We start from the raw sequence: 144179 nt of genomic DNA on the forward strand, positions 1-144179 counted from the left end.
TTAAATCACACAGAATTAACTAGAGCCAAATCAAAGATTCTTTCAGTTTTGTAGAGGATTGAGATGCAAACAAAAAGATTTTAATACTTCCATGAATCTCCATTTGGCACAGGAACCAGAAAGGAATATTCATTAGATCTGACTATAAATGTTTGTCTTGTGTGGGAGGTCTTAGTATAGTAATATGTATTAGAAACTTGATGTTTTTCCAATCAAGCCTTTCCACTTCCATTTACATACATTTAATTGTAAATACTCTTTTTCCTACCTGAAGCACTTTAAATAAATGTACAATAAACACACCCTACACAGAAGGGGAGCAAATAGTTTAGGGGACTTGTGATATATAACTGCTTCAGCCTCCACATTGCTGGTCAGGGGCAAAACAAGACAATCCCTCCTCACATCTTGCGGGGCAGGGGGATCTCATAAACTGTTGCTGATCTCACCTTCATTTCTCCTTAACTGGGATCATTCCTGCCAACTGATAAATCATAATTGATGCAAACTGGTATCTGTGCCAGTAGGAAAGGCAATAGCAGGCAAGAAGATGCCCTCTCACACATAGAAGTGGATTTCTTCAGAGCACAACCAACTTCAGTTAGCGGTTGTGTCAATATACACTTATCTTAGCCGAGCACCAGAACATGCAGGCAATAGAATTAGTATATTCTGTAACTGCAACTTTATTAAAACCATAAAAGCACAATGCACAGAAAGTCTCAAGTGAGATGTTGTCATTTGACCTCGACTAAGCAGTGCTGCCCACCGGGGTCAGCAGCAGCAGCGCTGCCTTGGGGAGATGCGCTACAACCCCTGGCAGCAGGGAGTGGGGAGTCCAGGGCTGCCAGAGCCTTCCCTGAGAGCCACGCAGGTACACAGCGGCTTTCAGCAGGCACAAACCCACACCAGTCACACACCAGGGCTACCAAAGGAGTGCTTCTGTCCACTGCTGTCACCTAATGCATTGCTGACGTAGGGTGAGATGCTCAGATATATGCAAGAGTCCTACATTGTGATAGATTTTTTTTTTTTTTTTTTTTTTTTTTTTTTTTTTTTTTTTTGTGATGGAAAGCATGTTTTAGAAAAAGAGAAAGTTTTCCAGCCAGGGTGCACTGATCAAAGACAACTGAAAGAAGGCTGGAAGCTATTCTTTCAAAATGAGGTTATGAAACCAAATTGATAAAATGGGTAACTGTTAGTAAGCATGAAAGAAGCAAGGTCTTATCAGCTGGTCTCACAGAAGATATAAGTTGGGAAGAAGAGATAGGCTTTCACGTACGCAAACTGCTCTCCAGGCATGATGCAGAGGCAGGAAGCCTCACGCTAGAGGACAGGTAAGTTTGAAGCTTTGTAAATTAGTCATACCTGAAGACTTCCCCCAGAGATATCCTGTACTGACTTAACTGACATCTTGAATATTACTGCGATCATACTGACCTACTGCTATGCTATGCATTAATGATTTAATAACATAAAATTGGTGAGTGTTGGTTATGAAAGGATACTAACAGACCCGGGCAGAAATGCATGTCCTTTGTACTGCTTACCATGAGAAAGTGACAATTGCTACAGTTACACTAATAGCAAAAATGAATTTTTATTTTCAAATCGTTGGATTCAATGCCAAACTAAGAGAGGATAATGTTACCTGTTGATTTATGGGGTAATCTGGAAAAGATGAAGAGCCAACACCTTATGCTTCCTATTTACACTCAGATTAACTATGAATTCATTTTATGAATTGTTGTAGGGCATATTCATAAGTGAAATTAAGATACCATTTACCTTAATACTGACCGATTGAAGTCAGAGGGACCATAGGAAGTAAGAAAGTACTTCCGGAAAATAAAACAAATGGAGTGCCTCTTCTGAAAGCCACATACAGTTTTTTCTGCATAGATTAAAACTTTTATCATGATGGATCATGATAGTTCTTGTGTCTATCAGAAAATTCTACTTTATGCATGAATTTCATGTCTTATACATGAAGACAATAGGACTCTTCTACTGCATTATTGGAGACTTCTCAAAAACAGGATGCCTTTTTTTTTTTTCTCCTCAAGAAGATGAAAAGTACAGAGATAAGCAGGGAAATAAAGACCAAAGTTTTAACCAATAATATTTTTGTGTGGTTATCAGAGGAATGTAATAATTAATCTTTTAATCATTCTGAAGATTGTGTGAAATCATAATATCTCATCTTTTCCAGCCTCAACCTGCCATTCTTGATCTGAATTACAAACAATAAGAAAGGAGATGATTTAATGAGCAACTTTGTCATGTTGCCATTTTGCCTTAGTCAAAGGCAAATGTCTCATTTTGCCTCTAAACTGGAATGGAATAACTTATGTTTCAACTATGCTCACAACTGAGGCAAATGTGAATGGAAAAGTTAGGACTATTTTAAAGCTAGAACCCTGGTGCCTTTACATTTTCATAGAGTCATAATTACACACTGTTAAGAAGAAACAACCATTTGTTTACTAGGAAATAAAATCTACGTTGTGAAGAAACACACATGTATGAAAATAAGTCTAAAATTTGACAAATACTAAACTAAACCCAAAAAGAAAGATTTCAGTCACAATGGCAATAGGTATGTTCTTATTCTGATGGAAAAAAATGTCAGCATGATTTAATAATAATAAATAGGCACTTCAATAAAGTATATATTTACACTGGCTTTCTGAATGCTGGGGCATCACAAAGTAGTATGGCTTTATTACAATGGATGGAAGATGGCAACTACTTAGAACCCAGTGCCAACATGGATTATAACAAATCCAGTGAGTATTTTGTTTTTCAATTATTCATAGAAAATTTAATCCTGATTAAGTATCCTTGGGCAGGAATTCATGGGTAGTTGATGACTGAAACCAACATTTATTTGAAATGCTTCTGTTAATTTAATCTGTGTATATGGCTTAATTATGATTGAATCCTCAATGTAACAGAAATGAATTATATCAGGATTAAAATTCTAGTACCACATCAGCCATTCCATTTTCTTTGCCTCTTTTTTTTTTTTTCCTTTAAAAGATGTGAGCCTGCTGTTTTAATTACCTTTATGTTGCTATGTCTTCTAAGCCTCAAAAACTGTTCAGACCTTCATTACCGGATGAAATTTTTAGTTAAATTTATTTTTTTTTAAAGCAGATATAAACCCCATTTTCATTCCTATTAAAATTTGAACGAGTATGAACATTAGTTGCAAAAAAGGCTTTTATTTTACACTAATAACAGATGAGAGTTTCTTGCAGGCAGTTGTGTTTTCTAGAGGACTGTCCCTCTTTTGTCTCCCCTTCTTTTATACTTACACATAAAATGAATTTTCTTTAAAGCATGAAAATAAAAGGACTTGTACGCGTTGTTATGCATCGCACCAATTTCACAACTGGCCTATTTCAGACTTGTTTGAACTTGTAGATGTTTTAAGAACTGCATTTTATAAGACCTTCAAACCTAGTATTGATATAAAGTAAGGACATTTTTGGTGGCTGTGAATGGGAGAGAAAAGATTCATCATACTTTTCTGTGATACAGCTCAGCACCACCTGCTACACATAAACAGTACTTACGAAATTATTCAGATTATGGATTTTTCCACTCCACAGTACTTTTAACATATTAATCTAGGTAGCTTGTCAGACTAAAGGTCTGTGAAGTGCTCTGATATTATCACTCAGTTTTCCAGTGAAACCAATATATCACACATCTGTGACAAAAATACCTATATATTTAGGTCATTATTGCACATTTATTACATAATGAGTTCTTCCTAAACATCTCAGAAGTGATGTCGATTTTTATGTCCAGAGGACACTGTTAGTGGCAATGTCACTGATGACAGTGAAGATACTTCCCAATATAGACTGTGAGATAGAAAAAGTCTGTAGAGGATAACCATAGAGATGCACTGACACAGGATAATACCTATGGTAACAATCTAGAGAGAAAAAAAGAGAGAAAAAGAAAAATAAGTGAAAAAAACCCACACCACCAAACAATCCACAATAAATTTATATCAGCATACTGTGAGCTTGAGGTTTAATTTTAAATCTTTGAATACTGCTGCAGTTACAAAAGATTTTAACATAAATCTCAAGTCCAGGATTCAGATTCTCACACCTGGGTGTTTTTAAATCAGTAGATAGCCCTGGGCAAGTCACACAACCCTTCTGGCGGTCTCTGTTCTGGGGAATTTCAGACTTGCAATTCACCACCCATGCAGTTTCACAAGCAGAGGTGATGTTTAGATATTCTACTCTTACAACAAACAGAGTGGGGGGAAAAAAAAAGCCTGGAAATACTAGCACAATCATGGAGCTGTGTGGATAGTGATCTATCAGTCTCACTTAGCCAGACCTCTTTTCAGTGCAAGTCTCTTCATCTGTAAAAGATCTGTAAGGCAGTATTTATCAAACACATAAAGGTAACTGCCGTTTCTGAGAAAGCAGAAGTCTAAGCTTATGTACCAAGAATGTTTTAAACACCTGCTTTTTCTTAAGCAAACCAGCATTTATTGATTGTGCATTTCAAAAAGGAAACATAGATAAATTTTTATAATGTAGAAACTGCAGCTGCACACAATGGTTAAATTTGCTCAAATGAAAGAGCAAAGCAACTGTAATCTCCCTTCAGTAAAAGAAAAATCTCAAAATATTGCAAAAGTTTCCTTTGCTGATCCTACACCTAGAGATGCTATCCTGTCCTGACACAGTCACTTCATTAGTAGGTCGAGAGAAGCCTTTTTTTCCTCCCTAGATTTTTTTTTTTTTTAAAGAAACGTGGCATTTCATTTACTATATACTTTTAGTGGAACCTTTTTCTTTCCCTTACATAACCTCTACACAAATAAAAGCTCAATTTCTGAAAATATTTGCACATAAGCGCACAGACGGTTATAACAGTAAAGAAGCAAACTCCAGCCTGGAATGAGGTAGTCAATCACCTGAGAATAGCAGTGCACTTCATCTAAACATGGCAGGCTCCACATACTAGTTCTCTAATTTCCAAAAGGCTTAAGCAACTGAGACACCCAGTGAGTCCGCCTTTGTTTTCAACTTCTTAGAGTTTACAAACCAAACTACATTTTTGGATGGATTTACTAATCTAAGGAATACAGTTTAGCTACAGGTTCCCTGACCTATTTAGCTGCATAAAGCTTTTAAAGTATGAGGTTTAAAAAGCAAACAACAACAACAAAATCCACTGATTTATCTTTCTATTAGCTTTGTTAAAAGAATCCCCACGGTGTTTTTAATTAAAAAACAAACAAGCAAACAATAAAACAAAACACCCCCTCCACATTTTCCTTTGACTTAACAATCCCACCCCCCTGGCCCAAACGTAGAAATGATTACCCTCAGATGATTCAAACCTTCTACGCCTTTGTAAAATATGACTCACATTAGCATCAATGAGAGCTGTGTGACTAAGACTTTTCAAGTTGCTTTGGGGTCATAAGATTAACAGCCTAAGAGCATGAGTTTGCTAACAAACACTGAACATGAAGAACAACTACTATTCAAATTCCATCTCTTTTATCTTGCCTGTACATACCTTTTCTCTTTGATATTCTCTGAATATTATAGAAATGGTTGCAAGACATGGGTGGCACAAAAACCAGAGAATGCAGGCCTGAAAGAGAAGATGAGTATAAGTTACAAAATGATTACATGCCAGCTCAGAAGAAAGAAATGACAGTTAGAGGAACTGCATTTACATTTCTGTCTATTTTATGAACCCATTGTTTAATTTTCGATCAACAGAATGAAAACCACACAATGAAAGGTGGGATTTCTGTTTAAAAAAGCTCTATACGCCTTGTCAAATTAAAACAACTACTTAAAAATGTGATGACAGGGTGCAATTTAATCAAATCAGACACTTCAACATTAACTTTCTTATGGAGGAAAAGAGTTTAGTGCTTCAGTCAACTGCCTGCCACAATTACATTTACAGCAGAAGGGGTCAGTTTCCCTGATGAAACCCGTACTTTGGCAAACGTGATATAGAACTCCCTTTTCAGTGTGCTTCTCTCCACTGTGATGATCTGGTAAAGACCAGCAGCCAGTGACAAAGCGAGGCAAACTCTGAGGCCAATAAGCAGTCCGCTTGCTAAGCCATGGTGGGAATGGTAGCTGTGGTGACTCCTGTCTTCAAACTGCTCCCAAATTAATAAAAAGCTCTGGAAAAGAACAACAGTAGCAAAGTACATTTAGAGTTAACAAGGTTACATTAAACCTCGCTTAATCTTACCATTGTAGATTAAATTATCTGCACAAATGGTCATACTCTGCTCTGCTTGTTGGAAAGCACCATGTTACAGAAAAAACGCCCTAGACTGAACTGCTTTTTGGCACTATTTATCAGGTCAAATGCAACTGGCAGGAAGAAAGTCTCGCTTCTTGCACTTTGTAACTTTTAGAAAGTTTGACAAGTCGAAGTTTCCTCTCATTTGGACAGAAGAAATGTGGCACCTTAGCATAAGATCCAAAATAATCACCTAGTTAAACAGTTGGTCTACTCAGCAGGAAGCCCACTGAAATGATTCCACAGAGCTACAGGGAGGTGTCTCCTTCCACTCAGGATCCACAACCTGTAAAGCTTGTTTCAAAGGCAGGCGACGACTACGCCTTTTCTTTCAAAATCCTAACAGGATTCACTTTTCTTTTTAAAGATGGGGAAGTAAGAGGGTGGTGCTGCTGCCCCTTTTATGCAATAGCCTAAAGGCTCAAGCATTCACCCAGGTTGAACTTGGATTTCCCACAATTCCCTTCTTTGCCTAAAGGATATCCAACTTGCATCTCCCACCTCCTTGGAGAGTGCCCCAACTGCCAGGCTACAAGCTGTTCTTGGGTGGGCCACTCTCCACCCCTTCTATTGAAGCTGTGCCATTATGGGGAAAAGAATTCAACATCAGCTAGGTCAGAAACTGCAAGTGAGCCTGACTCTGCAAACAACCAGCTTGGAAACCTCCTAGGGTCTAGGGAAGGGAGCGTCATGGGTTCCATATGCCGTTTCAACATCTGGACAAATGTTCTAGCCAACAGATAACTACATGAAAGACAGTAATCCTCCTGAACTCGCAGCACTGTATCCATTTGCTGTAGAATCCAATTTTGTAGGTGTATTATGAGATTATTGATAGGTTCTCTAAGGAAAAACAGACTAAGTGCCCAGTTTCTGAATCTTAGTTCGGTAGAAGCCAGGCGCCTACTTGTTGCATTAAAATTGGGTCTTGCTGAAGAATACCTTTTTAAGACTTTGGGAACGTTAACATTATAAATCAGAATACTCATAAAGTTTAGACTCTCCCAGCATCATGTAGCAGCTGAATGGCATTTTAAGATTTGAATATGCACTGGAATCTAGTCCACCTACTGCATACATCTAAGTTGCACTTAGGTTTCAGGTGTCTAATGAAGTAGGTTTCTAAAGAAAGGTAGGCAAATTTGATTTATATGAGTGAGGTAGGTGTGAAGGCCTTCAGAAGCAGACATTGTACGCCTCAATTTAGAAATATAAATTAGTCAGATTCCTTTCTGAACACATTCAAAGTCTCTCTCACTACATTAACTACATAAAGACAATATGGTTACTGACAGTAAACTTAATCTTTTTTTTTTAAATGTGTAATTCACGTGTGCCTTCCAAAGGTGTTGTTGAGTCTCATCAGTCAAGAGACGAGCATTTTTGCTTAGAATATCCTTAGAGAGTACTCTCCCATTTTTACCCTCCCTTACTGAAGCCATGACACAGCAAGCATGACTGCTGTAATTTCAGTCACTCCTCAACTACCTGGATGGAAAATGTAAGGATGGGAGAGGGACAGACACGAAGCATGCACATCTTGAAGATCACTGATTACTAGTAAAGAATCTGACTAACATGCTTCAAATATTCCCACCAAAACGCTCAATTTCTGGGCAACTCCAAGCAAACATCTTCAAATGACCAAATTACTCGACTAAGAATTCTGTCAGGGAGTAAGATTAAAATAAGACAGTGCTTGGTAAAGTTGCATCTACAGCACTAGTTTTGTCACAAAATTGATGAATTCCTATCACAGAAGTTATTTCAGTCCAGACAGAACATGCCCAGGCAACAAATAAAGGTTCTATCTGTTACAAAATCACTGCAGTCTTGTACAGAGCACTTTCCTTTTTGACATTTACACTTGCAAATAGCCAAAGTATTAACTACCCTGGACTGGACATACACCGTTTGAGAAAATTTTAAAAAGCCTCCACCTCTGTATAGAATCTTTCTTACAAAAGCATGCTTCTGGGGAGAAGAAATATAGGCTTATGGAGATGGAACTGTGATACTGCTTTAAGAAGAAACTTCAGGTAGATCCCAGGGATAGCTAACCTCAAAGAACAGAGCTCATGAGGGTCTGAGTTTTTGTTAACCTACACCAATAGTAACAGTAATGAAGGAAGCCACTTTCATGAGAAGATGACAAAGAGCTGCAGTAAAGGAATAATGAGAACAAAGTTCCAATCCACATGAGAAAATAGTGTCTGACAGCAGAGTATGCTCCGGACCAGCCCTTTATAGAGTGTAAACAACACAGGAATTGGTTGATCAAAGACCATGTGTAGCGACAGCAATGTGTAAGATCACAGAAGTCTAGCTTCCTTCGGTTTCACTAGATTATTCCAAAACAAACAGAAGGCATAGGCACTAGAGGCAGAGCTGGAACCATCAGTGCAACACACTGGAAGCTCAGACAAGGTGAAGATGTGTCATTACTCTTACTATGAGCTAGGACTGTTCTCACTCACCAGAAAAAAAGCAGGATCCTACAAAGGAGAACCCTATGCTATGGAGTGTGTCTAGGTTACAATGGATTAGGCAGTCTGTTCTCAATGAAGGAAGAGCTTTCAATACACAAGCATGATCTTGAAGTTGAAAACTCTTTGGCTGGCTATACCAGAGAAATTAAGATAAATAAGCCCTGAAGTCCTTTACCTTGACCACAGAAAGACATACCAGCTCACTTAGCTGCAATATCAGGAACAAGCTGAAAAAACACCTAGACACCAACCTGCTGAAGTGGATATCAGAGACATTATTTTGTTGGCAGTGACTAGAACTATGTTTGAGCTCTTAGAAGAAATTAGGGGGTAATCCTAATTTTTATCCAAAAAACCAACTCTGCTTAGGCTGTAGACAGAAGAACTGGATGAGCTAGGCAGCTGAAGAGCTGACGCACACTAATTATATCCATCCTTAAAGACACAACTGCTTCTTCACAAAGTAAAGGAGAATGACCATCTCCTTGTTTACATAATACACTGTTCAAAATGCCTGACTTCATCTGCACAAACTTCTGACCTGTCTTGGTTCACAGTGGGCACCAACTGGTCTTCTCCTTCAAATGCCAGAAGAATGTTTGCCATGGACATCATCCTGATGTTCTAGACATACAAGTTGAACCTCTACATCCATACAACGAAGAACCAGACATTCTTTTGTCATGAGGAAACAATTACGGTAGAACCCCTCCTCCCCTTCACTGTACCAACACTGACTTTATGGCAAGCCAAGATAACATATCAATCTCCAGTAAAGGCAGTTTCTCATGGGACAGATCATCCCTGAGAGGCAGGGGAAGTGGGAAGCAAAAGGGAAATTAAGGGTAGCAGCAAGGCAAAGTGGATTAACTAGCTGCTTCTAATCATATCTAGTTCTTGGTATCTGATGTCATGCAATGCCAGTACAGTAAAAAATGGTTTAGATCTAATGTCAGAGGCAGAGCTCATTCTGAGCACACCTCTGGGGTCTACCTAAGAACCCCTGTAAAGTGTGATGTCTAATGCAGTAAGATTCAATGACATTTTGGTTAGGTTTAAAGGGATCAGCTGTCTTTCTAGAATCACTGCGCCCACTCCGATTAGCCCTGAAAGCTGAAAATGCTCAGGTCTACGTGATGGGAAAGGCCTGCCACCAATAAAGTTTTGAACAAGGTTTGTGTCTCAGCAGCAGAGAGAGGAATCTTTAATGAATACAGAGCTGCCTGGGAATCTTTTGTTCTGAGGCTGAAATAAAGAACAAGTTAAGGCAAAGGGAGATGCTGAATGGCAGACTTGTCACTCCTTTGACATGCTACCTCTTTGCAGCCGCAAAGACCACAAGACATTTGCTGACTAGGAGCCTGTGTCCATCCTAAACTGATGATAACCTGTAAACACAGCCTGGAAAATTGCTGGCGTTTCTAAAAGAACAAAAAGAAAAATATCCATAACATTCATATAAAGAGAAAAAAAAAAAAGCTGAAAATTTGCTGAGTAATTTGAACTAGAAGCAGGCAAACAAGGTCAGATAGTTTGCCAGTCAAAACTCCAGTTAAGTTGAAGAATAACATGTTTTCCCAGGCTGTCCACTTGCTTGACTTCCCTGAAGATGAGATGAGGACAGGTAGTGTAGAATGTCAATAAAACTAACATGGTTGAATGTCTATCTACTGTGTTAGGGTAACACATGTGGTTTCCAGCACCCTCCACAGCAAGTCCTCAGAACATCTCTGATTATCCATGCAAGTTGGTCCAATGTCTGGCATAGGAAGAAGCTGGCCCTCCCATAAGAATCTCTGGGAAACAGCAGGACAGAAAGGAATCATTAAAAGTGCTCATTGATTGCCCTGTTACAGCAGGTCCAAAACACATGTCAATCTAGACAGACTGGTGAACAACAGACTAATCCAGAGAATGAAGTCTTGAGCTCACCACCTTTGATAGAGGAGATATGGTCTGGATCCTGCTGCTCTGAGCTCAACAGCTACACTCTGTATTAAGTAGAAGAAATCTGGCAGAAGGTATATTTTATATGTACTGAACCATGAGATGGAAAACATCCTTGCCAAAGGGGCAAGGATACTCTTGGTGTCAGGGAACTTCTGCTGGAGACAGTAGACACTGAGATGGGGGTGCAACACCACTCAGGCAATGACATACTCTGATATCCATATACTGTTTGTCCAAGACTCCTGCTAAACCTGACATTCACAATGGTACCAGAAGGAGAGTTGTAGCAGAGCTGTGCCTTTGTGGTGAAAAGTGAGATAGCCAACTTTGTGCCAATTCTCCAGTGGTGCTCAAAGAGCCAACACAAATGTCCAGTGGACCAGTATTGGAGGAAGCAGCACATATGTATGACACCTGCCCCTATTTTTACCACCAAAAAAAAAAAAAAAAAAATCAAGCTGATGATACTGAGTGTACTTTCCATGTATAATAAAAAGGAAACAACAACAAAAAACTTTCCATTCTCAAGTGACAGAGTACTAACACACTCATATGTATGTACAAGTGGGAAGTCATGAATAAAATTAAACATGTTAGAAGCCTTATTTACTACCAGCGTGTAAAATTTCTGATGCTACATAGGTGCCAAAGTAAGGTGGAATTAACCTATCTTTAAATTTCAACAGTCCCATTGACCTTAATAGCCCTTGGTTTATATTCTTAATTAGCAAGAAATGTCATCTCCCAGCTTCTCTTAATGTTTTAGCAGTCTACTTATTTAGTTTGGAAGCAGCACTAATTGCAGATGCTACTCAAATGGCACAAAATCTTCAGTATAATCTCTTCCTCATTACTGTCTCCAGTTTCTCCCTGCTCTTCTCTTTCTCAATGGCTTTCATATTCTCTTGTCTTTATGCTGTGATTTAAAAAAATTTGTTTACAAAGGGCATCACCAGGGTTGGATGATCTCCATTACAATTTACTTCTAAGTTACAGGTTTACTCAACTTTCTAATTTACTCTAATGGAAAATATTTGAAGGAAATTATGTGTCAGATCATTTTTATATTTGCAAGACCAATCCTGCACATGAACCTTTCAAGAATTCACTTATATTGATTGAAAAGACCATCAGACATCCTACTTGAGTGGGTCTAGGAGGAGGACACTGAGGATTTCATTTTTTTTTTTGTGACAGAAAGAATTTCTCAGAGCAGCTTTTCTCATCTTTCGTCTAATGCTGCTTGCTGTCACTTCACACAATGTAGTTCACAACCCCTCAGTTGTACTGATTACAACTATTTCTAGGACCACATTGTAAATCAGATTAGTAAAATTACTGTGCTGAAATATCTCTTTTTAAATATCTCTTTTTAAATCTGGTACAGTATAAAGCTACGAACAATTGGCACAACCAGAAGTTTGGAAAACTGTGGGAACTTCTTAAGTGGTTTTACAGCTGAACAAAAACATACTGTGGAGCTACACCTTAAATTGTCAAAGTAAAGAGAAGGTGTTGTTACCTATTAGACATACTGGGTGAACATTATGCTGTGGGTTCTTTTTCTAGTCTTGATACTCCCTCCCTCATAAAATATTGAAATTAGTTGGTTCATGGTTCTGTCATGCTTAATAGCAGTTGTATATTTCAGTATAAGAATGAAAATAAAATACAAACCTGTGTAACAACAACTACTACAGCAATGCCAGTAGATGTTGGAGTGGAATCCCACTGAAGAGGTCTGCCATGAGATTTCTTCATTCTGCCTATTGTCCAGCCCATACACAGACTCAACAATAAATACAGCATTTGTATCTGTGAGACTATGTCACACACTATTGAAAACAAAAGAAAAATAAAGGAAGTCACAATAATTTTTTTTTTTTTTTTCCTAAAGCAGAGAGAAATGTTCTAAATGCCCACAAATGAAAGATGGACATTTATGCCTCTGTCTCATCTTTAGCCATAATTTTGATTACAGCTCAACTAGCTGAGGTTGCTTTGCCACAAAATGTGGATATTTTTGGTAGATGCCCATGACCAAACAGATCACTATCAGCTTTCCTCTAGTTATGCTGCAGTTCTGCAAGAACACAAGCACAGCGCCTTCCTTCCAAATGTCACCCTTCTGCCAAAAAACTCTGGGCTCAGGAGTCCATCTGCATGAATAGACTTATAAAAGCTAAAGAACTAAAATCATATGTATGTTAATCACACTGCAAATATGAAACATGAAGAAATGAACTCCTTTCTTTGCTCTGGAATACTTTTGTTCAGAAATCAAATAGTTGCATTGTACTTTAAATTAATTGCACTTTGTCTTAAGGATGCAGTACCTTGCAATAGAAAGCACATATATTTAGGACAAATTCCACTCTCAGATACTTAAAGGGGAAAACATAATGAATAATCCTAACACAAACTTCATTTGAAGCATCAACTTACCTGTATTTCATTTCATTAAATGCAAACTACTTTTGCCTCATTTTACTGTCTATTTTTTTGTTCTGTTTAGGAACAAGTAACACATACTCCATAAAGTTACATTCTTAATCAGTGTCTCAAACCTGTGTTTGAAGCTGTATCTGAATAAAGAAAACTTCAAGCTAGAATATATTAAAGCCTTTACTTGTTAGCCTTGCTGAAGTACTACTGATAGTAAAAAGAACTGAAGATTTCTTTCTGGGTGACTGCTAGCTTTAGATTCGACAAGGTTTTGACTGAAACTTTTCTAACAATTTTTAAGTTGGTGTGTGGAATTGAGAGCAAACTGTCTCATTGTACTGGCACTGCAGAGATGTACAAGGAAAATTGATTCTTATATTATGTAAATTTCAAATTTGGTTCAGAAACTAGTGACTGGGCACTACACACAACACTTCCTTTTTCACTTGATCTATATTTTAGTTCAATTAAATTTGTTCCTTATTTGTAATTTCCACTCACACTATCAGGTACAAGAAAAATATTTCTATGTCACAAAAGCAAACTTCTATTTTTAAACAGCTGGACGGTATTACAAAAGATAAATGTACTTCCACATTTACTAAATATATTGGCACAGAAAATATTGTCACTGTACAGAGATTAATAAGTACACAAAGGAAGTGTGTCAAATGAAGATCAGCTACAATATTTCCCTAACACTCAGCAATACCAAAAAAATATGGATATAAACCAGACTTCAACATGTTATTCCTGGGACATATTTTGTATTCTCACAGTTCATAAGATTAAGCACTTCTTAATGTATTCTGACACCTTTAAAAAATGTCAAGAACTTTTACTAAATACAAACTTGCCCCATTTGTTAATAGAATGAGCTGGCACTGATATGGGGCAAAATGACCTTGGAATTATTTTAGAACACTAGCACTTGCTAGAAAAAAATGTTTTGTGAACTCAAGGCACGCCAAACCAGTGTCACAAATCCAAACTAGAGGAATGACTGAAAAAACCTGGATGTTCTAGAGAGTATTTTATCTTCTGTCACTCCTTAAGATAACCTGCTCTATATAGCCAGACATCGTCTCTCAATCACATCCTGGATACAGATATTGCCCTGCTTCAGTGTGTCAACAACTCAAATGGGTTACCAGACAAAATGGTATAAGACAAAAATTCAGCACCAGCTTTAATGTGTAATATCTCATACACCTTGCCAGAAAGCAAGAAGGTTGAGAGAAATTCCTAAAATTACAATAATCCCGCAATATCCAGGGTCAGTGTAAATTCACATGCTACTGAGCTGATAACACATTTGTCTGATGTCATCATAACTCATACTTTTTTGGCTGTTCAGACATAATATTCTTTCACTTTTCGCATTTCAATCTTATCAAAAGTTAAAAGATCACTATATGCAATGCTTTTGAGGGCCAACATTATTTGTGTAATTTGTGCAACTAACTAGGTGATAACTTAGACCAAGGGTCAGGTCTTCATACAGGGTAAAGACTGAGTGATGGTAGGAAAAGAATAATTGCTTGGGATATTATCTGAATAGGTTTCTAAAAAGAAATTCTGGCCCTATTGAAGTCAAAAGAAATTCTACAATTAGCTTTTAACTCAGATTTCTGTTCTGATATAGGAAAAATGGCAGCACCTTCCTTTTTCAAACTATATTACTTGCTGTCAGCCATTCTTCAGCACTGTAACTGACACTGAAGCTTTTCGCATTTCTATTACTTCTGCTCTTTTACTGCTTCAGGAACCATGAATCTTAAAAACAGTAGGAAAACTCCCTTAACTGAATTTCTTAAATTCAGTTATTGATTTAAAAAAAATAATTCTTAATAAACTTTGCTCTAAGCAAATAAAAGCAGGCTCTCCACTATAATGCATATACACACATAAAATCTAACATGCAGCTCTCAAATTCTGGCTATGTAGTTAATGCTGGGTTTCTCGCTGTGGAGGAGTTATGACTACCTCCAGATTTTCTATTTATTTTCATTTCAGGAGATGAAAGTTTAATAACACAGTTGCTGGAGATGCTGCAAGGAGCTGCTAACTCAAATGGTTAAAACAAGAAAGAGGCAATTACTGTGGTGCCAAGTGCCATCAAGAGGCTGTTAATTCCAACTGCAGGCTTCTAAATGAAATCTAGGAAGGGAAATACCTTTCTACATAGGCTGTTACTCTCCAATGCTATCTCACTACTACAGTACTACTTTCTTGGGGTGTTCCAAGCCAATCAAAGGCAATGTATTTACTTAGAAAAGAACGCTGCAATGCTTCAAATGTTAACTACAGAAAAAAACCCCATCAACAACGTTTAACCCTGAAGAAGCCAGCAGTAGTAAATTAGTGCATTTTCGGAAGGGATGTTATAGGAATTTAGTTCCAGTGAGAACTCAGAATATCTATACAGAGTGCAGAAAAGTACTTCGTTAATACCAGTTCCTTACATAAGCATTTTTGCATCGCTCATAGCACTCGTGCTGTAAAACACGTACTTTTTCACTATAATCAATGTTAAATTTGCTAGTGAAATGTCACACTTGGTTGAATGTGACTGAGTTTCCTAAAAAGCTTTGCTACTCTAGATCATGTGAACTCTGCAAAACCCTTCAATGTATTGAAACATGTAGTCACGTGATAGGCACATATCACCTTAAAAAATCCTGAACAATATCACAACTGTATAACTTTAAATACAGTTATTATAAACATAAGGAATAAAACCTGTTTTTCAGAAGAGCAACTTTAGGTAATTTATATTAAAAAACCAGTGATATAGTCCAAGATCATAATACAGTCCAACAACAGATTTGCTAACGTATTATACATATTGATGTGTAGGAATATGTAAGAAAGAAGACAGGCATACTCACGTTCTGCCAGAGCTCCCATAAAAGGTGCTCCTATTCCATCTTTAGAATAACTGAAAAAAGAATAAAAAGTTGATATTTTTAAGTGATTGAGCCTTAAATTTGTGTTCTCTCTTAAAAGTACATTTAGGCAATGATGTAGTTCTAAAAAGTCAGTCCTATGTTTTGTCACAATCGTCACAGGAAATATCACGTACTGATCTTTACAACACATTGTTCTCCAAGTCTTCAGACTGAAAGCAAAAATAAGCAAAGATACCTTGAGAAGTGCAGGTAGTTGGCAAAAGCTGAACCAGCCTGCAAGAGTAACGCAATTGTCAACACCTTTAACACAGTATGCATAGGTCCACGCTTCTTAATTGTTTGCCATAGGGACTGTGCATATATGCAAGCAGTCACAAAGTATGCTAGGACAAGCAGGAAAAAGAATTCATGTAATCCTGTGAAAAAAAGAAATACAGCTTAGGTTTTATAAAGAAACATTGCTACTAGCAGTAAGTAACCAAAACAAAATATGGTTTTTATATAATCACTGGAAATTACATAGCAACTGTCACCCAAAAGTGGTAGTACGGACAAAATGAGTAACCCCTAACCTATTTTGCCCAAGAAAGTCAGTGATTTTTTTCAGAGAGGTGATTCTTACTTGATCTCACAGAGTATTTTTCATTCAACAGTACCTCTTCTGAGCGTAGGAGAGATTCTATTCAAACGCAAATAGCTTTGTAGCAATTACTGAAACAGTATAAAGTGGCATACAGTTTCTTGATATACAGAAAATAATTGTAGCCTATTTGACGAGTCAGAAACATATTTATTAAAGGATTCGTTTTTATATATTTTTTTCCTTCAGTTTTTAAAGGCACAATCTGAGATGAGAGAAAGCCAGAACAGACATCTGTTGCATGTACTTAACCACTGGGTGTCACTCTTCCTCCACATAAAGTAGTCAAAGCAACACAACTGACCAAGACAAAACTTTCAGAAAAATAGAAAGGAAAACAGCACAGAGAACAATAACAAGTTCACAGAGTGGATTCTTTCTTCACCAATCTGAAAAAATGCCCCAATTTTTTGATATTATTTACAAAAGAGAAGTCCTCTATTTTTCAGTCTGGCAGTAGTCTGGAAAATGCCTCACGGAATCACAATCCTAGAAATTTTTTCTATTGTCTGGAAGCCTTGGAATATGAGCTCCCAAAGTGTCAAAGCCAGTGACATATAAGCAAAAATGGGTAAACAGAAATTTCTCACAGAAAACTTAGGTTTTTCTTCTCCAACCTTCCTTGAAACTAAGTGGTGCCCACAGAATCAGATTCTAAACAATCTTTTTTCTTCTAGCAACAAACCAAGTCTACTAAAAAACTCAGTCAGCTCCACCCAGAGATTCGAAACAGAGCAATTATACACATTTCAATATCTAAGTTAAAAACATTAGAACTTGATGAATTCCAAAGATTTGCTAGTACTATAATTTCTATGGCTAAAACTGGACATACAATGAAATGAGAGGACAAGAGCATAAAGTAATAAAGACTCAGAAAACAAAAATTTCAGGGCCACTCTGCTTCTCTTGTATACCTATAAAAAAAGCATGATTTATGACTTACAAAAATATGCATTTTAGATCAAATCTCTTCTTCTTTCTTTCACTCTTCATTTTTCTGCTTCAAAAGAAACCCACTGAAGTTGGCAAGGATTCTGTAGATAAATTATTTCTCACTGTGACGAGTGGGTACACATGGAAAACTCTCTAGGAAAATTAACTAGCTTTAATAAACACTAACCATTTAGGATAGAAAGCTCCTTCCAACCAAAGATAGACTGTGGATGATTGGCATGAGACCAAATGGATTTAAGAGAAAGTTGCATTGAAATACAACTATAAAAAAACAGAAGGGTAATTTTCAACCTGTCTTTTTTAAGTTTCCTGACCTTCAAGTAACCTAGAGTTAACAGAGAAAATAAAATATATGTACCTAGGTTGAAATACCTAACTTCAAAGATCTTCAAAACGCTGTCTACCTGGCCAGCTGCCCTTAGAAATCCTACCTTTCACTGGTACCATGTCTTCAATTAAGAAAAACCCCGACCATATAAAATGACAAAAGGTTACTTGCTAAGGATCAGAAACAAGGTCTCCTCCTCTCTCAAGGCAAACACGTTAATTATAAGGTTACAGCCTCAAGTTCTCTCCTGTACTTTCCTTATAATCAATTGCATTTTGAGATCTTGTGTCAGGCCACAACTTTAGCAACTAATGTGAAGGGTGACCTAACTAGAAGCATCTGGAACTATGTAGTTTTTAGCTGCCCTAGTGAGAAAACCAAGAAATGAAGTTGGATCTTTTCTTTGATGCCCTAATGTTCCATGCTGCACATCTCTATGGAAAACGACAAAAATTATTCCCCAAAGATGTATTTAAAAAAAAAAATAGAGAGAGAAAAGAAATCCTCATCAGTTCTTTGAAAGCAGACATAGGCATGTAACTTCAGGATTTATGGCAGCATTTCAGGTTTTAATTCTGAATAAACAGGTGCTCCTCTGCAACCATGGAAGACATGGCATGTAAAGCTTATCCCATTTCCTACTTGTTATCTTTAAATATGTGCATCCAAAACATTTATACACCTCCTTGCGTAGCATGGAAGTTGTGCAGGTTTCTGCTTCCAAGTGCTCAGAGTCTTCCTACAAAATTAATACAGAGCTGAGATACCTCTCTAGGAAGCCTGCACACAACTTTTAAGGGCCACATGATTTGGGTTGCTTTCCCTCATAATTTAGCAAAAGAGTATTACTACTTCTCTTTGAAAATAAGTAAATTAACCTAGCTTTCACTTCTGGATACAAAATTCACCAAATAAAAACTGCCAACTAAGTCTGGGGCACAATTAAGAAGTTAAAGAGACAGGCAGGTGAACTTACAAGCCTTGAGAAACAGATGATTAACAGCGCTACTTTGTTACAGATTCTGCTAAATGTTTCAGTGAACATTCCCTTCCCTTCAAAAAGGGACCTGCTTTTGCTCCCTCTTCATCTCCTTGAGACCAAGAATGACAGCAGGGCACACGATTCTGAGCATAGCAATTAGGCTTATTCTGGGTATATGTAGGTTAAACCTGTAGATGAAGGCAGACTAAGCCTGTTAGGCTCTTTCCTTACAACAGATCAAGGTTAGTGACATGTTGATGAGGCCTTCCAGAGCTGTGAAGCTAAGCACTGCAAGGTTGGTTTGGATTGCGCAAAGCATACAATTTTATGTAGATATTTATTCAGCTGCTGTCTTGAGTCACTTCTGCAAGTTTTTCTTTGCAGGTTTAAAGACTTAAAATTGCATTTCTTAAATAAAATCAGGACTGACAAATATCTCATCTAATCTGTGGTTTATGTCTAAAATACTTAGAAACACCTAAACATTGAACCAAATTTGTATTGGTGAAATGTTATATACTGCATGTACTCGTGTTGCAAGAACTCAAATTTTATACAGCTTAGGAGTTTCATGAATTAAATAAGCAAATTCATTAAAATCAGGGATTAAATTCACATTCAAGCGGAAGCTTATAATTTCAACAGGGAAAAAACACCTATTAACAAAGATATCAACACTTTTTTTTCATTGTACTCATCTATGCTTCCAGTTAGGCAAGTTTTGGAAAGTCAGTCTAGAGAAAGGGTTTTCTTGGAATGCCAGAAAATGAATTACAATTTACTCTCTATGAGAAAGTAGAATCTGAAATATAAGAGACTCTGCTATCTATTTCCCAGTGCCACACTTTTCCAAGCATAGTAAGTACTGATTTGTTTGGGTGATCAGATCCTTAACTTACAAATCTAATTTTAAGAAAAAAAATCTTACCAGATTCCCCTGCGCTAAAGTGATCTAATGGATTCCCTTCTGCATCTGGGTTTAGTAAGACCATTTCAAACTGAATATCCTCGGATTCAGAATAATTCTCCTCGCAGGTAAACTTGTCTACATAAAACACATACCATGTTTCCGGATAAGGAATCTGGGACACTGTCAGATTTTGTTCTGTGTGGTTCACAGTCACTTTGGAAGAAAAAGAAACAAACAAACAAACAAACAAAGGAGTAAATACTCAATTAGTTTGTTATCAGAAAATTCATCTCTGGCTGAAGATAAAATTTAAATCCACAACACAATATACAGGTTATAAGCTACATACAGTACAAAACAGCCTTTGTTTTGAAAGCTAGCCATAACGCCAGAGGCTAGACACTTCCATCCTTGCCTTCTGTTTCAAATAGGTGAAGGCAAGGGAAGGTGAGGAGATGTGCCGCATTCCCGCTCTCAGCTTTTGGGTTTGCTGGGAGGGCTGCCTTCTGCCAGAAGCCAGTACCTTTAAACTGTGTCTTCTATGCTTAGTACATTCCCATCCTTTAGTACCGTATTGATGACAACAGATGTTTTGTATTAGCCAACAGATACTTCTGCAGTATGAAAATACCTTTTGAAATTTATTCTGCTCCGTTTTCAAAGACATTTAGAGCCCTGAGCAGGGACACCCACATGCAAGATGGATAAAAAAATAGAGTGCATGCTTTCTAAGTGCAACTTAATATATTTTACAGCATCTTCCTCAGACTGTAATAGCCTGAATTTCATTGATAGCTAAGGGCGGAGAACATTGTCTAATAAAATTGCAAATTTCAAATCAGTTTACCTTTAAAACTGACTGTGTAAGAGACTGAAGGTTCATTTACTCACTGATCTTACCACCATTTTTCCTAAAAGCAACTGCTAACCAAGCACAACCTCTCCAAAACAAACATTTGCTGCAAATGCAATCTGTGGCTCTGTATGTTTGGGTGAAGCTGCAAGAACAGTAAATACTGTTACACTGATCACTGAAGTTGAGTGCTAATTAGCTCAACTATAAATGAAAGCCACATCTGTAGAAGAAATAATAATATAATGACTGGACTGTAGATTAATTCACCCTAATAGTTTAAGATGACAATGGCTAAGGATGAGGAAAGAGAAAAAAATATTTTAAGTTCTACATAACAAGTTATTTCTGGTTTTGTTTATGCAAAGACATTTCTAAATTAAAAAGCTGCAAACATAAATACAAAACAAACTTTAAAAATGTCTTTATCCTTAGATATTTTGTAGACAAAATTTGGAACCAACTTCTAAGTTGAAGCCTACCTGTGAAAAACATTTATGTAATTTAAATAAACTTGTTTCAATTTAAATAAGTTATTTGCTCTGAAGGCAGGATCCAGGAAAAAACATATGGTATGTTTCTCTGCAGCATTTGTCATGAAGTACAAATACAGGCAACGCACAAATCAGAAAAAGCAAGTGTTCTAACACAGGCAATGTGTCTGGTGTAGCTAATGGTAAGTGTGCATTCCAATCTGGAGCTACATATCTTATCAAATAAACACAAAGTGAAACAGCTCCTTTCAAAAAAAACCCTGCAATCTTTTAAAAACACAGTTTTAGGATTTCATATGGTGCTTCACCTAAACAAAAGGCAAACTCCAGCTGATAGAGGTAGAGTTACTCTCCATCTGTACTTTCAGCTGAGTTCTGGCACAGCGTTATAAGCATCAAGACTATGGATCACACAAGTGCATTTAATCAGTTTTCCATCAAATCTGCAAGGTAACTCACAGGAAACGAAGCAAGATAAATAAAGAGGTAATTGATTTTGCCCAAGATCAGCAAACAGATCCAACTCACCCTAAACACAGTAGAAAACACCAAGTACACTGCTGGGGCACACAGGACTGACAGACCAACTGCTAGACAGGTCATGTTCAGCCCAGATCAAGTGTAAGAGAACTACATCCCTACAAGTGACATCTGTATAAGATTTCAGTATGACAATGTTCCAGGAGATTTGTTACTAGGATTATTTGTTACTCTAGGATTTGTTACTCTAGGATTCTGACTGCACATAGGAAGTGATTTAAAAAAGCTGTGTTCCCTTGAGATATATTTGAATGAAGTTTTTAATATAAATCTAAATTTTTAAAAGAAAATCTATGCTTTATGTAGGTTCTGTAATATTAAGATCAATAAATGGTGCAAAAAAGATTATTTCAGTATGTTTGTCTTCCAATTACATGATTGAATGCTTTAATGTTTTACTGTTCTTTCAAATTTAGATGGATACTCAAGCTTTATCCTGTTGATACTGTATTAAAAATTTTCTAGCACATTTTGTACATCAAAGTGTGACAGGTTTGTGCTATCAGGAAAATTACAATATCCTTTTCTTTTTGTTTTTTTACCTTTAAAAATGCCATTTTCAAGGAATTGGAGAACAAGAGCCTCCTGACAAATAAGAAGTGTTCCTCCATAAACAAAAGACAAAAAGATAACCTGTATATTCTGTACTAGTATAGTTATGAGCTCAAATATTAAAAACATTTGACTTGGAGATTCAGTGATGAATATCAAATTACAAAATTAAAGCGTGAAAGAACATTAAATTATAATGCAAGCAAGTTATAAAGTAAGGCACCATACTCAAGATTAATTTTTGCAGATGACCTTACAGACATGAGGGAAAAAACAAACAAACAAAAAAACAAACCAAAACCCCCCACAACAAAACAAACAAAAAACAATTCCAAAAGAAGCTAATGATTATGAGGTGATGAAAGAAAAATAAAACCACCACAGCAGAGAAAAAAGGTTTTCAGATACAAAACTACCCTTTTACTGTGTACTTGGGCTACACACTCTCACCTTACAAACATTCACTTCAGAAGTTTAGAGGTAACCGCAGCAGACTGCATGAGTTTGCATCTAATTTTTTTCATTGCACTGCGATAAAAGTCACCATTCAAACTGTACATTTGACTGTTTCAAACACTTACATTCTCTAAGTTCTTCAGTTTCATCTTACAATGGTATTATTTGTAAATTCTTTCATATACTCAGTATAAGCTTTTTTATGGAAAAGTTTAGATTAAAAAAAAAGAAAGAAAAATTAGACTTTTACTCGAAGCAGAGTTCAAGAAAATCTCTGTACTGAATGAGTAAATGAATACTTCACCCAAAAGTGTACCATTTCTGAGCTGTGCACAAGTGAGTGCATGAGACTAGAACAGGTCATAAAGTTTGGCTGTTTGCATTGAAGTCATCATTTGTCAAGGGTTGTTTGTTTTCCAGCAGTGTGCTAAACGGTAACTTGCAAACAAAGTCTTGTAAAGTGATGCAAACAAAGCAATTACATTTCCTTGTAATAATTTTTAATTACAAAAGGCCAAAGTTCTGCTTTCGCTTAAGTTGATGCAAAGTCCAAATTCACTGAAATAAATATTCTAAGCATACAGATAACAGAGGTCTAAATACACAGATAACAATTTGTAAAGGAAAAAAAGTAGTAACTCACTTGTCAGCTGAGCTTTAGAGAACTTCTCTGTACAGCTGTGATCTTGGATACTGTTCTGCAGCTTCTGCCATTCCTGTGCTTGAAACAGGTGAAGTCTAGCTTCTTTTGCCAGGGCCACTGCTATGTTCTTGATTCTGACACACAGAACAGCATGGTCACCTTGATATTTAAAAAATAAAATCAACTATTCTGCCTTGATGTCAGTTACAAACAAAAAGCTAGCATGGCATAGATATTTTTACAAGTAGCAGTGCCAGAGCTTCACTTTAAAACTTTTACCACTACTTTCTATAAATCTTTACAGTCTTTCAGAAACAATTTTCTATACAACTCCTTAACACAATAGTGCATGATAGCACCTAAACAAACCTTCACCCTAACCCATATGTCATTAACCTTCTTTACTACAAACAGCCTTGCCTTGCCACCCTCCTCTTTTTTTTTTTTTTTAAAGAAATAGACTTCCAAATAGTCTTTTTTTCCTTCCTCCCACCCAAAATTTTATTTTTTCAACTTCAGATAAAGACAGTGCCTCAATCAGTCACAATAGCTAGTTAAAAGCCTAGTATTTTGTGACCTTTGCAGCATGATTATGAGCATCATAGGGTAGCTCTTGAGTCTAATAACAGAAAAACTTATGTAAATGGACATTCATGTTACGGACTCATTAGAGCCAAAATACTTAAGTACAGAAGACACAATTCAAATTGATACAATGAAAATCAAACTTCAAAAGTGTTCTCCAATGTGTCAGTCTACTTATAGGCTGCATCTTGACATAGAAAAATATTTTAGCCATTCTATAACCAGTTCATTTGACACAATTTATCTTGTGTGGGTAATTCTACAGACCTCAAACTTATTTTGATAAATTATTTCATTACGTATTGCCATAGACTTCTTTAATGTAACAGTATCCTACACTAAAAGGCAGGATTTAATGAAGAATAAAAATCAATCAGTACTGCAAGAGTACAAATTCATTCAAATTTAAGCAAGATTTGTACATTTTTTAAACTGTCAGAGTAATCTTCTTTCCCACCTAACCTGGCACCAGCTGGATGTGAGTCAATAGACTACTACCAGCTTTGAATAAGGCTTTGCCAGGAAGGTTTTGCTGTTCAGCGCCAGCTGAAAGACAGCGTTCCTGCAACAAAACCTCAAAAAAGGTGATCTCCTGGGATCTGTAAAATCTAAGTTTAGATCTGGGATCTGTTTACCTAAGTTGCTAATTAAAGATTTTGAAAAATTAACTGAAGGTTCTAAAAAAAAAGCCTATATGGCTTCACTAAGACCCATAATACATATAGCTGTGGGTATTAATACAGAAAGAGGAATATTTTTAAAGAAATATGCAACATCAACTTGCAGAATAAATTATATCTGAACACCTAAACCACTCTTCTTAAATCTTAACAGTCTTTCCTCAGATTTCACTAGTTCATTTTCTTCCTTTACATCTATTTAGAGCACTTCTACAATTATTTTCTAGGACAGCGATAATTAACTGCTTTCAAGTCACTCCACAAAGCTATCTTCACTCTATCAAACACTGAAAAGTCACATTCCAGCTTTTCTTGGCTTATACCACATTGTCCTTCATCCCATAAGTTGTTATTTTTTTTCTTGCAAACATTTTTGTTTTCTTCTCACACTACTCCTCCAGTCTGGGAGGAAGCCTGTTTGTTATCTTCATAGTTGTTTTTTGAAGTATTACGTAGAACTCTTCTGCCTGAAGCTAACTAATAAAAAATAACTGTCTCAGCTACCGAAATGCTGAACATGTAGGGAAAGCATGCTGACTAGCACAGCCTTGTTGTATAATAGCGCTCGCTACGCCTGCATATATACCTTTTTGCAAAGTAAAACTTCTGTAGCAAGGAGAGTAATTTCCAACATGTATTTCTGCAGAGGCCATTCTAACAGGATTCTAGTCCACTGCAAGGGCTCTTAGCTAACATTATGAAGGAATTAATAAGACAGAAAAGAAAAGCCGTTGAGAATAATCAGGTGAACAATTTTATTCTGATGCCCGGTGACACTAACACCCATATGAAGCACCGTTCTCATTCCGAAGAGTTCCAGGAGGGAGGGAGAGGCGCATGTGAAAGTTAAAACGCCCCGGCTCGCCTAGATCCTCCCGCCACGCCAGGCCGTGGGACGCGGAGGACAGCACAACGCTGACCACCCACAAGAGCACTGTGCCATTCTGCGACAAATACTGTTTATGTAGCACGACGGGCTGCTGCCAATTTCTCTCCCCACTGCCTTGCCGCAGCCCCGCTTCTGGCCGAGCTTCCCACCGCCGTCCCAGGCTACCCGCCGCCCGCCCAGCGGACCAGCCCTGTCGCACGTCCCGGCGGAGGGCGGGCAGCCGGGCTGACCCCGCCGCCACCGCCGCCGCTCCCCTCAGGCCGCCGCCCTAACGGCTCCCCGCCGCGCGCCGCCCTGACGCGCCCCAACGGTTCGTCGCTCTCCCGCCCCGTTTCAGGACGGCGGACAGGGACGACGCGGCCGCTCGCTCCCCCCGACTTCCCTTCTACTCCCCTCCCTCAGGCACTCACCGTGGAATTGGAACCGCGCCACGGGCCGCCACGGCTCCAGCCGGGCGGCGGCGCTGGCGAAGCCGCCCCGCAGCGTCTTGCCCCCGGCGCCCCACCAGCCGGCGGCGCACAGCAACCACAACAGCCGCCACCGCATCCCCAGGGCCCGCCGGCGGCAGCGGCCGCCGTTACCCGACCCACCCCCCCCCGCCTCCGCTGCTCGCGCCGCCGCGTCACGTGATCCCCCCTCCCGCCACCCCTCCAGGTTACAACCGGGCGCGGGACAGGGGAGAAGGAGAACCAATGGGAGCCGCGCGCGAGGGAGCGTGCCCCACCCTGGGGGCGGGGCAGACGCGGCCGGCCCCTCCCCTGCCACTGTGCCCTGCGGGTCTGCGCTTCTACAGCTGCGACGTGTCCGTTGCTGGGTTCGGCCGTAAATTGAGACACACACCCCCCCCCCCCTCCAGCGTCGTAAAGGGAGACGAGTCACCGTTGTAGGCGGAGAGTTGGGTTTTGTGCACGACATAGCCGGAGTTGCTGCTCGCCTCAGAGGCAGCTAGCTCCGTTGTTCGGGAATGTGGAGAAGGGTTTCTTTTTTTTCTTTCTCCATCCCTTCTTCCTTCCACGCCAGCTCTTGCAGTGACCGCCGCCCTGCCCGAGAAACCTGCCGGGGAACTACAGCTTCCGCGCCCTGTTGCGCATGCGGTTTCGTGAGGTCGCGGCGCACGGCAGCTGAGGCGTGAGGGCCGTCGCCGTAAAGCGCGGGCGATGTCGGAGGCGGCGGGTGCGGTGGGGTTGCCCGTGTTCGAGAAGCGGCTGCTGGTGACAGGCGGCGCGGGGTTCATGTGAGTGGCGGCTACTGGGTCAGGCCGAGGCCGTAGGCCTCCTCCTTGGGGATGCGGGGGCTGTCAGGCCGGGGCGGGAGGGGTGCCGCAGCTCTGGGTCCTGTCCTGGGGCGGTTCAGTGGCGCCGCTGGCTCGGGCCGCCTTCGTGGAGGCCACGGTGGGCGCAGCCGTTTTTCAGGCTCGGGTTCTCTTTGGAGGCTGCCTGGGGCTCTTCCGTGTGTCGGAGTTTGCGGCGGTAAGCGCTGGGGAGCGAGCTGGGCCGCTGCCTGGCTGCCCTCCGCGCGGGGCCGGCGAGACGGTGCTGGGTGCGGGGACCTCGCAGCGCTGATGGCGGGGGTCGGTGCTGAGCCTCAGCCGGGGTGGGGGGTGACTGTGCTTTGAGCCGACAGCTGTTTGTTATCTCCACTCCCCACAGCTGTGGGCTCTTAAGAAAGTTCAGGTCTATCTTAAGCTCGTCAGCGTGCTTGGGGGTTGAAGCTGTGAGAGGACTGGATTTCTGTGTGTACCCTCAGCTTGGAGGGCTGGAGATGTGAATAAGCCCAGCAAAACCTGACCTCTCAGAGTGAGCTTCTTGTACTCAAAACTGTAGCAAAGAGAAATGCCACCTGGCACTCGGGCTGTCAGTCTCTTCTTACACCTAGCAGCAGTGTTGGAGAGTTGAATGTTTGAGAGTCAGTATTGTGAGTTAGGAGAGTAGACTGTTTATTTCTCCCTAATACCTAATGTATAAACTTAAAAATATAAAAGTAATTTGGAACAGCAACTGGATGTATCATATAACAGTTTGGGGTGTGTTTAGAGTTTGGGTGTGTGTGGGTTTGTTTTTTTTTTTTTTTTTTGGGTGGCTGTAAGCAGTGCTGCTTTCTTTTGTTATGGCATGAACTTTTAATCTGATTTTTTAGGTTCTTAATAGTATGCGGTTATGGGCATTATCAACAGAATGATGGTGATGTGTTTTAAAATATATCTGTGAATTTCTCTTATCTTGAGTACAGCCTCCTCTTCCCACAAAGCCTTTTGATATTGCTAAACTTAGTTGTAATTTGTCATCTCTTTGCTGCCTTAAAGCTAACTATGTAATTGTAAAATATGTTTTTCTTTTGTCCTGTAGTGCTTCACATGTAGTTGTCTCTCTTGTGAAAAAGTACCCAAACTATTTGATTATAAACCTGGATAAGGTAAGTAGCTTGCTTTCTTTTTTCATATGGAAAACTATTTTAAACTATTTTTGATGCAATTTGTAGAATTTTGAAATTTATATGGATTATTGTTTTTTATTAAATTTTTGCTTGACTATCCATTTGTTCCTATGCAAAAAAAAGTCAACTACTGTTAATGCTTATAGTCCTGTGCACACTACAAATAAATATTTGAAAAAAAAAGGAAGCTTTTGAAGTTCTAAACTTCCATTTAAGAACTTTTGCAGTTAAGATATATTAGTTTTGTGTTTTTAAAGCTTTATCATGTATTCTTGCAAAATAGTTTTTATTTTGAAATAAGTTATTGCTTTGTTCTTAAACTTTCCAGTTTTTAGGTTGTATCTGAGTTATCTTATTTATATACTGTTAGAGGATGTAGGAAGGCAGCTAGGATAGCCAAGGCCTCCTTAGAATTACAGCTGGCGAGAGGGGTCAAGGACAGCAAAAAGAACTTTTTCAAATACACAGCAGATAAAACTAATACCAGAGGCAATGTAGGCCCACTGATGAATGGGGTGGGTGCCCTGGTGGTAGAAGATACAGAGAAGGCAGAATTCCTGAATGCCTTCTTTGTCTCTGTCTACTCTGCCGGAGGCTGTCCTGGGGAGCCCTGTACCCCTGAGACCCTGGATGAAGCCAGGTCAATGGAGGAGTTTGCTTTAGTCGATGAGGACTGGGTTAGGGTGCAATTAAATAGTCTGGACATTCATAAATCCATGGGTCCAGATGGGATGCATCCGCGGGTGCTGAGGGAGCTGGCTGAAGTCATTGCTGGACCGCTCTCCATCATCTTTGCCAAGTCTTGGGAAACGGGAGAGGTGCCCGAGGATTGGAGGAAAGCAAATGTCACTCCAGTCTTCAAAAAGGGCAAGAAGGAGGACCCGGGTAATTATAGACCGGTCAGCCTCACCTCTGTCCCTGGGAAAGTAATGGAACAGCTTGTCCTTGGTGCCATCTCAAGGCATATCAAGGATAAGAGGGTTATTAGGGGCAGTCAGCATGGCTTTACCAAGGGTAGGTCATGCTTGACCAACCTCATAGCCTTTTATGAGAATGTAACAAGGTGGATGGATGATGGCAGAGCGGTGGATGTGGTCTACCTTGGCTTCAGTAAAGTCTTTGACACAGTCTCCCACAGCATCCTCACAGCTAAGTTGAGGAGGTGTGGTCTAGACAATAGAGTAGTGAGGTGGGTTGCAAACTGGCTTAGGGAGAGAAGCCATAGAGTGGTAGTCAATGGTGCGGAGTCTAGTTGGAGGCCAGTATCTAGTGGAGTGCCCCAGGGGTCAGTGCTGGGGCCAATATTATTCAATATATTCATTAACGACTTGGACGAGGGAATTGAGTGTACTATCAGCAAGTTTGCTGATGACACTAAGCTGGGAGGAGTGGCTGACACGCCGGAGGGCTGTGCTGCCATCCAGCGGGACCTGGACAGGCTGGAGAGTTGGGCGGGGAATAACCTAATGAAATTTAACAAGGGCAAGTGTAGAGTCCTGCATCTGGGCAGGAACAACCCCAGGTTCCAGTATAGTTTGGGAGATTACATATTAGAGAGCAGTGTAGGGGAAAGGGACCTGGGGGGCCTGGTGGACAACAGGATGACCATGAGCCAGCACTGTGCCCTTGTGGCCAGGAAGGCCAATGGCATCCTGGGGTGTATTAGAAGGGGGGTGGTTAGTAGATCGAGAGAGGTCCTCCTTCCCCTCTACTCCACCCTGGTGAGACCACATCTGGAATATTGTGTCCAGTTCTGGGCCCCTCAGTTCAAGAAGGACAGGGAACTGCTGGAGAGGGTCCAGCGTAGGGCAACGAAGATGATTAAGGGAGTGGAGCACCTCCCTTATGAAGAAAGGCTGAGGGAGCTGGGTCTCTTTAGTTTGGAGAAGAGGAGACTAAGGGGGGACCTTATTAATGTTTATAAATATATAAAGGGTGAGTGCCATGGGGATGGAGCCAGGCTCTTCTCGGTGGCAAACAATGGTAGGACAAGGGGTAATGGGATCAAGCTGGAACACAAGAGGTTCCACTTAAATTTGAGAAGAAACTTCTTCTCAGTGAGGGTGACAGAGCACTGGAACAGGCTGCCCAGGGAAGTTGTGGAGTCTCCTTCTCTGGAGACATTCAAAACCCGCCTGGACATGTTCCTGTGCGACCTCACCTAGGTGTTCCTGCTCCAGCAGGGGGATTGGACTAGATGATCTTTTGAGGTCCCTTCCAATCCCAAACATACTGTGATACTGTGTTGGTATTTCTCTTTAGCTCGACTACTGTGCAAGCTTGAAGAATCTTGAAACTGTCTCTGAGAAGGAAAACTACAAGTTTATCCAGGTGATAAAGCTTTCTCTTTTAAGAAACTTGAGTTTTTGCTGATTTCTATGCCTTCATATTGAGGTAATGTGGTCTTTAGAGTTCCCCAAACTAGAAGCCACTGCTTTCATTTACCATAAAGCTGAAATTACTTCTATTAATTCATTGTCAAGAATGGGTCAGTGTATGTAACATGTGTGTGACAATCAGATGGATATAACAGCATTTATTTTGTCTGCTTGTCTTCATATTTCACTCATAGAAGACTGAAAGTAGGCAGTATGTTCTGTCACTTACATGAAGTAGTCTTTTGAAAGTTGATATATTTGATTGTATAATAAAGGTAGATAATTGTTAAAAGCCTAGTTATAGAGATGAGTGGTCGTAGGGATGATTGATTCACTTTTGGTAGGTGGTATGGGCAAGACAGACTCAGATTGGGCTCCTTTGTGCTTCTCTGATGCTATCTTAGATTTTGCACTTTCAAACACTTTCACTTGTCATATTCTGTGGTGCGCAACACACTTTTTCCTGTTCTGTTAGCACTAGATATCAGGGTACATTTTTGCTGTCGATGCTGTGTAGTTCATAGTTGTTTTGGAACAGGGTCTTGTTGGAACATTTAATGTATGACTTTTCTTTTTAAAATTTGGCCAATTAAATCAGTTTACTGTTTCCACAGTTTTATCTTAAGACAGGAGGTGGATTTAGAATTATTGTTCAGATAAACATTCTGACTGCAGGGTTTGTATGCTAAGGTTCCTTCCCTCAATGAAAGTCAGTACTGATGCTGGACTTTGTCTAGCTGGGCTGCTCGAGGTTGCAGGACATCAGAGAAATGCATATAGTTTAATTTTCTGAAATAGGAACTTTGGGGCAACTTTGTCACATGGATGTAAGTTAAACATATCTCATGGATTCAGGCAAGGTTGGAATTGGACTGGTCCTCACCTGTTTGACTCCCATGGCTGTTCACATTTTTGTGAAACCGGCTCTCTATTTCAGTAAGTGATTGTCTCTGAGCTGTTGGGCTAAAAGTTGCATGAGGGGAAAGGGGATGTTTACTAAGCACATGTGTGCAATTTCAGCATGCCCAAACTGTCTTTTTCATTGTTTTTCCTAATGTTTTTGATGGTTTCTAGTATGTGATATAAAGTGTATGAATGCTGTAGAAAAGCCTCATTATCTGGATATATATTAACACGGAGTTCTAAAAGGCACCCTGTAAACACCTAGATTCCTATCTGAAGCGGGGGATAGTGACAAGCAATGTAGCTATACTGCATCTGGAATAAAGCTGGCATATGTTCCCTACAAAATTTACACCCGTGTAATACATTCCAACTTTTCAGGGTTTGTGTGTGTTTTTTTTTAAGAAATGTTGATCAGAGCCTATATGTAGCTTGTATGCAGCCAAACAGTTGACACTGATAGGAAAAAATACACTGGAAAAAATGATCAAGCCCTGTAATTAGAATTGTAACACTATTACTGGCATTAGGAGAGAGCAGGAAGGGTAAACACTGTAGCGATGCTGTAGAAAAGAAGCCGATTTTGGAAGGTAGAGAAGTAAAGGTTTAGAAAATTTGTGTAAGGGACTGGAGGAAAGATACAGTTTTATCACAGTTTCTCTTGTTGTTCAGCATAGATGTATAGAGTTTGAGTTTGTTAAAAAAAAAAAGTCAATAATTGTAACCAATTAGTTTAAAATAATGTATAAGTGAAGTATTTACTGGAGTGTTTCAGTTCTGTTCAGGCATGAGAAACAGGAAATTCAGCCCATCTTCCATTTCTGACATATAGTACTACTTTGAGGCTGTTGTTCAGAATTGTTGAGAACTGCTTAAAACGTAGGTGCATTTGAACTATTTTTAATTAGTTGCCTTGCTATTGAAAAATACAGAAGTCTTCTCCCCGAAGGCACCGCTTCTTCTCTGGTACTCTCTTAAGTTGAGCCAACAGATAAATATGAAAAGCTGCTTCTCAGCTTGCATTTACCTTTAAAAGCTGCGGTTGATTCTGGAAGAATGTGTTGTGTGTCGATGCCTGTCTCTTTTCTAAATATATCAATTTAAAAAAATAAAACTATCAGAACAAACAACAAAACCCCAAATCCCTGGAAGACATCCAGCAGTCCGTTTTGACGGAAGTGGCAAATCCACCGTTTGTGATGCCACTAGGTGTCACTGTCCGCTTGCCAGACTCCAGCAACTCTCTTAGTCGCTGGGGGAACTTCTCATTTCAACCTCAGCGTTTAAGCTACACACTCTACTTCTGCTGTGTATATTTTGGGGGCGATGCTGTTTCTAATGCTAAATAGTCATAATAAATCCTGAAATAAGTTTTGTTGAGGCTGTTGCTCAAAATATGTGAACTTTATATCTGGTGTTGTTTTAGACATGGCATCAATAAATTGTCCAAAACTCAGTTGGTAGTGCTTTTTCTATCCTGTGCTTCCTTTGTAATGGTTTGTTCTGTGATGCTTTGTACAAATGAAAGCTTACTATTTTCTGTCAAAAATAATTTAACGATTTTTTTTTTCTGTCTAGGGAGATATTTGTGACCCTGATTTTATAAAACAGCTCTTTGAAACTGAGAAAATAGATATAGTTCTTCATTTTGCAGCCCAAACACATGTAGGTGAGCACTGCTACATGTTTTGATATTATTTGCCGTTACTATATTTGTTTGAAATATATATTTTTTTTCCCTTCATATAAAACAAGGAGACAGTTTGTCTCTACGAACTATGTGATTCAAGATCTGGTGGCATCTTTAACTTAAAAGGGTTCACAGCCTTAATTTAAAAAGTGCTTCATCTGATGTCTGTTTTGATTGTACATAAATAGTAATGCCCTCCCCCCCACTTTTTTTTTTTTTTTTTTGGTACATTACATTTTTAAATTCCATCTAGACACACATGCAACTGACAGTGTACTGGTGAAGTAGTGAAGACAATGGAAAGAGGATTGGTACATAGTCTTAAGTTTTTACTTTGTTGGCACAAAACTTGCAGGAAAAAAACATAGTGTGGAAGCTGAAGGATTCAGCATAGCTCCTTTCAGAATCCTGCCTGGATTCTAGAAACAGACAATGAATTACATTTAAGTCCTGATTTCAGACTACTGCTCTTCATGAACACTGTTAAAGAGAACTATCCCTACCGTATTCCTTTCATCATGAGAAGATATCCTCAAAGAATTCTCCAGGAAAAAAAACTTCTCAAAATTGTCAGATTTAATATGCACAAAGTCCTTAGGCCAGTGGGACATTCTAAGAATTAAAACAGGTGCCAGTTAATTAACAATAATAGGCATATATTTCTCCATCTTAAAACTGTCTTCAAATGATGCTTTTCTTACTGAGCGTGGCCCTTCCTAGTGGAGAGGGGAAGTGGTTATGCTGCCACTTAGTTAGGTAATGCTATTTCAAATGGAACTATTGTTAGCCAACAAACTTTCACTCTATTTCACCCTCTCATTGGGTGCAAGGATTTTGTTTTCAAGTGTAGAAAGTATCCTCATTTATAGTGACTTTGATATCTGACAATCAAAGAACTAGCCATGAAGTCCCCGCCTATATTGCGGCCTCTGGTATTATAGTTCAATAGGAAGCCACATCTTGCCTAAATTTAATCAGAATTGTCTGGATTTTTTAACATAGATCTCTCATTTTGGCGTGCCCTGGAATTTACCTATGTGAATGTTTATGGCACTAATGTACTAGTTGCTGCTGCACATGAAGCCAATGTAGAGAAGTTTGTCTATGTCAGTACAGATGAAGTATATGGAGGCAGCACTGATGGGGTGAGTTTGAAAGTCCATGGTGGTTTTTCTAGCTTTACGTGCTTTCAATAATGAGAACAAAATGAACCTAACTTTCCTTGGCCTTCCTAAATATGACTTTTGAGCTATTTCTGACAATACTGGAACTTGTAAACAAGCACTGGTTGTTTCTAGAGAGATAAATATCAAAATTGTCTTGAATTTTTTAGCATGTTTTATATGGAACGTATGTTGCCTCCAGCAGTGAGATTTGGGTCATTCATGACATGTGAATATTCCTCAGAGATAGTATCAAATAATATATTATACAAATTTTGACTTATAGCATTCATGAGACTCTAGTAATGCACACAGTATGTTGTTCTTGTTCTTTTTTTTTCTTTGTGTGGGTTTTTTTTTTTTCCCCCACTCTGCCTTGACTATGAAGTTGACTGACAGGGAACTGGTTTTATACTTCAGCAAAAATACTAACAGAACTGTAGGTACTGAGAATTCCAACAGGATATAGTTTCTGTATTACTGGAAGAAACATTCAGATGTTTCTTGTTCTATGGAAATCTTTTTGGTTCTTGCCGATTTATGTCTGACCTGAATTGAGGAAATGTAATTTAGCTCAGTGCCATAATCCATGAAACTATTATCGTATTTTCTAAAAGTCATGTACACTTTCTTATTGTTGCAGTGTCTTGCATGAGGCAAATTCACGTGAACTTTTTCTGTCTCTGGGCCTTGAAAAGACCACTTGCATTTTGTTTGTATTTTCTTCTCTTTGTGAATCATAGTAAAAGTTCTTGAACAGAGTTTTTTTTGGGGGGGAGAGGAAGGTCAGAAATTAAGTCTGTGTCAATTCATTTCAGAAGCAAAGGTCAGACAAGAACAATGAGTCTTTTAATCGTGTTAAGGCGATTGTTATGAAGTGCAACTCATGCAGTGCAGAATCCCTTCTTTCTTTGACACATTATTTTGTATTTTGTTTTTATTCAAGCAAGAAGTAGATAGTGGCAGGATAGCCATGGAGCTGCCTGTTCTAGAGTAGGTCAGAAGTGTTGAAGCCTTGCTTTGGAGGACTTCGGGTTGAATTTCTACTTTTCTTATAGAAATAACGTTTATGGAAAAGGGAGAAAGGACCCCTTTTATTTAGGATTGAAAGGTCATTTTGCTAGCTGTGGTGCAATGGCAATATGAGCCTGAAAATAATTGAACCTCCCTGTGGCAACACTGTTTATTTTGCAAGATAAAAATCTAAGTACCTGCTACTGTTAAGTACTTTGCTAGAAGTATAAAAATATTACTGCTGGTATTCTGGCTGTCTGTGTTTGATAAACAGACTTTCTCAGACTGGTGTGCTTGAATATTTAGGGATTTTTGTTTCAGTTGCAACTGCAGCTTTTGTAACTCTTACAACTTATCTGGGCAATAGAAATTAGGTCATGTAAATTTCTCTTTTCATTTTAGGAATTTGATGAATCCTCACCAAAACGTCCAACAAATCCCTATGCTTCCTCTAAAGCAGCTGCAGAATGTTTTGTTCAGTCTTACTGGGAAAGGTACCAAGTAAGTTGATGCAAGCTTCAGAAACTCTGAAGCCCCTATTTAAATATCTGTATTAAGAGTATTAAAAAAAAAGAAATCAGCACTAGTCCACACGGTGCCATTTATTTTGTGATTGCTAGTCTTGTAGTTTGGGTGTGTCAGAGATGTCCACCATTATTGGTGGAGATATACTGCAAGTCAGTGGGGAGGAGTCAAATGTTTTTATTTTTTTTTGAAAATCTGAACCATAATGTCTAAAAGTGTTCTTTGATATAAGAGTCAAAAACAACATTAGCAAATTAAAAAAAACACTGCTAAGCTTGAAGGAAGTCTAATATGCAAAAGTCAAATTGTATTAAGACTAGATTTATAGTAAAATCAAAAGAAAGAAAAAAACTATTGTTCTGGTTTGTTTAAGCAAAATATATAAAATTTTGAATACTTTAGTCCTTGTTCTTGACATGTCCTTCTGCAAAGTTCTTTTTGACAGAAAGTTGATTTGAATAAGATGTTAATTACTGTGAAACATTATCTTGGAATAAGGAATAGTAAGGCAGTCTTCAATCAACCAGATAGATGTATGTAATGTCCTGTGGTGGTTCCATAGCAATATTGAGAGATGACGAATATTTGCCACTTGTACTACTATCAGACTGAGAAGGCTGGAGGCCCTTGCCTATTTTACAGAAGTATGGATAGCTTTATTAATGTTTCTAAGATTTTTGCATAAGCACTGTGTGAGTGTGTCAGTTTATTACTTATTGATCATCAGGAAGCCTACAAATTTTTACTGGTATATATTTTCTTCTGTAATAACATGCTTGTTTAATGCTCTTAAGTTCCCAGTTGTTATCACACGGAGCAGTAATGTTTATGGGCCACACCAGTATCCAGAAAAAGTAAGTTAAATCTGTGCTTTACTCTGACCTTTAGCATACCATAATTCAGGGTTGCAGTGATGTTACTTTCTCTTAAGAATGGACTGACTTTTGAAAAAAGCACTGTCTTGCAAGTATATTAGTGCCTGCTTACCTGTGATTATATATTTTGATTTCACGCTAACATGGCTTACCATCAATACAAGAAACACAGGTTTTTTGATTATTAGTGAAGCATCAGTTAGAGCTTATTTATGGGAATTTTACTACAACAACTTAAGTTTGTAATTTTTCTATTTTTCAAAGGATATTTAACTGCCTTATGTATGGCAGGGTTCACCTATGTTAATGCTCATGTCTTCTGCTGTAATTAGGAATGTTTAATAACTACGGTAAACATTTCAAAAAGTAAATTGCAGAAGAGCAATGTGTCTGATATAGAAATAGATGTTCCAACCTAGTAGTAAGTTAACAAAATTAAAATAATTGGAATAGCTTTCTAATGGTTTCAGTTTAAAAACTTTAATAGTGGGGCCAGCTGTTCTGAAGTTTCTAGGACATTATGGGTGGATCTAAGCTTGTAGCTGAAGATAATATTGTAAGTCTTTATGCTGCAAGCTAGTGGCTGTCACTTGATCCTTGTTTACTTATCTTGAAATTATCTTTTGGCTCTCTTCCAAATTTAACTATTCTAGTGACTCCTTAACTATAGATCTACTGCAACTTGCTGGATGTTTAAACCATGTTCTAAACTGTTTGCAATTGGCATCCCTAATTAAACTCCAGTGCACCTCTGTGTGTGAAAAAGTAACAGAACCATTTTCTTTTATTAAAAAAAAACTATTACCTTTGTAACAACTGATTTGTAATGATTGACAAGAAAGATAAGCTTCACAACACAAGAGGCATCTACTTTAAAAAAAAAAACCCACCCACATCCTTGCAGTTTCTAGGTTTGATGTATTCTTTGATTAGACTAAAGAAAGCTTACAAGTATTTAAAGGGTCTTATTAAAATACTTAATAATACTTACTGGTGAATCCAGTTCTTTGCAGAATAACAACTTCTAAAATAGTGGAGTAATCTTTTTTTTTTTTTGGTTCAATTATTTAGGTTATTCCAAAGTTTATATCTTTGTTGCAACAGAACAGAAAATGGTATGTAATTTGAATTTTTTCTGTGATATTTGTGCTATAAAACTGCAATTACAGTTATAAATACATGTTATGGCTTGTAAAATGATAATTTCATAACTAAGTTATGAATTGCTTATTTTAACAATAGGATTTCCTTGAAAAAGGTAAAAGATTGTTTGCTTGTCAGTTACTTAAGATACCTTCAGGTAATGGCTAACAGCAAAACTGCTTAAAACACAGTCTAATAAATTGAATGCTTCTATTTAAGGATTAACAAAAATTTCTGCCTTTTCCTGGTTTTAAGCTGCATTCATGGTTCTGGACTTCAAAGAAGGAATTTCCTTTATGCAACTGATGTGGTAGAAGCATTCCTTACTGTCCTGAAGGAGGGGAAGCCAGGTGAAATTTATAACATTGGAACTAACTTTGAGATGTCCATTGTCCAGCTTGCTAAGGAGTTAATCCATTTAGTGAGTAGACAGTTACGATGCTTTTTTTTACCAGCCATTGCACGTGTGAACAATTCTACTATAAATCTTTTGTAGCTTTGGGAGAGCCAATCTTAGCAGGTAGTTGGAGCAGAAGGATGTGCTGCCCTTTCTGTGGTAGCTGTAGTGTGTCAGTGTGCATTACAGTCTGTCCTGTGTTGCACTGTTGCATCAGTTATCCTGACTGGGATGTAACTGGCATAATGATTAAATGCCATTTGGTATTTTTTTTTGTTTCTTTTTCATGCTGACTGCTTCAGTTTTGGTCTAAGAATGTGGTACTATTAAAATCTAACAATTATGACTGGTTAGGCAATGAACAGATGAAAGAGAGGTATTGAAATTGTTCTAGATAGTTTTGATAATTTCAGTAGTTTGAAAACTCAGTTTAGACGAAAGACCACTTCTGTTTGTGGTTTTTGTGTTTGTGTTTCATTTTTTTTAACTGGACTTAAATATTGTTAAAAATTCTATTTTATAAATGTATGTAAAGACAGTGTAAGATGTGTGGGTGTGAATTTTGTTTTGTCTTGACAGATAAAGAAGACCAGTTCGGAATCTGAAATGGAGCATTGGATGGATTATGTCAAAGACAGGTAAGAAAATAGCCAAACACATGCAGGACAGCTTTATTCTGAAGGTGTATGCGTCTCTTGCCAAGTATTTTTTTTGTGAAAGTGTTTCTGCTCTGCAGGAGGGAAAACCTTTGATGGAGGAAGAGCTGTTCTGCTGTCTTAAGTTTTTCATTTGTTTGTTTTTTTTTGATATCTGATTTCTACAGAATTTCCATTTATTACTTGGGATCATTAGGTCAGAGTATATGTCTTGAGGGGGAATGTGTAATGCTAATCTGTCTGTCTCCAAATTTTCTTCAAACTTCTCACTGCTGTAGTCTGCTCTGGGAATAGGGCAGGTTTTACACAGTGGCTGAATATTTTCTTAAGGTTAGTTTGGATAGTTTTAGTACTTTATATTCAACACCACTTGGGTGAGATGAACCCCATTGCCTCTCATTTAGCTTTAGTATTTTGACGTTAATGTGACTAGTTCAGACTTAGACATGCTTCATTCCACAGGCAGAAATACACATCTGAGGAGTGTAGTTAATTTTAGGTTCCTATCTTAAGCTGAAATTGCTTTGCCAAAAGGAAATGTTAGGGAAGTGGCAAAAATGGGTAGATTTTATAAATATGCCTTTCCTGTGTGTTTCTGTCCTTAATTTCAGGCTTGGTTTGGCTCCGTTCTTTTATCTCCATTTCTTTCCTGCAGCAAGAGTCTCTGCTTACTTTAGATATCACTCTTTTTCTCTAGAGTGATTAGAAATGACGTATCTGCTGATAGCAGTTAAGTATTATTATGGCCTTTAGAATTCTCACTTTCTGTTCGCATTTGGATTGTTATCATGGCAACTGAAGTGTCTTTATACTAATTTTTGTTTTTAAAAGGAAGTGTTCTTCATAATCCTATCTGAGTGTATCACAGGACTTTGAACAAATTGCCTTTGGCTCACATAATGTGATTGTTCAGTATGTCTTAGTGTATTTCAGATAGAGATGTTTCTTCTTGTGTTTTGGGCCCTCTCTGCTTATGTTTAAACATAAATGAGCTTGGGAAAACTAACCACTTAGGAATACATGTTTCAAAGAATGTTGAGGACTTATAAAAGATTCTTAAGATACTTAACTAACGATTATTTAATTCTGTAATGAGTGATTTAAAGGTCATGGGGGTTACTTGCCATGGAAAAATTAGTTCTGCTTCTGCTTGACATTAGCATGTTTTAATAATGGTGAAGAGTAGCTGGTTTGTGTCTGCATATGTAGCTTAACTATTGAGTATGCTAGTGCCAGTAATGCAGGAAGGCTAGACTCTGCTACCTAACTGCCAGATTGTGGAACTGAAAATTTGTGCCATGCTTCAATATAGGAAATCTTTTTCTCTGTTGAAACTTGCTGCCTCGGATTCTACATTCTCAGCATTACTAAGTTTGTGTAGCTAATGAAACAGTGTAATGACAGTGCTTTGAAAGTCCATATTTCAGATTTGAAGTATATTAAAATTTGTGGGCTTTCAGGATGCAAAATGTGAATGCTGATGTTGAAAAACACTGGCTTGCATAGGGACTGTCTAAAGAGTTGCAAATCCACTGATTTGAACAATTGCTTTGGCAGTGATTTGGGTTTTGCATTCATTTTTGTGCCAATAAGAGATTAATTAATATTTATTCTAGTCACTTCCATGTAGCTAACTGTACAAACTGAATTATATTGTTGTAGCTGCGCTCAACTGCTGTGTATTTTTTGAAGGCAATAGAATCTGTTCATGTTGACAGGAGTTTTCAAAATCTAAAGCATACCTGATGTTGTTTTGAAGGCAATATGAGGTACTGCAGCTCCAATTCATGAGAAGGTCTAATAAAACTGTTTTCCCATGTGCATTTTATATTTCATCAGACCTACAAATGACCTGAGATACCCAATGAGTTCAGAAAAAATGCACAACTTAGGATGGAGACCTAAAGTGCCTTGGAAAGAAGGAATAAAGAAAACAAGTAGGATTGATGCCTTTTACACTGATTTAGAAGTGATGGGGGGGGGGGGGGAGGGAAAATGGATATATAAGTTAGTTAATGAAAAGCTCAAGAGAATTACTTTAACACTTCAATTTTACTTAAAATTGTATGCTATTTAAGTAGTGAGTTTACGTGATAAAAAAAGATTCATCATGATAAAGTGGCGTTAGGTACTAGAATCAGTTACTTTTTAATGCTAGAATAAGTTTTGCATGAAGAATTTCTAAAATCTAAACTTGATTTTTCTTAATACTATAGATTAACATTTTGTGTAATGAATTATCAGCATGCTGTTAGTCTTATTATATCTATGAAATGTTTGAATTTCCCTCTATCTCTGGTCAACTTGACTCATCAATGTTCTCTTCATACTAGTTGAATGGTACAAAGAAAACTTTCACAACTGGAAAAACTCCGAGAAAGCTTTGGAGCCCTTCCCTGTGACAGAGCCATGCACACAGCTCAGCAACCTGTAGGGTGATGGAGAACTTGAAGGAGTTTATTCTACCTCATACAGTCTTTTTCTTCAAAGCCTCCAAGTGGCCACATGGAACTCTTGATGTGTTCAAGATACATGAACTATGACGAATATGAAACTACAGCGTGGCACAACTTTGGAGGGGTTTCAGCACTTTATAAGTTCAACCTGTTAATTTCAGCATTTGGTGCAATACTATGTTCTCACTATGTATTGATTTTTAAAGAACTGTACAGGATGAAGAATATTTATAATGCCATAAATTAGTGTAACTGTCAAATCTGCCTTATTAATTTAGAATAATTAATTGAGATTACAGCCTTTTGGACTTTCAATTACATTTGTTTTAGTTCTGGTATCGTTTATCTGTATTAATCTGTTTTTACAGTCTAATACATTATTTTTGTCACTATAAAGAGTTGCATTTTATTTTTAATCAAGCGGATAACTGCTATATTTTCTGGAGAGTATAAATCAGTTGATAAAAGCTAGGTATGGCACCCATATGGCTCATTCCTTTTCTCCATTGGTGCACTATTACCTTCTGTAGATGACTGATTAAACTGTTATCTGTTCTGTAATTTTAAATACCCTCTTTTAAAGGCAGTAGGGGAGAAAAGTGTCAAGAAGTAGCAGCTGAGGTTTCCAGAAGTATTTTCTTAAACTTTGCTCTGTTCTAGATGTCATCTTTTTACTGTATTACTGTTTCTTACATATTAACTTTCCTTTCTTAACTAATAGTAGCAAACTTGAAATACTGTAACACATTCCACTGATGTTATTTCCTGTGCTATAAAGTTATGGACAAGAAGTTTTAACGCTTCTGTGAATTGTGGGTTGGCACACCATATTCAGTGCAGTGTTTCACAGTTTTGTTGTTGTTTATTTTTTGTGATAAACATTTTAAAGATGAAACAATATTTGAATTTTAATGTGAAGTTTGGAAGCAAACTTCAAGTCTAGAAATGTCAATGAACCTTTTTTGAAGTGGATTTAATAATAAAAGTTACAGTGTAACTGGTTTCTGTTAAGTAAACATGTTGAAAAAGTAGATGGTGTGGGGTTTTTTATTATTTGTTAATTTTTTTGGGATAGACTATCTTCACTTTTTTGATTTTTGAGATGGCAGATGTAGAAGGGAAAGCTCTTCTTGGGTTTTATCACTTGAGCTTCTGTACCTGGTGCAGTCCCTTCTATTTTCCCTTGGTAGAGCTGCAACAGCACAGGGCTGGGATGCTACAGTGGACTTAAAAATTGCTGCAGCTTCTCAAGTCTCTCAGAAATGGGGAGTTAACTCTCAAACACAAGTAGGTGCAGAAGTCCTTTCCTCCTCACCCAAACTGCAGGAAGGATGGAGCATGGGTGTTCACCTTAGCTTTGGCCCTGCTAGAGTTTCAGTAGTAACCCAGACAGCCTACAGGTAGTGGTGCCTTTGGGCACACAATGCTCACAGCTTCATTACACCTCTTGTGTCTGCCACAATGCCGTTGGTAAGATGCCACTCTTGATTGGAAATGGTCTTCTTGAAGGCTGAGAAGTGAGCTTCTAGGCTTACCTTAGTGATGAGTGTGTGCTCTAAAGTTTAGGAATGTGTTGTTGAAGGTGAGTTTTCTGTGACAAAGTGGGATAATAATAGTATACTAGGATTGCATTGCACTTGCATTTTTGGGGTTTCTGATACTTGGTTTGGTAGCCAAAACTTCCATTTGGGAAGGTCAGGAGTGACAGGGCTCAATACATACTAGTCTATTAGAACCCTTGGCTTACCAAATACTTGAGCTTCTACCAATGAATCACTTCAGTGTCAGTGTCAAATACACATTGCTGGTAAAATTCAAATATTTTTCTAAATTTTTATATTGAGATACAGCTGTTTCAGAACATGTGGCAAATTACTTATTCATCTTACTGTTTTGTATTGTACAGAAGTCAATACCAGAAATAGCTGAACTACTGCAAAGATGTATTTGAGCTGTATTTATGCTTACTGTGGCAGCTGCTCCATGTGAGCTGCATGACAGTGTGTCTTTTTCACATCTGTTTATGCTGGAGTACCAGTAATGTGATGTGCCTTTATTTTTAGGAATAGAGATTATAGATTATAATTTAGTAAATTATTTTTAATCTTACAAAATAGGTACAGTGTTTTTGAAACATTAGAAATTAATTGCAATAGTGTTATCAGATTGGAAACACACAGAACAAAGCGGTAGTGTGTGATTGGTTTATTGAATAGCTCTTTTGAAATTGATTTTGAATGTTTAGCTGCTGAAGATGCAAGCTCTGACATTTATGTGACTGTCCAAATGATATTACTTGGAGTGGATTTTTCAGAAGAATCTATTTTTAGTGGAAGCTGTTCTAGTTTAAATGTTTTTTTTAAATTTAATCCTTCAAAACATTTGAGGTTTTTGGCTCAGTGCTCCTGCTTTTATTTATATCTATATAAATAGATATATATACGCATTAATATATATATATATATTTAATTTAATCTAGGAGGCTTCTGCTTTGAGCTGCTTTGATGCTCTAGATCAGGTTGCCTTAGCAGGTGAGTGTTCTGGTAGGAGCGTTCCTTTTGCAGGGAAAAGTCTTTTTACTGTTAAAGGAAACAGCTCATTTTGCCATTAACCTTCTGGCTTCTGTAGGAAGAAAAGGACAAAGGGGTCAACTAGTGAACTGTTAGTGTGGAGAAGTGTAAAGCTTTCAGGTTTTATATCTCGCGGTTTTCACGTGGGAGGCATGAAGACATTTCTGCAGAAGGCAAAGGTATTGATGTAAAATACTGCCAACACAGCGATCTTTCAGTCCCTTGTTCTCAAGGTTTGTGTCACAGAACAAATTGAGGTTGGACCAAAAAGAAAATAAATGGAGTAAATGTGTATATTACTTAAATTGCTGAAGCTTCCCAAAGGAGAAGGAGCCCAAAGGAGGGCTTTGAGCCAGGTTCCATCACTGATGAGAAGCTCCCACTTGGGAAATGGTTTGGGGACAGCTGTCTGCCTGCTGTCTGTTTTGGGGGGTTACTGTTGTGGGTTGAATCAGATCTTCAGGAAGCAGCTCCTGCAATCCCTTGTGCATTGGGGAAAACTAACAGTGCTGCCCTGTTATCTTGGTGCACCAAGCTCACAGCCCTTGCTGGGAGCATGTGAATGAATTTGGGAGATGGTGAAGTGGGCAGCTGAGGCCGAGCTGCCCACAGTCCACCCACCCTGCAAGTTGTGGCTGGTGGAACCTTTATGTCTGCACTGATTCCAGTTGGTGTGGTGGTGATCATCCTCGCTTTCTCTGGCCTGACCTGGGCAACTTCTCGCTTAGATTTGCGTGCTGCTTGGCGGTAAGGGGTGGCAGCTGTTGTTGAGGCTGTTTTGCATTGTTGTAATATAAAACATATGCCTACAAAACAGCTTTACTTTCCATCCTGTCCTTTACTAGATACAGGAGGGTGCTATGGGAGAAAAAAAAAGTGTTGTTTGGTGTTGTGTGTTTTGTGGTGTTTTGATTGGGGTTTTTTTGGTGTGTGTTTTTTTGTTTGTTTGTTTTGTTTTGATTCCCCCCTCCCCCCCCCCCCCTCTCCAATCCCTATTCTGAAGGGGTAGAAAATAGCACAAATTTGGTTTCCCACTTGGACACAGTTGTGGATAACTTTGGTTGGACTTGAAATGCTCCCTTTCGCTAAAACTGTATTCTTACATTTTTCAAATAGCCATGGCATGCTAATATGTTTCTATTTTTTGTAAGAGGATCTTTCATACAAAAAAAAAAATTACTAGAGAGAAAAAAAAGGGTGTTTTATTAAATATACTGTATCTGAGACTGAATTGTCCTTTTGTTTTTGCTTAATTTTCCTTTGCACTACCTTTAGTTTTTATTTCTGTTGCCATTTCCATTTCACCTGGCAAAACAAAAGTTTCTAAAAATAATAAAAATCAGAATAACCTGTCAGTACTGATTTTTGTGGTAATGTAAGAAAACTCTAAAGTCATTAGTGTTTTGACTTCTATGCATGTCATCGCACATTTGGAGTTTATCGGCACCAAAGATCACAGGATGATGTTAGCTGCCTCAGTAGGAGACATACTCGTTAAGTGATCATACTCATCATTTGTCAGCAAAACAATCATTGGAAAATCATGAGAATGTGAGATTTTTGTATCAGTATATTTTTAGCACACTTCTTTAGTATAATGAAGTTTTTTGTTAACGAGTTTTTGGTTTCAGTCACTAAGTAACTGCTGGCCTGGTCCTCAGCATTTCAGCTTCTGGAAATACATCTCATGCCTGGTCAGCAATTTGCAGCTCCTCAAGAAGTGGTTGCTCACAGAAGTGGGACAACTTGAGGAAAAATATACTCTGAAAATGAAAGGAAATACAGGATCTGTGTCACCAGATATTCATAGGGCTAGTTTGGCAAAAGGCTGCTTCTTCCACACTCAAAAAAGGAGGGGTTTGTTACACTTCTCTATTACTGTGGAAGACAGAGGTTTGTTTGACTTGTTTTGGCTAACAGGAGGGAGTAGCTGGGGACAGTTGTGTAAAGCACCATTTCTCCCCACACAGTGTGCAGGGAGCATGAATAGGGGATGCTCTCAGAGGTGGCTTTTTCTAGAGCCATGGGATGTATAATCTTGAGACACGAGTGTCTGGCGGCAGTGCCACATGTGCTAGTGTGTGCACTTGTGTGCATCCTCTACCTGTGACCTGTAGTCACAGGAGTGTGGTAATAGTTGTCTGTTGAAATAAATGTCTAGCCAACAATGTGAAAATAAAATATCTTTTCTTATAATGGTGCTTAGCCAGGCTTTGTGATTTATATAGACACAACATTCCCCTGCGAAATGTGCAACTCTGAGCAAGACCATAGAAAAATGAGGATGGAGATGCCCATTCTCTTAATTATTTGTGGTACGTCAGTCCTGTACGGAATTTGTCAGACTTTGAAATAAGCTGGAACAAAAATACTGCCAATTTAATGGTCTTGAATTCCATAGAATATTGTGGTTCCTATTATCCCTCCCCAAATAATCCAGGGAGCCACAGCCAAAACACTTTCATTCTGACACTAAATGCATGTAGGTTATGTGTTGTTCATGCATGTCTATGTATGGTTTTGTGTTATTACTGTATTTGTCTTTACCTTGAGGTGTAATTTTATTTGTAAAGGCCTGTCATGAATTCGTTTGTCGTGTTCATAGCATCTGGCAATGTCGTAACAATATCTGCATAAAATACCACAAAAATAGTAGCCAGTTAACTGGTGGGAGGAAGGCATTAGTAATATCACTCGGAAGGCCTGAAATCAGCAGCCGAAATAGCTCAGTTGGGAGAGCGTTAGACTGAAGATCTAAAGGTCCCTGGTTCGATCCCGGGTTTCGGCAGGGCGCTTCCCTTTTCCTTACCGAGAGGTGGCGCCCGGCTGGGGCCGCTACCGCCCCGGGGCCTCCGGCCGCGGCCAAACCCGCGTCCCGGCGCCGCTGCGGGGGCCGCGGCCACGCAGCTGCTGGGTGGAGCTGGCAGTGACGTGGCGCTCACGACACGTCATTTTTCAGCGTTCGTGGCACGTCGTACGTGTCAGTCATGACCGTTAGTGGGGTGCTGGTAGCAGCAGTGGCGGCCTCAGCCGAATCGTTTGGCGCTTGGGCCTGAAATTTCCTGTTGTCTTCCTCACTCTGTATTTTTTTTTTTTTTAAGTTATCTTTGTTACATTTGTTTATTAATTTATATTATTAAAAGCAGAGGGGGCATTTCCACCGGCGAGATTCAGGGAGAAAATGCCATTTTACCTCTGTTAAGCGTGCGTGTTGACGCTTGCCAGGCGATAGTGTGGCCGCGCAGGTACCGCTCTGTGGAGCTTGCTACATACAACGCCAATTTATAGCAGCCTGGTGAAGCTGCAGCCTTTGCTGAGCCTGCATTTTGTGTGCGTGGCGTGCACATGAAGAAAACGTGCAGAGGTGGTTGTGAAGGAGGTGAAGGGGAATGAGCTGTCGAGCCTCCCTGTTCTCTTGTCCAGTGCTTGTCCAGTGCTTTGTGCTGCAGAAGAGAGGAGGACACGCTGAAAAGGCAACCACAAAATCATGGAAATGCTGTGCAGCTCACGCCGCCCCAACACTGCGTGTGCCCGCCGTCCTCCCCGGCAGCTGGAAATGCAGCATCTGGGAAGGTTCACCTCCCGGTTTCACTTTTTAGCTCTTCTAAGTTTAAACTTTCTATTTATGATGGAAGAACTGAAAGCAAAAAGCTTCATTCCCAATCCCTTCTCTGCTCTTCGCCTGCCACTGGCTGTAGATGGAAATAGGCTAGAAAAGAAAGCGAAACTGCAGAGAGGAGCGGGATGGCGTGGGAGGGTAGGAGACAGGCTCTCAGGAGCACGGGGATGGAGGCAGAGACAGAAGAATTAGAGATTGCTTCTTGCCAAAATCTGGAGCAGATGTCAAAATTGCTGGACCTCATTATTCCTCTGCTGTCAACAGATAGCTGAAACTACTTCTGGTTCACAGAAAGGCTAAAGAAATAGCTTAAAGGCCAGAAACTGTGCTAATTAGTGTAATCTAGTCTTTACCATTTATATCTTTCCCCCTGATCCTTTCTTTACTTTTAAGTTGGGAAAAAACACTTGGATTTTTCCAACGCATAATTTTAGGGAGGGCTCCTGCTTTCAGTTACTTTTTTGTAACATTTTCATATACTCACACCAGAACAACACACAGAAAGGGTCTTTCAGTTTTGATGTCACCAGTGCAGAACCCAGCAGTAAATCAGCTCCTTACTTCTCTTCAGCATCTTTTATCTTTTCATGAAAAGATATCACTGGTTCTTTTTCTTAATCACACCAAGCATTGCTGTTGAAATGCTTGTCCGATACAAGGAGCTTTCAATACTGATGCATATCCTATTAGTACAAACAGAACTTAGACCCCTACTAAGAGGGCAGGTGAGGGAGGAGTATAACTGCTTACATTACTATTTTCCCAAAGATTTTTTAAGCTTTTGAAAGAATGTTGAGACTGCATACTTGAGTATTCAGGGACAGAAGGAAATGTTGAAGTGGAGAATTCTCATCTGTACTTTTGTGCATGTGATATTAGAAATAAACACTTTCATTGCCAAAAAACTTTTAATTCTTCATCAAAGACTTTAACAGCGCTTTGGGAATGAATTAGGTGCAGTGGCTTGCCTGATGCCAAAATGGACTGCACCCTGCAGATCAGACGGAGTCGGGCATGAGAAAATCGGCTGCTGTGGGGTCCAGTTGTTCTGGGGTGTCTCCGAGCCGTGCATAGGGGTGCCTACCTGGACCCACGGCAGCAGTTCCTCCTCTGAAGAGAGGAGGCAGCCAGGAAGCTCTGAAGAGCAAAGCTGGCGTGGGCCTGGAAGGCTGCAGCGGGCTGGGAAACACAGTGTACCTTCCCTGTCACCTGCATCAAGATGTCCAGGGCCAGCGTGTCCTCCTCGGGTGGGCTGAGGAGGTTTGGCCCCACACAGATGGCCAGGCTGCTGGCTGTCATCTTGCTGATGGTGGCATTCCTGCTGATGTTCTGGAGCAGGCTGAGCAAGGTCTAGAGGAGGAGGAGGTTGGGCTTGGGTATCTTGGTGGCCACCCTGCGGGAACAGGAACCCACCATTAATAGATGAAGTAGGTGTTGTCAAGACAGGTGTCCCATGCTGATGTAAGCCAGGCCAACCCCAGGGAAGGCTTCTTGGCCAAGCCGGCTCTACAGCACAGGGACTACCTTGGCTGAGATATGGCCACCTTCCTCCCTGCCTGACCTTCTGGCCAGAGTCCCTTTGTGGAGCCACCCCCAATGCCTGCAGACAGTGCTCCAAGGAGAGAAGTGCTTTTCTGTGCCATTTTGCCCCCAAAATGCTGAGCCCGCAGCAGCAGCAAGAGCTGGGTGGCCGAAAACACAGTATGTTCAGGAAGGCTGTGGCTTTGCAGGCAAGCAGCGGGCTGTGCCAGTCCTTGCGCAGCAGCCAGGCTGCTGGCCACACTTACTCTTTCAGCCTTGCCAGCCTCTCCTGCCTGCTGGTCTTTTGCAGGGCATCCATCCACTGCTGGTAGAGCTCTGCATGGAGGACTTTGGAGGGGATATTGTGGAGGAAATCCTGCAATGGCAAGGGCTGCATGTGAGGCTGTGAGCACTGCTGCTGGGAGCACAGCCAGCATCCCCAGCACGCTGGGTGCCGAGCAGCTCCTGGGTTTGGGCTCCTGCTCTGGCAGGTGCCCATCAGCAGAGCCAGAGCCGGGAGCTGCCGGACTCCAGGTCAGCAGGGCTTACCTTCAGGATGATGGCCAGGAGGTGCACCAGCTGGCTGGCGAGGTGGGCCTCTGCTCCACAGTCCAGGGCCTCCCTGATCTCACGGGAGGCACGCTCGCTGGCCGCCAGCCGGAAGATCCCCTCTGTGGATGGGCCCTGCTCATGCAGCAGAGCCAGCAGGTCCTGCAGAGGAGAAAGGAGGACATTGCTGGGCTGGAAACAGACCCTGGGACAGGCCAACCTTCCTCAGGGGCAGGAGTGAGCATGGATGAGTCTGCAGGTCTCCCTGGGGCAGGACAGAGGGTAGCTGGAGCTGGGTGATTGTGGAGAGGAGCACGCTTTGTCCCCAAGACTCATCTAGGGTGTTTCTGATGGGGACCCCGCCTCTGTAGAGGAGCCAGTGGGATGGGGACGCCCTGGCCAGGCTTGCTTACCTGGATGGGCTGGGGTGCAGCGCCGTCCTGGCTGCATAGAGCTGTCAGGGGCTGGCCAAAGAGAAACCCTGTGTGGGCAGAGCCCGACGGCTCCAGTGCCTTTGCAGCAGTTGAGGTCCCTGGCCACACAAAGTTCCAGGGCAGCCACCTCCTCCTGCTGCAGCTTCCACTTTCTGCCAAGGAGAAGAGAGCAAAGAGACATGGAGCAGAAGCACTAGGCCAGTGCTCCTGGAGCCTTTCATCACTGTCCCCCACCCTTGGGTGCACGTGACAAGCGTCATTTGGAAACAAGGGACCCTGGGGGCTCAGGTCTATCCTGCTGCAGAATAACGGGGACAGACGTACTGTGTGGGAAGGGCAGCGGCAGCCCCAGTGCAGCATGAGTGCCTGTCTGCAAGAGGAGGAGGGAAGGGCCATCCTGTGCTTGTCTACTCCAAACTCACCAGCCAACTGGCCACTTCCAGCTTTGCTGCCAGAGGGGCTGATGGGTGGGGGCCGCTGCTCTGCATCAGAGAAGAAGGTAAAAAGTGATGCAGCTGCTGCTGGGCTGGAACAGCCTCTGGGGACAGAGCGGAAACAGGAGGGACACTCACAGCATTGCGGGCCCTCTGCTCCTTCAGTAGTGCCTTGAAGGAGGGTAGATTGGTGACCTGGTCTACCTCCACTCCTTCTGGTGGTCTGTGCATGGGGAAGGGGCAAAGAAAGAGCTGTGTGAGAACCAAGCAGCCTTTTCCCTCCCCTACCAGCCCGGGAAGCACTTCCAAGCTGCCCTGAAGCAGCTGAGTACCACTCGGAATCCAAGGGGAGAGCAGCAGCAGTGGTGAGGGCAGGGCTGGGTTGTCTGGACACAGCTACGTGAAGGTGCTCCACCAGCTTTGCCCACTCAAGAGCAGCCAACAGCTGTGGTAGGGCTATGATGCCTTAGAGCATCACAGCCCTTGTGCTGTGAGCATGAGTTCCCCCAGGCTGCACTGCCACACATGGCTTACCCAAGGAGAGTGCTGAGCCAAAGCTCCTTCACTGCCTGGCAGCTGCAGAAAGAGAGCTGACAGACTGAATGCTGCTGCTCCCCTGCCTGCGAGCAGAGCTGGGTGCCAGCACAGCCTGGCTGTCCCCGTGGGGATGGCCACAGAGGCAGGACGAAGCCCTGTGGGGCAAGACAGAGGTGCTGCCCAGCCCTGCTGTGGGACGTGGCAGTGAGTCTCACTGGAAAGTGATGACACATGAGCCACAGGGCCAGACAAGGACGAGTGAGGTGGCATGTTTGCCTTCCTCTTCCTCAGCGGCATCACCGTCTGCCCCCTTGGCGCTGCCCAGCACCTGCAGCTGGCCCAAGGCCAGGCAGAGCTGTGGGCATGGGGCGCTGCCATGTCTGCTGGAAAGGAGTGGCAGGGAGTGACCTGGAGGTGTCTAAGCCCACTGGCTGCCGTCCCAAGTCCCCCTGCCACAGGCACGGCCATGGGTGTATCCAGCAGCAGGGTGCTGGCGGCCTGGGGCTGCTCCTGGCGTATCCCTGCCCTGGTGGCAGGGCCAGGGCTTGGGAGGAAAGGCAGCTGGGCTCTGCAAATCTTACTGGTGCTTGGTGATGGCCAAGGTGTCCCTGAAGAGGAGGAGGTCCCTCTTCCTCATTGCACAGCCCAGGGTCACCCACACGCACTGCTGTAGCAGTGTCTTGTATGATGCCGGGATGGACATGCACTGGTGCATGGGCTCAGGCTTGTCCCTGCAGATCAGACAGTGTCAGGCATGAGAAAATTGGCTGCTGTGGAGTCTGTTTGTTCTGGGGTGTCTCCGAGCCGTGCATGGGGGCGCCTACCTGGAGCCACAGCAGCAGTTCACCTGGCCCATCCTGACGAGGCCAGGAGAAGCCTCCTGTAGGACACACTTTTTGGATGCAAAAAGTGGCCAGATGGCTGGTGGAAGTCTGCCAAAGGATGTCCCAGTGCCAAGTTGTCCCATTGGTCAGGAGTTTGGCTCTCATCCGTGAGACTCTGTGTTGGCACAGAACCATTGCCAGGACAGTGCCAGGTCAACACAGCACCCTACTGTAACCGCAGTGGTGTCTGTGGGTCTGGGAGCCCAGACCTGGGCACAGCACTTCAGGCCTGGCCTCAGCAGTGCTGAGCAGAGGGGAAGGGTCACCTCCCTCCAGCTGCTGGCAATACTTTGCCTTGTGCAGCCTAGAGTACCACTCACTGCTGCCTTTGGCCAAGGCCACCGTGCTGGCTCCTTGTCACCTTGGTGTCCACCAGGAGCCCAGGATCTTTTGTGCCATGCTTGTTTCCAGCAGCTTTGCCAAGCTGCTTTGGGTCAGAAGTCTGTGTGGATGTGTCCCGGGATGCTTCGTGCCCATAGCATTGCCAGAGATTTCGTCTGATTTCCTATGGTATAACTCACCAGTGCTCTTTTCCGTGGCACATGCCAGCTGACTCATGGAAATCTAGGCTGGGAACTCTCCTAGTCACCTTTGACATATATTAGAGTAGTAAATGCTTGTCTTCAAGAACTAGCCAGAGATACTGAGGCCACCCACTCAAACACGAGACACCATATTTAGTATTCAGCTCCTCTGAATTTACATAGCTCTATTGCAGCTTTTCATGTTAAAAAATTGCTATGATCCCATTATGGTTTGCGTAAGAGTAAGAAGCTATTGCTGCTGTCCTAAAGCAGACATCTTTAGGACACCTTTACACTTAATGAAGTGTATTGACTAGGGCCTCAGTTTGATTTCTTACGCACAACTTGCTGGATCAAAAGCCACTTGATCTGCAGCTCAAAAGTGAGATGTGGCTCCAAAGTATTTGTCTTGTCAAATGAGCAAGAAGACTTCAAAGACAGTCAGAATGTAAAATGACTTGTTTTGAAAGGATGTTAGGAAAAGGTTGTTCCCCCAGAGGGTGGTGGAGCACTGGAACAGGCTCCCCACGGAGGTGTCATGGCCCCAAGCCTGACAGTGTTCAAGAAGAGACTGGACAATGCCCTCAGACACATGGTGTGAACTGCAGGGCTGTCACATGCTGGGTCAGTAGTTGTACTTGATGATCATCTAAGTGTTCCTGCTCCAGCAGGGGGATTGGACTAGATGATCTTTTGAGGTCCCTTCCAATCCCTAATATTCTGTGATTCTGTGATTCTAGTGGGTCCCTTTCAATGCAAGACATTCTATGATTCTATGAATTAATTCAAGATCAGTCCTGCAAAGTCCCAGTGATGTCATGAACAGTTAGATTATCCTTCAACCAGATGATGAGTGACAGCGCAACATGACATCCTATTGACCTCTTCTATGAAGTACACAGCTACCTACAGTAGAAACTAACTAACTCTCCCATTCGAATCAGAGCCAATTGAGTGGGGCTTTACAGTGGATGCTGAGCAGCTCCCTAGGTCTTCTGCATGGAAAAACACCTGGTCAGCTGAAGATTGCACCAGAGCAGATGCTGGGTGGCAACAGGTACACTGGCCTAGGAGCAAGTATGACATGGACATGGTAGGTGCCTTCTGCAGGCAGCAGCAGTGAGGGACAGACACGGCTTGTCAATATGCAGTGGGCTGGCATGAATGCACCTTGTTGTGCAGCATTAACATGGTTCCTCGCCTCTCCAAGTTTGGGAATTTGTTTGTGCCAGGTCTTCTTGAAACAAGAGTGAGAATCACTTTCCCATCTCCTCAACACATCTTGTGCATCAGAGACAACAGAAGTTCTAGCTTTAGATGTATGGAGATAGTTCAGATGGAAGTTCTCTCTACTAAGAGATTAATGTTTTTTCTTGATTAAGAAGGCTTAATTTAATATGCATATCTTGTAGTGCTTTTAAGTTCTAATAAACACAATGTCATTAATGTCATTTTGATTGCCAGTTATCTCTGAGATAACTCTCAGAGAAAGCTCGTCCCTGCTTGCCGTTTTGGCGAGAATCCCTTTGTGGAGCCACCCTAAATGCCTGCAGGCAGTGCTCCATTATGATTTCCTGTGTTCAGACAGACCTCTGAGCAGATACCCAGCTTGAGCCAGCCCTCATGCTATTCCACTCCATTAATATTTTTTTCTTTCCTGAGTATTTTGTCTCCTGAAAGTCTGCTTTGCATATGGTTATCAGACCTTGCCTGAAAGTTTGCCTCTGGAGTTTTAAACTGCAGACTCCAGAGCGAAGGCTTATCAGGGAGGGAATGCCTGAAAGTTTGCTCTCACAAATGGGTACAGGCCTCCCCTGAAAGTTTGCCTTCGGAGCTCTAAAATACAGATTCTGGAGCGAACGGTTATCAGGGAAAGAAGAATCCTGAAAGTTTGCACTGTGACGAATACAGGCCTCGCCTGAGAGTTTGCCTCTGGAGCTACAGGACACAACCTCTGGAACAACTGGTTATCAGGGCGGGAAGACACCTGAAATTTTGCTTCCTGAATGGGTACAGGCACCAGCGCTGTGCCCTTGTGGCCAAGAAGGCCAATGACATCCTGGGGTGTATTAGAAGAGGGTTGGTTAGAAGATCGAGAGAGGTTCTCCTTCCCCTCTACTCTGCCCTGGTGAGACCACATCTGGAATATTGTGTCCAGTTCTGGGCCCCTCAGTTCAAGAAGGACAGGGAACTGCTGGAGAGGGTCCAGCGCAGGGCAACAAAGATGATGAAGGGAGTGGAGCATCTCCCTTATGAGGAAAGGCTGAGGGAGCTGGGGCTCTTTAGCTTGGAGGAGACTGAGGGGTGACCCCATTAATGTGTACGGATATATAAAGGATGAGTGTCACGAGGATGGAGCCAGGCTCTTCTTGGTGACAACCAACAGTAGGACAAAGGGCAATTGGTACAAACTGAAACATAGGAATTTCCACTTAAAACTGAGAAGAAACTTCTCAGTGAGGGTGCCAGAGCACTGGAACAGGCTGCCCAGGGAGGTTGTGGAGTCTCCTTCTCTGGAGACATTCAAAACCTGCCTGGACGCCTTCCTGTGTAACCTCATCTAGGTGTTCCTGCTCCAGCAGGGGGATTGAACTAAATGATCTTTTGAGATCCCTTCCAATCTCTGACATTCTGTGATTCTATGATTCTGTGACCTGGAAAGACAGTAAGCAGCATTCGGCTTGGCATATTTCCCCCATGCAGAAAATAATAGAGTGAACTCACCACCAAACTCTTTTAAGTCACACTTATCTTTAAAAAATCTAAACTGCTGTAAGCAGAACTCTAAATTACACCCCTGCGACATCTATCCATTTCCACATAAATTTATATGTAGAATGCTGTATTTGACCAAAAGTATTTAAAAAATTCCAAAGGCTAAATAAATACTTTCCCGACTTGATGCTAATCAGTGCTTGAGTACAGTAGAAGGAGCCTGAGAAACAATACTCTCATTGAGAAAAAAAAAAGTGAACCCACTGCTTACTTACTGTTCAGGAATTCTGTATTACTTGTGTGTGTTGTGTTTAATGATTTCTTTGCCTGTACCTGTTCTCTATTTCCTTTCTTGCCAGAAAAATATGTGAATGTGTTAATCTCAAAAATGCACTGGCATCCGTATGGGTATATTTGTTTGCTGCCCTTTAATGACAGGCTGGGAAATATGCTATTAGGGGAGAGCCTAGGCACAAATCCAGATGACAAGGTAGCTGAAATACTGTTTTTCTCTACTTTCACCATAAAACCTGAATATTATAACTAATAAATTTAACACCGTTTCAGGTGTGGTAGCCTGACCCAGTAGCTCAGAAGTGTGGACAAGGCAGCGCGGTCGAAGTTTGGGTCAAGGGAGCTTTGGCCACTGCTCACGTGCTCAAATTTGTTCCCTGAAAATTCCTTTGATATCTGCAGATGAGCAGTTCTGGACAAGGGTGCCAACACATAGCACTACTCATTTTCCAGAGACAGTAATATCATGTGGTAAATAATAAATAATTCTAAATGATGTTTTGTAAATCAGTATAATGCTCATATTGTGTGGCCCTGACAACAGCTCCTTTAAGCACAATAGCTGAGGGGAAGCTGCGGGAACTTCTGAACAGGGAGGCACTAAGGAACAGACAGTGTCTGCCGTTTTCCTGATGACTAATTGGAAGACAACCGTATTTTTGTAAGTTTGCTCGATGGCTTCCACACGGGGTATCACACAGACCTGCAATGAGCACCGACATGGTGACGCCAGGATGCGGGATCTGTCTGTCCTTTTTTCTGTCCATCCAGGTTCTCCTCCCCTGGCCAGAAAAGGCACTCCTAAAACTTTGATGCATTACTGAGGAGCAGAGGCTGGCAGGACATCAGTTCTAGTACTGCATGCTGCAGCGTGCTCCCAGTTATGTAAAATTCTGTAGTTTTGATGGAGGGAAGTACTCACATGAAAAGCTGCATACATGCCACTCTCCTACTCACGATTTTATTTTTTCTGCTGCTCACTAAGTAATTTCCCTATTATCATTTATCCGCTATTCCTTTTCTGCACACTCTAATTTCTCTGAATATTACCAATTTCTCCTTCCTCGTGTACTCCATTAGAAGCACTTTTCCCTGACTTACCTTGCCTTACCTGCCTCGGTACCTCACCTTCCTCTGAGCTCATTCCTGTCTTGTATAGGCTCTCAAATGGCAATAGGCACCTTTCTATGGGTGTCTGAACTGAGCCAGCTTTGATGGCAATGTTTGCATAGACACATATTTTGTGTATAGACACCTTGGTTTAGGGTTTAGTCAGCTAGCTGAGTCTTGTCCATATTTTTTTGTGTTTTCTTTGCTGATGCTGATGAATGTGTGTTCATTTGAATGGCTCTCAAATGGTATGTTGGTGACTTTGGTTCAAGACATTGTCTAACCTGGGTTAAAGGACTGATCTTTCCCACACCATAGATGTGTGTTCGGGTGCTGAGTAGCACAGGGAGGTGCATTGTTCAGAGTTTTTATGAGTTAGAAGCTCCATTTATAACTCCTGAGCTGCTTCAACATATTTTTTACTAGCAACTAGTCTTACTTTCTGTCTTTTTCATGTGTTGTGTTGAAAGCAGCAGGCAAAACCAAGTTCCAGGTAAATTGAATCCTAAGGGAGAAGAGTTGAAACCCATTTCAGACTATGTGGCATTGCTAATTGACTCTGTACTTCCAAAAATGAAGTAGAATCATATTCTAGTTTATCTGGCAAGTAATAGATTTTTTTTATATGAAGACTGGAGAGCCTGAAAGTGCTGATGACAGTGTCTGCAGTCTGGATGAACTTCTTAGCTGCATGATGGCAATAAGTTTGCCACATAGATAATACACTTCTGCTAGAATGGTGTAGTTGAACATCCATGGAAATATTGAATAGTACAGACACACCCACAGCTGTTTTCATTATACATACTTACAAATGCATCTAAACAATTTTAGTGTGGAGGGGGAAGGCAGTGAAAGCTTTTAGTGAAGCAGAGGGAGTTGCCAGCTTTTATTCAGTATCGTGGAGCTGAACTAATATTAATGGCTATTGCTTCAGACTCCTCTCATGACTTATCACTACTTTATTTTGATTTATTAGTTTTATTCCTCTAGCACATAGGCATTGCATTGTGGACAAGAACTGCTGCATTCTGGCAGCTTTTAAAATAATTTTTCTCGATGTCATGAGCAAAACCACTTGCTTGCATGTCTGGTGTGTGTATTGATCTTACAGACTGTCTCTTACCAGGTGGGTAATAAATGCTCAGCTGTGACAGTTCTGAAAGTCTAGCAGCCAGACCAGCCCCAAAACAACCTCTGGTGTAATGATGGAGGAAGGATTAGAGAGCAAACAAGGACCACTCACACTTTGAAAACAATTACATAATTTATTTTGCATGCAAAAAAGGCTATTAAGAAGGGAATCCTTCTCTTGCTTGCCACTCAGATATTTAAAGTGCAAGCACTGGAACTCTGCAGTCAGCAGGTGGAGTCTCCATCCCAAGATGTTACTGCCAGGTTTATTAATTTTTGTTAACAATGCACCTATATCCTCTGCACTTCCAGTTCATTTTCTATTGCTACAGCTTCAGTGGAAAGTATTATCATGCAGTGAATGAACTGAAAAGAGAAGGGATTTCCTCATCTATTTATCATCTGTTTACAGGGTGGTAATTAAAAGAATAAGACCTTTTCTCCAGCCACCTCAGCTAAAACAAGACCATCAATTTCTCAAAGCTCATGAAAGTCCTGCAGAAATAAATCTGAGGCATTCACTCTCCTGACAAGCTTCAGAGCCCACAGAACTTGCGTTCACGCTGGAGCCTTTTCTGCCCTTGATGTCATGTGCAAAACACGAGGATTTGTGCTGTGCTAATCCCTCTAATGAGGGTTTCTCCCAACCTCTATATAAACCTTGCTCAAAGCCGTGGCTGCTGGGCAGGCACCGCAGAGCCAAAGCTCCTGTCTTTTGAACCTCATTCAAAGCAATTAGAGACCGAGACTAAATAAACACCCGATACCAGCATTCTCAGTGGTGAGAGAGATTATCCCCCTTGGCTGGGGCACGGAGCTGCGGTGCAGCCGGGTTGTCTCACGGCGGAGATCTCCCTGCTCCCCTCACTCAGGCCAGCTGTCATGGGCGCCCTGAGGTGGCTCTTCTGGGCTGGGCTGGGCTATCTGAGCTGCTGCGGTCCCCCCTGGGCGCAGGCCCAGTTCCCCCGTGCCTGCATGACGGTGGATGCCCTTCGCTTGAAGCGCTGCTGCCCAGCCTTGGGGACGGAGCCCGGCAACATCTGTGGGTCCCTGCAGGGCAGGGGACAGTGTCAGGGGGTGCAGGTGGACACTCAGCCCTGGAGTGGCCCCTATACACTTCGAAATGTGGATGACCGGGAACGATGGCCCCTCAAGTTCTTCAACCAGAGCTGTCGGTGCACAGGTGAGAGGGGTGCTGGGAGGAGGGGATGGGGGTGGATGGGTCTGCTGACCTTGCTCCAAAGGCCAGAAGCATTCCTGGTGATGTCAGGCATTCAAATATTATCAGTTTCCTAAGTATACTGCCATGTTCATGATACTAGCAGCACTTTTTCAGAGCAACAGAGCTGAACAAGTGGTTTTTTTCATGCAAACTTTTTGGTTTTCCTCTCTCCCCCTGAAGCTGTCCCCATAGCCACCCATTGCCTTTCTCTGCAGAGGTTTGGATGTTTCACTGTTGTGTTCAAAGCTCTGTCACAGCTGATCATGGCTCAGTGAACCTTGATCAGTGTGCATTGATCATAGGACCATAGACTCAGTGTCCTGAGTTGGAAGGGACCCACAAGGATCATCAAGTCCAACTCCTGTCCCTGCACAGGAAAACCCCACAGTTCACACCATGTGTCTGAGGGCGTTGTCCAGTCTCTTCTTGAACACTGTCAGGCTTGGGGCCATGGCTGCCACCCTGGGGAGGGAGGTAGATTTATTCCTCTTGGAGCAGTACTTTGTAGTACAATATACCCCCATGCACTCAAAAATGGTGGATGACTGGCTGCGGTCTTTCCCAGGGTCGTTACTTAAGCCTACAACTCACTTTGGTCTGAAATGGGTCCGTACAACCACCAAAGAGACCATCCTGTCCTTTTTCTCCCCACCTCTGCCCACTCCTTCCCACTTGTGACTTTACATGGGCTTCCATGTTCACATGCTGGAGGCAAAATGGATCAGGGAACTGATGTGCTTGAAGGATAACCTGGGCAAAAAGACCAAGTTTTAATAAGAGTAGTTCACTAGTGCTGGCAGGAGAGAGGGGATAGGAAGGTGAGGTCAGGGCAGGATAAGACAATGGACCCTTTTTCAGCAGCAGCCCTGGTTGGAGGGTTAAGATGAGCAAGAACTGCAGCATCAGCCTGGGATGCTTTGCAGGGCTGGCAGGAGATGGTGCCAGCAGTCAGGAAAAAATTATATCTCAAGCATTGAAGTTACCTGCTAGGCAAGTTTCAAATGCAGCCAAGGATTCCTTGTTGGAAACATAAAGTTGCTTTAATTTTCTAACGTGAGAAGAATAGTCTGCTTTCCTTCAATCTGATTCTTAGAACTAGCTGAACTATTTCATTCAAAATATACCTCAGCTTTCACTATCAAAAAAGTCCAGATCAATCTGAGAAAGAAGTGTTGCAGAAAATTTCAGCCCAGAAGGTTATGTTTTGCAATGCTGTTATCAATTGAAAACAGAGATGTAGTGCCAGATGACTTAAATGGATAGATTGTGTTACTGAAGCTCCTCAAAATAACAACAGACTTTAGAGTGTAAATCTATTTTTATCTCTTCCTTTGACCAGATTTCAAATGCTTGTGTGGATGTGCTTTTCCAAACACTTTACCAAAAAAGAAATTATGTAGTTTCTTTTTCATTTTAAAGGTTGTTATATACTTCCAAAACTAAAGTCAAGTATCACAAACAGGCGCAGACCCTAAGTCAGTAGAGCACTGAAGCACATGGGCATACACCAATATTTACGTGATCTGAGTAATTAGAGCATTAAAACCTGCAGTAAATTGAAGAGTAATGTAGACAGACATGGTTTGCATAGGTAGACATTAGTTTGCTTGTCCAAGCAGAGGTAAACACTAGTATTTGATATTTGCAGGGCTGGATCTCAGTTACATGTTCAGAATGTAGTGTCGTTTCATTCAGACTTCCATCTGGTGAGCTGTCCTCTCTCCTTGGCTTTTTAAATCTGGTTTCTCTGCATTTCTACTCTGTTGTTTTTATTTTGTGTGTTGTATTCCTCTTTCTCCTTGCAGTCTTTGTCATCTAAATATACCAGTGATAAAACAGTAATGTGGCAGGCATCCTTAAAGAAGATTTTTCAGAAAGGTTTCCTGGGCTGTACTCTGCTGTGATCAGCTTGATGCTGCATGCAAAAGCATTTCTAGGAGAACACTAAGAAGTCGTGGTCAATGGGGTAGAGTCTAGTTGGAGGCCTGTATCTAGTGAAATGCCTCAAGGGTTGGTACTGGGACCAGTACTATTCAATATATTCATCAATGACTTGGATGAGGGAATAGGGTGTACTATCAGTAACTTTGGTGATGGCACCAAGCTGGAAGGAGTGGCTGACATGCCAGAAGGCTGTGCTGCCATCCAGCGAGACCTGGACAGGCTGGAGAGTTGGGTGGAAAAAAATTTAATGAAATATAACAAGGGCAAGTGTAGAGTCTTGCATCTGGGCAGGAACAACCCCAGGTTCCAGTATAAGTTGGGGAATAACCTATTATAGCGCAGCGTAGGGGAAAGGGACCTGGGGATCCTGGTGGACAGCAGGATGACCATGAGCCAGCACTGTGCCCTTGTGGCCAGGAAGGCCAATGGCATCCTGGGGTGTATTAGAAGGGGGGTGGTTAGTAGGTCGAGAGAGGTTCTCCTTCCCCTCTACGCTGCCCTGGTGAGACCCCATCTGGAATATTGTGTCCAGTTCTGGGCCCCTCAGTTCAAGAAGGACAGGGAACTGCTGGAGAGAGTCCAGCACAGGGCAACAAAGATGATGAAGGGAGTGGAGCATCTCCCTTATGAGGAAAGGCTGAGGGAGCTGGGTCTCTTTAGCTTGGAGAAGAGGAGACTGAGGGGTGACCTCATTAAAGCTTATAAATACATAAAGGATGAGTGTCACGAGGATGGAGCCAGGCTCTTCTCAGTGACAACCAATCGTAGGACGAGGGGTAATGGGTGCAAACTGGAACACAAGAGGTTCCACTTAAATATGAGAAGAAACTTCTTCTCAGTGAGGATAAGAGAGCACTGGAACAGGCTGCCCAGGGAGGTTGTGGAGTCTCCTTCTCTGGAAACATTCAAAACCCGCCTGGACACATTCCTGTGTAGCCTCATCTAGGTGTTCCTGCTCCGGCAGGGGGATTGGACTGGATGATCTTCTGAGGTCTCTTCCAATCCCTAACATCCTGTGATTCACAACTACATGGAATTTGAATAGGATTTGATGCTTTTACAATACTGGTGATCATGTGACTGTCTATTAGCATTTTTTTGTATTTTTTTACTTTGTTTTATATGCCAGTTGGCTGTCTGCACACCAGAATTTTAAGTGGTGTGACATGTGGTCTTTTTTAGACATCTAGGGTGGTAGTACCATGTGATCAGCTTGATGCTGCATGCAAAAGCATTTCTAGGAGAACACTAAGAAGTCGTGGTAATGAATTAAATGCACTCAATCAAAGGGACACAGAACAGTGCACATCTCTTTTATTAATGTATCTTATTTTCCAAATTAATGTTATGTACAGACTGCCTGTTTAAAATGGTTCCTGTCTTGTGCAAATTCCAACCTGTGTGCAAAGGCTCTTTCTAGAGTTTTAAGATTATAAACGTTTGGTCGTGTATGTGCCTGTCTTGGCACTGTTTAATTTATAGTTTAGATATGGTGTAAACGATAAGCTATGGGAACTCCATCTGCCACGTAGCTGATTATATCTGGTTAGACAGCACCATTTAAGTGTGTCACATAGCTGATGGGTGTATGGTAGGAAACGTGGAGGAGCTGTGAGGAACAGGGATCAGCATTTTCCAAAGTGGGGGATTCTGGAGTCCTCAGATTTGAGCTTTCTGCTAGAAACCTAATAGCTACGCATAAAAGGAACTTTGAACATTTGGCTGTCTGTTGTAGCTGTTCACTGAGGAAAAAATGTCTTAAAATCATATCCATCCAGGTCTGGGTGCAGAACATGTCCAAAAAAAGATCCAGCTTTACTTCCTACTTTTTCTACAGAGACTCTTGGTCAAAAAGACCTAAGTCTACTGCTTGATGCATGTTTCACTCAGTGTGTTGGTGGCAGCAAAAATAGCATATCTAGAAAAAAGATGTGGCATGAATGTAGCTGTGAGGTTGCAAAAAATTTTTAGTTCCTGTCTGATTTTAGTTTTGAATCCATTGCATATGCTCTACAATTGGTTTGGATGTACCTAATGTTAATTCAAATTATATAAATTCTTAAACTGAAATGGCTTGATGAGAGTTCCTGACAGCGTGCAGTACTATATCAAGGGGAATATGGTCATTTGTATTTCAATAAGCTGTATGTGTTGCCACCGAAAAAATGTTGGATGCACCAGTTTAGATGAATCTGAAAATTGACATTTGTAGATAATTACACAACAAAGTTATATTTCAGTGGTGTAATTAAATTTAGTGTAGAAGAATACTGGTTTAGAAGACTTAAGAACTAAATGTTAGTTTGACATCCAAAGGATAAAATTGTACTAATAGGATACAGATCTGATATAGCATTTAAAAAACTTAGTACAGAAGGTTATTGTGTAAAAACCACTGCAATCAGTCATACTTTTGCTAGTACAGATTGTGACAGTGATTAAACAATGACGTAGTTTGAGTTTACTGAGGAGTTAGAAATAATTATAATTCATCATTTTTCCTGACACTTTCTGATTTTGACCTGTGGACATGTGTTGGACATTAGTTTATTTTTTTTTTTTTTCTGCAGTAGTTTTTTGAGAAAAAAAAAATAAAATCTTTTTCATTCCTGTGCAATAAATACTCATTCTGGAGAGAGAAATTTTAAACTAGTGTTTAGCTGTAAGCAAATTGCCAGTTAAGCCATGTAGCTGATATGGTGGCCCTCCCATTAAGTGAAAGTGAGCTTTTGAAGTAGTTCTAAAATACGCTTCATTTACTTATTGTAGGGCAATGTGGCTGTAGGATAATACTAAATTATTGCCATACCTTGATGACCCTGTTAGAGCCTGTGCTAGGTACAGATCTCCCACATCCTGCAGCCTAACAATATGTCCAAATGAAGATCTGGAAGAGACAGAAGATTTAACTATTTGTCTCATGTGGTAGCAATCCTGATCCTACCCTTGGGATACTGCAGTACGCTGGCGTTTCAAATCTAATGTCACTCCTATTCTAATTAAATGGCTAAAGAGGTCTGAAAAGGAGCCCTTTCTCCCCATTTGATAAATGGTGAGTATTCAGCTGGTCTCTGTAGAAGGAAGAGGTTCTTAGACAGCTGCCTAGATTTCATCTTGGTACAGTAAAACAAGGCAGAGGATGTTGAGTGTTGGATGAATTCCTTTTTTACTGAATAAAAGACATTGAGTTGATGGAATTACTAATTTATGTTGTGGTCAGTGTCTGAAGGCCAACCACATGCTATGACTTTGCTCAGAAATCCCTGTCAGTGAGCTCAGGCAATCACTGGGGTTGAGAATGAGCTACAGTGGTATGTAGTAACTGCTGTTAGCATATACCAGTGATGTGTATGAGCACATACCAAGTGTCATACCCTAAAAAGTGTTATTTTCTCAGTGTCATGCCCATGGAATGGCTCAGTGGAAGAAGTACATGGACATAGTGCCTACAGAAACAGCCAGATTGACCTAACTTGACCAGGAAAGAGCACAATTAATGACGATGAGATTAGGCGTGGAAGAAAACAGCTCTTGAGGCATATGATCCCATCTCCAGACAAAAGGGTTACTGGGGAAGACACCTCAGATGATTTCTTTTTTTGCCCAGCAGCAGTACGATGGTCATTCCTGGAATCACTGGAACAAGGAGGGAACATCTGGGCCCCAACTGTGACATAATTTCCTGGCTGTGAACCAGTACAAACATCCACCCTATATTATCTAGGAACCACAAGGCATGAGAATAACCTCGGTTGTCTCTGGCATAGCCTCAGAGAGGTAGTACACTGAGTTGCTCTCTGTTAGTCGCTGAAGGCAAAAAATGCTAAGGCATGAATACTTACATGTTCTTATGGTCCCTGTGTTCAAAAGAATTTTGAAAGGCTTTCTCTGTCTTACTGACAATGTCTACTGTGTGCTATATCCTGATACTACAATGGAATCATAGAATAGTTTGGGTTGGAAGGGACCTCCAAAGGTCATCCAGTCCAACCTCCCTGTAATTAGCAGAGACATCTTCAACTAGGTCAGGTTGCTCAGATCCCCGTCCAGCCTGGCCTTGAATGTCTCCAGGGATGGGGCATCTACCATGTCTCTAGGCAATTAGCACCTGCCCAAGAGAAACAGGTGAGGAGCCGTTGGTCTGCCTGTCTCCAGATGCCATACAGGTGGAGAGAAGCTTTTTTCCCATTAAGAAACCTCATCATTTCAAGCTTTTGTTAATTTGGCATCTTGGGCATCAAGAGCTACGTAGTTTCAAAGGGCCTTGACTGAGGGAGGAGTAGGCACTATCAGAGCCTCAACAAGTGACTGGTGGAGCTTTCTTCTGGTACCAAGACCAGATGGGACAAACCTGGTTCTACACTAACTTTGATTCTGTTAGTGCTATATTTCTATGTGATGCTTATTCAGTGTTGTGAGTAGATGGGTTGTTTGATTTATGGGAAGCGTGACCACCAATCTCAAAAAAGTTTGTTGATAGATCTTTTCAATGGTTAATTGCTGCTTTGCTCCCCTTCTCTCGAAATGGGTTGAATTGTGCCTTTGGGCATGAGGGGCCAACAGCTACTTTTCAGAAGTTAATGATCCATGTACTGAAATTTGTGCAATATACATGGCCTAATTATTCCTGATATTTATCATCGGGTCAGAACAGTCTGTGATGAGCCCTAATAGCTAGGCTGAGTTGTCAAGAACAAGCAACTATACAGGTAATGGAGTACACCAAATTCACAACAGCAGTTGTGGTCTTCTGATGGGACTCTCAGGATACTGTGACAAAATCAGCCTTACACGTTGCTTAAACTAGGGCTAACCATAAGCTACACAGCCTTCTTGGTAAGGGCCCTTGTAACCTTGAGGGTCTTTGAAATTGGTAATAAGCCCCGTATCCCTGACAAACTGAAATCTTACTTTAACGTTAACTGTTGTTTTATTTATAGATTCAACCCTACAGCCTAAGGATGTCTGCCATCCAGCCACTTCCCCTTCTCCATGTTAGCCTGAAGCCTGTCCTGGGTCTGACAGCACCGATATGTGTGGGGAGCAGTGAGATTTTGTGGCATTTTGGAAGACAATTGGCATGGTTATTGTGGAGTGGGCACATGTGTGGGGTTGGAAGGAGAGTGGGCTTAGGGAGCCTCAGTGCAGATTTTGGAGAACTGAGTGGAGATCCCAGAGGAGTTCTGGTTGCCTCTCTTCTCCCTTCTTCCCCTGGCAGCAATGCCCACTGTCCAACACCGGTGCTATGCCAGCAGCTTCCCTGTGTGAGGGCAGGAGGCATATGCTGCAGGAATGGTCCTTCCCTGACTCCCCTGGCACCAAAAAATGATGAAGTGGGGCCTTTCTGTTGCTGCTGGCAGTCTGCCATGCTGGGCAAGAGGCCATGCTCAAAGCAAGCTCTGCTTTCCTGGGTTCTTCCACCACACTAGAGGGTCTGAGCTAATAACCTGGAGTGCACTCGATTGGTTGCCTTAGAAGCAATGCCAGCGGGGAATGACGGTACCACAGTGTTTCTCAGACTCTTATTGCAGCACCATTTATTTAATAATGCTTAAAGTGTGACTGGCAGCACCCCTGGTGCTTGTCCTGGGTTGTGTTTGGTCCCAGGTACACTGTTAGCAGGCATTAGTCTTTCCTAGGTTTTATCCCTAAGATAACTGTTTTGTTTGTGGATTTTTTTCTGTGCTTAAGGATCCACATGAGCCGGCCCTTTTTTGGGTTCGATCCTGGAAGTCCGGGAGTATTTGTGAGCCAATTAAGCAACACACTTCCCGATGTGTTCAGCCTTCCATTCAGTGAGACTCCTTATGTGCCCAAGGGCGTCATGGAGCTCTTAGCACCCTGAGGTGTCAAGCCTCTTACCCAGCACCTCACCTTCCCAACCAGCTGAGTGTTATTCTTGGCCCTGCCGTGGCTCTGGGAAGCGAGCCATCCTCCTAGTTAGGCAATTGGCAAAGCTGCCGGTCTGCTCAGCTGCCATTCCTTCCAGGAACTGGCTTCTCCGGGCAAAAAGAGCACTAATTCTTAATTCTTCTGCATTTCAGTGTTTGTGTTCTCTGATTTATAATGTCATGACCGCTCTTTCCCTCTTGATTCAGGAAACTTTGCTGGCTATAACTGTGGTGACTGCAAGTTTGGCTGGACTGGCCCCAACTGCAACGTGAGGAAGCCACCAGTTGTCAGGAAGGATGTCCACTCCCTGACAGCAGAGGAGAGAGAGCAGTTCTTCGATGCTCTAGACCGTGCAAAGACAACTGTGCACCCAGACTATGTAATTGCAACTCAGCACTGGTTAAGTCTGCTTGGCCCCACTGGAGACGAACCACAAATTGCCAACTGTAGTATCTATAACTACTTCGTTTGGCTTCATTACTACTCAGTCAGAGACACACTATTAGGTTAGTGCTTTTCTTATCCAAGGTGCTCTGCAGGTAAAGGAAAGGGTGAAAAGTGTGTTGGCAGGTTATGGAAAATGCTGAGGTCGTCTTGATAGATACATAGTGTAAGTCCAGCAGCTGAGCAAGAGAACGAGATAACGTGGCACATATTAGCAAGGAGCTAAGATTTTAGACGATAAGACCACTTCTTAAGCCCAAAATCCACTAAGGTGATAAGAAATCTTTGGAATATCCAACTTTTGGGGCAATGTGAAGTTTTGAGAGACACTGAAATGAATATCCACAGAGGAGTTTGTTTCACTTGTCCCATGTAAGCGATGTAGCTTCTGATGTGCGCACTCGTTCCAAAGCTGCAGAGCTGAAGGTTTTTGTTTAACTCCACTCTAGGCAATAGAAGAAAGTGCTGTCTTTCTGTCGAGCCTCATTTGGTGCCTAAGTGCTTATTTTATCTTCCCTTTGTAGGACCTGGCCGCCCCTTCAGAGGTATTGATTTCTCCCATCAAGGACCGGCCTTTGTTACTTGGCACAGGTATCATTTGCTGTTGCTGGAGAGAGACCTGCAGGTTAGCTGAACAGCCTTGCACTTTCCTCATGCAGCTTCTCTCTTTTTCAGTGTGACTTTGTTGAGCCAGCCAAGGGTAAGCTATTTCCTGGGACAGATTCTTACCCAAACTCCCAGGAGTGGTTGCTCATTGATCTTTTTTCGTTTAGAGTAAAATTAGTACTTTCAAGACACAGAGGACTAAACAGTTTCTCACTGTGAACAATGATGTGTGGAGATTTTTTTTCTTCATCTTCACAAAAGAGGACAGAAGATGTGAATCAACAGTGTTTATTAATAAAATCAAAGCAACACCTGCACATAAAACTTGTTAACAGATATTGTCTGCTGATGTTGAAGATACCCTCCTTATGAAAGCAGCTCTAAATATTACCCCTTTAAATGTGCCATGCTATACATTGGATACATGCATATATTTAGCAATAAATCTTTTAAATAAATATATATTAATGTACCTGGCAGTCAGTTGCCGAAACATTGACTCATTTTTAATTACACTCCTTTTACATTGACCGTGTTACTGTATTTTAGCCTTGGAGATCTCTAATGAAAATGTTTGGTATCAAATTAGCTGCAGGATCTCACTAGCGTGAAATTGTATCTAACAAGCAAACACAAGCAAATTCACTGTATTCCTCTGTTAATAAAAGTTCAGAGTTTCCCTAGGGGTAACCTTTCTAGAGCAAAAACAAACCGCATGCACAATTTTACCCATTGTCCATTATCACTCAGAAAGCCTCTTAGTTGCTTAAAACTCGACTGATCTCTGCTCCTGCTCTCCTGCTCAGTCTCTGAGTTGGTAGAAAGCCTGACATGGCCAAAAGAAGTTCAGCCCAACAGTAGAGAAACTAGTGACAAGGTCTTTGCTTGGACTGATTTAATGCCCCAATCTTTTGAAAGGAGTTGGAACAGCACTTTGAAATGCGTGGAGTTGAAATGGAAATTGAAAAGCAGAATACCCAGTGAAAACCTGCAGGAGTCCCTTTCTTTCTCTTTTCCTTTGAAGGTGATTCGCTACTAATGCTTTTCTGTCCGTTGCAGCGGCTGATCGGCAATGACTCCTTCGCGCTGCCCTACTGGAACTTCGCCACAGGTAGAAATGAGTGTGACGTCTGCACGGACCAGCTCTTCGGAGCATCGCGACCGGATGACCCAGAGCTGATCAGCCTGAGCTCCAGGTTCTCCCGCTGGCAAATAGTTTGTAACAGGTATGAGAATACCTAGGGCGAGCTTCCACACTGACCAAACCTTGCTTTCATTTAGTATTGACAGCATGGGCTGTTCTCCTGGTGTGAGTGAGCATCAGGAAAAGAGCCAAGACGTCATTTTGAAACTGGAAGTCACCATTGCTTTGTGTGTAGATGATGCTGTGTATATTGGAAGTATATTTTTCTAGGATGGTTCTTTTGGTACGGGGTTTTAGTCAATTCAGCCAAATTGAAGCTGCCAAGAGTCTGAAGAGTTTGCACGTTGGCAAGTATCTTTTTAAGGAAGAAACACCTATGTGTTGGTTCTATGTAACAAACACCCAACTGATTTTGGCAGCAGAAACAGAAAACTATTTTGGTATAGGAAGCTAGAGATAGGCAGAAAAATTGTATTGGGTGAGATCCTAACCCTTATATATTTAGTGCAGTTTGGGAATTGACTTCAAAGTGCCCGAGATTTCACATGAAAAGCAACACAGAAACAGCCAGGAGCTTGCTGCCAGCTCTCTGTAGGCATATACTGATTCGGGTGAGGGCAGGGCTTTGACATGAAGGATCCGGCCGCTACAACATAAGATGCTGCTGGTTACAATACTCATAAAACGTTCTTCTCTTAGCTCCAGGGCAGCTTGCAGTCAGTCAGATGGAGGTACCAAGAGCTCAGGGCTTTTCAAAGGAGTGTCTTTTTCTGAGTACCTAAAGAACTACTCGAAATTGTATCTTTAGGCAACAGTTGGCTTTAAATCTTGCCCCTGCTTTTTCTCTAAGATAGTTTTTTTTTTCCTTGAAAACTGAAGTGAATAAACTTTTGCCTTGCCAAGGGTAAACAAAGAAGGGCTTTTGTTTACTCCAAGAGTTTCTGAAAATGCTGTCTTTTTTTTATACTGAATAGCACATAATTTTTTTCACAAGTGTTACACTATTTTTTTCCTCTTCCTTCCCTCTTTTTCTCCCTGGTATAAACTACTTGCTCCCCATTAGCTAGTAGGCAAACCTGCAACAGCAGGTTATTCTCTAGGCCCTGAACAAGAGGATGTAATGCATTGCAGTTGCTTTTCTTCCAAAGGGGATGAGGGATGGAAAATGAAATCTTGTTTTCTGTTATTCCTTGCATTTTCTTAGCCCACCCCACAGGGGGACTTTCCTGTTTATTTTCCTCTAGTCCTTACCTATAACTGAAAGGTTTTCAATTCAGAAGACTCTTTGAGATTCTCTGGCAAAAACCGTTCTTCCAAAGACCCTTGGGAGGGAAGTAGGCATGAAGGGAGTTGTGCTTGCCTCTTCTAAAGCATCCCCTCTCTGTCGAGAATGAGCCTGGTGAGTCTTGGTCCAAATGACTGATGGCCAGAGAGGTCACAGAGCCACAAGAAGACATAGTACAGTGGCAGTCCTGCGATAACTTCATGTCCCAGACAAGGGGAGGTGAACCCAGATGCCTCAGGAGATGCTGATCCCTAACCCCTGCTCTCCTCTGACATGTACAGCCAAGACCTCTTTTGTACTACAGGAGAAAATGCCAAATGCATCATCACCCTCTTCTAACCTGTTCCTCTTTCCGTTTCACGCGCAGTTTGGATGACTACAACCGCCTGGTCACACTGTGCAATGGGAGTGATGAAGGGCCGCTGCGGAGGCCGGCCGGGGCATCCAGCGAGCAGCTGCCCACTGCGGAGGACGTCAGGAGGTGCCTTTCCCTGCAGGAGTTCGACAGACCCCCCTTTTTCCGCAATTCCAGTTTCAGTTTCAGGTTTGTCCTTTGGCTCCTCCAGAGCTGACTGAGTCATTGGTTTTTCTTTACGTGTGCATTTGTCAGCAAATTATGGTTACTTGGTGCTGCTTTTACCCATCCACAGGAATGCGCTGGAGGGCTTTGATAAACCAGGTGGAGCCCTTAACTCACCGATGATGAGCCTTCATAATTTGGTTCACTCTTTCCTGAATGGGACCAGTATTCTACCCCATGCAGCTGCCAATGATCCCATCTTTGTGGTATGTCTTTTTCCTCCAGAGCGCGTGGCAGTGTCTGTGGCTCAAAGAGAGCTGTCTCACCAGAGATGTGCAAAACATAAGTAAAAGAAATCCTTTAAATAGAAAAGGAGAAGTTTTTTCTCTTTTCTTGGATATTGCCATGCCTACCTAATGGTCAAATGAAAGCAGAAAGAAACCTCAGGGTGATTTGTAAAATATAAAATAAGTTTCTAGGGAAAGGAGCTGCTATTCCAAGTCATGTTGTCCTAAATCCTTTGATTAGGTGGTATCTAAATTTAATAGCTTATTTCTGACAGTTTTACAACAACAAGATAAACTGAAAGTGGGGTTAGTTATTTTTAAAGTAGTAGACTAAGTAGTTTGTTTCTTTGTTTAAAACTTCACTGGTTAAAAGGAAGCACATCTAATTTCAGGGTCTCTTGGGAATAGAAATAATGTGATTTCCCTGACGCTTTGGTACATTGCTGCACTGCAATGAGAAGCACAAACAGCAATATGCAAATAAAAAGCCAACAGTTGACTCTGCTTACACGTCTTCGTAATAAATTACTGCCAAGTTCTTTTCCTTTTTGTTAGATTAAACCACAGAGATTATATAGAGAAATTCTGATACAGTTATTTTCTTTCTTACTTTTATTTTAGGTTTGCTTTCTTTTGTTGGAAAAAAATAGCCCAAATACTTATGTACTGAATGCTATAATTTTATATGCAAGATTATTTTCCATTAAATATTTTCAAAGTTTTTTCCAGGGTCATAATTAAAAATCATAAGTGCATCAAAAATTAATTTGAACTGCCCCAGATATTTGTAATAGTTGTCTGAACTCAACTTGGAAGCAACTTCCCTGTATTAGTGCTCTGTAGACCTCTGGACTCACTGGGCAAGATCTAATCAAATTCGTGGGTACCTGGAGCTGTGGAACTGGTGGCACACTATCAAATGAGTGTGCAGGAATCAAATTTCTTGCAATTTTGCATACCTCTTCAAACATGAGAGAGAGTAAAATAGGTTTTAGAGGTACATTCACCCGAATGAGCTCAGTGGGCCCTCACCCAAGAGGACAGACCTGCCCATTTTCAGCGAGCTGATATTAAACTGTCTGGAGAAAGAGCTTATTATGAACAAGCAGCAACAGGGATGTATACTGCAAAATGTCTCATGCAGGAGATTGGTTTACTCCATTCTCATGAGCTTTCCTGGTTTCCTGTTCTGTAGAACCTACTGAGATTAGATTACTCTTTTCTCTCCCAAAAGCTCCTGCCACCTTAGGCGATAGCATTTTAAATACTGTTGAGTTCAGGAAGAGCTTAGTAAGTCTGCTTATCCATGCCTTTATTTGCAGGTTCTTCACTCCTTTACTGATGCCATCTTTGATGAGTGGATGAAGAGGTTTAACCCCCCTGACAATGCCTGGCCTGAGGAGCTGGCCCCCATCGGTCACAACAGATTGTATAACATGGTCCCTTTTTTCCCTCCTGTCACCAACGACGAGCTCTTCCAAACTGCAGAGCAGCTCGGCTACACCTATGCCATTGACCTCCCAGGTACATCTCAGAGGTCTGGAGGCTGTTCCAGGCCAAGAGATGAGAGCTCATGTTTTCAATTACATGAGCATATGGAAAATTAGGCACCTTTCACAAAACACTTGGGTGTATTCACCTGCTCACTAGCAATCACATGTTGTAGCACAGCAGGTTACAACTCACCAGATAAACTGTGGTAACTGAGTGTGCACACCCTTAGTTTGCTCTGCTGCAAAACACATCAACAAACTACTCCGGCACTGATGGTGGTGCTCCTTTTGGGCTTGAAGAGTCTTTGATTTTGGCTCTTGCTCCCAGCACTCTTTATGCCTGTTACAGGATCCTTGAACCTGTATGCATTTAGGTGCTCTGCCAGGGAGATTGTCTGGCTAATGCCAGTTATTAGAAATACTTGTTTTTGCACAGGGCCCTGAATGATACTGTACCATGAATCTCATTAGAGAAGAATTCAGTTAATCTTTGAATACCCAGGAAAGATGTACCTGGGTGTTTTGTGTTATAAACCCTCAGTTTTAAAGATTTTCCATGCCCATAGGTATGATATGCCTTAAGGTTTGTCTATTTGTTGAAATTATGTTTGATACAAATCAGATAAAGACAAAAGAAACAAGAAAACAAAGTATTTATGCACAAAATTCAAAATTTGAAACATGATTTACAAATATTTGTAAAAGGTGCAAGTGTAAGAAATACATGAAAACCATGCTTAAGCTGCTTTACAAAAGATTAAATATGAACAGTTTCTTTCTCCATTATGGTATTCCTTTGAGAGGCAATAGGTGCTTATCTAGCTTGTGTGGCCAGGAATTTCTTCTAAATGCTTACCATGTATCTGTGCTTTTAATCTCTGGAGGCCATTTAAAGGTCTATAGACTGCAAAAGATTGTCCTCGTCCTCAGGCTGCACTCATGCAGGGCAGCCCTAACTTGCGGAGACATGCTAACTTCTTCTGCAGTGCTTTTCTCAGGGGTGTCCCCAGAATTTCCCCATAGAATTTAAACTTCTCCTTTTATGGAGTTTAAGTTTTCCTCCCTCTGGACCACTGTGCCACTGCTGCTTTGGAAATGCTGCTGCCCCTTGGGTGTGAGGTACCCATGGAGGGGCAAAGGCAGCTTGTGATTCTGCTGCCTCTCAACTCCCACTGGAATAAATTGTGATCTCGCTGTGAAGCAGCGTATTTATCGCTGTCTTCATGGTCAGTGTTCAGAAAATAAAGTTTTTACATTAAAACCTTTCTCTTCTAGCTGAATATATAACTTGGTAAAAAAATTAATTTTTGGATCTTACTGAATCTGTGCATGGTTGCTCTCAACTCTTTTGTTGACAGAGACTACAGATTGGGGTGTTCAATTTCTAGTTGCTTTCGTAGTCAGTGTAACATGTCCTTGAGCCATTTGGTTTTAAGCTTGTATGTCCAAGTACCTTTTAAATTCCTGAAATAATTTGATAGTTGTTTTTTTTTTTTTTTTTTGCGAATACCTAGTCAAACATAATTATTGCCATATTGATATATGCAGCATATTTCAGAACAGGACAGCAGGCAGTTATTGCTTCTGAAAGCATAAATGACAACACAAAATAAAATTATTCAACCAAGTGGAGCGGGGTTATTATAAGAACAGGCAATATTATCTTAGAAGACAATGGCTCCCTAGAAGTGGTTCATAATCAGCGGATGCGATCTGGAGCTGGTCAGCAGAACCACACTAAGTAATGTTTTCAGTTAAAAGTTTGTGGTCTGTAGGAATGTTTGAGGGTTTTCTGTTGATGAGATTAACTTGGAAACAGCTACGCTGAAATGTCATTATAGAAAGAATTGCTTAAATAATTCATAATTTTGGCCAAATTAGATAAGAAAATGGCCTTTTTGTTTTGTTACTGTTAACCTTTCCTGTTCTCAACACTTTAATTTGTATGAAAGGCTGAAATTTAAATTCAGCTGTAGACTTCTCTGGCAGGAAACATCTCTGAGTCCAGCATGCTTGTCGGTTACACGGTGCATTACCAGCTTCCCCTGTGGGCACTGGGTCTCTAAGCCACACAAGCAATCATAATTACCAGGCTGTAGCATATTTTCTTTCTTTCATGTGACTGGAGAAATGAAATTCATGAGCTATCCTCACTTCAGACATTTTGTGTTTCCAGCTTCACTTGAAGAAACCCAAGCCTGGGCTGTCATGGTTGGAACCACAACTGGAGGAGCATTTATAGCTCTGGCTACATTTGTTCTGCTGCTTGTACTTTTCCTGCACCGAAGGCAGAGAAGAGGTTTTGAACCACTGATGAACGTGAGCTTCAACCCCAAAAAGTACACAGAAGAGGCCTAATGCCCTTGCTTTGTTTCTTTGCTCATTCTTGTAGGAAGTGACCTTGATTGCCTTATTGAGATCTTAGCTGAGGATTTATCGCATGCTCCTTTGGCAGCTGACTACATTGTTCTCACTCAGGTTTTCCCGTTATCTAGTGAATTGTTAATATATGAAGTCTCTGGGTACATATGTGCAAGGCCCGAGACAGGCTAAACTTTTCTCATTATTAAACGTTATCTGGAGTGTGTGACACTTGTAAGTCATCCTCTATAGATTTAGATTGAGACAGCTATGAATCTAAATAGAAGAAAACCAACTTGAATAGCCAAGATAATTTTTCACCTCAATGTATTTTTAATTTAATTTAGCAGCTCGTAGATGTGCTGGAAGTTATTAACTCTCTATATATATATTCAAATAACACATTATTTTTACAGTTATCAATAAATGTTCTGAATAACATAGTCTTTTTTTAAGGTTCAAAATGTTTCATGCTGTTTCACAAAACACTATAGGAACTCCCTGGTTATAGTTTATTTTAGAATCATGATCAATTCCATGTCTTTTACAGTCAAGCTGATGTTAGCAGTAGGTAAACCTCCAAACTCAAATTCTCCTGAAATTTAAGAGCAGGATTTCCCTGACAGCTAAATATACACTTGTGTTTTACCTCTATGTTAGGGACCTGAGACAGAAGTTGAAAATGGTGCTTGTCCTTCTCTATTCTGACTCTGCTGCACTGTTTCATGAATTTAGAACTAAATTTACCGGGACTGAAGACTGAGCTAGCTCTCATTACCCAGGTCTGCAGGTAGGGGATCAGGTTTGGATGTGGCATTCCCTACACCACATCTTAAACATTCCTTTATATATTCCCTATGTATTTCTTTATTTAGACATATATTTGGACCATATTTTGTTTGCTTTCCCATGTTATCTTGAGAGAGGGTTTTTACAGAGCAAATGAAGTCCTGAACAGATCATGTCAGATTTGTTGCATAATATGTTACATTAATGGAGTGCACAGATTTTGTGTTTTGTAAGGTCCTGAGTCTTAGGAAAACTCTGCTTTTGTAGCCTTGAATAAAAAATTCCAGTAAGCAATGCTTTCTGATATTTCTTCTAGGCCTGCTCAATACTAGCCATGTGGACTAGAAAGATCTCGGTAGATCTTTACATATACTTAGTTTGAATATGAGGAACTCACAAAACTGAGTGGGCTTTTTGGGACAAAGAAAAGTTACGATTTGCTCACCACACACTCAGGTAGTCCTTGCTGCAGCAGGTGGACAATGATGTCCTGCTGTTTCTGCTGTTCTATGGTGCCTTTGGGGGTTCCCAGCACACTTGTTCCTGTCTTATGCCCAAGATGTCAGTGATTGGAGCTCTTTTTGTGCAGCTGCTCAGCCCAGTACCCTAGCTTCCAATTCAGGTTGCCTTTTGGGGGTTTTTACCATGTAGGGACCAGCGTTAATTCATGCTGAGAACATCAGCCGAGGTCTCCAGAGACCTGGGTTGGACATGTATTGTATCACTTGGACCCTAATCAGTGTCAGTCTGAAGCTGGGTCTGAAGTCTCCACATATCCTTCTCAAGGGGGAGATATCAGCCACTTTCCAGCACAAGACAATGAATCTTCACGTGCACCAGGTCCCACTAAATGGTGATTAAGACAGATGATGTTGGATGGAGATTGACACCTTTTTGTCCTTCACGTGATGTGAATGCCAAAGTTTAGGAGACAGACTAGGCTGCTACTTCCAAGGGTGAATCAGATTTTTCCTTGGGTTCACAGGGCATAATGTGCGCCCAAATAGCTCCACCACTTTGAAGGTTTGGATACTGCTGCCCCAAGTGTTTGCTGCCCTGGTTATGAGCAAGTGACAGTAGCAGTGAGGTGGAGGAAAGAGAGAGACAGGGGAGAAATGTAAGAAGGTGGAATAGCAGCTAACTTGTTAGAACTAATTTTGCTAAGAGCGGGAGGGTTAAACATGGGACAGTTTCTCAGTTCTCACTTGTAAATTGAGTAAAAAGTTGTTTTCCTTTCCAGAAGAAAAGCAATGAGGGCATTAGATTGATACTATGCACTTAAAAAATGTTAAGGTCAAAGATCCGTGTGTTACTCTTTCCACTTTCTGGGCCTTAGTTTAATAATTAGGACTTTAAAACTGTCCTAACAGTTGCTTGTAAGATCTGACTGAAGCAAGCTCTATAGCAAACACAACCTGCCCTCTCGCGGCTTACTGGAAAATTACCTGGTGCCACTAAAAAGCTGTTTTCTCCCTTTTAAAAAAGTGCAGTTTTGGTCTAGCAACCAAGGAAAGTTATGTCCTTGGTGAAAGGAAGAAGCACAGGTAAACTTTATACGAAATGCTTAAAAAGGAAGAGAGTTGAGCATAGGCACATTACAAAACTGCTGGAGATTGCTTTTACATGTTTTAATGTTCCACTCATCCTAAACTACAGAAAAGGCATTTTTTATTGCTGGTTTATGCAAGTGTTAGTAAATACCTGAAGTCTATTGTTGCATAAATTGTACTGAAGCTGTTACTGCCAGGGTGAGATGTAAAGGGACTCTTCTGTCCCGTAACTGGAGGAAAAGACTGTCACCGACTCGTAAACTGAGGGAAACAAGGCTGTAAACACACCGTCCCCAATCTCCACGGAGCCCAGCACACCCTGGGATTTTGGTCCTACAATCAGTGCGAACGTGACTGCTGCTTCTGGAATCAGTGTGGGATGGGGGGACAGAGCAGTGCCCGCGGGGGTGCCCTGCCCTCACACTGCTGGCAGCGCTGGGCTCAGCATGGGCACCCTAATGGGGACAGGGAGGACAGTGCCCACCTGGGAGGGGGGACACTGATGCCCAGGAACCACCTCTGCCCATCACTTTTGCCTCTCACCTTCGTAACTGAGCAGTCACCCAGCCCAGCCCAGGAGGGAAGGATGAGGGACCAGCACATCCATCCCCATGGTCACTTTTTACTCAAAACAGTTTGCTGACAGATGGGAGGTGCACTCCTGAATGACTTCAAGCTGAGATGGCTGTAATCATCACCGTCACCCCCCTTTAAAACAACTCCTGCTGAATTAAAATTCTTCTGACAAAAGGGTCTGAATCACACGGGAGCATGTAACATGCAAATTAGATGTTTAAGCTCTGGAGAGGGAGAAGTGCTCAAAACCATCTCTTTCTCAGCCTTTTTGTTAGCTAGACCTATGCAGCTTCCAGCTTTGTGTGTCGAGCTTTTGTGTGGATTATCTTTCTGAGGAGTTTAATTCTCTCTAGTCACTAGTTAATTGCTCTCTCAACTGGCTGTACTGGATCTGTGGGCAGCTAATGCCTCTTTCTGAGTCATCCCGTGGGTCGGGTGCCTAATTTTTTGACTCTGTAGTAAGCTGGTGGCAGCCACATCGTCTCTGTCAGTCATGGCCTGTGCCTTTGTGCAAATGATTATCATGAAAATTCTCTGAAGGAATCAGTGAGAACCTGTTTTCTGAATTAAATAAAACCTCATTGCTGGCTACTTAGCTAAATGCTTGAAAATGAATCTGTTCTGATTCTGTCCCTGATTTAGGAAAGAAGCAGTGTAAAGTGACCATATCTTATGGCTATTATTATAAAATTGGAAGCTGCAATGCCATTACTGACCTTCTACTTCTACTAACTCCTTACTTTACACTGCTTTTGAGAGAAATATTGTGTGCCCGCGCTTGTGAGGGGAAGAAAAGAGAAAGCAGCTGATTCAAAGACTGTCAGCTAAATTCAGTAGTGAAGATACACACTTACAGAACCAGGCATGCAGGCTGATGGCAACTAGGAGGGAAACCTGGTTTCCTAAAGTACCCCCTTTGGCCCTTTATGCTCTATATGCAGCCAGTTAAGTGTCCTGCACACATCTGCCTGGGGAAAATCAAGTTACAAGCAAGGCTGCATCGATGATCCTGCTCTACTTCAGTGCTCCTGAAGCTGACACACAGCAGATATTTGTTAACCAGAGCTTTTTGCTAAAACTAGGCTTTCCAAGACCTAGGAGGCCAGAAGAAATGGTACCAGTGCTGGCCATCTTTTTACATACCAGAGCTCTCTTCTTGTGAATGGACATCCATTTCCTCTCCTAAGGGATGAAAAACCATGGACACAGAAAGTTACCTCTGTGCTGGGTTTCAGATTAATCAAATGTATAAGCCATTGCATTGTACAGGTCCAAAATCATGCACAGATACTAGCAGGTTGCCCTCCAAGGATGAAATATGAGAAGCAAGCTCCAGGTATGCACCTACTTGTAGAGTCTGCAGGTCTGGTTCACTTTCCCTGTCCTGATCTTCACTGATCTGGTCTGCACCCATGGTGATGTTACCATCACTGTGTGTTTCCCCTTCAAAGGGTCCTGAGGCCACCCTTGTGCAATGACAGACGACATTTGCAGACAGCAAGTCAGCTAGTAAATGTCATGGTGAGACTGAGAAACCTGGGTTTGGGAGTCAGCTTGAAGAACAGATAACAGTGAACATATCAAGCTATTCAGCAAAGGGGGAATAAATGGTCTGGGCTTTTCCACAGCAGATGGTCCCTCCCTGTATGTCTCTCCTCCCTTCACTGCTTCGCTGTCTCTTGCCTGTTGACAAACCCTGAGCAAGTTTAACAGGCAGAATGGAAAGAAAGTATGGACTGACTCCAACCATTGCCCTTGGCAACAAGTGTCTGCATAAAGGAAGTAGTCACTTGATCTCCAGCTCAAATGGAGTCTTTTCAGCCCACATCTTTGCCCTCCAGCTTTCTCACAGATTAGATGAAAAAGCTCCTTTTTCAGCCTTGTGGTTTTACCTGTGGTGGTTCTCCTGTGGTTTCTGATTTTCTGCGGTCATGTAGCAGGGATTTCAGCTGTCTGTTTTGGATATGGTGAATTGTATTATGGTATTATGTGGATTGATGCCTTGGAGACATGTCCTTAAATGTTCAGTGGTGTGACCACAATGTCCCTTCTTGTGGTTTCCTTCACTTGGTGATTTCATTGCTGCATCCCAGGCTGCTTCCCGGCCTGTTTCTCTGCCATCCATTCCTGAGGGTTTGCTCTCATGGCACCAGTTTTTCATTTCTGCCTTAGAAGAAGGTCTCCTGAGGCTTTTTTTGGGTGCCTTTTGCTTGAAAACATCTTTCAGTAGCTTCTTTTTTCAATGTGGAGGTGTTATTGCTCAAATATCTGTAACAGTTTCACAGTTGCTTCCTCTGCTTGAGTTAACTGAAAAGCTACTAAACACAACAAATGCTTGGAAGCTATTATTGTCAGGAATAAGCCTGATGACTGGCTTCTTTTGAGCTGCTTGCCTCCCATTTCAGCTAGAGCCTGAAGTGCTTATTAAGCCTTCTTTGTTGGGTTTATTTTTCATTCTAATTGGAGACTTTCAAATTCCAACCTGGCTTTTATCAACAAATTCTCCCACTTTCTTTCATGCTGCTGTGTCCCACCATTCCATGGTCAGTGGTTGCTTAGGGTGGGAAGACCTTGCCAAAGAGCTGCTTCCTTTTGTGTTGCTCCAGTTGGCTGTGCATGGCGAGAGCATCAGGAGAGCAAGTATGCTCAGCCCTTGCAGATGCACATCAAATTTACTTACAGTCTTTAGAACCTACGTCAACAACTGGCTTTGTGGTTAGCAGGTGCACTCTTGCTTGACACGCTACTCTCTTGCTGTTCCCTTTGGCATAGCTGCCCGGCAGAGATGGGAACAAATGGCTTAATTTAGAGCAGCTCTAAGACTGTTCAGATTTGTGTCACATCTCAGGGCAGCTGCATCTCCTCCCTGAGCCTGGAGATGGGAGCATCAACGAGATGTAGAAAGCCTGCTTTCTCTGCAGATGTGTTCACCCACTCGGTGTGCCAAGCCCCTTGGATTTAGAATTCAGCTCAGAGCTTTGAAAAATACCACTTGTGAAGACAAAGCACAATCTTTCCTGAGAAAAGAAAAAGCTGGATTTTTAACAGAAGAAAAATCCATCCTTTTATTCAGGCCAAGTACACTCTTTCCTACCTCCTTTTCTTTTCCTTCCAACTCTTTCCATGTGTAGTGTTAGGATAAGACTTACGGTTTTGCAAAAGCAATGAATGCGTATGTTTTTAATGTAGAATTTGTTGTTGTTAAATACAACCTCCCAGCTAAAAAAAATTCTGATCAGGGACATGACATATGGAGAGAGAGATGACAGAGCTCAGTGTTCATTTAGACTATATCTGTCTGCTGGTAAGAAAGAAGTATACCCTGGTGGCTGTGCTAGGACAGATGAACAGAAAGATAAAAGGTATATTTCTACTTGAAACTGAAAAAGGAGGAAAAAAGTAGTAGTTTTCATTTCAGTCTTCCCCTTATCTAAATGTTTCAGCTTGGTCTGGGGATTGCCGTGTCATGTTTTTCCGATATATAGTTAATTGTGTTATTCAGGCAGATGAATTTGTGTCCGCTCATCACAACCACCTGTCTCATGCTCATTTTTGCCTTAGTCACTGTCAGTCGTTCAATATCAGTATGGTTTTCATCTGGAAAGCACATCTCTAGTAGCACTGCACAAAATTGCTCCCTTTAGTCTTCTCTAATATTCCACAATTTATTTCATTTGGAAGCAAGGTTTTACAGAGCAATGGGAATGGGAATGGGAATTTATTGAACAACAAAAAGACTACTTGGAATATTGCCTTTGCCTAACGAATTCCAGTAAACTCATTTTGCAGCCAGGGAACGTCAGATTTTTTTCCTCCCACATTTCATGGAGCATGTGGTGAAGCAGCTTGCTCTAGAATAGAAAACCCTTAGTTTTCAGTTGTGGCTGTGGCATGGTTAAAGAACTTTGAAATTATTTTAGAGAGGGGTTTCCCAAATATTTCAACATTTTGTGGTACTATAACTACCCTACTCAGGCAGTGAGTATTACTGAATTGGGAAACAAAGTTTTCCAAAGTTCACAACAGTTGATAAAAGAAAAAAAAAGCTCTCAAAATTTCTAGTGTGCTTCCATTGCAGTGCAGGATTGTCCCAGCTCTACGTTTTCTGCTGGGAGATGCCCAGAGGTTTCACCTTTGCTGGTTCCTCTGGAGAGTTCTCCAGTCTCCCTCCTCTCCTCCACATTGCTTGCCTTGTCCTTTTGGCTCTTTCTGCCTTGCTTTGCAAATGTATCTGTTTCACCCTCCTCTAACTTATCTATCAGTATTCATAAGAGTGGGAGACAATAGAATGAGCTTTTAAAAAGCACTATAAAATGTGTAGCACAAGTGTTCTCTCATATATTAACCATGGTAGTTTTTAACGTCTAATGAAGAGTTTGTGAAGGATTTCTGTATTTATATTAGTTTTATTGATTGTTTTGTATTAATGAATGTCTGTGCCAAAACTGAATATACAATTGAAGAAAAGCAGTAAAAAAAAAAAAAAGCCAAGAGAGAGAAACTTCATCCCAAAAACTAAAATCAGAAGCCATACTTGATATCTTTATCTTTAAAAGTATTTTTACTGATACTCAGCTCGAAGTTTTCCTGGACTTCTCCCATTTTCTTCTCCCATCTTGTACTCACCATCTTCACAATAATCACAAGCATCAAAGCTGGCTTGTTGCAGTAAGTTAGTCCCTTCTCTGAACCCTTCATATTTTTAATGCTCTCTCATTGACCCCTCTCCAGAGCCCCCATCTGCATGGGCTGCCCAGCCCTGCACTCCCTCCTGTGGGGTGGGCTTGGTCAGGTGAAGCTGATCTCAGCAATGAGCACCATCCATCACGTGGAGCTGCACAAAAATGAGCCATTATCTCTCTGCTTATAAGACAATACATTTCCTCATGCAGGTCCAAAGTCTAGGGGAGTTTTTTCTTGCATTTACATCATATTTCAGATACTTGATACCTGCACATTTTTTTATATTAGCTTGATATCTGTATTTGATGTTATACCTGCTATGTCTGAGCTTAACAACATTTTCTTAGGCCACAGTTTTTCCTGGATTAGTGGCAACAGTTGCTTTGATTTATTAACGTTTGCCATCTATACTACCCAAACATTCAAATGAATCAATATGCATTTCATAGATGCAAATATGATATTATGTTCAATAGTGTATTAAAACAAGAGCGTGCTAATGAATTCAGTAAAGGCCCATGATTTAGTATATCAATATCATTTTAGTGTGAAAGGGTGGTTTTCAAATATCATCTCTAACAGGTGAAAGAACAGACCAGAACCTTTACTTGCCATTCAAATAAAAACATCTGTTGTTTTCAAGCAGTTAGCTAGTTATATTTTCGCTTTTTAAAATACTTCTCACATTTCATTCTCCTTGAATTTTATTTGCATTCTGATGAGACAAAAAAATCATAATACACTCACAATGTTTCATACAGTCATGAAACAAATATCAGAAATCTGGCAGAGAAAATGTTTGTTATAGTATTTCTAGACTAAAGGGATTCAGTGGTGTTTGAATAGGCAGCAAGGTTTTGGACACTTAACTGGATGAAATCTCTAGCAATTCACATTTTCATTCTGTTCCAGCAGGATTTAAAGCAAGGCACCATTAATTAATAGAACCTTGTGGTAGGTGCCTAAGAAAAGACTAATAATTAAAAGGAGTTATTAATTGTCAGATTTTCCATGACTCATAGAAGACTCTACGCACCATTGCAGGTAAGGTCTCTTCAGGCATGTAGCAGAGTTTTAGCCACTAAGCTCTTCTATGATAGGCAATTGTTTTTTCATCCTTGTAAGGCATGAAACATGCACAGCAAAGTTTGCCTTGCACTAAGAAAATAAAGAATACTGAAAAAATATTACAACCTGGAAATCTTTCTTCACATGTGTAAAACTACAAAATATTTTTTGTTTGACAACTCAGTGTTCTGGTCTAGAATTGGGAACACAGCAGTCTGCTCTGGACAAGGGAGCGCATTCGCAAACCTGCCCAATGATTTGTTGATGAATACTGTTGTGAAATGAGCTGTTCTCTCTCAGTTCAGCAACAGACACCTCTAGAAGGTAGCAGCCTTCATCTGTTTTAGAAACCTAGCTTGGGAACCCAGAGGTAGGTAATGGAGTGCCATTGCAGATTCTCAGCGGTGTCATGCGTTGGCTCCAACCCCTACCCCAGAAAGGGGTTTCTTGTTGCTCTGCATATCTGCCAGCTACACACAAAAATATTGGATGCAATACAAGCTGTGACTCAATGAGATCCACAAGAGTGTTCAGTGCCATTTGAGATATCCTAGAAAATCCAGGGTGTAAGGAGTAGGACTAGAAGGTGTAGACACAGGATTTATGACAGATCCAGTGCGCAGCTGAACAGAACCCTGCAGTACCCAGAATGGCAACTATGCTTTTATTTATATTACAAAACCCCATCCCAGGGTGAGATTCAGTTCATTCAAATCTAGGTTTGTACCAGGTTAGGGTGAGAGACTTGGCTCACACAAATTCAGGTAATTGATTCTGTTGCCTAAACTTAGACATTAACTTGAAGTTCTCAAGACCATCCCACCTGGGCATCCAGCTGCCAGTATGGAAGGGTACAGCACCTCTGCAGGTCCTATACCACATCTGCTGGCTCTGGACAGGTGTCTCAGCTAGCCTAAGCTGTTTCAAGTGACACCAGAGAGCAATGCATAGGCAGCTAAACCAAACCCTTAAACTAGAACTGAATCAACAGAAGAATTTTAAGGAGGCTGTATTGACAGTTTAAACACCTGGTATGAAATTTTAGACTCCACTGCAGGAATTAGAATAAGTCAAATTAAAATGAAGAAGCAGACCCCTCTCATTCATCAGATCCCACGTTTCTTAAAGAACAACATTCATTTACCTTTTAAGACTCTTATATCATGGGTAGTTTTATGTTAAAAAATGGTGTTCAGTTGCAACAAAATGCTACTATCATACTAGCTCTCAATCTGATTAACTCAGAACCAATAAGTAAGTCAAAATAACAATTAAATATGTTTTTTTAAACTATCTTACATATAGTCACAGAAAGCTCTCACATTTTACAAGAGAATAAGTAAATAACTACTGCCTGAAATTTCATCCTTAGATGTCATGACTTTTGACACTTCTACAATGTTCTTCACTTCTCTGACAGATTCTAGGGGAACATCACTGGTACACAAATATAGCTGGAAAAAGAATGCTGTAGAATGAACTCCTCATAAATTATTTTAAAGATTGATTTTATCTCATGATTCTCCAGTAGCTGAACAATCATGGGATTAACGTCGCTGGCCTGCAGAGAGCACTTTTCATTTTACAGCCAAGAAACCACAAGACACGAGGCAGGTACTTACTTCAGATATTTATTGTAGTCCATCAGAGAATATCAAATCCCTGTTTTCAAACCACCAATATACATTGCCTTCATGGTATGAGTGAAGGATGATGAGAATGAGAAGAACTGATGAACATGACTTAGATTTGTTTAACACATCTTGGATAAAAATGAATTGGACAATTTTAAGTCAGAGCAGTTATAGTTTTATTCTTTATATGGTAAAGCAATCTAACAAAACCAATACCATAAAAATAACTAGAATGAATAAGGCATGTCAAAGTCTTCACTGAGGTGTCAAGTATATATATATACATACAGTACTGAATATTAAGCAACAGTGTAAAAGATCACCCCACACTTTATTACAGTTGTAATTATGATCTAATAAAGTAAGCATCATCAGTGTTGTTTGACTGATAGACACTGAGGATATAAGCGCAAATTTAAATGGTTATGTCAAATTGTTAGGTATGCTTCTCCTGATGCTAGAGCTGATGGCAAACTCTCACTAGCTTCAGTGGAGGGAGGACCAGAGAGTCTGGGGAAGGCCTTTCTGATCCTCCATTGCATAGTCCTCACATAGCGTAAATTACATTGTCCGGATTGCAATAACACTTTTAAACTTTGGATTGACAGGAGAAGTTACATCAGGGAGTCCTTATCCATACAGCTTGGGAATGGTTACCTCACTAAAAGTGACTACTTCCGATCACTTGGATTAATGGACTGCGTGCAAACCACCTCCTATGGCACCATGCTTGTCTGTAATGGTTTATAATCTGAAGGCAGTCATGAATCATTCACATGGCTTATTATACCATGATGCCCAGCCAAGGATCCTTTGTACCGTCAAAGAGAGATGTAGGGGCAACATATCATATATGCACCTGCAGGAGGTAGAGAGAATATGTTTCCCTTTTTCTGTCTGTTGATAATATAGACAGTCCAGATCTTGTGGTGTTGGGCAGCAGATAGTTTGGCTCCCTCATTGCTTTCTTGATGTTGCATGCCACAGCAGCTGCTGCAGCTGGATACCTATAGTAGATGGTCTGCATACTACTTTGCATTTTGCATCAGTAAGACTTTCCTGACAAACAATCTGATCTTTTCCAGCTGACCTATTGCTCTCTCTGCGTGGAGAGCTGATTAATTTTAGATTGTATGTTCTAATGCTTTACCAGTCCAGTTATGGCAAGATTAAAATAAAGGTCAATATACCTTCTTGTTTAGCTGAGAAAAGTCTCTTTATTTCTCATTACAAAGACAACTGGAAAAACTGTGTTTTCTAACATTTTAAACACAGTGTTTTTGTGGAGATTCACTGGTAAAGAGTTTGCTGTGATTTTGAAAAGAATATCCTTAAAATCTAACACTCAGAATTAAACTTTCATGTAATGATCAGAATTTTATGCAATGGTGCCTTAACAGAAGCAAAACTTTGGCTAGTAATCAGTGACAATCAATTAGACTTTCCAACAAACTGTTGCAAATTTAAAATATGCACATGAATAAACAGTAGAATAACACTATGAGAGAAATAACTTGCCTTACACTGTCATCAGTGAAAATACGTATTCATTAATATATGTATACTATGAAGCAGGGAAACTAATAAGGTACAATCTGTCTGAAAAGCATTATGTGGATAACATTTGCAGGCAAAAGGCAGGGCAAATAAAATTAATCTTTAAGAATGCTAGTTATTGTCTCAGTCTGTTACTGAAAATTACAATCCTATCCTAACTCTCAAGTGTGTTGTAAGCACTAAAAAAGGATTTTTCAGTAGGCAGCAAAAGAAAGTATTGATTTATAAAATAAAATGTATCGCCTTTTTCAAATGCCTTTGTCTAGTAACATAATATTACACCAGGCAAAATTGCCTTGGCTGAGCAGCAAGGTCTTCTAATGCCTTTATTTCAGGAAGATGCATTACAAAAAATGAGTTTAATAGGGGGTCATTCATTATCTAATAGTAGTTTTAAGGTACATGAAAGAAGCAGGCGCAGCACTACAAATATATATATATGTAAATGACTGTTAATACAACCCTTCCAACAAAATATCCCTGCAGTCACACTTCCCTTAGTAATGGACAGAAACACAGTAGTTTATGGTTTAACTGTTCCGTGGTTTCCAAATATCATCCTTAACATCTTTGACATGACAAATCGTGAAAGAAACAATCTCAAGAAACACAGAATTGCATTATAAGTCTTGAGGGAAGAAATGGTATTTACATTACTGATCACTGCTTTGTGAAAACCACATTAACTGTTGTGCACTGGACTTGGTAAAGACTCAAGGGGAAATGGAAAAGCAATGGGCTGAACAGTACCGTCTGAGATTGTCTTGAAAATGCCAAACACTTCCCTCCAGTTTATCCACGGGGAAATCTGAATGCATTTTAGTAATCAAAACTTTCTGGAGGAAAGTGTGTGGAAACAAAAGATGTGATGAAAAGACTCCGTGGCTGTGGGGGTAATCCATTGGGTATTGTTGTGTCTTGTCATGCTTGGGTGATGGACAGAGGCAGTATGATTATAAATCTGTAATTCAGTTAAAGGGGGTCAGATACCATTAGAAGTAAGAGTTACTTTTTGTGGGTTATGAATTCCATTAAAAAAAAACCCAAAACACCAAATAGGATGATGGTTTTGATAATCAGTATTTTACAGTATTTTACCCAATTCATTTTTGAAGAAAATGCTTTCATAAATATAGAAAAGTCATGATTTAACAGTTATTGTAGTCTGAAAGGAAGGAGGTAGGGCTTCTTAAAAGCTCCATGAGCTTTTACAAGCTTTTTTGTGTTCAAATAAAAAACAAGAAATAATGAAATTCGTATCAGTAAAGCCCCCAAATACTGTGAGCAAGACACCATCTGGGTTTCTGTTTTTATCTGGATAGTTAGGTTTTTTTACATGTTCCTTAACAGTACCAGTAGATGTTGCCAAATAATTTCTGCAGAGTCACGCTTTCCCACAGTTATTTCAGAAAATTGCAACAACACTTATAGAAACACAAACTATAATCATCTCTAAAGCACAAGTCCCTGTCTGGGACTCTCCTTGTTAGGTTTGTGTCAAGTATTGTGGTAAATGGAGTCCCTCCAATACTTTTTATAGCCTATGCACTTGAAATTACTGACTTGTGGTTGTATTTGTAGATGTATATGCATTTCTATATGTAAATAAATGTGTGTACAAGCAGAGAGATGCATGCTCTCATATACTTCGTAAGAGTGCCATTCTCAGAAATGCAAAAAAAGAAAACAAAGAGGAAAAGCAGAAGACCTAGAAAACTGGGCACTGAATGGGTGCTTTACAGCTTCAGCTTTTGGTTTCTGCCACATTTCAAGTACCAGCCCCTCAAAAGTAGGTTGGGGAAAGAAAAAGGATTTCCTCATGGAGTCCCAAGAGATGGCAGGGGATACAGACAAAGCTGCACTTAATTATTTTCAGCTTTTAAAAAGTTATTTGCTGTCATAACAATCAGCTATTTTGCAAGAGGCGTGTTAGCAGTTTGTCAGTATAAACCTCGGTATATTAACCTTGCTTTCTCTACTCACCTCTTAGAAGATGTGTATTTTCCTTTCATTGGTGCAGTAAGGGCTGAGACTGACAAATGACTAAGTGCATGAATGATTAAACCTGAAGGGCAGCTTTATCACAGTTCTCACTCTTGAGGTATTAATCTGCTTTCTGCCCTTCAGTGATGTGCACCTTTCTCCTCGCTAACTCTCTGAGCTGTCTTGAGTCGTGTGCACTGCTTTCACCAGCCTTGGAAAGGCATTTGAGATTTCAGGAGAGACCTGTTTGAGCTCCATGTCTTGGTGCACATGTGCATGGAAGGCAGTTGCCTTGTGTGTTGGTAGGGTAGCTGACAGGTTTAAATGTCTTATAAGGAAGAGTATAAACTTAACAGCACTGTGCAGCATTCAGAACAATGAATGCATGTTGGTTTTATGTCTTGTTACATCAGGGTTGGTTTGGCTCAGAAACAAAGTCATCACAGCATGACTTCCCCAGATGGGATCCCTCTCCATGCTTCTCACTCCAGCAATGGCATGAGGAAGAGGCACCATTGTGTCAACAAGGAGAAGGACAGGACAGAGTCTGGACAAAGTCTGGATCCCCCATCTCACAGGTGGCATTTATCTCCAGGCATTTAAGTGAGGTGCCTACATGACAGGCCTTGTCATCCTAGGCTGCCTGTTTAGAGAAGACAGATAAGTCTCTTCCCACACGTGGAGGTACTCATCTCTTTTGGCTCACTATGGAGATCTAGAAAGACAACTGTGCTGAGCAACATGCTCCCTGAAGCTCCTAGTGCTAGATGGGGTGACTTAAGACCCTAAGACATAGCCAGTTTTCATGAAGACAGATGGGGTGAGAGGAAAAGGAGTTGGTAGGAAAGGATTTCAAGCCTGAGAGAACATAGAGATTGCCCATCAGGAAAGTCTCGGTGCTCTTGGCACTGTCACCTCTTCTTGCTTCCAAGCTCTAAGTCTACAAGTGGACTGAAAGTGCATTTACAGCTAATAAAGCAGAGCTATCATAGTCTGTCTATTGTAGTTAGTAATTATAAGGCTGTATATGATTGTAGTGGAAAGAAAAGTCTAGTGTTGCATCCGAAGTAATTATTATAAAAGGCTATATACAGAAATAAATTCATTGCATTAGCCCTACCGAAAGTGATTTAAGGCATTTTGCACAAAAAATATTGGGCTCTGTGAAGCTTATTTCACAAATGTATCAAAATGATTGTTTATGTTTTTCTATTTCTGTCCATGGTACATTACTTCTCTGAAGTTACAAAGCCATAAAGAATCTTTTCCTTAAAACTTCATACTCTGCCTTGCAACACTGCTATATATATATATATACACACTGTCATATGCTGCTAAATACCATATCTTTGTAAGTAGTGCTTGGCGATGAGGGAACTTGGGATTTTTCTCCCTCTTTCATTTTAATTGGAACTCTCCCCAAATGGAAACTATACCATTTAGTTGCAGGTATGATCTATAAACAGAATCTGTAGGTTTTTTTCATGTCAGATTAGGTTGAAATGTTAAAATCAGATCAGAAGAAAAGCTGGTTTAACATTTAATGAGATTTTTTTCAACCCAATCCTATTTCTGTCTAAAATCAATTTTATTCTAAACTTGACTTCCATTCAAATATTGGCCCTATCAATTCACATTGAACTATTTTAAATACTACTCTAGAAATATAGTATCAAAACCAGAGCTAACAATTTGCATGCTTTCAAGCAATGTTCATACGCCTGGAGTCATAAAGTTTAACAAGCAAGTATAAATGTCAATTGATATCCAAATCAAGACATCTGACCTACTTAAACAACATCCTTTCTTTGAATTTGATAAATGTAACAAAATTGCTAGTGGAAATTAAATTATATTGCTCACCAACAAAATAAAGTAACCTGGGAGGAGTCAGTATATAAATGCCCATCAATTTATGTAGTCTGACATCCCTGAACATCTGAATGCCAATTCTTCATTTGTAGATTTGTGTTCAGATTAGGTAAAAGTTGAAAAGAAGCTTCAGAATATTTTAGAGACGCAAGTGCTCCTTTCTCTCCCTTCAAGTACATGCACATATTCACAAGTTATTTACAAAATATTCTTGCAGCCTCAAACTCAACTAATATCACAAAGCTGAAATCTGAACTCCTCTGGCTTCTCTTTAGGCAGATTTTTAAAAGTGATCATCACTCTGTAGCACTTACAAGCAGACTACACTTGATCGACTACTTAAAATTAGTCTTTGTTATCTAAAGACTGAAGCAGTTAATCTGTAGTTACACTACATGTATATAACATAACATACACATAGCCAGTGTGAATGTAAATCAAATGAAGCCCAGAATGTCAAAATAAAATAAAAGGAAAAAAAATCCAACACCAAACCTCAAACCAATCAGTTACAGAACTGACATGAGTGATTTTGTGATGTTGTTACCTGTTCAGTTAATCTTGCTATAGAAAATCCACAAATTCTTTGCCATTGGCCTTGCTGACTCATCAGCACAGCAGACAAAAACAAAACAGAAACTATGCTACAGTTACAAGGAAGAAACAGAAATTTACTGCAACTGAGTGAATGAGCCAAAATGTCATCTATAAACTCTGATTATACAGTCAATTAAAAATAGTCATCAGGATTCATGACAGATGATCAAGAACATACACCCAGCAGAACATATTTAGAACAGAGCTAAAGAGCTAAAAGCTAAAGGTGGGGTCTGATAAAGTCTGAAAAAAAAACCCAAATAGGTGAACCAAATCTCTTCGTTGCTACATCCTTTGTCTGAAGGGAGAAGAATTAAGTGCTACCAAAGGCACAGAGACCCATGGAAGTGAGATAAAAATGATTGGAAATACAGTGCAGCCTTGAGCAGAAAATGGTCATAGAGACACTGGTCACTCAAAGTTAGATGGTGATATACAGTTGAGTAGAAAATTTACTGTGTAGATGGCAATGTATTGTGTAACTCCATAGCAGTTAAGAATGTATACAATGGGGTCAGCTTAACTAACAGAGATAACAGGAGCTTGCATCCTTGGCAAATGGGATAACAGGAACCCTCAGCATGCAAGGAGAAGGACCTGTTTGGATTCAAGCAGGTCTGCCGTGGCACAGTGCATTAGTTTTGATGAAACGTATATTTTGAAAGATTTTTCAGGGCCAGGATGGTACTTCAAGCTGAGGAATTAGGAGAGGAGGGAGGAGAAAGAGCACAGTTGACCTGTAAGCTGATGTTGGGGTATTTAGTGGAATGTGGGAGACCTCTACTAAACCTTGCCTGAATTACTGGAGTTTGGGCTTCAGAAGAAAACTCATTAGATGTGTAGTGGAATCGAGTTATTTTTGTGAGATGTGAAGGACTTTCATGCCTGCATAATGTATATTTTTAGGAAAAAAGGACTACTGACACACAGCATTCCGTTTTAGGTAGTAAGCTCTTCCTCACACACTGAAAGATACAGAATTAGCTAGAGTACCTGAAGAAGAGAGAGAGAAACCTTGCAGCAGACTACAGAAACACCACTGACTTGTGAAGCACTGTTTCAGTTTTTGCTATGTCTGCGAGTGGATGGTTATAATTACAGTACTCAGAAGATCATAGATAGGAGGTTGAAAGGATGTGCTGGACAGCTGTGACGAGCACCAGCTGCCCATCATAGGATTCTATTGTTAATCCCCCATGGTCATGTATCTGCTGGGTCTCACTGTGAAGTCACTGCTCCTGTCATTCATTCCTCAGTTGTCTTTCTAACCATCTTGGAAGGGCAAATTCCGCTATTGGCAGAGACAATTTGTGTGCCCAGGAGCTTTCTTGCTTCAAGTGACCTGTGTGGGTGCTCAGCAGAGCTCTGGAGAGGTATAAAAGCAGCTCCAGGGCAGCAGAACTGGTGAAAAGGCTACCCTTTCACTTTGAAGAAGGAAAATTTCTTTCCAGCTTCCCCAACACTGGGAACTGAAAGCCGTATACTTTGTATTTTTTTCAAGGAAGAAAATCCTGCCGATTTCTATTTTAGAGGAAGTAGATTTGTCTTCCCTGCAAATTTGGTTTTAAAGGGTCTTCAGAGATACTGACAGATGGTACCTCACTATATGTAAACAGTTGCCATTCTGTACCTCTTTTTCACTAATGGTGAATCTAATCTGTCTCAAGAAAAAAAGACAACTTCTTTTGGTAATGCAGCTGTTCTTAGTTTGATAGACAAACTACACTGCTAGATGCTGCCTTGTGCTTTAAGTATGAAGCGTCACAGATTTCCCGGTGCCAGAATAAAGGAGGAAAAGCAAAAGGAAATGTGTTGGTCTTTTTCCGCCCCCCCCGCAGTGTGACATGAGACAAAAGCCTTTCATGTATGTTACACTGCTAAGTGTCAGCTCTACATGATTAAAAATAAAGTTGAAATGAGAGTTGACTGAAATACTGACTCATTTTCTTGATACTATTCAACCGTATAGACTTTAAGCTATGGATAAACCGATGTGACTTCCTTCAGCCTCTGGACAGTTCAGAGATATTAGCTGTGGAGAAGCTGGACAGAAATACTGGGATGGCTTTGGAGTAAAGTTAGGAAACTTGCAGGTGAGGATCCTAATGTCCCCTCTTTTATGTTGCTGTTTTATTGAGAGTCAGAAAGAAATCAAGTATGAACAGCTTCCAGAAAAAAAGGACTTGCCTTTTTCTCTGTGATTACAGTCAAAATCCTTGTTAATGACAAAGTTCTCATTTGCTTTGTCATGGGAATGGATGCACAAGTTTGTTATATGAACACTTGGGATGCACAATCAGAATTGCAAACTATGTAGTCAGTTTAGTAGAAAAAGCAGTGAATACTGTAAGTGAACCCTTCATGTTACATTGGCAAATTATTCTGAAGTGATTGCATTGGTCAGAAGATTTGAATAGGATAGACAGTTGAAAAATGTTCTGACTGAATCCGTCTGAGACCATCTCTCTTGCCTGGTGCTAGAAGTTTGTTTTAAAAATCAAAGTTCTTGGTTCTCTATTAGGTCTGCTATGCTTTTAAACAGACGAGAAAATGGTTAATTTCATATTGTTAATCTTTCATGTCCACTGTTACTATGGTACTCTGATCTTTATCATTGTTTTATTAAAAACAGTCATAATTACACACGTTAGTTTGATCCTCACAGTCCATGTGAGTAGCTGCAGTGGAAATATTGCCCCATTCAGTGCATCACTTGCCCTAATTTTCTCAGAAGTATGCATTGCTGTGTCCATTGTGTTTCGACAACGTATTCTCAGCCCCACAGCTAAGTCTTAGCCTTTGAGGGTTGAATTTCACTTTGAAATCGGGGTTTTGAAGTTCTATGGGATGGTCCACTGTTGTTAACTCTATTCGTTCTCATCCTGCATGTTTGAAAATTTGTGGGTTCATACAGTAGACGTAGTAAATACAACTTTGTAGTCTTTGAAATGTGGATTTCTTCTTAATATCTGAAGTTTGTTCAGACATTTGTTTCTCGAATGAAACCTGCAGAAACCTGATTTTCCCAGCAGAATAATTAAAAAATTTCCTGTATTCAGTTTTAATGGATTTTCTTCAGAAGTAAATTAAAACCAAAAAGCACAACTTGTATCTGTGCTGTAATTTATTTTTCATGTTGAAGTAATAAAAAAGTCTCAGTGAACAAGTATAGTTACATTAGATAATGATTCGGTTGGTTAGCTAACTGAGGGCAACCGCTGCATGCTGAGACACTGCACACACAGCCCACCTCCCGAGAACAGCTCTAGCTCACAGACATTTTGCACAGAAGCAGCTCAAACTGGTTCACACAGCTTTGGGAATTGTCCTTCCTAAAAATCCTGCAGACCTGGGGTAATTCATACAAGTGAGACTCGGATTTTGGGAGCTTTCCACAGACAGAGCTCCGTGTTGCCTCTTAGAGAACTGAGATAGATCAGCCATTAGCAGAACCCTGAAGCACACGTTCCTCTACTCTTCCTCTTTATCAGGAAATCTCTACCCTCTCTTTTCAGTTCATTCTGACTGTCTTTTTTGTAATGCTTGAGTTTAGCCAGAGTTCAGGTAGACTGCTCTGCAGTTACACTAATGTGAACCCAGACATCAGGAGAAAAATCTGCAGTAGTGTGAATGCTAATAATTTGGGGACAATGTTAGATCGATGTAATTAATATTAAAATGGAAAACCCCACAGGGGTCGACAGCACTGGTTATGTTATTCATTGCATCGATTTTGTTAAGAGCCTCCACTGTAAAAGGACATAAAATGGCAAGAACTTCTGGATTGCAGAGCACAAAGGGTTTATAAAATCAAAGGATTTTTTCCTTAGGACTTAGGTCTCCTTTCTTGAACAGGTAATTGTCTTTTTTATAATTTCTTACTTTAAATATTTCTCTTCTGTTAGCAGCCAGTAAATTGTGGCACATCAAAAATTACCTTAGAAGAAGAGTTAATGGATGTAAAGGATGTGCAAATAGAAGCACTGAAACTGATGTAGATTCCAGCATTTATGAACACAAATGCTATATCTTTTCTTTCCTTCATTTCCAATTTCATTTGCTCTGTAGGTTTAATAGCTCTCTTAATCTCAGAAAAATGTGATGTATGAAGAGTGTATCCAACCTTTAGGGACTATTAAAAGAATGTATGCCTAATACCTCATGCAAAGGCATCTCCATCTCCTGACAAAATATCACCATGCATAGTAGGAAAATAAGAGGAGAAATAGTATGGAAGACATAAATTTCTGACAGAACTTGCACAAGGCAATCGCATTTTGGCAAAGATTAGTCTGGTTTATTGTTTCACTAGCAGTTTGTAAGATCAGGTCCAAGTAGAGGGAGAGCCCCTCCTGGCAAGCTCCCCAAGTGAGAAGAGCCTTCAGCAAACACCCTGATTCTTGGGGATCCCTCTTACTCCTTGCCCACGAGTCCATGGAGGTCTACAAATAGCTGAGAGCACCCTGGACAATCAGTTTGGCTGCATCAGCTGCAAACAGTCACCAGACCACCTGAATGTAGGCCAAGGCTAACACAAAGACCCTAGGAGTACATTGGCTCCTTAACCAGCAGTGTGGAGCAGGTACAACAGAGGACTTGCCTCAGAAGGCTTGGACTTTGTCACCTCTCAAAAAGCTTCCAGACCCAGAATAATCAGATGGAAAGAGTATCAGTTACCACTGAATAAACACACAATGGGATAAATAAAAATGACAGACAGCTTGTCCTGAAACAAAGTTGCTGAGGAGGAGTAGCATGGAAAGGATATGTGTATGGGTAGAAAGAGACAGATCAGGGAGAGCTTTAAAGGGCTCTCCTTGTGGACAGATGCATGTACAAGTTCAGGAAAAAAATGAAAAGAAAAGGTCCCCTGCTTGCTACCTGCTGTACCAGGGCAAGTGAAAAAACCTGTGAGAATTGGTTTGAACTCTGCTGTTTAACTTTGTGAAGGCATTAAATGCTGAATCACGAGATCTGCTCTAGAGAGAACCATCAGAGCAGCAGGAAGCACTGCTATAGCTGGGGTGAGACATGCGTGGTCTGAACACCCAGCCAGCAACTCCTGCACGCTAGGCTGGGCCCAGAAGAATAGATTATTTTACTTTGAAGTAAACAAATGGGAAAAAAAGAGAATGGAAAACATGTGGCTCAAAACCTATGCTTTTGTTTTTAGACATACTATATAGATAGGTTGTAAATACTTTTTGGTAAAAGTGCTTAAGTATACTTTATCCTAATGTACTGTGTGTTTTCTAATTTAATTTCATGCCTAAATCAATAGCTAATTATAATTTGACAAGCAAAAGAGATTGCGATGGATATGATCTACCTGCTCTGCTGCTAAATTGCAATGTGGTTGCCTGGCTTTACAGTGTTTCCACAGTTTGTCTATACCATTTCCAGAGTCACCGTAAGAATCAGGAAATAAATTTCTGACGAATAATTTCAACACCATGCAGAATTGTCCCAGGAGCCCTTTGTTTGTGGCTGATGGAAGAAGGAAGATTTTGATGTCTAGTTGCTGGCACTTGTGTGTCCAGGATTTAAACACCTTCCATCTTGGGTCTTAATGACCAGATGCAAATTAGGGAAACTCTATCCAGGACCATGGTCATTTAGGCAATGAATATTAAAGCAATGTATCCTTGAGGAATCTGAGAGTACAATTGCGATCACAAATAACATCCGTGTCCTTCTCTAGGCTTATCACATAAACTCATATGCCCCCCCCCAAATTCATACATATGAGAGAGGTTTTCTCCCCCACCCTGCAAACCTGTTAAGAAACGGACAACTGGATATGTAAAAAATTCTCTTCTTTGATTTTCGTGCTCACCAGTCATTAAAGGGTTACTTTTCAGAGCAGCATAAAAAAAGAAGAGTTGGTTGACCAAACATTTTTTTCTTACAAAGAGGTGTCAACCCTGAGCTTGTAATTAAGAAGTTAAAATCTGTGATTTATATATATTTATATATATAAAAATAGATGATCATACTAAGACTAAAAAAGTGAAAGAAATCTCCATGTCACTACTATATAATTGTTTGTTCTGAAATTTTGTAGAAGAAATCCTTGTGACACTGAAATTAACTGATATGAAAGATGTAGTTAGCTGTGAAACACACTACTGATCAGGTCGCTGTTAGTCCATTAGAGAATTGCCGTCTTGGTAGGATAATAAACATAGTAGCAGTAAGTCCTAACTGATGTCAGAACTGTCACAAAAGGAAAGAGAATATATCACAAGAGATTATTTTCTGTCCGAACCCTTGAGGGGAGATTTGTCAGGAGCATTGTTTAGCATTACCACCATGGCTGATGGTGAGCTAAGTGGAAATCTGTGCCAATTGTATAACATGGATAAATACTAAAAGAAGCTAGGTGAAATCATGCTACTACTCAATTTTTTACTGGGCATTCAGATTTAAATCCTAAACAACTGTAACATGATATTCTGAAGCTAGTGGAGTTACTATCATACTAAAAGATAAACTTATTTTTTCAGCTTATCTACCTTCATGCCAATATGATGTGGCTGGCAGAGGGAGTGCAAGACATTTGCCATTGAAATATACTTTTGTGTTGAAAAAAAATGCAGACTTCCTCCCTATAGCAATGATCATTCTGATGACCTGAATCATCCTACAGAAGTTCCTAAAGGAAACCTGTCTGTCAGTGAAGAACGGTTGCATTTTTTTTGTTCCTTTCTTGTCTCTTCTTTTTTTTGTTTGTTTTGTTTTGTTGATATCTGTTGCAATGCAGCAGCCTTGAGTCAGGCCTGATTCAGAAAGAAAACTGTTTTCTTGGCTTCTTTCCCCCTCTTTTTTCTCGTTAGGGGAAAACAGACACTGTAAGATCCTTTTTTACTTTTGCAGCATAAAAGGAAATGAAGCTCAGAAAGTCTCCTGTAATAAAGGTTTGAGAAAGAATTCTCTCAAGGATGGATATAATCTTCAGAGATATCTGAAAAAAACAGGAAGCAGTTCAGTCTGGTACCTGGTACTCTTTGGGAAAACAAAAAATGGAAGCAGGTTGCAGTACTGCTCTCTTCTCGTAGAAAACTGCAAGTGTTTGTGGCATGGTCTGTTGTCCAAGAGTATAAGAAAAGAAGAAAGTTGCCTGTTTCTGTAGCTAAAACACAGTTTCTCTGATCAGATCCAGGATTATCTCCACTGTCTCTGCAGTACGAGACTGATGAAGGCGACAAGCAACGTCTGCAGTGACCAGCCAGGCTGCGTGGCTGAAGCCTCTACCTCCCTCCTGTCAGAATCGACCAGTGGTGCTTCGGTGGTGACGAAATCGAACTCGGTGGGACAGATGTCATCCGTACAGCCACTTCCACTGCCTGAGCCGCTGGTTTCATCACCTGGCACAAGGAAGTGAGGGAAACAGCATGAGGTCCATGCATTACAGTATTTGTCCCTTTCCTCCATTCCCGTTCCACCCAGCACCCTGGTGGGGATGAACACGGCAGGAACGGCAAAGTGTCAGTGGTGCGAACTTTCATGCAATAAAGGATCGAAATAAAAGCCTCTGTGATTTAGTTAGGTGTTTGAATGTCCTTCTGAAAAAGGAATGGATTGCTGGCATTATGGAAAGCCCTCGGTGTCTTTATGCATTTGACATGAAGATAAGCAAGAGAAGCAAAGGAAACAAACATACAACTGGAATTTCATGGGACAGAAAAAGACTTTTTTTTTTTTTTTACCATTGTCAGCAGCACAGACCGTAAAGACCAAAGAAAGGCATTCCAATGTGACCGATTTATAAATATCTTCCAAAGATATACTTATAATGGTTTATAATGGTTAATGATTTCTTACTTGTATCCTGGAAGTTGACATCATTTCCATTATATGCATTCTTCAGTTTGTTAGTCATGACACGTAAGGCCATAATTTGCTGTCGAATGAAGGTGTCTGGCCTTGTGATGTCCACATCTACTTCTGGATTGTTGATCTGGTTGGTCAAGCCATCATTCATAATCTCAGGCAAGTATCTATATAGCAGGATGAATGATTAGTTTAAGATGCAATAAGTTTCAGAAATAAAAGACTGTACAGTAAATGCTGTGCCAAGCAATTTGACACTGATAACAATTATGCAGTTCTTAAACAGCTCCAGTGAAACCACTTTAAAATATGTTTTTTAATTTTACAGAATGTAAAGGCTCTTTTTTAGTAGCTCAGCTGCATGGAGAGCAGAACAGATTTGAGTTATCCAACCTCCTAACTCTCCACATACTCCCCAGCAAGTGCACTGACTCTGTAAACTATAGAAGAGGTTCACCTGCCAGCAGTAAGTCACTGCATGTTCAGATCTTCTGCTGATACGAATGGTTGCACACTAAATTAAGCATCTAGTAGTGCATCCTTCTGTTTTTATTTCTTCCTGCTTAAAAACGATGAACTCTTTGTAATATATGGCATATTTGTTGTTCTGAGATAGTTTAGAAGGCTACCTTCAGGGATTATGGCTCTGCTTGTTCAAATGAAGCACTTAATTAATTTTCCTCTCAATTTTTTCCTTGCACTCCCTTTTGACCATTGTGAACAACATCTCCAGCCTATCTGACATCCAGGCCCATGAACAGTGTTGTGGATTTACCAAACTCCAGTATTGTCTTTAATTTGGACCTTATTCCTTACAAACAGGCTAGACTTACATCTCCCATGTGTGCGTAACATATTTAAGGTATGCCATTTCATATCCATCCACAGACCTGAATTTTTTTATTCAGGCTCTTAGCTTATCATTTCTTGATTACTGCAGCATTCCCTTCTTTGACCTTGGCAAATGCAGTCTTAGGCTGCTCACAGGCAGCAAGTGTGCTTTTGCAGGTATCTCTTCCCCACAAAAATCAGCCCATGCTTTCAATCATCCTACTGTAAAAGTCTTCATCATCTTTTGTTAAATATGTACACTTTTTCCCCTGCTGCTATTTGTCCTCAGGAAACTCTCCTTACAGGCATCTGCAAAGCTACTTTTTTTTTTCCTACTCTGAATCTCTGTTAAAAATTACCTGTGCATTTTACAGGTGCTAGGCTGATAAAGGGCTGACATTATTTGTATGTGCTGGCATGGTATCCTGAGAAAATAGTGTCTGTTCTCTCTCATCTGTCTTTATTTACCTACTATCTTTGTCTCATATTTACACTGCAAGGGCTTTGGGGCAGCTCTACCCTTTGTTTGTGCTCTTTATCAGGATATGATCTATTTTGTAATTAGTTTGCATTCCAGGCTATCTTACTGATGTTTGTGGGACTCCTGTGGGTATGTGCTCAGCCAGTACTGATAGCACAGTCTAGCTTACTAATGGCAAACTTTCATGTTGCCTGGTACCAAATACAGTTTAAGAGTTTTTTACTTCACTCTCACTTGTGCCAGCCCAATTCTCTATCAATATTCAAATTTGGCCCTGGTGTCAGTGTTAGGTTCATACTGGTCTGGAAAACAAGTATATCTCTTAAAAAAAAAGTGAGAGTGACAGAGAAGAAAGGACTTCCTCTGCTGAAGTCATGGTTAAAGGAAGACAAGTTTTGTGTTGCTTTTGGAGGTTCACAAAATGATGACCGCTTTGCTGCACCAGGGAGGGGTTTAGTCTCATCATAATAGGTACTCACTTCACAAGATGAGACTCATTTGTCATCAGTGGCCTTTGAAAGTTTACATGAGAATAATCCTGGGGGAGTGTGAACATGTAAGAACAAGACATGACTGCCAAAAATACCCAGCCTCAAACTGTGTGTCTTGTTGTTTCATTAGTACCATAATGAGAAATAACAGTACTGTAGGGATCCCATCCAGACTCCTATAGTACAAGCTTAACTACGGTGAGAACACAGAGCCATCTCCCCTAGTACAGAGGACTGCAGACTGCAGTGTTATGAATCACCAAAGATAGAAATTGGAAATAACTCTGCAGAGCTGCCTGGTGGCAGCAGGATGGAGACCTTGGCAGGCAAGGAAACTCTGGGCTGCAAAAGAACAGCACCTCTATCTGTCACACATCTCTACAAATGAAACAGCTGCTGTAGATAAATTACTCAGCCTAGAAGTATATCAGTGATTTCAAGGTGCGGTTGATTAAAAAAAGTAAGAATCTAAGAATTGCCCTGCTGGATCAGAGAGGATGTCCATCTTGCCTGGTACCTTGTTCATGACAAGGGCCATAGCTGTTAGCAGCTAGAAGTGATTTGAAATCACCAAATGTTCATGTGGATTGCTCTCCTTGTTTATGAAGAGTTAGATGCTCTTTATTGCAAGCCATCCAGGAGAAGCTATGGCTAGCTCTGAATGGCAGTTCACAGGCTTTTTTTGACTGATTTATGTTTGATTTCATCTTGTCTTATAGTCAATAATAGAAGAAGAATGTACTGACTTCTCAGTAAGCTTTTCATATGGAGACAATATGAGTGAGTCTGGAGATTTAAAGCAGTTAAAGTGCTCTTTTTATTGAGGTTCATATTCTGCACTGTGATCAGTGTGGGTCTGGTGCCCTTCTGAAGACCATCTAACTTTACATGAGCTGGCCTATTCAGTCGTAGGAAGTGATTCAGTCAATCTGTCACACACCTCCTAGTATCTGCTTCAGGATTTGGTGATCCCCAAAACATTCCTGGCATGGAGGCGTTAACCCCTCAGGAGAACAGTCCAGTGCATCTCACCTAGATGTGTAAGGCAGCCATACTGGATGTGGGTCACAAGAAATCTATTACCTTATGGTTGTCTAAAAGTTAGGTGGATACTTAAATTCCAAGGGGAATGAGCCACTTAGCATTTAGGGCGTAAGGGCATAAGAGCATAAGAATTAAAGAGGCTGAGGTTTCATCTTTAGGTTTATACAGGTACCATAACTTGTACCTGTACAGATACCAAAATATGCAACTGTCAGTGTATGAACAGACTCCCACTCTTGTCAGATCTAGTCGACACAAGTTCTAGTCAAAACTAGTCAGGAGTTTATTTGTCAGTAGAGCAGGGACAGCTGTTAGAGTCCCACGTGCCTTTGGCCAGACGACTAGCTCATTAGATTTCATCTGCTGGGATTCAGTTGGACAAACATAGACATCTGGTGCCATTTGAATGCTCTTGGTTATTCCTCCTCTACTTGTTACTAGCCCTGAAGTGTGTGGCTTTCCCATAGGTCCTGCACCATATCTACAGGTGTGAGGGGGAGATCATGTAAATTTGGGGTATCTAAAATTATATCAGCTGTCTTTCTTTAGGCAGCTGAATTGAGTCTTAGATGTCAGTTCAGCCACCAGGGTGTATGCTGATTGGTGTCCTGTAGGGTTTGAATATCCTGTAGGCCCAGTGTCTTATTTGCCAGCTCCATGAAGGTGTCTTGACTATTTAGACAGTCTCACACAGCAGTAGATAAGTGTGTTTAAACTGTTGAAAACTGCCCCATTGACTACACTGTCAGGATATTGGGGATCTCTTCACGTAATTTTTAAGATGTCTAGCAGTTCTTGCCCAGGCTCTGGTCAGGATGGGAGGTAGTGTCCTGCATCATACTCATCTCAGACATGCCATACAGTCTCAAATGACACTGCTCTTGCTTGGGCAACACAAATGATTCCTTATTGTCTCCCCCACAAGCATCTATATTTAAATGCATGAGTTTACATGCCTGCATGTGAAGCTGAATTCTGCCCTCATTATTGAACTAGTTCATCTCCTTCCTCAGGGGGGAAAAAAAAGGCATAAAAGCCTATATTGAATGTAAATATCTTTGAATTATTTTCCTTTCTTGAAAGGACTGGTACAGATAGAGGAACACGCAGCCCAAGGTGTTTTGTGAGTGACGGCCTCTGAGAGGCAGCCCGGCACATGTTCTGACAAAAGCATTTTGATGTGTGTAGGGTAGGGTTAAGTCACATGGAATTGGAAGCCATGTCTTGGGACCACTTTTTGACAGAAGATTTGTTGCTGGCTGGGCAAAGTTGTTGAGCACAGCTGCTTTTTCTGTAGTTCTGTAAATGGAGACACCCCTGTGAATTTTAAGCTTTGCTGCTGCTTCTGCTCTCGTTAATGATCTCTTTGTATGCCTGGCCATTACAAGAACTATATGCCCATTATAAACAAAAAGAAGAGAAGTGCCAACTTGAATCAGTGTTTGTTCTTTGCGTCCTCCTAGCAAAAAAAAAATTAAAAAAAAAAAAAATCAGCTTTCTTAGCCCTCTGAGAATAAAGAAACTGAACAATATTGTTTGTTTTCTGTTGTTTGCTCCTTGCTCAGCTATGTCAGGATTTTAGCGTAATTTACATTGTTTTCTAAAATATTAATGCTTTCTGTTCCTCTTAGCCTTTCCATAGTTCTTGTCTCAGCAGGCACAACAGAGATGTCTTTTGGCACACCATAGCCAAGCACTACAAAGCCTATTTTTAAAAAAATTTCTATGAAAAAAAGACAACTCAAAGTGGAGGAATCTTCCTTTTTCTTCCTTTTTTTTTTTTTTTTAAAGACATCTGCCTTAAAGGGCACCACTCTCCATATTTTGCTGCTGCTTAGAGTATGACTGGAGCAACCCACCCAGGCAGTACTGGAGTATTTCCAGGTGCACAGAATTGTAGGCAATAGAGTACAGAATGCAGCACAGGCTCACTCAAACTGGGCTGGGAGTAGGCAGTCACATCTGGTCCAGAAAGATAAGTGCAGTGGAAAATTGGCTTGTTTGGCTAACTAGATCGCCACATCTGATTCTGTTTGCTCAGGAGGTAATCCCCACAGGATTTTTTTATTTTTTTCCTCCAGCTTGGAGAAAAGCTTGGGGAGACAGAAGGAGAGGGAGAAAAATGGCTCATCTGCCAGTTTTTTGGAAGGAAGAAGCTGAAAAAATAAACTAGAGCCATCCATTAAGAATAAGCAGTTTTCCCACTTACTGAGAAGTGGTTTATTCACACTCTTACCAGTGGTGCTAAATGTTTATCTTTGCCTACCTCCAGGTAAAGGACATTGAATGGATTCTCATTGCTGGTCAGCAATGAGCAGCTTTCCCAGGGCAGCCACTGATCTGGTGAGTCTTTCTTTCCACCTCAATTTCAGCAGAAATGAAAGACTCTCTGCCCAGAAGTAGGGACTCACCTACCTATGGCAGGAGAAGAAAATGCCAGGCCAACTGAGAATTTATGCTATGTACATTTGGGTGGAATAGCTTGTAGCTTTGAGCTAGATGTTGAAAATTACAGTGTTAATTTTTCCTTTTATTTCTCACATTTCTCTATGCTTGACTCAAGCACTGGAACAGGTTGCCCAGGGAAGTGGTTGAGTTGCCATCCCTGGAGATGTACGTAAAAGATATATAGATGTGGTGCTTAGGGACATAGATTAGTGGTGGAATTGGCAGTGCTAGGTTAATGGTTGGACTCCATGATCTTAAAGGTCTTTTCCAAACTAAACAATTCTATGATTCTACAGGTTTGGGGTTTTTTTTAATGCTTATAATTACCGTCTGTCTTATATATAATTTTATTTCTTCTTCATTGTACTTGGAAGAGTGATAGCATTCCTCATGGAAAGGAGGACAAGTCTCATCTCTTCCATAGATTACAGCCTTCCAGAGCTAAAACATATTAGTAGGTCTATAGTCCTGGTGAGTAAGAGCACCAAGATGATAGTGAATGAGCATGTCTCACATGGGTTTGTTGAAATGAGTTGGCTGAGTTGGTTGGAGCAACTCAAGGTTCTTCTGGCCACCAGAGTGGTTGCAGGTTTGGTTACTGTTCTCATTTCAGTAAAAGTCAATCATTCAAATGCTAATAACTTGGATTCAGTTTAACTCCTAAAGCCTAAATTCCATCATGCCTGGGAAAATTCCTTAATTTCTGGACAACAGTGAAGAGGTAATCAACTGTTAAGAATTTATCTGCATTTAAGGAAGAAGCAAAACTTTGAAGTTTGGTCTTAATGATATTTTTTAGGTCCTAAATATATTTTAAAGACATGTCTGTACATCTGGCACAAGTCATTAATTCTTTAAACATAAAATTATGTTCTTTTGTGAGTACAGATACAATGGGAAGACCTGTTAGGGATCTCTTTAAAAGGCACTTAATTTAAAGTAGCTATTATTATTATTTCTAATATAGATTTTTTTTTTTTTTTTAATAAATGTTTTCCTATTTACACAGCACTTGGTTTCTACCTGATGTGTCCTGATTAAAACCACTCTTTGTACAGGATCAGCAAGGAGCCAAGTGCACTCTTCCAGAACGCCAAATAGATGACTCTGTTACCCCATGATTATTCGCGAATTTGTGACCTTCGTTTGGCGACTTGGTGTCACTGCAAATTAATCATGGTAGCAAAGTGATATCTGGGGAGTGTAATAACCACAAGTGACCTTGGTGTAATGCCTCTCTCAGGAGAAAGCCTAGCTTTCATTTTCTGTAGTCTCAGATTTGTAACTCTTTTTCCCTGTAAAAGCAGCATCGAAAGGTGATGTGTAGAATGAAACATGAGGAATAGCGTCTATCTGGCAGTTCAAAGTTTCTAATTCTTTATACCACCATGGGCTCTGATCAAAACCTAAAACCAGTCTTCTTTCCCAACAGCAGACAACACCATGTTGTCTTCTTATTTGTAGTATTATATTAAAGCCTCGGAAAACAGCAGATAGTTAAATTTCATTTTTTTCCCCATCATTAGCTGTTGTCATATTCTCTGGAATTAAAAATGCAGCTCCTTATATAGCACAGGGGTGCTTAGGATGGGTGGCACGGTGAACACAAATAGATGTATGCATATTGGCCAAATTTTGCCACGCTTGTTCTTCTGAACTAGTGCTTGTTATCAGATACTAATCAAAGATACATTATTTTTTTTTCTTTATGCTGCAGTAAATGTCCTTGTTCACCACCCAAGAGGTGATTTTACATCTAAAGCTAGTTATTTTCCAGTATATTATTTCATATACAAACCATGGCATTCTATGGTATCTCTCTGATTTATTTCTGTTCTCTCCACGTGAAGCATTTGTTGAATTCTGTTATTAAGTGTATGACTATATGTTTCCTGGACAGAGGAACAGTGGCTGAGCCTACTGAGGTCATATTTTCAGGAGATACTTCGAAGCTGTAATTCTACATCCAGTGAAATGTGCGTGAGAATGTCAGCAGAGGATAGCTTTTCTCAATGGCTCCAGAACATTAATCTCAGAAGGCATCATGAAAATAACCAAAATTGTCATAAGACAAATACTGTAAAAGGATGCTGAAAAACTATGTGCATAAAATGCACCTCCATAACTCCCAACAAATGTAGAAGTTCTTCCAGAACCTTCAGTGCAGGAGCAGAAGGCAGCTGAACAGTATTGGCCAGACATGGTACAAGCACTAGCATTGGTCATGGAAGCCAGGAGGGATCATAGAAGGTTTATTTGACTGCTCTTTTGTAGAAAGAATAGCATATATCTCTTATTAATGGATACATCCTGATGTCATGCATGGCGTCCAGCTGGGAGGCCTGGAAATGCTGTTTAACTGCTGCAGCACATTGGCTTGGGGCCATACCTTACAAAGCCCATTGACTAGAAAAGATATTATAGCGGAAGATAAAACCACATTTCTATTTCTCTCTTCATGCTGTTCCTGTGTGATGAGTCCTGTAAGAGCCAGATGCTCCTTCTCACTGTCTTTCTCAGAGTCCCTGGGGGATTTCTCTGGATCTGGGACTCAGGGGCTGAGCAGTGACCTGCGCTTTTGGACAGATTTGTTGTGTGTGTCTCAAAGTGGGTTCAGTGGGCTAGCAGCATCCCAAACAGCCCTCTCCTTTCATCTGTAATATGAATCCTATTAAGCCTTATGTAGTCAGGCTAGGAGAGAGGGTGTGTGTTCAGTGCAAGACCTCCTCCTGTGAAGTGTGTGCTCGATAAAAATGATTATATGATGGGATTGGTGTAATCTATCTGTGTATCCATCAGTCCATGCAAAATGACATTTAACATGTTAGTGAGTTTCTTCCCATGTAGTCTTATTTTCATCAAGCTTTTATAATGTATGTGCTTGTCTCACTTTTTCTTTTTTTTTTTTTTTTTTTTTGGTTGTTGTTTGCTTGTTTTTTAATTCTGACTTTGTCTGTACCATCAGGTAAAAGGAAGATAAAGATTCCAGTGTCTGAGTGCCAGAAAGCTCTCCAGATTCAGCACTCACCAGACATCAAAGCTCTCAACTCCTTCCATCTCCCCAAAAGCACAAGCTACCACTGCAGACCTGAAACCTGACTGCCTCCAGTGTGGTCCTTGAGCCAATTCCTCTCTTGGTCTTTCTGAGCAGGGATAATCAGATCCTCTCCTCTGTCAGCTGATGAATCCACGCTGGGACCTTTGGAGACACCTGCTCATCTGCCAGCTCCAGCCCTCCCACAGCCAGCACCAAGCAAACTTCAAAATCAAAACTCACAGAAAACTCATCACAAACAAGGGCAGATGACCACGGTATCTTATGAAATAACATAAGGTCAAGCCTTCTACACAAGATAAGTAGGAGTGTCGCATTTATTCTCTGCTGGCTATTTTTTTTTTCCCAGCAAATAGCCCTAAGCTTTGCCAGCCAGCAAATAGAGCTGAAATTCCAATTTCTGTTTCATCCCAGTATGATATCCCGAGAGTGCAATTGCTTCACAAGCTGTCAGTCCCAACACAGGGATGCTAAATGGAGCTAAAGAGCTCTTTGAAATCTCGATATAAATTATCCTTCTGGAGCTGAACCAATGAACATTTTCTGTGTTCCCATGCTGACACGCTGTGCACATTTAGCCTGACTCACACTCTGGCTTTAATGGCACCTTGACAATAAGTAATCTCAGCAACAAGCTGCGTGTGGACGATTACTTGCTCTCCCCATTTCTGTTTTGCCCTTATAAATGGTTTTGTGAAACGCCCTTAGTTTTGTGATTGCTTCAGGCTGGATGGGGATTTGGATTGAGTGCGGTGGAGAGGGGTCCACCTCACCTCGCCTTGGTGTGGCCATTCCAGCAGTCCTCCTCGACTGACGGACCAGCTGTCACTCGCTCATCCTTGCAGATTGTGTAGGGTAAAGTTGACCAGAACTTTTTAGAGAGCTTTAGTTTTTCTTTAATGTCTGTTACCTGATTAAGAGACAATGAGAGGGAAAACAGGTTAAAAACATCAGCCATGCTCACTATCATGTTAAATAAAGTTTAATTCCATAATGGTGATGATGGTGAAGGTTAAGAGGACTGAAGGTTCTAAAACTTAAATTTCTGTATTTATGAGCAAGGGACTCAGCTTTTGGGTTCAGAGAGCACAAATAATCAAAATTATGTTTTTCCACAAGCAAGACACTAATAAAAGCATGTTACACCTTGCTCTTTCTAGTCTCCATTTGTCTAAGATTTTCTAAATACACATATTTCTAAGAATTAATATGCCTCGCAGTCTGCTGAATGTAAATTCAGTTAAACAGTGTACATCAGATGAAATGCCTCACCCACCAACTTTGTCATATTTTAGATAAATATTTTATTTAGAGCTACATAAGCAGGTTATAAAGATTGGTGCAGTGCTGAGTTGATGTTGAACCGATTTAAGATACGCAGGCTGAACACATTGCAGTACATTTTGGTTTCAGTAACAGCAAGAAGTTTGTGTATATACATGCATGCAGAGACTACCTTCATCTTTGCTGTTAGGTGTATATAAATATCTGCAGCTGGATACAGACTTCAGGTTCAAGAAATGTTGGGAAAATAGTGAAACAGTTTCTTTACATTATAAACTCCTTGAACAAGGAGTTTGTAATTTGGCATGATTCAGCAGCAAGCAGGAACAAACTGAATTTCCCACAACAATTTAACGAATAAAGGCTCTGGCTAAAATGTTACCGGTTCTTGTTTTATGTTTTGTACACTGGAGTGGAAGAATCTACAAGAATAGATACAAAACACAACAAAGGACAGACTACAAAGGATGAATGGTGTCACTGTTGTTCTTATGGAAACAGATGCATTTCACATTAAGTTGTAATAGGATTTAGGGGAGCTTTTTGAATAGCTTTCAAAGGAAATCGCTGAGCTTTATTCTTCAAAAAAAACCCAAGAAATAAAATCTCTCCATTCTTCCATTCAGTTTTGAGATTGGCTTTTAGGTTGTTGAGGTACAATATTGTACTTGGCTATTTATCTCTTTTATCTTTTGTTCTGAAGACATGATAGCTCTCTGAGCAAATGGCTCACGCTGCTTTGCCTTGCTTAAACTTGGTGGAATGTCACTTTATTAGCTAGGAGATAGAAACAGCCAAGGATGTTATTTCAGAAGCACCATCCACATTTTCATCTATAAGAAATAAGTCAGGCAGTATTTGGCTGCATGAGCTATTGACAGTGTTTCTGGCCACGACAGACACCTTATAAATCTCCTCCACACTTCTTGCCAAGCCCTAGTGGCTTTGTTTTCATATGAGACACTAGCAGCATTTGCAAGCTTTAAAAATCTCAACAGGAGAGCCCTGTCAAGCCAAAATTTAAATTCCAGTTTACAGATCACAGGCAAGCCTTCATCAGTAGGGGGAATGTTCTCAGGATGCCTGCCCTTTATGATGTCTTTGGCTGATGGGACCAGGGTCTTAGGGCAGACAGCAGCCTCTCCTTCTGCTCATGCTGCAGGTAAAAACTCCAGGATCCCTCCCAGTACAGCTAACCAGCACAACCAACTTGGTTAAGCTGCCTGGTGTTCACAGAGAGGTGTGTAAAATCCTGTTAGGCCACAGTGCGGTAAATCAGACAGAGGAATCCTATAGAATACATAGGGAAGAGGGTGTACAGGGAGGAGGATCCATTCATACAAACTTCAGGAACAGGAGAGCCAAGGGGACAGATTTTCTTATTTATTGCCCATGCCTGGATAACTACACAAGCATTTTGATTGATAGCAGTGGTGAGCAATTAGTTATCAAAGCAATAACTTCGCCACTATCTGGAAGTTATTTTAAGCTATTCAAAACTCAGATGTTTAGAGTTACATTTAGATTTCTACTTAATCAAATGAGAGCTAGTTCTCCCAGACTGCAGACTTCTGTTTTTGAACTGCAAGTGACACAACACCCATTTTAAAGTGATTTCCTCTCCTGGCCCTTGTAAGGGCTGTAATATGGAGTACACAGAAGTCTGCAAAAGAGTGGAGAGTGGTTCTTACAGCTCACATGCTGCACACAGGCTGTCCAGATACTCCCAGAAAATCAGAATGAAGACTCCCATTCCCTAGTCACCTCTGAAGATATTAAATGATGTTTACATACTCTATATGTGTGCTGCATATAGACAACAAATAATTAAATTTCCTAGCAATAAAGATTTTTTTTTTTTTTTTTCAGAAGTGCACCTGGCAAAGTAAGATGGTCTTGCTTTACCCAGGACTGTTGGCAAATCACAGGTTTAATCTCACAGACATCCCCCTGAGATGTCATTCCCATTTTAGAGCCCGGGGGGAAGGGAGACATTTACATGACTCACAAAAAGCAGCAACAGCAAAAATGACTACAGCTTAGGAAAAGGTTACCATTTGCAGCCCCCTCTAGGCTCCTCCAATTCAGGTACATTTTAACAGTTTTTATCCCCCTCAGGTATTCCCCCTCAAAGCTGTTCCCAGCTCCCCCTTGTGTTACTTCACCAGCGAGTTTTAAACAACTTGTGGACTCAGCCTGCGAAGTGTTGCACTTTCCTGCTGTGTGACCGGGTCTCTGTTAACCCTCTCAGCTTTTGGCAGTGGAGTTCACACATCTACCTGAACAGTTCCTCAAACCTCACTCTGAAACTGGTTTTCTGGAAATGCAGGGTGGTTTCTGATGGCCTTGAAAGAAGGATTATGAGCATGGATTGATTAATGTGCTTTTTCAAGGGAGTAGCCCGACGGCCACGTTCACTTCTGCATGATGAATGCTTGGGCTGGCAACAAATTTGGAAGACTTCTAATGTAACTTTAAATGCAGAATAGAATTAGGTGACGTAATGCCCGTGATGATATGTAAAACTTTCGCCTGTGGGTTTTGGTGGCTTCAGTTCTGGGATCTCCTCAAGCATGGCCACAGAAAGTCTCTTATTAGTCCCCATGGTTATGCATGTCCACTGTACATCATTCTGATCACCATCAGCATTTAAAAATGTGTTACAGATGTGCAGTCCCTTGAAAACAAGGCAAAAGCTGCTAAGGATTCAGTTAACATTGCTTGCTTGTGATTAACCAAGTCAGACCTTAGTGACCTGTACCCTTGTAAATGATTCTTTGGTATTTCCTATTCTTTGAATTAAAGATTGACTTTCAAGCTCGGTTAGCTTCTGTGGAAACATTTAAACATGAGATGTATGCAATTTTGATATTTTACATATTTCCTTTCCACTTTCTCTAGCTGAGATTTATTCAGATTAGGACAGCAGGAACTCTTTGGCTGTAGTTAGCCTGACTTTCCCTAGCTATCTTCCTGACATAGCCCTGATATTATACTGAACTACTTTTTTTTCAGCTACTTTCAAGGTACTAAATTTGTTTTAAACTGCAATACCTTATCTCTCATAAGAAAAAGGATATAGCAAGAGCCATGCAAAGAGTCAAATTTTTAATTTAATGGGAGATATATAGAAATGGATATTAAAATAGCCTGGCCTTCATCTATAATTGCTAACAGAAGGGAAGCGTTACTGTGTAGGTGAGAAAAGTTAAATATTTGCCTCATTTCCAAAGAGAAATTCATATCCGGAGTTATGGAAATGATGTAGTTACATGCCCTACATTGAGAAATACAGTTCATTTCTTATTTCTACTGCTGACTTCTTATGTGACTGAGGCAGTCATGTATGTCATGCAATTCCTCAGCAGAATTTGGAACAGCAGCTGTGAGTTCAGTTCCAGTCCTACCAGCACAGGTTCAGTTATAAGCAGGTAAATAAAGATGACCAGTGTTTCTAGCTTCTTTACTCACCTTGCATTCTAACATAATGAAATGAGCTAAAAAGGAAGCCCATCATTTTAGCTGGAATCAGACCTTAGCATTCCTTGTTTTGATTCAAGACATATGGATAAATTAGAAGGACTTGGCAGGATAATTCAAAAAAGCCTTGAAAATACCATGCAAAATCAAAAGTGAGATGACTACATTTTATAAGGTTTGAAATACCCCAGGAAGACATTTGTTTGTGAAATGAGCAGCCACTTCTCATTTCCAATAGTAATGTGGGAGCCAAAAAGCAAATTTTAAAGGTGGGAGCCCTAAAAGGATTTTTAAAAAGTAAATTCCCTTTTTTTCTCCTCCTTTCCTGCTAAGTTCTCCCCTGGCAAGTCCGTCTCATCCCCTCCAATATATTCCCTACTTTCACAGATAGAGGAATATTAGAAAACACTAAAATAGTGTTCAAAGCTAGTAGAATGCATCCAAAACTGACCCAAATTCGATGCAATAAATGATATGGAGTCTTGCTTGTGTTAAGAAGAAACGGTTCTCTTTAACCTTCTTTTTTTCTTCCTGATGATTTTGCATTGCATGTTTTTTTCTTGTTTATCCTGCAATTTGGGAAGATTTTATTTTTGATATACAAGCAGAATATTGAGCTTGCCTTTCTGTCAATACCTTCTCGCTGGGGATGATGCTCAGAAACACCTCCATGTAAAGTCCCATTGAGAGTTAAGCCTTTATAACCCAGGAAAATGTACAAACATTTCTGGCTGATCACTGGACACCACTTCTCCGGTGCAGCAGGGTGCCACTCCGGAAGATGCACTGTGGGTGGGCATGTGGTGGCATAGCCACTTGGAAGATGTTTGCAGTGGATGTTTGTGATGGGGCACTGTATTAATAATTTCAGGAACTTCATGCTGGGTTTGTAAAGTGTATCCTACTGGTGTGTGACACCAACAGAACAGTTACAGACAGTGAGCAGAAAGAGGCCTGGGGTTTTGCCTTAGAGAAAAGACATGAAAGTAGCTATCACAAGCCACGTTTGTGTCTATGTAGTTTCTTTAGTCACATACTCCTTTGCCCTTCAATCCACAAGCAACATTTAAGTAATGCCACTTTTTCATGCTGCATTATTTCCAGATGAAAAAACAGACTGTTTTCTACTGCCTGCTGCTTGCTTTCCCCTAGATGTGTCTAACATACCCAGCTACGCACCCGGCACCCTTGCAGTCTCTATTTAAAATGATGTAGAGCTTGTATTAATACAATAATGGGCAGCTTGATAACAGATTTATGGATATGGTGCTTGACCACCTGAGCTGCATGTGGGATCATGAGGAGCATGTCCTTCGCCATGGGCATGGCCAGGTAAGAACAAACAGATCATCACAATCTGATTTGTGTTATGCCATACTAGCAGAAAGCCACACCAGACTTTCATACATCGATCAGTATTTATGTCCATTAGGGATTTAATTTGAAAGCATTCTAAGACTAATGGCCAAGAACTTGTTTAAAAGGACTAGGTCAGCAAGCACATATTATACACTGTCTCTAACTGATGGTTGTGTTTGTGTCTGCTGCGTGTGGGTGTCACAGTTAGGGTAAGAATCATATGTCACAAGCAAGTTAGTACAGAACAGAGGAGTGTTTTAATTGATACGCAGTTTGCCTTGCAAACTGGGCTTAATGAAAAGTAGTTCACTCAGACCCCTCTTTTAAGAGCTGCCTCTCAAGAAAGACGTCTCCTCTATGTACTTTGCTACAAATGTCAGCTTTATATACATGTCTGAGGCACTAGGCAATTGTGTATAAGCAACTGAATGGGGCTCCCTCTATCTCACCCAGCTGTTTGAGTTTAGCTAAAGAGGATATCTCTTGCAGAGGTTTTTTTTTTTTAAGGTACCTTCATTTCTCCACTGATTAGATATGGGGAGTGTAAGTGCATATTTTTTGTATAGAACAGCTCATTAGGTGCCCAAAATTTCAATGTGTGTTAGCTACCTCAGCGAGGATGACCTGCTTTGATTCAAAATGAGTGAAGCAGCACTTTATTTGCTCTATATGGAGATTACTTTTCCATACATTATACATTTCCACACTTTCTCACAAAAGAAATCTAAATGCCAAGCAGCTGCCGAACCACCATGTGCTTGATCGCGGATAATTTTTTCAGCCTTTTAAAAAACAGTGAAGTGCGTAGGGCACGGATTCAGCGGGATTTGAGCATGGCGTGGGCTCTGGCTGCTGGGGAGCACCCTGGATGTGGGGGTTCCTGGAGATGGCAGTGTTGCTCAGCCTTTGCGCTGCTGCCAGCCCCCCGACGTGCGCCTGCTGCGTTTCCCAGAGAATAACGCTGTAGATTGTTCCGCTGAATATAAAACTGACAACCCTGTTATTTTAAACTCAAAAGTGACAGGCTGTTATTTTAATGAGGTCTGCCAGTGCCAAGGTTAACCAAAGCTTTATTTCCCCTACAAAACTTTAAGGCTGCGGTTCTAAAAAGGGGCTTGTGAAATTTTATGGTTATTGATACTTTCTCAGTGCAGATGAGTTCTGAGGATTTCACTCAGGCCTTCTTGTGCAAAAAATGTTTTTGTTTTTCTGCCTCTTTAAAAAAAAAAAAAAGACGACTTTGTGACTTTAAATGGTCCGGAGCTCTACCGATGACTGCCTGCTTGTGATTCATGTTTCTGCACAGAAAAGCAGATGACAGCTCTTCTCATCAAGAACTAACACTGAGTCCCAGTTATAAAGCACAAATGGGTGCTTGGGCAATTTGTGAAATAAAACAAATGAGCTAGGTGACTTTCCAAAGCAGCAAGACTTTTCTCACCAGAGTATTTTAAAGTGAAATGAAAGGTCTTGTTTTCCTCTCCTTGTCTCTAAGGGCTACCCACATCTTTGACAAGCAAAAGTTAAGGCCTTTAATAACCTTATGGCACTGCTATCTTTTTGTGTCTTAAACCTCACCTGGAGACCCCACCTCCAGCAGTTTCTGCGGCTCTGCAGAGAGCTTAACACTGCCTCACATCACCAAATGGAGGCTTCTTTTTAATAAAAGCACTGACATTATTGCTTACAGACAGGTGAAGTCTGACACCAAACTCTTCCCACAATCAACATTCATTTTGGCTGGGGAGAGAGGAAAGCTAGGAGTCTGTCAAATGGTGGAGCAACCTGGGCTAGCCTTCTATTCCTTTCCAAAAATGTGCCCATTCACTTTTGCCTTGCTCATGGCTTGATTTGCACAACCAGTCTGCCTCGTTAAGTAGGTATGTCAGGGCCAAGTTCACTGCTCATGGCTCCCCAGTAAATAAAAACTTGGCTTTTTGAAAGTGGAAGTCACTGGAAACATCTGTGCCTTGAAACAGAAATCTGTAGGGACTTGAAGCAGCTTTTCCCTTTCCTGCGGTACCTGGGAGCAGTTCGAAAGAGCTGGTCTATAAATCTGGCTCAAACAAATCCAAAGCACTTGGAACAATCAGCTCTTTATTGCAGATAAGTAAATATACCAGAAGTATGCTGGAATCTTAAAGATAAAATGCCTGTGGTAAGGCTCAGACATTAAGCACTGATTCTTTGTGAACAGTCCTTCACCTCTCCAAGCATAAACGATAATATCTAGTGTAAACAATTACTGATAGAATATTTCAAACTTATACAAACTTTCATTTGTCCTGGAAATGTTCTTCTGCTACCAGTAGTGAAGTGGCTGTTTCTTCTCTTAAAACTCGAGGGTTTACAGGCAACTGCATGTGTTGTAACAGACAAGGAGTTCAAGCAAACAAACAGCTTTGAGAAGCACAAGATTTCTAAGGGCAGCAAAAGCTGGGATCCCTCCTTTCATAACAGAGCAAGAAGGATAATTGTACTTCATACTTGAAGTGGCCTTACATTTAACTTCATTTCTTCTAGTGGTTACTTCTTGACATAGCTCCATTGCCTTCCAAACTGAAGAAGCTCTCAGTGGACTCTCAATGCCTTGAAATAACTCAAGATTCAGCAATAAGATAATGGCTACCCTGGCAGCAACTTCTGGGCTTCTGACCTTCCTTCTTCTCAACCGCAAGTGGCATATCCAGTTGTTTACCCAGAGTAGACAGAGCCACAGAGAAAAAGCTGTGCTAAGGTGGCCAAAAATACAGAAAGCAAAGAAAAATGTAAAGCCAGAGTATGTAAGTAGGAGTTTTGATAAAGGATCCACCTTAAGATTTTGAAATTACTGTATGCTGTCATAAAATATTTGAGATGTCTTCCATACAATGTAAAAACCAGTACAGTTTTCCCTATGGACTTCAGGGACCTTTTGGCATTGTTCACAAAGGCCAACTATACTACCTCTTTCTTCAGGAAGTTTAGGTCTAAAAGCATCTGCTCTTCCATGACTGGTGTTCTTATGCTGCAAAGTGATTCATTAATCAGTTAATCAGACTATAGCATCTTTCTCAGCCTATTTTAAGGCTATTGGAAATTTGTTCTCTCTTTTGCCATGTGCCTTCCTACAAGAGAAAGATATAAAAATATCTCCTTCCCTCCAAGCATATCTTGTGCAGCCCAGGGTGTAACCCCTGCCTGCCCTGGTCCAGGAGGGGAGAATGTCAGGCCCTGCAGGCTCAGCCCAAGTGAGGGTGGTCATGAGGAATAAGAAATTAGAGCAGGGAAAATTCATTTATCTTCATCATAACTTGTAATAATGTTTTACCGGAATAACCCAAACTTGCAGGCACAGCGTGCAAAATTCTGCTTCCTCCAGTATTATGTTTTCTTTTAATCCAGAATTAATGCTTGGTAGGTTTCCCTCCCCTAGTGCTTCTGGTTGCCAGTCATTCAGCTTAACTGAAACAAGAGCTTGATTTCAAATGCCTGGATATTTGCATTCTGGATTATTTTAATCCACATACACAAATCTGCATTATTACAAGTGGTGAATATATACTGTTGGGAAATAATTAAAAGTCAGTACAGAGACTTTGTGACATTGCATGTGCTGATTGTGGTGATGTGACGTTCTGTATCTATTTTTTTGCCAAATTTTCTATCTAAGCTCTTCGAGGAAGATGTACAATTTCATTTTCAGAGCTGTTTCAGAGACAAGAGGGGATTCAACAAATTGGTGTTATATCACATGCAAATACAACTTGTTAAAACATCTAAGTCAAAAATGAAAAGTCATGGAAGATTTACAATGAAAATAGTAATATTTTCAGAGAGTGAAAGGTTTAACAAAGGACATTTCTGCCAAGACAAGTGGGCTCAGCAGGAAAAGTGCTTATCAGGAAAACAATCAGAGTCAGAGAGAGCCTTGTAGTGTAAATCCACTATGTCAATAGTCTAATGACTTTCATTGCCTTCCTACTGAGGAGAAGGTGAGTTGTCCTCTGCTGATGTGGAGTTGCTCTCTCTTGTCCTTTCATGATAGGGTTAAGTACTCCAATTACTGGATCCCAACAGAACAACTGCACACAGCTTCCTCAGGGCTGCCAGGGAAAGACACAGGCAGAAGACATAGAGGCTGCATGTAGGTTCAGCTACTGCTAGTGCTTAACGTTCCTTCTAAAAGAGGGAGAAAATTTAAGTGCAGTTTGAAGTACAGCAAAGCAATGAGGCATTCTCATAAGATTTTGTCTAAAAGCAGCAAAATCTAATGAGACTAATCGATTTCCTGTTTTATGCCATGGCTGAGTGGAAAGCTATGAATTTAGATATTGCAAGATTGGTGTTCAATCTAATCCTGTGTCAGGAAATGAACCACTTCTAGTTTTTTGTTCACTTTGAAGCTAAAAGAGCTTGGACACACTTATATCTGGACTCTGGAGTCTGAGCCTCGTGACTCAGTGAGCAGTATGAATTCAAGGTGCACTGCCCACCTCGGCCGTAAATTCTGCAAGACCATTCATGGAATCTAATTTGGACAATTTAAAGAGCAAACGCCAACAGAGATATTTTGTATGGATAAGAGTGGGCATAGTAGCAAGCACTCGAGCTACACTGTGTGAATCTGAATGAGAAGGTGTCTGTCCCAAAGAGTTTTCATTCCAAATACAAAAAGTGAGAGGAGAAAGTAATACCCCTATTACATATATATATATATATGTATGAAAAAATACCTATATCTTTGATAAAATAATTATATACAAAGAAAATTATTTGAAATCAAACAGGGAGTTACTGGATAAGCAAAGCATTACTCCTACATCTCTTGCACCTTTTTAATGAAAAGTCTGTTTTGCCCCCTCGAGTATTGCTTTAAGTAATAAGCCTCTCCACTCTTCCAAGGATATGTCCACCTAACGGTCATGACAATACAGCATAGTTCAATCTATGTTCAAATCAATTGGGTAAATATAGTGTGCAACTAGACTTAGTGTTACTGCTCGAGTATTTATTGTGGCTCTTGGGCAGGTTTTGTAGGTTGCCATCCATCTCGCTGCCACAAGTGTGATGCTGGCGTCTGGGCACTGAATGTCACCACAGTGCTGAGAGTGGAACATCATGTTCTGGTGAAGAGGTCAAGTGAAGAGGCCTGAGTCAGGTAGCTGCATGTTTAAAGTTGATTTTTGTTTCCCAAGAAGGAAGGGCAAGCACCAACCCAAGGCGAGCGAGACAGAGCTGGGAAGAGCTGGAGAATGTGAAGCTGCGGCCACTGCTCCTGACAGCCTGGGAAAGAGGAGGCTGCTCGGGCTGCTGCCCTGCATGTGCTGAGCAGTGACAGCAGTCATGTCAAGCCTGTCTTCTGCTACAGGCACCAGCAGCAACAGGCACTGACCATCTTGCTGTGCCTGCCTGTTCCCCTTACCTTTAGTGCTAATGCAAGAGACTTCCACATCACGGAGACCACAGAGGTTGGCCAAGAGGCCCAGCTGTGTCCCAGGGTGCATCAAGCACAGCATTGCCAGCCAGGTGAGGGAGGTGATTGTCCTGCTCTGCTCTGCACTGGTGCGGCCTCACCTGGAGCACTGTGTGCAGTTCTGGGTGCCACAGGATAAAAAGGGTATAAAGCGCTACTGGAGAGTATCCAGAAGAGGGCTATGAAGTTGGTGAAGGGTTTGGAGGGGAAGTCATATGAGGAGCAGCTAAACTTATTTGGTGTGTTCAGCCTGGAGAAGAGGAGACTGAGGGGAGACCTCATCATGGTCTACAGCTCTCTCACAAGGGGAGGACGAGGGGCAGACACTGATCAAGAGATCTGGCAACCAACGATATGACTCAAGGGAATGGCAGGAACATGTGCCAGGGGAGGTTTAGGTTGGACATGAGGAAAAGGTTCTTCCTCCAGAGGGTGGTGGAGCACTGGAACAGGCTCCCCAGGGAGGTGTCATGGCCCCAGTGTCAGGCCCCAGCCTGACAGTGTTCAAGAAGAGACTGGACAAGCCCTCAGACACATGGTGTGAACTGTGGGGTTGTCCTGTGCAGGGACAGGAATTGGACTCAATGATCCTTGAGTGTCCCTTCCAACTCAGGACATTCTATGATTCAGACACATGGTCCTGACAGGCTGTGTGGCTCTGTGGTGGCAAGGATGCTGTCTCTGGGACATGTGAGGCACAAATGAGATGCAGCAAGAAGGTGCTGTGCATGTTCTTCTGTGCACTGGCGAGGGCAGGGCGGGTGGTGAAAGCAAAACTACAAGACCCGAAGCAATCGAGCTGCAATGGACAGCTTCACAAAGAAGAGGAAAATATTCTTGCTTCATTTTTCCCACAGAGCCCAGACAAACCCTTGCCTGCTCTTCACAGCTGCCTGTGAGCACAAGCAGGTATAAATGAGCATTACCTGCTGCAGAGCTGCCTAGAGCTGGCAGGCAGCATCCTGCTGGCTGCCCCTCTTGATGGAAGTGAGTAGCTGGACACAAGATTGATGCTGGCTTCTTGTACATACACAGCTTAAAAGCAGCCCAGCCTCTGTGCCAGCACCCTCAGGATGGAGGCAGCTGAACACTGGTTATTTATTTGTCTCTTTTTTCCAAGTACCTTCCCCGCCTTAGCCTGCTACTGCATTTCAGCAAGGATTCACGCAAGGCCATGCCAGGCATTTGGTGATCAGAAACTGTGTTCCCACAGTCATGAGTCTATCATGAAAATAATGACATTATAAAAGTAGCAAGTGCTGCAATTTATTTGCCTCTGAAATCTAGAAGTTTTAGAATTCATGTTTTGGAGGATTTAGTAATAGTCACAAAGGCAGAAAATGGGATTTTTTTTGGCCATAATAGTGAAGACTGCAGATTTAAAGAAAAGCACTTTCACAAGACATGGGGTGAAAAATGTAGAAAATTTGCAGTTCTGTCTATAAAAACTAAACCCAAACTTCTTTACAGGGTAGAAAAAGCTCAAAATGGAAAAAACACATCCTCACAAAGGGTAGCATCACAAATGAGATAAAGATAAAAATAGAAACATTCACATTTTCTCTCTATTTTAGGTATAAAACCGGGGATATTTTCCAGTCAGGAGCTCATCACCAGAGAGAAGAGATTACTCTCACTGAGCCAAAGCTGCTGCTGATATTGAATGCATAAAATATAGGCCACTGCCTGAAGTATATTTTCAGGAGCATCCCATAAGCATCCTGAGCTCCACAAACTCTTTAATTTCTTATCCTCTTAATTAGAGCATTTCAAGAATGTTGTTTAAAAAACCTGAGATTTGGTGAAATGGAGTAGAAAAGGACCAGAAAACTACTGGCACAGGGTGGAAGGGTCCTAGCCACCCCCCATCAGAGTTTGCCTGGGTATCTGAGGAAAGAGCAAAACCTGCCATCTCTGGATTACTTGTGAGAGGAAAGACATGATGTTGACAGGAAAGAAATATGATTTTTGGCAAGGTAGTGGGAAAATTCCTTTTCTAAAATATTTTCCTCCAAAGATCTCAGAGTAGTTTGAGAAGTCAAACTATAAGGAAAAATTATGATGACTCACCTGAAGTATAAACTCAGTTAATTGTTTTACCCATCAAATTGTTCAGTAGCAGTGATTATGCTATAAATTATAACTCATTTTTCAGTCGGTGCAAATTTACTTCAGTACCTCCCTGAAAATTCCCTGACAGTAATTTATGCAGGCCAAAGTCATGTTCTGTCAAATGTGTCTCAGGCTATCATACTTCATCAGTCCATCAAAGCCAATAACAGTAGACAGAGTTTTTTGAGGAAAAAAAAAAAAAAGTAAAAAAGAAAGTAAAAAAAAAAGTAGATGAACAGAAGTCTTTTATTATGAGTGAGATAATGCTTGGGATTCAAAAAAAAAAGAATGGGTTTCAGACAGATTGTTCTACTTCTGTCCGCTGCTCTTAAATCTTCATATACAAGAACAGCAGGCTCCTAGAGTGGACCTGATGTTTGCGGAGGAAAGGGAGCAAATGTACCTACCATTGTTCTCAAACATACAAATGCTCGGAGAAGGGTGGCTTGAAAAAATTTCAAAGCCTGTGGAAGGAAACAGCCCAGCACCATTTTTCTTTATTTAATTCCTACATACAGTGGAAGAAAGAACATGAAACAAATACGGTGTTCAAGGAAAAAAAAACGTTAAATTATACTTATTAGCATGCCTTTTATTCTGCACTGTTAACGTCTTGCTGTTGTGTAAAAAGATTGCCACAAGGAAGAACAAGATGCAGAGAAGTATAGAATCCTAATTGAGGTTTCCATCCTAAGCAAAACACCGTGATGATTGCTCATTCGTTTGGCATTCCTTCTCTCCCTTAGTCAGCACTCTGAGTGGCAACATCATCCTGTGATACTTCTGAATAACAGCCTGACCTATTGGTCATTTGCCAGAAGAACTAACAGTTGTTGACTACTCTGCCCTTAATATCACACAATTAGTTACATTCACTCTAGTTCAGACCTTCAGCCACAAATGGGCACATATGAGGAGGAATGGTCACGCAGCATTGATCGTATGAATTCAGCAGCTGTAGGGAGGGGTCATGAGGTTTAACTTTTTTTTTGTCACAGCAGTAATAACTTGCCATAAAATACAATGAAAAATAATTCATTCTCATTTCATTGGGTTATTTTTTAAAATTATTTTTCTTTTTCTGTTTTTTCTCTCTCCCCTTCTTCCTTCGTGCAGAACAGAATCTCCCTCTTCAGCTATCTCAAAGTTGGCTCTGTCTGTCCTGCACGGTTGGAGTATGCTGAGGTTGTGGTTCAGCTTGTTAGTCATCTCCCAGAGTTATGGTATCTCCAGCTTTGGTCTGTAAACACTTGCCCCACCAGGTGAGACTTGACAGCCTCCTGTGCTCTGTGAGTCTGGAGGATGGTCCACCACAGCATGACTGGCCATGAGAGAGGTGGAACAGGAACAGATTCCGACAGTTAAACTTCATCTCGTGGGTGCTACCTCCTACTTGTACCCAACTGCCTGTGTGTCCTCCCTGTGTCCTTGCAAGATGTTAAAAACAGGTTGACTCAATCCATGGCTGACAGTGAGCAGGAGAGCAGGGCTCATGCAGTCACACGGAAATAGGGGATGGTTTAAGAGACTCTTCCTTGGCACCTCCAAGCTATGAGCCTGCCAGCAGGAGCACAGCTATGGGGCAAGAGATTTGGTGGGTCAAAGCACTGATTACATATAGGGCTAAGCCAAGTGTGTGGTATATACATGGGCTTTTGTTGGCCTATTCTTTTAACATATCTCTTTCTCAGGACCAGCAGGTCATTCAATGTATGTACATACACATAACTGCTGCTGAATGCCGTGGTGTGTCCTGCAGCCCCTGGCCACCTAAATCAGATACTACTAGAGACTTATGATTCCCATCTAGTCTCTATACTTGGATTTATTTTCCCAGAAACCAATAATTACATAGGTTTTGCATGATATATATTTGAGTCTTGACAGTCTGGAGTTGGGACTCAAGCCAGAGGAGTTATCCCAGCCTGAGCATTCAGAGCAGATGGAAACTCTCATCCAAGAATACTGAGGGTGGTGGTGGAGGTGCTCACCAAGCCACTTTCAATTATTCATCAGCAGTCCTGGCTAAGCAGGGAGGTCCCCATTGACTGGAAGTTGGCAAATATGACGTACATCTCCAAGAAGGGCCAGAAGGAGGATCAGGAGAATTAGAGGCCTGTCAGTCTGACCTTGGTGCCAGGGAAGGTCATGGAGCAGATCATCCTGAATGCCATCACATGGCACATACAAGACAGCCAAGTGATCAGGCCCAGTCAGCATGGGTTTATGAAAGGCAGGTCCTGCTTGACCAACCTGATCTCCTTCCATGACAAAGTGACCCACTTAGTGGATGAGGGAAAGGCTGTGGACATTGTGTACTCAGACTTCAGTGAAGCCTTTGACACCACATCCCACAGCATTCTCCTGGAGAAGCTGCAGCTCATGGCCTGGATGGGTGTACTCTGCGATGGATAAAGAATTGTCTGGAGGACCGGGCCCAAAGAATTGTGGTGAACAGAGCCAAATCTAGTTGGTGGCCTGTCATGAGTGGTGTTCACCAGGGTTCAGCATTGGGGCCAGTTCTTTTTGATAGCTCTATGATCTGGATGAAGTGATTGAGTGCACCCTTAGTAAGTTTGCAGATGACACCAGGTTGGGTGGGAGTGTTGATCTGCTGGAGGGTAGGAAGGCCATACAGAGGGATCTGGACTATCTGGATCATTGGGCTGAGGCCAGTTGTATGAGGTTTAACAAGGCCAAGTGCCAGCTCCTGCACTTGGGTCACAGCAACCCCAGGCAGCGCTACAGGCTAGGGGAAGATTGGCTGGAAAGCTGCCTGGCAGAAAAGGATCTGGGGGTGTTGGTCGACAGCCGGCTGAATATGAGCCAGCAGTGTGCCCAGGTGGCCAAAAAGGCCAACAGCATCCTGGCTTGTATCAGGAATAGTGTGGCCAGCAGGACTAGAGAAGTGATTGTCCCTCTGTAGTTGGCACTGGTGAGGCTGCACCTTGAATATTGTGTTCAGTTTTGGGCCTCTCACTACAAGAAAGACATTGAGGTGCTGGAGAGAGTTCAGAGAAGGGTGACAATGCTGGTGAAGGGTCTGGAACACAAGTGTGATGAGGAGCAGCTGAGGGAATGGGGGCTGTTTAGCCTGGAGAAGAGGAGGCTGAGGGGAGACCTTATCGCTGTCTTCAACTACCTGAAAGGAGGTTGTAGCATGGAGGGTGTTAGTCTCTTCTCCCAAGTAACAGGTGATAGGAAATGGCCTCAAGCTGCACACGGGGAGGTTCAGATTGGATATTAGGAAAAAATTCTTCACAGAAAGGCTTGTCAGTCATGGGAACAGGCTGCCCAGGGAAGTGGTTGAGTCACCATCCTTGGAGGTGTTTAAAAGATGCATAGATGAGGCTCTTAGGGACATGGTTTAATGCCAGAGTTAGGTTAATGGTTGGAGTCTATGATCTTGAGGGTCTCTTCCAACCAAAATGATTCTATGACACTATGATTCTATCTAGCCTTTGACAATGAGGACTAAGTGGAGCAACTCACTTTTAGATATATCAAGTCAGCATGCAAGAGGTTAAAGCATATTAAAAAAAGTTTCAAGAAACTTTCCCTGGAAACTAATGTTGCCTGTAGTCATAGAGCAGATGTACTTCTTTGGAGCAGCTATAAATCCTATGAGTACCTTAATAAATACACTACACATTCATTGGAACAATTTGCCCCATGGATTTAAACTGCATCTTATCACTTTTTCCTGAAAATAATTATCACACCTATTAGAGGCTATATTTGGGATTTTTAGACCTATACATACATCTGCTTTCCTCTCTCTAGACAGATATTCTGCCATGAAGGACGTGTGCATTGGCAGCCTGATTTTCTCCCCAAAGAACAGAAATAATGCTGTGACTATACACTGGGGCACTGCTTACAGTTTAAATCAAGGTGCCCTTGAATATGGCTTGAAGACACAGGCACTGAAAATCCTACTTTTAAATTGTTTCAGGAGCAGCACAAACCTTTGTGCACAAAATACATTTTTTAAGTTTTTATTCTCATATCAGGCCATTGGAAGATCATGCTGTATTAATAAAAAAATCACTGGAACAAAAATTTCAGAGCAATGTAATCTTGGTGATATTTCTGTTAACTAGTTTTCCAAAATACCATGGTTCTCACAGTTGCTGCATTGGAACACCTTCATTGCAAAACAAAGCCAAATGAAACCTCTATAATTTCATTTTTTTAAACAAATCCGACAAGTTAGATTCAGTGATTCTGCCTATGCTGGATTCAGATTCAAGTAACAGTTTGTACATGATTTTACTTTTCCTTCAAAATCAAACAACAGGCAGGTATCAGTGCTGGGATCTCATTTTTCTCTGAAAATCAAAAGGAATTCAGTAAGTAGAAATCACCCAAAAATATGAGAAAAATAAACTGAACAAAACCCCCTAAAGATGGTACATATTTATGAAAAATCTACCGAGTATTTTTAGCAGAAAGAAAAACAAGAGGCTATTATAACGAGGAGGGGGCAAACAATGCACAGGGACAAGTCAAGTGAGCCCAATAGGCAAATTGAAAATAAATTAAATTGTGGAAAGAAACACATGCCTGATAACTCTAGGAATAGAACTAAAATTTCCTTTTGACAAATGTACAAAGGATACACGTAGTCCTAAGCAATGAATAACTAAATTAATTTGTGCAGACTAAGTTCACAGCATGCTGAAATGACTCCCTCTCACACTAATTTGACTCCAAACACCAGCAGCTGGTCTTGCTTGGAGACAGTGAGTGGTGCCCTGCATTGGAGCTCTGACTAACTTTATTTTCATCACAAGCAGAATTTTGCCAATACAGTACCGGGAGTGGATAGCTCTGATTGTCATCCTTAGGGTCAGACAGCAAGACAACCTACTTTCTCTCAGCAGATGGATGACTTCTGTGTTTACCTCAGCAAAGTACTACTAAAAAAAAATAATAATCCCTATTTGGGAACCGAAGCATCCTAGAAAATCCAGGAGATATTTCCTCATAACGTGTGCAAAATACAATGCAGGCCAAAGTCCTGCAGACATTTGTGGATGAGATGCTTCACATGCAGAAGTAATGATATTGTAAAAGCCACAAATACTCAGGTTTGCTGCCGGGAGCTTGCAGTACAATAGTCCCAAAATGATCTATGTGTCCACTTATAAAAAGAAAACTTATTTATGAACAGCAAAGGCATATGAGAGTATGGCTCCTCTATCAGCAGCAATATTCATGAAGTGTATTTGAGCTGATATGGAACTACATAATAAATTACCTACGATTTTCAATATTTAAAATTTTAAAAATAACCACAAATGTAAAGCATATTCCCCCCTCCTCGCACCCCAAGAAGTCAAAAAATAGTGCTAATGTCCTTCTAATGAACTGTTGTTTTGTTTCATCTAGAATTGAAATAACAACACACACAGGCTGAGAGTCAGCATAAACCACTTTGTTGGAAGAAACTCAAATCAGAACTGATATTAAATCAATGTCCTGATCATTTGCTTTCCCAGAGCCCTCTCACTCTCCACAACAGGAAAGCCACTGAAACTTTATATAATAGTGCATCACAGTTCTGATTTGGATTAGCTGTATTGTAGCCATGAGCAGATTTTAGCCCGTATTAAGTGCCTAACTCTCATTGACGCTCATTTTTGGGGGCATGCACATTATCCACAGACCATGTACGCTCTGTGGGATGTAGGTTAACATCAGTGTCCTTTATAGGACAGGTCACCATTTCCACTGCCTGTGGAAACTCCTTTGCCTAACTTGACAGACATGGTCCAATTGTGCAAATGTAGGCTTCCATTGATGTCGGAGATGCTCTGGAGAACCCTACATGGCTTTCAGATGCTGTTTCCAAAGGGTATATGCCTGCTGTCATGCTGAAGCATGACTGTGACATGGATCTTGTGTCACATGTGCTAGCGCCAGGCAGATGCCTCACATAATCTACATAATTTCAAATGGCAGTAGGTACCATATCTAGGCAAGTTCATTGACCTCTGACAGTTAAAAAATTACGTGCATATGAAACACTAGAATATCCCTTTGTAGTTCAAAGAAGAATTGGACCTACCTATCTCATGTTTATCTGACATTGATGAACAGGATCTGGGAGGTGCTTCTCTTCCAGGAACTTGGAAGACACGGTCTAAAGGCTGGGTACATACTATAGATGGGCACATTTAGAAGAGCTGTATCCCCAGCCATGGATGGAGTTCACAGAGACTTGGAAATTGTAAATGGTACGAAAATCATGCTTACTTAAGGCAAAATTAGACAAAAATGTAATTGCTTGCTTATGTTAAATGGAAAGGGCTAGTAGTAGGAAGAACAAGTATTTATGAACTGAATGTATTTGTTATTATTGTTCATGCTTTGGGGGTTCACATTTAGACTGGAACTAGTTCTAAGCTTTGACTTTATTCTCGGAACACCTGCTGAATCTGCCCTGTGACTCTCGCCCAAAACCTAACAAAATGAACAGAATATTTCCTGTTGACTCCTCTGGACCTAATATTAGGCTTTAGATTTTATTTTCTGTATACAATTTGATTTGTGAACATTATGCTCAGCTTCATTAAAGAGGGTGTCTGAGTTAGTCTTTTATGTCCACACTTACGCTCTTGAAGGAATGAGCAGATGCTTCCTGCAAAAACGCTTGAATAGTCTGGGTGCTCAGACCTCATGAAACACAGGGTCACTTGCTGAAAAAGCTCAGTATGATTTTATTAGCCTAATTGTGGGCTCTAGTAAAGGAACATGGCATCTTGCATTAATACTTGTTCTGTACCTCCTGTTTACCTGGGACAAGAGTTGGTTAGTTTGTTCACTCTGATTCCAAACTCAGTTAACATCACTCCAGAAATCACAGTCCAATCTAGCTGAAAAGATTTCAAGTATATAGACAAAAAAAAGATGCTTGCTATACCTCTAACATGAGTGTAGTTTCATCATTTGCAACGGAACTACTGTTCCAAGCAACATGAGAATCAGAGAAGTTACTGCATCATTAGAGGCAGCCATGAAAGAGATCACACATCTAGTGTCACTGCTATAAAACAGCAGGCTGTCCTTGTTACAAAAAGCCATTTATAGTTCAAAGCCTCTCATGGGGGGATTAAATGCTTTAAATACTTATAGGTGATGCCATAATGGCAGAATCAATAACAGTCTAAATGACCTCATCTTAGTGTTCCTCAAAATGGAAGGCATTCCAGAACGACAGGTACCATAAAATTACAATTTGTCAAAAACGGATAATATAATTTTTATGCTACATTTTTGGTATCTTTTCTACCTATCATTTGTTCTAATAGAATAGACAGCACTGATGGTGTGTTCACAATTTGGTAACATGTTTCAGCTTCCCTTCAAGCCCAAACAAATAGGAAACTTTATAGGCAAGTTTTAAGATCCTTAAATTGTAATGCTGAAATGATCGGTGTTCCACTAATAAAAAGTAAAAGACTACTGTCTTGACAGTCAAAGGAGGATTTGCCACGTGAGGTTGAAAGGTTCTTTACCTAAGAAAGTGGAAGAAAAAAAAAAAAAAGAGAATTAAACCTTCAGTGAAGAAGCGCTGCCTGAATACCCTGACATAAGCCTCAAAAGGAAAGAGGCACTGATTCAAAGAGGGGAACAATCTCTGTTTCAGGGTTCATATCACCTCTGGAACTGTTCAGTGAAACCCAGCCTTCAGATTGGTCTGTCTTGCTGTACTGTATTTTTCTATATTGCATCTAAAAGAGGTGGTAGTAAAGTATGTTCAATGTGCTCTGAAGGATTGCCTATTTGTTCGAGCCATCAATTCTTACATCGAATACAAACAAAGCTGTGGGCACAGAGACCAACAGCCAATGTACAGCAGTAAATTCAAATGTGGAGAAGTCGTCTCAGTGACACACTAACAGGTATGGGGAGGACTGTGAGATTTCTAATCACTGCACTTCATAGCCAGGTTCAGTTGTGCTCCAACACTTTGCCCTAAGACATTTCAATGTGTTTCCTGCACGCTACCGAATTCAGCCAGAAGGATGTTCTCATGACAATATGGGCAACAGGTGATGGATAAGGACCTTTCTAGGAAGGTGGGAGTTTGGAGTCTCTTCATCCAGGGAAAGGAATTAAACCCAGACATTTCATGTGCAAATGAATGCTATCATAGGGAGCTCTGTAATTTTAGAAGATGACCTTTGCTCAGTGGTTCAAGGTGACAGCTGTGCTTAACATACATAGATATATAATCCAGGCTATATGTGGAGGTGCTTCCTGCTACTGATGAGTAAATTACTGAACATGCCAAGAAAGTTGGGATCTGTTAGCCTGGCATAAGCAGTGACTGGCTATCTCTAGGCTAGTGGCTCTCAAACCTCTTCAGCCAACAATCTCTGCTAACTTTTAAACTTTCCCCTGGGTAACTTTACTTCCTTACAATGACCTTACTGAAAACACTATAAATAGCACTGCATTATATGTTTCCAAGACTAAGCCTGCAGACTGTTGGTTTAAGTTCTGGAATTTGTTTTGCATCTCACAATAAGGCACATAACTGTCCCCAGGTATGATACAGGTGGTGCTAAGTACCTGAATCAAAGCTTTGAATTCAGCTCTGGGCCCACTCAATGCATCTATTCTTTTTGCATCTCCCCCTAAAAGACCTGATTCAAAATTCACTGACAGCAGTTGGAAGATTGCTATTGACACTGGTCCATGTCCTGATGAAGAGATAGATACACAGACACACATAGCCCAAAACTGTCATTCAAATTTGTATCACTGGTGCTTCCATTTAACTGCACTGATGAGCTAAATTACAAAAAGAGTAAGCATTTACTTTTAATAACAGAAGACTTCAATAACTCATTGTTTGAGAGGAAAAGAAGGAATATAAATTGGGAGAGGACACAAGCTCAGTAAAGGAGTTTCAGCTGAGAGGCAAATAAGATAAGTGCTTTGTTTTTAAGACTTGTTATTTGTATTTGTTGTCTTAGTTAAAAGATCACAATCTTGCTGGCAACTGTATGATAAAATACAAACATTGAAAAGTTGCAATACCTAGATTTAAATACCCAGTTTTAAGTCTTTTTATTGTGTCAGCAAAATCTATGTGGGGACCACACATTAAAAATCAGTGTAATCATCCATATGTAGACACAACCTTTTCATATACACACTATTTGAAACTCTTAAAAATAGTATTTCACTGTTTGGACATGTACCCTCCCCATCCCTAAACCAAACACTGAAGTTAGAAACAGATTAAGATGTGATGGTGACAAAGACGGCTAACAGCTTTCAGAATGTTTTGTGCCTGGTGTTTGTTTCCTTTCGTGAAGAAGCAAGAGACTGAGAAAACAGCTCCTCTGCCACCTTTCATGTCAGTATGAAAAGTGATATCACTGAAGTGATAGCTAATGGTCAGAATCTTTTAAATAGCTCTGTCAGGCATGCTTGAGCTATCTGACTGATTTTTATTTTGGCTTTTTGACTCATTTGTCCATAATGGTTTGCTTTTGCATCCAGGAGGAACGTGATGCTCAATTAGGACTCGATCATGCAGTGCGCTAAGAGGAAAGTTACTTACCTGTTCAGTAATTGGAGGTCTTTGACATGTGTCACCTCTGTCTGCATTTTGTCTGCTTGGGGGGGTGTGCATACACGTACTCACTGGGGGCTCTTTCCCAGCAGTGCCTGCTTGGCAGGGGAGAGCAGCAGCAGGAGTGATGTACCAATGGCAGTGAGTGAAGCGGTGTTCACGTTCCTCTTGTTTTAAGCAAGAAACAATTAATTTGAATGGGAGTTAGCTCCCCTGTATATCCATTCGGAAGCAGAGACGGCATATTTACGAGCCCCACAGGACCCATTGAGGTGTAAAGCGTTTTGTAGGCAAGATGGTTTTGAGTTCTACACTGGAGGAACTTTCATAGTTGTTTTGTCCCATTTCGTTTTCCTTGGAGCCCTCAGCAGTGAGGAAACCACTGGGGATGCAGACATTAATTGACATGACAGTGCATTACAAAGGCATTCTGGCTCTGATGTCCCTTGAGCAAAATTGGACACATCTGGCTTGTGCTGCCTACTGAAAGGCCCAGGGCTACACACCACCACTTTTGAAAAATGAAGAGAATAATCAAATTCAGAGCTCCCATCTGTGATCTATGGAGAAAATGTTTGTGGAGATTTCCAACTGGTATTCTTTGTGGGCAGAGTGAGAACCACCGACAGAGTGTTCTTACAGAGCATTAGTTTTGGTGTAAAACTAAGGTGACTGTTTTTTGCTTTTTTTTTTGTCTATGAATATGATATTTCCATGCTGTCCAGTGTTAAGGTAAGGGCTGATTTTGGTGGTCGAGGCAGGAAAGCTGCTTATGCTGAGTACAGAAGTGCTGCTGTGCGACACTGACTCTTGGGGAATTTGTGCTCTATTTCACATGTCCAACCAAATGGGTTCTCTGTCCTAGTAGCAATCCCTTCATTTACTGTTGTTTACACTGGCACAAGAAGGAAGAAAGGAGTTCCTATACAAACCTCTAACTACTTCTAACTGCAAGACAGGGGTTTGGAGCACAAGATGTATGAAAAAAGGAGAGCTGTGATGTTCAGACTGAAGAAAATTGATGTTCAGACTGAAGAGAAGAAAGCAAAGAGGGAATCTTATTGCTGCCATCAACGTTACAAAGAAGATGGTGACAGACTCTTCTTAAAGGTCCAGCGCTTAAGAATAAGAGACAGTGAACACAAACAGCAATATGGTAAATTTTTTTGTGCAGTGAAGATGGCTGAATATCAGAACAGACTGTTGAGACAGTTATCTCCATCTTTGGAGATACTCAAAGCTTGACTGAGGCAAGGCCCCAAGCAACATGATCTAACTTGAAGATAGACCTGTCTTTGAAGTTGTCCCTGCTTTGAACCAAATGGGGCTATGAAGGGAGGTGGGGGTGGACCAGGTGACCTTCAGAAGTTCCTTCTGATCTAAATTATTCTATGAATATGCAATTTTTCTTTCCACCCACTGTGAGTTGTTTGGATCTTCTAAGGAGCAGAGGCTGGCATATCTAGGCTGTGTCTGGATGATCTAAATATCCTCAGGCATTCCTGCAAACAATAAAGGTCAATTCTTATGTTGTGTGTGATGTTATATGACCCAGAAGAAACAGAAAAGAGGCTGGTGACATTTAAAGATTTGATCAAAGTCTTTGTAGAGGTTAATATATGCATAGTGTCCAAGGATTAAGCTTTGCTCCAATGCCTTTTAGAGTTTTACAAGCTTTTCACTTATCATGAGAGAAAGTTTGAAAGAATCTGTTTATTGATTGCTAATGCTCCTTATACGGACCTCTTTAAATGCTAAAACAATTCCAAGTCTTGTGAAATACAGGTGAGCCACAGGCACCAGCAGACACAAGTCCAGATGTCTACACAAATAATACTAAAAGCATTTATATCTACCTGAAAACATGCATCTCTGAGGCCCAGAGCTCCAAACCAAAGTCCCTGACCTAGCAGAAGAATAACTTAGTGACCAATCTGAATTTCAAACAGTGAATCAAAGTACTTAGTGTCTGAAATATAAAATGGCCTTCACTCTTCTTTCTTCCCGAGAAGGAAATTGGACAGGATGGGTAATGGGGACAGATGAGAAAGATATAGTTCAGCTGTGTTATTTTAGAGAAAAGACTACACTTCCCATGTGAGACACCTAAAAAGGTACAGGAAAATTAAAATAATAGCTATTACTTGATATTGCTTGACATTGTTGTCGTGGAATGCAACCCCCCTCCCCTCTTTCTCTGGTACTTGAGGCTAACAGCTTCTTTTGTGTGGCCCAGAGCACACCCTGCCAGGCCCATTAGGAGAAGGGAGTGCCCAGGCGCCACTGAGCCGCTGGGTCCCTGCGGCCAGTGTGGGGGATGTTTGGAAAGCTTCAGAGGCACCCACAGACAGTGTGGAGGTGCAGAGAAGCTTCTAGAGTGACTCCAGTCAGGTCTGATCAGCCTATAAAAACGGGACGCTCGTCGGCGACTCGGCCCATTGTGCGGGTCCCTCGGAGCACGAGCTTGGCCCCTGCCGCCGGGAGCCACGGGCCCCCCCGCTCCCCGGGATGGAGACTCCACTTGCCCTGCCGCCACGTGTGTAAGTAAAACTTCTCGCAGGATTGCGAGTACATTTATACTTTTCGTGCACATTTGCACATATATTTTCCGTGCACATTTGCACATATATTTTCCGTGCACATTTGCACGGGTACTTTAAATTAATCCTCGCACAGTCGCGAGTGGCCGCTGAGAGCCCCTCGCACAACCGCGAGTGTATTTTTCCTCCCGGGCTTTCAGATAAGCACGTGTAGGATTCCGTGCACACTGGCACGGGTAAGTAAATTATTTCCTCGCACAATTGCGAGTGTATTATAAATTTACCCTCGCGGAATCGCGAGTGCACACTTCTCGTACTCACTACGAGTACGTGCATCTCTTTTGCACCGTGTTTGGCAAGTGTGTGCTTCTCTGGGACCCAAGGCTCGGCCCCGGCATTGTTTTGGTGCAGCCACGTGTATGCACACTGTGGACCGCTGTTGTATTAGTTGCTGCCCCTTCAAATTATTTCCTCAACTGATATCCGAACCTGTATTTGAGTCACTGGTGGAGTGCAAGAACCCTGTTTCTTACTGGTTTAATAAAAGTTGCTGTGGACTCTGTTGTCCCTTAAATTAACCTTGGGGTGCCTCCGTGTAATATTTCGTGACAATTGTTTACTAAAATTTGATGCAGGCATACTTACTATGGAGTGAAAATCTAGGAAATGAAAGCTGTATCTCAGAAACTCTCTGACAATTTTTTCTGACAAAATTCTGGAGGGTTTCTGACAAAGAGGAGTTCCAGTACATGAGTTTGCAATGACAGAAGAGCTGGATAGCCATTGAAAACTATCTATCTCTTGCATTTCTTGGCATTTTTGTGTTAAAGCATGAGAGGCAAAGGGAAATCACAAACTAAAAAGTTTTCTGTCACCAGTGAGATCATATGCTACGTGACTTAATTTTTCTCATAGACATAGAATCCTCCTAAAAGTGAAGTGCATTTTTAACATGCAGTAAGAACTGTCTGACTTCTTTCTGAAGAGATTTGCTGTTGGTAAAGGTGTCTCTTTGTTGTCATCTACACTTCTGATGATATCTGAATACTGTAGCTGGGAAGACATTGTCACTATTAAGTAGTCTGCATAGGTGACAAATGAGCGTTGAAGACATTCAAAGCCGTTTGGCATTAAGATCTCACCAACAGCTTTATTTGTGCTGATTTTACTCACTGATCTCCCAAAGCTGTTTATCACTGAACTCTGTTAATTTGTCATACTTAATGAATTGACATTTGGCCATAAGCAATTGGTAATTTGAAACAGAAACTTGAAAATGCACTAACAAGTCATAATTGTTTCCAAAGCAGTACAATTACTTTCTAGAAGATTATAATGTTTGAGTGGCAATTATACTTCCTGCATCTCCATATAGCCACTGGGATGATAAAAAACATAGTATGGAAGGAGTATGTAGAGGCTTTATGTGCTTGCATGGAGTTATACTATATCTTAGTTGTCTTTGATGTGGGAATAATCACAGAATCCCATAATGTTAGGGATTGGAAGGGACCTTGAAAGATAATCTAGTCCAATTCTCCTGCCGGAGCAGGAACACCTAGATGAGGCTACACAGGAATGTGTCCAGGTGGGTTTTGAATGTCTCCAGAGCAGGAGACTCCACAACCTCCCTGGGCAGCCTGTTCCAGTGCTCTGGCACCCTCACTGAGAAGAAGTTTCAATAATACTATAATAATCATCACCTTATCTTTTGTTGCCCTAAAAATTATATCTGAAAATGAAAAAAAAAAAAATCTATTCTCTATTTTGTAACTAGATCCATGAATGAAATTAATTTCCTGTGTGTAGGTAATGCCTTCTGCAGAATTATACCACACACGTGTTTTACAAACATGAAAAGTTGACAATATTCTGTCCTCTGAGTAAGCTATTTTTGGAAGCCTTGGAAAAGCAAAGAGGCTGGGTGGCAGCACTTGCAGGGATGTGAGAGAGCTCCCTGAGAACTGCTGGTGATTCTGAAGGCTTCTGATGAGGCTAGACAAGGTGTGTTAATGCTTTAGTGGCAATTGAGGTATTTATGGGCAGGTACAGTTTATACATTTAGAAACATACTGGCAGTCAAACCAAGCCAAATCCACTTTAACATTCGCCATATCCTGCAATTATCAATGGGATGAGACAGTCATTTTTAGAAGAGTTCAGGGTTTGTGGCTATTTTATTCATGTTAAGAAGAACAAAGGAGATTTCTCTTTTGTTGCGAAGCTTATACGAAAATCCTGTTGCTAATGATCCCATTTTAAGAGAACTGAAGCCCTGTGGGGGAGCTGCTGGGCAGAGATAGCTCAGCAGGGAGGTGGTTGTGGCCTGCAGATTGTACAGCAAACACAGCTGGTGGCAGCAGCTATAAAAAAATAAATCCAGCCCAAATCTGCAATATTTATTCTTCTGTGATGTATCCGAGATTGCCTGGATGTGTAAGAAGAGTATTGGGACAAGGTGGGGGGTAAAGAACTAGAAAAAAATGTCTCTGGCAGAAGTACTTGTGCCCATGCAGAAGCCTCAATGCTGTGGGTCCTGAGAAGCAGCTCAGGCAGGAGCCTCCAGAAACCCTCCACTCTCTCTGCAAGGGGGTGGTCAGATCACAGCTAGATAGGCGTCCTCCTGCCTCTTCTGAAACGTGCTGCCAACCAGACCAGGAAGGAGGAGCTTTGCCCCAGTTACCTGTGCGTGTTACCAATGTGATGGATCTTCATGTGTGGCTTGGTGTTTTTCACAATATAGCCATTCAGTATTGTGTTTGGTTCTGATGATAAATCCTCAAAAAGAAGAGCACAGAGTCTCTCTCAGGTTTACAAAGATAAAGGTTTGTAAGCCATTCCCTGTCTCTTAAAACGTTAATAGTGCACCTTTTTTTGTCAGCTGGTGACAAATTTATTTTAAGAAAGTGGCAGGGACCAGCCCAAATACCTGTCAGCAGCAAGTGTAGCGTAGGTGTCAGTGGTTGCCATTACTACCCTGAAGCGTTCAAGAACAGAGCTTACTAAATGCTGTCCTACTACTTGCAGAAAATATTCTTAATTACACTCCTTTAGCCCACATTTTCTTTTCACATGGTAGAGTTATGGCGACCTCTTCTTGGATGGCTGCTATATAAACCCTGAGTCTTCATTCACATTTAGCTGAAAGGATTTTCATCTAGTACTGTGCAACAAATCAAAAACCTGCAGCAACCTGCGGATATTTTATAGTCAATCTAGCAAGACTCTGCAGTTTTCATATTGAGTAGTAATATATGACCTAGACAAGACCCAGACAAGGGCTTGTGAGAACGACCGTGCAGCTTTAAAATGATTGCTTTGGATGTAGGAAAGAAATATGGGTAATCACTGGCATCCCCTGACCCAGAGTAGTCTTCCGAGAGAGAAGTATACAGCAGGAGACAAAGAACATCGGGGAATTGGCAGGATTTGCAGCTAGGTCATACCACTTGAAGCTGAGATTTAAGTTGATGTATATATAAATAAAACTTTTGAACATTGCCCTGAGTGGAGATGAGGGGAACGGGTTGTTCCTCCTCCTGAGACAAGGGATTTTAAGCATTGCCAGAAGAGAAATGTCTGGAGAACAGTGTCTACTTTTCAGGCTCCAAATAACCAAAACAGCTTCAAAAGTAAAGCCCTTAAAAATCAAAAGAAGGCTGTGCATGGTTCCAAGGTGGTACAGCATGCTGTATGTGGGAGAAATTTACCTCACTGCCCAGAGATTCTCTCTTCTCTGTTTTCGACCTTACACAGAGTAAAGCTGACTTTGAGTCGGGTATGTGTGACAGGAGGCCACTGATAGAGAAAATAAGCTGTGAGATACAGTACAATCACCCTGCAGAATGTCTTGCACTTACATCCCTTACATCCCTTCTGATAATAGATGAATGGAAAGTGGTTTCTGGGCCCTGAATTGGGCTGTGAGGAAGAATAATCTTCATCAATATACTAAAGTCTCTTCTATTTTTTAATACTGTATTCAGATATGAAGTCCTCTTTAAAAAGAGGCATAGTCAGCCCAGAAGGAGCTTTTATGGGCATCTAGATGAGAACTGGTGTGGCTGCTTGCTGTTTCCAGTGTAGCATTACAAACCGCCTGGTCCAAGAAGGTGAGTGAGAGAGCTGGACTGAGGTGCCATGGTTGCACCACACCAATCAGCAAAGTCAGGTGTGTCTCAGGGGCTACCCTAAAATCCTTTCTGTGGAAGGTAGAGCCACCTAAACCTAGCCAACTAGAAAGGTGGGCACAGTGGGCATGTCCCCCACTCTGCAAGGCAGTGCTTGAACTGTGTTAGCATATTTTTATATACTGAGGTGTGTGGTCGCCATGGGAAGGTGGCACTTGTATTTGGAGCATAAACAGTGAGCGCTAATGTGTATTTCTGCCCTCAGTAAGCAACCTGGCTCCAGTGTTTAAATTTTCTGCTACCTGTTAATGCACTTTCACCATCTACTAAGGATGTATATTTTAAATTATACTTCTGAGCTTCTTTGGTTTTCTATGCCAATCAATTTCTTGGACTCAATACTGGGATCCAGCTACTTGAAAGTTTGGTGTTGCATGAGATAACTTGCAAGTATCTGAGTCCTCTATTGGAGTCAGCCTGTTGTGATCACAGAGCAAAGGACTTTTTCACATGTCATCTGATTTCCCTGCACTTAGTTGATATTCCTGTATGCCCACAACACTGCAGGTGGTTTGTATAAAATTAGGTTATAAATAAAGCCTGAAAAATATCTCTTTAAGAGTGACATCATAAAGTTCCATGCTTATTGCTTCTCAGTGGTTTAAAAATTAAATTTACTTTCTATATAAATAAATCGGTGTGAGATTTTTACCTAATTAGCAGCCCTCCCTTGAAATAAGAAATTCAAGCAGTTTATTTCTAGCTTGGGGATTATTTCCAGCTCTGAATGAATTGTATTACAGGCACAATAAAGAAACAACTGAGCTAGCTCAAAATGGAACTGGGGAAGTCAGTAGATGGCATGTGGAGGTCTGCACACAGCATGCTGATGAAACTTTACATATCTGTCCCATTGCTTCCAACTGATGCAATGAGCCAACTAAGCGAGTACCTCTGTGAGCAAGACAGCCAGAAGACGATTAACTGTTTGCAGATGTGTAACAGATCATCTGAGACAACTTGGGTGAACTGGGAAGGAGCAGGGCTGAATACTATAAAATATAATATCAGCATCGAAATTGAAAGAGTGTGACTGCACTCTGGGAGGGGCCAGGTGGCCATTCAGTTGTGTTATAAAACCTTAAGAAACTCCTGCATGTCTAGCTTGCAATTACAAACCCAAATATTTCCATCTATGCCTGAAAAGCCAAACACAACCTCTTCACTCCAGTAAAACCTTGCCACCTACCTTTGTCAACTCAAGACTGAATTACTGTAATACACTCTATCTGGAATGATCTATTGAATTCACTTGGAAAATGGAATAAGCATGGAATATAGCCACTGGTGCACTGCTTACTAAGCTGTGTACTGTGCCAAGAATGCATTACACATTGCTTTTGTACTAATATATAAGCAGTGAATCTTTTATCAAGATCTGTTTCTGGTTTTATCCATTCTACTGGAAAGAATATTCCCAGTTAACTCTTTATCTTCTGAATTAACAGCCCTGGATTTGTTGATGTTAAAGACAGACAGAACACAATGTTAACCTCTTTCAAAAGGACTTTCACCCATTGCCCCTGAATTTTACTAAAAATGGAAAATTACCAGAAAATGACAGAGGAATAACCCACTATTTCCTGCTGGAATCTGCTCATGTCATTAGCCACCCTCCCTGTTAAACAAACGCCTTATTTTAAAGGGACATTTTTCTAGCTTCACCATCCAGCCATAGGCACTTAGGATTTCTTGTTTAGCTTAAGTTTTTTACTACTTGGACTTTTCTCATTTGGAGGCACATAGACACAAGCACCAAGTCACTTGTTGATCTTTTCTAGATAACCTAAGAGGAGAAGTTTTAAGTCTTTCATTGTAAAGCATTTTTCTAGCCTTTACTCATGGCTCATACTGTTCTGACTTCTCACCATCCTTCTTAAAGTCTGGATTTAAAAATAAATGCCTCTTTCTAGAAATGCTCTCAGAGTTTTGCCTTGAAGCCAAGTGGCAGAAACTCCTTGCATCTGTTCTACACAGCACTTGGCCCATGTGTTACACACCCCGAGGTGTGCCAGGTATCTGGCAAAGTATTCTGAGGGTGACACTGGGACAGCAAATGCTAAGACAGTGTTGGAGGCATATGCTGGATTGGGAGGTCAAAAGTGCATTGACTTTGTGACCTGACTGCTGGCTTTTGGGAATGGATTCTGTTATCCTTCAAGCTATGTCCATGTCTTGGAGGGGGTTTATTGGTGTGGGCCTAAACTGTGATGGGGAATGAATTAACATGTAAGCAGTGTGGATGATCACACCCCAGCCCTTTCTTATTCAGAGATATGAGTGGACCCATCAGTTCCATATTCAGACGAAGATATAAACCTGTAGTTACTCCTCACTATTGCATGTGTGATGATTAAGCTTTTTTGTCACAGCAGCTGGAAGTTTCTACTTTACATTTTCCTGCTATCCCCTCTGTTGTCTTAAGTCTTTCCTTTGCAAAATAGTCTCACATGTTTTAGGTCTTGCAGGTGGTCATTGTTCCCAGATACATGGCCTTGTATCTGACTCTATCAAAATATGTTTTATGTAAATAGACTAAAATAATAAGCAATTTAGATCACTGCCTTGGGCTGTCATATTCCATAAAATATTTATTATGTGACCAATTTATGCTACCTGCAAAACACATACTGAATTCTACCAGTAAAACCACCAAATGCTGCAAGACCTATAACTAGTATGCACAGAGTCCCACAGGAAGATATAGTTATATAGAGGACAACAGTTGTGTGGAAATATGCTGTTTTGATGGTGAATCTCTCTATTTGCTGAGGTTGGTCAGAGAGCAAGTAAGGCCAGATACCTCTTGAAACTAAAGGACAGGAAGTGCCTAAATATCTTTAAAAATCCATATTCTATTCTTAATGTTTTTAGGATAGGTTTTTCCCATCTTTTGTAGAGGAAGATTTTAAAGCATGATGCGGAATACATTCACTTCAAATAACAGGGATGTGTTATTAAACTATATTGCACACCTGATTGATTATCTCTGTGATAAAACAACGGCAGGCAGAAATGTTCTGTGTTGTCACCTGTTGCCTTCACAGCATCATTCTTTTTTTTTTTTTTTTTTTTTTCTAGTGACCTGCTCAAGATTTTTGCATTTTCTACAAGGTTATCCTGGAACCATAAGTTCTATATGTGGATTCTGACTACTTAAGTAATGCTGTTGTTTAAATGCCATCACACTGTTGCTGTTCTTTTTCTGAAGTGATTTCTTGCAGTGTAGTAATTTCCAGTCTGTATTTTAATGTGAAATGAGTCTCTGTCAATACCCATTTTGCGTTACCTAATTTCATATGCTTAAGATCATAATTTTAGTTTCTTGGTCCATGCCAATGCTCTTTGGACTTACATAATCGAGCCACATATTCAGATATAATTTCATTTTCTTTTTTGATTTTAGCAGTCAAACTCTGAGTTGTCTACCTTAGCTTGGGAGAAAATTCTGCAGTATTTTCAGAAGCTCCCAGTACATTTACTTTTCTCAGTCCCTGTCTGATGACCTATTATATGCTCTCCAGTACTTTATATAACTGGGCTAAATCTATTTTTTCAAAATTTCCAGGTATCCGTCCCTCTGCAATTTTATTATTCTAGTGAATCTTACACTATTCACGCTAAAGAGATCATTGCTGCTTTCTCCCTATTTCACTTGCATCTGTAGACTAAGATCCCTGGATACTGCCTTCATCTACAGATGGTTGTTTTATTGGTTTCTTTTTGCTTACTTATTTGGACTTTTTTTTTTTTTTTTTAAGAAGAAGAAACATGGGACAGAAAAAGCATTGATGTCCACACCATAGCAAGTGGAGGCATCTGGCTGAAGCACCAGCAAAGAGTGCCAGCTGTGATTAAGATAGAAACATAGCCACAGCCATACTACCTCCAAAGGCACTGCTTAGAGGACTAAGGCATTTAAAGAACTCATATTTGTTGTTGTATGCTATTGTAATTCAGTACAAGCAACATTCATCTCACCTAAGTCCAGTCACTTCAGAATTAAAAATTTAGGCTAGCCTAGTTGTCTGAATTTCCACTGTAGTAATTTATAGAGGCCAATTCATCCTATTCTGAGAAAGTACATGGACTGGATGGCTGTGGGATTGCCTCAGCTGATTTTACAGGGATCCTAGATGCCCAGCTGGGGCTCATCTCTATGCTTTAGGCGGCTGAAGTTATGTGAGTTAATTTCTAATTTACACATCAAACTGGACACATCAAAACCAGGCCCTGGACAATACAAATTTGGGTGCAAAACTACCTCCTAACAGACTACCTCAACCACATGACTTATGTCCCTCTAAGAGAGACAAAAGCTATAAAACGAGAAAGAATTGACACAGAAAACCCTGTGCTATTTGGAGAGGAATGAATGGGAAAGAAGATGGACAAGGGGCACAGCTATGTCATAGCAGTCAAGAGATCCTTGAGATAACCCCAGCCAAGCTTGTTACAGACATGGGGTCTGGATGGCAATGCCCTGTCAATTGAACCAGTTAGTCCTGTGGAGAGGCAAGTCAAGATCTGCAGAATGCTGCTAAAATAACTTTATTGCCTTTAGGAGCCAAGCTGGCAGCTTCCCATGGTGTGGTGCAGTGCTGGGTGGCAGAGATACACCAACTCACTCAGAGCCAACTTCTGACTTTCTAGTTTGTGTTGCTGTGGAGCACAGAGCTGACCCATGGCACATTTGTAATCATAAAGTACAAAAAGAGGGAAAAGAGTAGCGATATCTCCTTGAGTGATCAGAAACTGTGAAATACTTTGCATAAGGAGTGGGAAGAAAAAAAAGAGATCTGAAGGAGATGGCAACTTGCCACTAGGTTGCTCATGGACAGTAATAACAAGTAGACCCACAGGGATAAAACAGCGGCCGCAGGATGAAGTCTTGGCCTAGAAAGACTTTACTTCACTCAGATGAAAGCCTCAGGGTCTGCCCCTTTTCTACACTGTGTAGCTTTTAGGCTTATTTTCATTTCAATAAGGTATCATGGAAATGAACTGGAAATTAGCCAGTCTCATTCATTCTTCTCAGCTCTCCCTGTTTTACAGTACAATGAACTGTGCAAACTCCTGAGGCAGACAACTCTTCCATGTGTTATGTTTTGCTCCCTGGCAGTGATAAGCCTATTGATGAGCTGGTGGCCACAGGTTCACCATGGTTCCTGGAGGGCAGCTCTTCCATCCACCATTTGGGAACACACACTCTGAAGGATGAATCCTGCCCTGCCTTTAGAAATCAGGGTCATCCTGGTGTGTTGGGACTAAAGCTCTTGATGCAATTTTTATGAGTGACTATAAACCCTGGGATTTGAGCTCTGAGCCCATACGTGCAGGGTGGTGTGGCTGAATGCTGATAGTGAGATGATGCACAGCCTTGGCCTTAAGTGAGATTTATGGCCAGGGCTGTTCATGATGTAGACAGTTTATCACTGTCAAAAGAAAGAGAGAAAACAGGTTCTGTCCATTTTAAACAGTTAATTGTAGAGGTTGTTCTCTGTTGAATGGAGGTACAGACATGGGATATTCCAATTTTTTTTTCCTGGTTGCTCAAAACATCTCTGTTTGGACTGTGAAGTTTTGAGTCTGGAATTCCAAAAAATGTGACTATATGTATATGTTATATAACTATATGATACAAATATATGAATAAATGTACACCTTTATCACATGAAAACATTCAGATAAAGACATCTCAGGTGCTCCAAATGATTTTGGTTTAGCATAACTTCTTGCATGAAAATAATGTTCTGGCATAGCTATGGGGCATCACAAATGAAGAGCTTTTATTAATCTCTCAACAGTTATGTCCCAGAAAACATATTTCAGATTTTATTAATATAGGTAGACAGCAACTTAATTTCACAGCGGGAGGACACATTAAACATGCTTTTTCTTTGGAAAAGAGTCCAAGACATAACAGACTTTTTGACCTGTAATGAAGGCTATTTACCCACACTAGTTCACTTTTTTTTTGCATAGTTCAAGTATAATTTAATGGGGAAATGCCTCAGTTTTTAATTAATGGCTTTGAATGAAAATGCATTTGATTCAGTTTGAATGTAAATGTTTTGTATGTGAAAAAATTTATATGTATGGTAAAATGCAGTACTCAGAGATTTCCTGTCTCTAGAGGAAAGAGTATAAATGGATTTAATCTTAGTACTAGTCCTTTGACTTTGTCAAATCACTTATGTCATCTCTAAACAACAACCAGGAAATCTAGATAAGGTCCTCCTAGAAACACTAGAACTACCTTTCCTACATTGCATGACATGTAGTACAGAAAATAAGTGTTTTCATTTAAAATATGATTTGCAAAAGTTTCACATAAATCTGCTAAAGCCCACAAGTGAGAAAAAAACTTGGATTTTATTTTAACCAGATTGATAATCCATGAATAAATTACTGTCTTGTACAAGTGCAAGAAATCAATCTAATTCTCTGTCGACCGTCTGCTCATACACAGAGAGCTCCCTGTGCAAACACAGCCCAGTGAAGTTGAAGGCTATTCACAGTGTGAAATCCAGAAGTGCCATGGGCTGGCAGCTGAGTACTCTCATGCTTCAGAGAAACTGTAATAAGAAAATGTTGTTGAATTTCTCGAGGTGTGTGGTGAATAACAGCACATAGTGCTTCTTTTCTTGGGGGAATATGACGGGATTCAGAGTTGCCTTGCCCCAGCAGAGAGATAATTGCTATAATTCATTAGAGAGGCTCATTTCCATTTTTCATTATTGGAGCAAAACTTTACAAAATGTGTTGAAGGGAATGGGAGCTTTTATTTCCTGAGGCTGCATATATAATCATTTCAATTCAAACAACCAGTTGAACTGGTCATTATATTTCCTGTCTTCTTCCTGTCATTTTGCAGCTTACTTTCTTCATCA

The 144179-nt window shown here is 40.9% G+C and overlaps 4 protein-coding genes across 5 annotated transcripts in view; 2 read left to right on the top strand and 2 right to left on the bottom strand.

Annotated features, from left to right (window-relative positions):
• Nucleotides 1–3108: 3108 nt before the first annotated feature.
• On the bottom strand, nucleotides 3109–26223 carry GPR180 (G protein-coupled receptor 180). Its single transcript, XM_082047931.1, has 9 exons — nucleotides 26034–26223; nucleotides 23470–23628; nucleotides 19950–20144; nucleotides 16350–16530; nucleotides 16094–16143; nucleotides 12435–12592; nucleotides 6002–6193; nucleotides 5566–5643; nucleotides 3109–3949 (listed from the first exon to the last, which is right to left on the bottom strand). Exons 1-9 carry the CDS (start codon nucleotides 26167–26169, stop codon nucleotides 3791–3793), a joined length of 1308 nt encoding a protein of 435 aa, XP_081904057.1. The 5' UTR covers nucleotides 26170–26223; the 3' UTR covers nucleotides 3109–3790.
• Nucleotides 26224–26561: 338 nt separating this feature from the next.
• Nucleotides 26562–42278, top strand: TGDS (TDP-glucose 4,6-dehydratase). Of its 2 annotated transcripts, XM_082055859.1 has the most exons (12): nucleotides 26562–26857; nucleotides 27969–28035; nucleotides 30319–30387; nucleotides 32916–33006; nucleotides 34030–34172; nucleotides 35607–35705; nucleotides 36524–36583; nucleotides 37676–37719; nucleotides 38003–38168; nucleotides 38724–38782; nucleotides 40640–40737; nucleotides 41134–42278. In XM_082055859.1, exons 1-12 carry the CDS (start codon nucleotides 26781–26783, stop codon nucleotides 41232–41234), a joined length of 1074 nt encoding a protein of 357 aa, XP_081911985.1. In that variant the 5' UTR covers nucleotides 26562–26780; the 3' UTR covers nucleotides 41235–42278. The 2 variants fall into 2 exon arrangements, with proteins under 2 accessions (XP_081911985.1, XP_081911986.1); XM_082055860.1 differs by lacking the exon at nucleotides 34030–34172 and having other exon boundaries at nucleotides 32916–33002.
• A 16173-nt stretch (nucleotides 42279–58451) lies between these two features.
• DCT (dopachrome tautomerase) lies at nucleotides 58452–74776 on the top strand (the record flags this gene model as incomplete). Its single annotated transcript, XM_082061609.1, has 8 exons — nucleotides 58452–58764; nucleotides 66846–67145; nucleotides 67608–67708; nucleotides 68749–68915; nucleotides 70486–70662; nucleotides 70769–70904; nucleotides 72248–72449; nucleotides 74595–74776. Exons 1-8 carry the CDS (start codon nucleotides 58464–58466, stop codon nucleotides 74774–74776), a joined length of 1566 nt encoding a protein of 521 aa, XP_081917735.1. The 5' UTR covers nucleotides 58452–58463.
• Nucleotides 74777–98252: 23476 nt separating this feature from the next.
• GPC6 (glypican 6) overlaps nucleotides 98253–144179 on the bottom strand; it is a gene marked incomplete at its 3' end in the record, with an annotated part of 768549 nt that continues 722622 nt past the window's right edge. The window contains exons 8-10 of the mRNA XM_082043523.1: nucleotides 108045–108181; nucleotides 98913–99088; nucleotides 98253–98455 (exon numbers count right to left, since the gene is read on the bottom strand). Of these exons, the coding sequence (XP_081899649.1) occupies nucleotides 98253–98455; nucleotides 98913–99088; nucleotides 108045–108181 (516 nt within the window). The remainder of the gene's footprint in view (nucleotides 98456–98912; nucleotides 99089–108044; nucleotides 108182–144179) is intronic.

Source organism: Streptopelia decaocto, assembly GCF_964273445.1.
Source record: "Streptopelia decaocto genome assembly, chromosome: 1".
NCBI classification, from domain to species: Eukaryota; Metazoa; Chordata; class Aves; order Columbiformes; family Columbidae; genus Streptopelia; species Streptopelia decaocto.

Bases quoted from the DNA above. Each gene is read 5' to 3' on its own strand.
- GPR180 (XM_082047931.1), bottom strand. From the start codon at position 26,169: ATGCGGTGGCGGCTGTTGTGGTTGCTGTGCGCCGCCGGCTGGTGGGGC. The intron at 16,144-16,349 runs GTATCTTTGCTT...TTCTTTTTTCAG, and splicing joins AACTACCTGCACTTCTCAAG to TTATTCTAAAGATGGAATAG. The intron at 6,194-12,434 runs GTTTGTATTTTA...GTTCTTTTCCAG, and splicing joins TAGTAGTTGTTGTTACACAG to AGCTTTTTATTAATTTGGGA.
- TGDS (XM_082055859.1), top strand. From the start codon at position 26,781: ATGTCGGAGGCGGCGGGTGCGGTGGGGTTGCCCGTGTTCGAGAAGCGG. The intron at 30,388-32,915 runs GTGATAAAGCTT...TTTTCTGTCTAG, and splicing joins AAAACTACAAGTTTATCCAG to GGAGATATTTGTGACCCTGA. The intron at 40,738-41,133 runs GTAGGATTGATG...TCTTCATACTAG, and splicing joins AGAAGGAATAAAGAAAACAA to TTGAATGGTACAAAGAAAAC.